The sequence below is a fragment of the Pezoporus wallicus genome, unplaced genomic scaffold (genome assembly GCF_028554395.1).
Source record: "Pezoporus wallicus isolate ANWC-B61680 ecotype Strahan unplaced genomic scaffold, APGP_CSIRO_Pwel_v1 contig_7485, whole genome shotgun sequence".
NCBI classification, from domain to species: Eukaryota; Metazoa; Chordata; class Aves; order Psittaciformes; family Psittacidae; genus Pezoporus; species Pezoporus wallicus.
This window is the reverse complement of record NW_026641901.1, coordinates 960,773-1,104,951: the sequence shown is the minus strand read 5'-3', so window position 1 is coordinate 1,104,951 and position 144,179 is coordinate 960,773. Positions and strand designations below refer to the sequence as shown.

Sequence of the window (144,179 nt, the reverse complement as noted above, 5' to 3'; positions counted from 1 at the left end):
ATGAAGCCCAGGATACAGTTGGCTTTCTGGGCTGCAAGCGCACACTGAAGCTGGCCCATGTTCATTTTCTCATCGACCAACACCCCCAAGTCCTTCTCTGCAGGGCTGCTCTGAATCTCTTCTCTGCCCAACCTGTAGCTGTGCCTGGGATTGCTTTGACCCAGGTGTAGGACCTTGCACTTGGCATGGTTAAACTTCATGAGGTTGGCATCAGCCCACCCCACAAGCCTGTCGAGGTCCCTCCGGATGGCATTCCTTCCCTCCAGCGTGTCAACCGAACCACACAGCTTGGTGTCATTGGCAAACTTGGTGAGGGCACACTCAATCCCACTGTCCATGTCAGCGATGAAGATGTTGAACAAGACCGGTCCCAACACCCATCCCTGAGTGACACACTCCCGCTACATAGTACCTTAGAGAAAATAGGTGGCCTTTAAAATAGAATTTTTTAGGGAATTTTTTTTTTATTTGACCTAAATTTACCTAGAAGATCTAGGTATCTTGTGAGATCAAAAGCAAAAATGCAGCAGCAGCATTGCCCCGAAACAGAACTATATTTAAATTGCTGATTATGAATTTCATTACCAGTTGCTGATCATAGGCTCTTTCTCCTTTAGAGAAATGATTAAAAAAAAACCCAAACCCGAACAAAAATCCCAGAAGTAATAAAGAAGTAGCTACACATTTTACTTAATTCACAGCTTCAGAAGAAGGAGGCTGTTTTGGACTTCACGTTGATCTGCTCAGTGGAATCACAGGTGTGCTGCACTCCTGAAGAAGCAGGTGACTTTGTTTAGAGAGAGAGGACTTTAAACAAGTCTTCTCAGGTGAACATCCTCATTGTAAGTCAATATGTAGAGCAGAAACACACACATTACACTGTCTTAGAGCTATTGTTGTGCTGGTTATATTTCATTAATTGTTCAATGGTGTAGGCACCTGGACCTTAGCAGGTGAAGGACGCAGGAAATACAAGATTTGGGAATCTGAGGGTGGCAACGTATAGAGCAGAGTTCAGAGCACTCCTCTGAAAGAGCAAGCTTACCTCCTGATGAAGGGCAGCTGCCTTCTGAAGAGCCCCAGGGTGAAATGTGTCATCTCTGAAATGCTTTGATGGAGGTTATTTTTTCAGATTTAGATGGTGATCAGTCTGGCACAGAGGAACAAGTGCCCATCTTTCCCACAACTTTTCTCTAAAACGCATCAGTCTGCCTCATAGTACATAATTGTAAGCTTTTGCTGAAGAAGGGTAGTAAAAAGCTGCCAGTACTTTCTCCCCTCTACTTTGTTTTGTAATGCTGACATCTTGAGTAATGACACTCTGATGGTCTCATCTTCATTGTTGGCAGTAGAAGAAATGTAGAGAATGACTATAGGCTTTTTGGTCAGTATCTATTTTTCTGTATTTGTGTACTGCTTGACATACTGTGATCCTAATAGAGCTCCTGTTCCTAGGTTACAAAGGGATGATAATGGTGATAGTTGTCATAGTGAATGAATCATTATTTGCATTATTACAGAATAGGAAGGTCTGCTGACAAATCTTTATGTGACCTGTTTTCAAGGGTACATTTGTGAATACCAATTCTAATGGACTTAATTTTATTTAGGAGAAGTTCTGCTCTAATTGTACTTTATACAGGTTTCCTGAAATGAAATTTATGCACATACTTGAAATTGATGCACTGAGTATCTCAACCTCTTCTGTATCTGCTATGGCTAAGTGATCCACTCCATTCAGCAGCGGTTATGTATTTTTTTCTGTTCAGTCTTTTACTACTGTTGTAATAGTGGAACCTCTTATTCCCCTTGATGTGCCTTAAATCTCAAATCCAGCTGAGCTGTGGCTTCCTTCATGCAGTCCCTGCGTGCCCGGGCAGTATTTTTTGATTCTCCCTTTGTAGGCTGCCTCTGCTTCCATTTTCTGTATGCTGCCTTTTTCGTACTGGAGTTCTGTCATGGGTTTCCTGTTTTTCCAGGTTGGCTTCCTGGTAAATCTGCTTAGTTTCCTGAGTGTAGAGGTGAACCATTTTTGTGCTTGAGTATGTTCTTCTCAAAGGCCAGCCACCTTTCCTGGGTTCCTTCTTCCTTCAGAGCTGAGTCCCATGGTATCCCACCTACCAGTTTCTTGAATGACCCAAAGTCTGTTGTCCTGAAGCCTGGGGTCTGTGCTCTGCTACTTGCTTTTCTCCCTCACCCCCCTCTAACTTGACTACTATTTCATGGTCATACAGCATCACCCACTGTCCATCAGCCCTGCTTGGCCCATCCAGTATGTGTGTAACAGGTTGTTATCCTTGTCATCCTCCAGCAATCTTCTGGATGGCATCCCATGTGTTAAATTTCCCAGTGAGGATGAGGGTCTGTGGCACAGAGCCTTCCTCAGATTGTTTAAAGAAAGCTTCACCTTCCTCCTTACTCTGGTCTGTAACGCATCCCACCACAGTCTCATGCTTATCAACCTCTCCTCCAAAAATGACCCACAAGCGGTTACCCAGACCTGAACCGCACGCATCTAAGTGCTCCTTCACATGGAGGGGAGCCCCCTTCCTCCTCTTGTCTGCCCTTCCCTTCTGAAAGGCTTGTCTTTTTCTTTTGCATTACTCATTTGTGTAAGCTGTCCCACTACAATGCTTGCATTGGAGATGTCTTCTTGTATGCATTTTCTTTGAATATCTAGGTCTGTTGTCTTCCTTAAATGCTGATCAGTGGAAATGCCACATGGCAATAACCATTATCTCCTAGGCAGTCAGGTCTTAAGTAATCTTGGGGCTTTATCAGTTGAACATGTTCAGTTCTATTTGCTGCTTATAAGACGCAGGTCTGAGATGTAGAACAGTGGTCATGGGCTTGGCAGAAAAATCTGTACATTTTGTATTAAACTGAAGTCCCAGTTAGTTCCAACGTGGACAGTGTTACAGTGATCAACAAGGAAAATACATAATTAGGTATAGCAAGGTCTTTATGGGACTGAAATGTCCGTATTCTGAAGCAGATGAAAGTAATGTACATTACCGAACAGCCCAGAGTGGGCTTTGATTTAAGGCATGTTGAGTTATGAACCACTATGACCACAGTGAACAAATGCCTCACCTAGGCTGGTTGTGTTGATCCTAGCCGGTGCTTCTCAATTTACTTTCCTCGTTGTGCTAATGGCACCTCAGTCTTGCCCAGACTCATTTTAACCTTCAGGGGTTAGTGTACTCCCAAACCCATGTCAGTTCGTGGGCTTTTCTGCATAGGGTGCTTGCTCTTCATGCAGGTCCTCATATCCTGCTCTGATACATCTCATTTTCAGTCTTAAGAGCTCTTTTCAACATTTTAATACTTTGGTCCCTTGTTTTCTGATGATAGTTTTGTATCAGTGGAGTACTTGGTGGCTGCCTGTTCCAGAGTTTGAGGATTCCGGGTGAGAGAAATGAGATGCAAATAGAGAACTCCCAACTAGTTTATTAATATAGGAAAATATAGAGATACTAGCAGATTCATTAAAGGATACTTCTGATGTTTGGTTATCTTACCAACCTCAAAGACCATGTAATGGTGATCAGGAAATCAGCTCCGAGAAACATCATCACAGTGAGAGATGGCAGGCTCAACCTTGGTGGGTGTCCCCGTGGAGGAAATGTGGTATGAGGTTCTACCTCTCTGCATTGCATGAGGCTCAGGCTTTCATACTAACAAAAATGCACACTCATTCTGACTCCGGGGGCCAGCCTATGTTGGAAGAAGGGGCCAGCAATATCTAGAAAGGTCTCCAAGGATCGAGACTTTTCCGGGGAGTTCTAAAGCTGAACTTTCTGGGGAGGAACCAAAGCGGAACTTTACAGGGAGCAGCCAAAGCCGAACTTTCCAAGGAGGAACCAAATCAAGACTTTCCGGGAAGGAGCCAAAGCGAACAAATAGTATGTTTTCACTCCGGGTCATTAGCTGTTGTCCCTGACACACTGCATCAGCTACTGGCTTAGTTTCTCTAATTGCTCCATTATTTTAGAACCAAAATTGATATTCAGGATATAATCCATAGTTTGACAACCTATACTTGTGACTGGCAAACTGTATCAGACCATAAGGACTACAGATTTCTGCATCCAACTGTTTTCTGCAAGGAAGAAGCCCAGGTGTTTTGCATTCAAAGCAGTTCAGTTAAGTTACTTAGATCATCTAAATTAGTGGTCTCCAAAGTGACATGTGCAAGATGATCCCCTGGGAAAGAAGATGTTCAGTAATGAATGTAATGCGTAAGTATTCTGTGTGTCTGTGCTCAAAAGTGTTTTAGTAGTAGGGGGGCATAATCAAAAAGTTTGGAGGCCAGTGATCTAAATGTCAGTCAACTGCATCCACTAAACCTGGTTGCTGCAAGAAAAAATATGTCACAGCAGCCACAGAATTAACACTGTGTTGTACACCAAGAAGCACCTTAGATCTTGAAAAAACATATTGATTCTTTCATAAAGTAATTACTAAAGCTTTTTAACAGTAACTCAAATATATTGCAAACATTGATCATGTTGTATTAAGCATTGGTAGTTCAGCTTTAAGAACTTCAAATTGGAGACTTTTTTCTACCTCCTGATTCTTCTTCTGGAATCTTCTGCTTCCACTGTATTATGGAGAGGTGTCCTGGGTTCAGCTGTAACAGTTATTTTTCTCCTTCCTAGTAGGTAATGCAATGCTGTGTTTTGGCTTTAGTCTGAGAATGCTAATAACACATGGATGTTTTAGTTGTTGCTAAGTAGTGTTTACCCAGGTCAAGGACTTTTCAGTCTCTCATGCTCTGCCAGTGAGGAGGCGAACAAGAAGCTGGGAGGAAGCAGGAGGCACTGAAAGAGGAGTATACAGTATGAGTTGGAGATATGCTGTTTGTATCTCAGTTTGTCTAAAATCTGTTGCATAGGTTAAGTCTTGGCTTTATGAACATAGTTATGTTTTACATGTGTAAAGTATACAATTTGTAGAATGTAGTATGAATAGAGATAGATGAGCGTTTTCATTAAAAATAGTACTTTCCAAAGTTCATCAGAAGCTATTGCCTGACAAAAACTGTTTACATAATTGTTATTATGTAATCATCATAATCAGCCATATGGCCTGAAATGGATATGTGCATTGTTCATTTACTGAAATCTTTGTTGGTGGTAAATGAGTTTTGTAGCATTTTTGATAATGGATATAAATAATAAATAGAATTAATTTTAAATCTTGTAAGCACATTTGTTTTCATGATCTTTGAAAATTTTTCTACTGATCTATGTAATGCCCTTGAGGTCCCTCCTTAGTTTTCCCTAGCTGCTTTGTATTTTGCATCATGTTCTTTCATGTTCTGTGTTTCAGTCTTGGCTGTCTATACCTTAATACAGTTCTTTTGTCTGATACCAATCTAAACTGATCCTTTTTGACCAATACTGGGACATATCTGGTGTGAAAGATAATTTGTCCAGGGCACAACAGTTATTTAGGTTTCTGTGTGACAAAAAGATGCTGGCAATGAGGGAGGGACTTTATTTGGAGCAGGTCACCTTTCTGTCTTTTCAGAGTGGGATTGGATATGTGGTTTATAATTTGCTTACCAGAGAGATGTAAATATTTGGCAGGACACCCCTGGGTAGTGGTCTATGAATGTTGTCATTCAGTTTGAGGAAGGAAAAAAGAGCAAAACCTTCAAACAACACTACTTTAACTCTCTCCTCACAGGACTTTTCGGGACGATATTGTTTTTGTTTTCCCTGATGATGGGAAGAGCACAGTTGTAATTCATCAATTTGCTCAGAAAATACCTTCTAATCTCCATTCACTATACCCCAACACCCTCATACGCTGTTCTGTGGGAACCCCATGAGTACCGTAGTATTGAGTCAAAACCAGCTTATAGCACATTTCCTCAGAGACTGAAAATTGTGAATGTGAATTGGTGGAACCATGAAAGAAATTTACCCTTTTAATCTACTTAGATCCTTCACACAAAAGAGCCCTAGGAATTCTTATGCCTTGGAGCTAAGACTGGATCAATGAAATAGAAAGAAAAATGCTTTGCATCTGCTGCAGTATGGAGACTCATGCAATACTAGCAAAGTCGTAATGAGCAGGTTTCCAGCATGTTGTGTGTATAGAAGCCAGATTTGTTTTATGACTAATATGGAGCATTTAAAAGGCATAGTTGAAACTTGTGTATCAGGATAAAAATGTTCCCCACTAACTGGAATGAGTTCTGCTAACTTCAGGAAACTATATAGTTATGTGAAGCATTACTCAGTTAGTGGTCTTTGAAAATATTCTTCCTTCTTAAGTTTTCAACAATGCTTAACTGAGGGATAGGGTTTATGCTACCGTTGCACTGAGAGTGAAAGGCATCTTTTGTGGGATAAGATATTGATAGCCCCCAGTTATAAGAGTTCTTTATATTATTCTATTCTTTTATAGCATTACTTATATTATGTGTTATTTATAGTTTTATTTGGATCTTAGAGCTAGATATGGGTACCTAACATTCCATGTAATTTGTAGACCAAAGAAAATAGTAATTGTTGTAAAACTATTAAATACAATTTGACTTCACAGGAAAATAAATAGTTTAAAACCAATATTTATGTGTTTTGAAATAAGTGCAATAAACATGAAAAATGTTCAGACACTTTAGATAGACATAAATTTACGTACAATACATCTTTTAAGAGAAGTAACAGGGTGGGGGCTGATACACCCTTTCTCCTGTTTCTCCTTCCTCTTGCACTGAGGGGACACTACTTCAGTATTTGGAACTTAAAAGGAGTTTGAGCTTTGGTTCAGTTCTCAAGAGTCTGAAAATGATGTCCACAAATCCATACATGCCTACAAAACTGAATGAAAAATTATCAGTACACGGGTAATTTCTCTCTGCAAATAGATTTTTACTGAAAAATAAGGACCAACTGAAATTATGGTCCCTATTGTGTAAAGCCTATCACCTTCAGAAAGTGCTGGTATAAAGTTGCTTGGTGAAACGGAAAGCACCCCTCTGAAATAAAATGGTAACGCTGTTCTGAGATCCTGCTTATTATTCTGGATTTATAAAATATTCTGAGGCATGTTGAAGATGCAGTTACAGTACTTTAATGTGCTGTGGTGTATGCATGTATAGGAAATGGCATGGAAGCACTTTCTGGAGTTTTAAGGTGACTTAAATAGGCAGTTCTCTGTAACTACATAGTTACTTATAAGTAGAGTTTCATTAGCTGATAACGCCAAATTTATAGGCAACACTAGATTTGCAAGCACTCAGAAAACTCAAATGTCTCCATTGTATCCGTGATATTTATGCAGTAACTCACACAGAGACTTTCTCTAAAGAAGCTAGCAGTCTGGTGCATACCCAGACTGAGATAGCCTTTAAAGATGATTTGGCAAAGTTCCTGTAAGCCAAACCTTGAACATGAGCCTAATACGACCTTCAGTGTATCCAACATATGACATCTAGAGATTCATCTAGCCAAAATTCCTAAAGCTTTTGAAAATCTCAAGTGACTTTTCAGAGGTATATAGCAACTCAAGAAAGTCAAGATGTGGTTTAGTCTAATTTCCACAGCCTGGTTTCATGCAGTGACCAGTTTGGGCTTCTGCAAATTAATTGTTTGTGTGCCAGTTGCCCTGGGTTCAGCAGTAGCAGTCATTTTTCTCCTTCTTAGTAGCTGGAGCAGTGCTGTGTTTTTGACTCTCAGCCTGAGGACAGCGCTGATAACACCGATGTTTTTAGTTGCTGCTCAGTAATGTTTACTCTGACCAAGGACTTTCTCAGTCTCATGCTCTGCCAGGGAGGAGGGGAAGCCGGGAGGAAGCAGAGACAGGACACCTGACCCAAACTAGCCAAAGAGGTATTCCATACCACAGCACGTCATGGCCAGTATATAAAGTGGGGGCAGTTACCCTGAAGGGTTAGATCACTGCTTGGTCAGGCTGGGTATCGATCGGCGGGTGGTGAGCGGTTGTATTCTATTCCCATGTTATTTCCCTTATCATTATTATTATCGGTGGTAGCAGCAGTGGTTTGTGTTATACCTTAGTTACTGGACTGTTCTTATCTCAACCCGTGGGAATTACATTCTTTCGATTCTCCTCCCCATCCCTCTGGGAGTGGGGGGGAAGAATGGGGGGAGTGAGAGAGCGGCTGCGTGGCTGACTGGGCTTAAACCATGACACCAGTCCAGTGTTCTTACTGTGGAGCCACAGAAGATGTTTAGTAAGTTGTGAATTTAGAAACATTCGTGAAGATATTTCATCCACAAACCATTGTTTCAGACTCCTTTTGCAAGTGTGTGTCTGCTTGTTTTGGCAAGTCTTTAAACTCTATGTAACTTAGTCTACTTTAAAAGCCTTGTAAGTTTAAACAAATATAGATCATTTTCATTAAGATGTCAGTTTGTCATTCATATTTCATTTCCAAAAGTAACATTCTTGGAAAAAAAGAATGCAACCACTGCTGAAAGTCCAGTTTGAAACATAATGAATATGCAAAATTATCAAATCTGAGAAAACATTTTCTTCATTGCATTCCATAGGCACCACAAGCCTAGAGAAAACTTAATGTTTCCACCTCTTCATTTCTCAGTGCTAGGAGGTTTCTTTGTCTGTGTTCCTGACCCATTCCAGGAATGATGCCATATCTGATGGCATCAGTTTCTAACTTCTCTTCCCTTTGGTAGAATTACTAGAAATAAAATAATAAAGAAAAATCGTTTATAAAGATAGGTGTTTACCTGGACTTGAATATAAGACAATGATGATACAGAAGGGAATGCAGATGGCAGCAAGAGAGTACTGTCTACCCAGGTTCACTTGCCAGACTGTCTTGCCATTCTGGGTAATGCTGCCTGCTCCCTTGCATTTTAATCTGAATAATAATAATAAAAAAATCCAAACCCTAATGCATAGCCATTTTCCTGTTGATCATCTCATTACACTTACTATTTCTTTCAGAAAGCTCCAGCTGCTGGGGAGAAGATGCATTTCTCTCCTGGGCTGGAGAGGGCCTCCTGTACTGGGACAAAGTGGGAATTACACTGAACGCTTCTAGAAAGCAGGTCAATGCCTAAATATGGATTTATGTACCTAACTTTAGTCAAACGTGTTGACCTAACAGTCTGGAACAAAGACAGATGTTGTGACAGCAGGAGAAGCCAAGAAGGACCCCAGGAACCTTGGTGCCCTGCCATTTCTTTAATCCCTATGAGACTGTTTCAGTACTTACAGTACTCCTCCTTTATCAAGATTAGCTCAGACCACCCATGCTAGTTCACGCAAACTCAGTTAAATCTGTTCCTAAACATTATACAATCCTGAGAAGCAAATTTACTGATATGAATTAGTTTATTCACAGCATTGAATCACTGTTGTAATTGTGTGGGTTGGCAGACACTGGACAGTTTAGTTACTCTGCCACTTGATAAATTCGATTGCTTGATAATCTGGAGTCTGAAAGCTGTAGAGGCAGGGAGAATCTCCTTTGAAAGCTGTAATTCAGTCTCTAAGTAATAAGGTAGATTTCCAGGCCCATCCTGAGCAATGCCACTGGTACCTCCCCAGGCACTTTGTGTGCATTTACCATGGTCCATCAGTTGTCTTGCATACCCTGTCACCATTGGCCTGAAAATGCCAATTGACTTTTTCTAAAACAAGTATTTCAACACTAATTAAAAAAAAAAAACAAACAGAAAAAAAAGCCAACAAACTATGCCATGAACATTTTTCTGTATGGGAAAATATATAATTTACCAGAACTTCAAGGAATTACTTCTTTGGACTATAATTGTCTTTTCTTGCTTCTTTTTGCAGTATGTCTAAGTATCCTATTTATCTTTTCATCCTGTTAGGTTTTCAGTACCTGAGCTAATTTACTTGATTTATATGCTTTTGAATTCTTAGCATTGTTCCTCCTGTTAGGCTTCCACTTTTGATAACCTTCCTATTATCCCCTGGTTTTAGCAGGACATTTTATTTTTGTAAGTCTCACACACAGTTTATGACTAAGGCAGGTTTTAAAGCTAGATAGCCACTGAGGAGGTTACTGAAAATTTCTCAGATTGCACGGAACCCTTGGGGCTTTGGATTCATAGTCCTGTGGAAATTGAGGTCCTTGAGTTCTGTGTGTACAAGGTGTTGTGGTTTAAACCCTAGCCAGACAGCTTGTTCACTCACTCCCAGTGAGTGGTGCCGGGTTGAGAGCAATCAAAGCCTTCCCCCCCCCCCACCGGGGCTCTCCCCTTCCCCACGCCTGGAGGAACGGGGAGGAGGATCGAAAGGGTGCAACTCCCATGGATTGAGACAAGAACAGTCCAGCAACCAATGTACAACACAAATCACCACCACTACCACCAACGACAACGATGATAAGGGAAAATAACAAGGGAAGAGAATACGATACCACTGGCCAAGAAACGAGTCCCACGCGGAAGCCCGTGTCCTTCCGGGTTACTCCCAGTTACCCCCCACCCTGGGCATGACGTGCTGTGGTATGGAATACCTCCTTGGCTAGCCTGGGTCAGGCGCCCCGTCTCTGCTTCCTCCCAGCTTCCCCTCCTCCCTGGCAGAGCATGAGCCTCACAAAGTCCTTGGTCAGGGTAAACATCACTTAGCAACAACCGAAAACATTGGTTTCACCAGCACTGTTCCCAGGCTGGAAGTCAAAACACAGCACTGCACCAGCTACCATGAAGGAGAAAAATGACTGCTACTGCTGAACCCAGGACACAAGGTCACAGTAATGGCATTTCCAGAACATTCACAATGCTTTTTCAGAAGACCTCTCTACCATCAGTATCTCATCAGAAAGAAGCTGTGCAAGGTACTTATGTACACACTGGAGGAAACCTTCTTTTCAGTGTGTTCCAACTAGGCACACATAAGAAAAACCAGTTTTTCCTGGCAGGAGATCCTGTGGTCAGGTGCCTTTCTCAAGTGGTAATTGAATGTCATAATGTTAGCCTGTTCACTTTATCTCCTACTAGTCATTTGTTGAAGGAGGTGGGTTATCTTACTGACACTTCCACTTCATTTGATTCATCACTTCAACATTTGAAAAGCACAGTAGAGCATAATTATACCCAAGAGCATAGTTTAATATTACAAACATTTCTTTCCTTTACTTTGCTACAAAGGAACCAGCTTTCGCAAGACAGAGGCAATATACCCATGAACAATGTTTTGAAGAAAATTATTACTGCAGCTCATAAAATATGAAACAAAGATGAATACATTGTGTGGAAGAGCTCCATGAAGTCTGATTTCCCTACCAAAAAAAAAAAAAAGTTACATCTAAAGTATAGCTAATGATTTAAAAATTATATTTGCATCCTCTTTCTTTTTTCAAACTCATAGCTTTCTACTTGGGAATCTTTTACTCCAGTCCACAGAAAGTGATAAAAACAGCTGGTGGATATTTAAGTAGATATCCTGTTGATAAGTCCTCCAAGTACAACTGCTAATGATGTTGAGATTATTTTTCAGATGCCTTTTAGCCAAATTGAAGATTAGATAACTGCGGAGCAGCAGTATGCTGCAGGATTGTGCTGCAGGTGTCTTGGTGATGTTATCTCTGACTCTGTGCTACAGATTGTTCTGGTGCCAGCACTTTTATAATGACAAAACTCTGTTTTCATCTCTGTGGCTTCTTTGATTTGTAACAGGAGGAGGGAAGAGGTTTTAATATACTAGTACCAGTGATCCATTGCTGGAACAGGAATGATCCGTCAGTATAATATAGCAGACTTTGTGTAGAGGGAAACTTTTTGCTGGCAAAGGACAGTTGTCTGCATTGTAACCTGTTTGCAGCCTTAACATTAACACTGGCATCTTGTAGTTTGTTTTGATTGCCTTTGCAATCTTAATCTTCTTCCCGTGTCCTTTGAAGATTAAGAAACCATTTGAGATAAACATTGCTTTCCTAATGTTAGTGGAAAAGCACAGTATTTGATAAAAATACAGTTAAGATTGGAAGTGCTGCCATGCAGGATGGAATCACCAGGGAGAAGGGAGATTGGATGGGGAACCTGGGCACCCCGGTGGGGTGTGTACATGCAGTGTGATGCATACAGGCAGACTGGGAGTCTGACAGTAAATCCACCAGCTAATGGGTCCTATCTGCTACTTTCTTTTCCTCCCTAGATAGAAACTGGGATGATACTGAGATCCAGTTCAAGAGGGCCCACTTCACTTGAGGCAAAAAGCATATAGCCCAGTTAGCTGACCTGCAAACTCATCAGTATTAGAGCCATAATGAGGAAAGTGGAATTGAAACCAGGTATTGATAGAGCCAGGTGGGGGGAAGGAAGGTGAGGGGTACTTAGGAAATTGGCTGAGGCATTCAAAGAACCAAAAGAAACACAAATGTGGTTGTCATCAGTCTCAAAATGATGATGCCAAGTAGTTAAAATGATGTAACTGCAATTAAGAAATAAGTATAAAAGACAAGTGCCAAAGGAGGGGTATAATTAGGGCTGGTGTATTATCACATATGTAACTTGTATTCTTTTGTAATTGATGGTGAAACTCTCACTGACTGTAGTGGAGCAAAACATAAACAATACTCAGTATTGCATGCTTGCCATTAGGACAACAGAAGAGGGACAGAGACATTAATGCAGCATCTACTGAGCCTAACCAGAACCCTGTGGAAATACCTGTGGGCAGAAGATAACAAATACCAGTTGTTCTCTTTCTGATTTTATGGCTAACAGATAATGAAGATAAGTACTTCTTCTAAAGGAAGGTACCAAAGATGCAAAGAAGTCAAAACATATAAAATTACATTAACAGTCTCAGGGTATCAGGGCATCCAAACCATGAAGATATTATAATCTTTGTTCCTGTGTGCTATACCCTGGAAAAAAATATAGCAATGTTTTTTTTTATTAAAGGAAACTGTGTTTACCTTCTACACTTGAGGCTGTCTATCCCAGACCATTTTGAAGATTTGCACTTAAAGTGCAGCAAACATTAAGGTCATTACTGGTAAGATTATAAAAGAATGTAAAATAATGACATGTATTAATGAAAACATAAAATGCATAGAAATCCTACCTACAGATTTTCTTAGGGTAGCTTGTGTTTTTAGTCTCTCAGAGCAATTCCCATGGAAAACAATGCTGACATGATTTTTTTTGGTCATAATATCCCACCTTCTTCAAAAAGACACTATAGTGTTTTAGTGGCTGAGTATTGGGCATCAATCACTTCCTTTTGCCCAATAAAATTAACCCAAGTGCTGTGTGGAATTATGTTGGTTTCTTTTATAACAAATTCAGTTTCTAGGACTGCAAAAAGGCAGGAGAGGGCAGCCAGACCTTTCTTTGGATGCAGGTAAGCACTGCTGCCAGGCAGGGCACAAACAGGGGATTGCCCATGACTGGTGAGCTGTGAGCGAATAGGTTCAAGGCAGCCTTTTGGTGACTGGTTGCTGGAGATCTGGTTTATACTGCTGGCAAGATGGTCTTATGGAGCAGCAGGGAAGGTCTTGCCTTAGCAGCTATTCCTCTGTGATTACTCAATAGCATGATGGAAAATCCTCATGGTGTTTGCTTATCCATTGCCTAACCAGCTTAGCTGCCTTTATTTCAGTTTAGTCTCTAGCAGACTCTCAAAAGTGCTAAGTGGTATTGACTGAGCTATGCTGAGTGGAAAATAAATCCTTTTTTGGGTTTCTAGCCTAGGCTTAGATTTGATGAGTCTAGTACATGGGAAATAGGGATGGAGTAAGAAGGGAAAGGTTTCAAATACGATACCAGTGATATTTCTGTGGAGATGCTGACAATGGCCCAAGTGACTCAGGGCCTCTCTATTTGGCAGTGTATCAGAAGCTTTTAATTGATGCTGTATATGGAGAACTTCTAAGATGTGTCTCCAATAAACACTTACTGAAAGTAGTTCCATGGAAAGGCAGTGGCAAGATAGAGCATGGTTTTGTCATCTGCTTTCTCATGTTGGCTGTGGTCTGCCGGGATTCCTGCCCCACTTGCACTTGGTGGCAAGAGCATTACTTCTTCATCTACTTCTCTTTTCATCTTTGTAAAGTGATGCAATCCTCCCTAGTAGAGGGTCACAATGAATCTATGTCCTCTCCTGTGATACAGAAATCACAACAACCCTACCATTTAACCTGCACATTCAGTGTATTTGCTTTCATTCATACTACTATGAAGGCAGCCCTGCAGGTATTAGCAGAAATACTGAAAAATTAAAATCCAGCCACACCAAATGAAAATGTTGTAGCTTAAGACATAAAATCTGAGCTTGGCACATACATTGCTTAGTTGATTTATTTTATCTCTCTTTACAAAGAGAGAGACAGTGTGATTCAAGCCCACCATTGTTTTTAATTTTTTCTCTGATGGCCTTTGTGCTGCTATTAAATAGCCAGGAATTAGTGAGCACTTCTGGCCTGCCCCCTGGCTGAGCAGATGAATGTGAATGCGTCGAGTCCCTTTCCATCTTGCAGCTGTTTTGTAGCAGGGCTGGTGTGTGCTCTAGGAACAAAAGCAGACAAAGGGTTGGCTTGTCTGTACACTGCTGCCTTTTCTTGTGTCCAGATTTGGGCAGGGTGGTGGTGGAAGGCTTTTCACACTTCTGGCTCCCGTTTCCCCTTTGTGTGATGACTCTGCTCATGTCAGCTGTAAAATTAGTCATGCTTGTAAGTGCTTGTGCCAAGCTAGCGGGTTCTTGTCTTCAGGGAAGTTATAGTCATGAACCATGGCTTTTGTTAGAGGAAGTCAATGGTCTGTTGGCGGGTTACAGGATTGAAACTGCAAAGAAGAGGTATGCGGAGCCCAGTGGGCTGTGTTTGCCTTTGGGTGGCATTTTACCCATGCCAGTGTCTGGACACTCCGCTTTCTCCTAATCAAAATTTCAAATAAATTCTCACAGTGTAGGCAGTGGATTTTGTATAGCATGTTGCTTGACTTCTCCTCCTTACCTTTTACCTGCTGTTGTATTTTGGAGAGTAGGTACAGGTCCTGATTACTTTCACATCTGAAGTGTCTTTTGGGAAGATGTGTCATGCTCCCTTCTTTTCCTGCTTTTATCCTTGGGTGTCATGCTCCATGCCCATGATACTGTATTATACTTAAACATTACTTCTTTTAATTGCGTGGTATAAAAGTGCATCTTTCTTTGCCTTTTTATGGTCAGAATAGTGTTAAATTAGATTACACCAAGAGGGTATGAAGTGTGTAGGTGGAGCACAGGGGAAGCCAACCTATTGCAAGGTAGTTCAAGGATAACAAAAGGGTTATGTGGGGCCCTGGTCACACCCTGTCAGTTCAAGGAGTTATCTGTCAGGTCACAGGGGCTGGTGGTAGAAATAATTATGAACTGTCTTAATATCACAAAGCAAATAATGGCTGTGGTTGGAAGGGACTTCATTTGCTCCAACTGCCTGTCCCAGAGAAGGCTGTCCATGAGTGTGTCCAGACTGCTTTTGACTATTTCCAGTGCTGGAGACTCTGCAAACTCTCTTGGGCATCCTACTTTAATGCTCAGTCACAGTGAAAGTAGTAGAGCCTTGCTCCATCTTCTTTACACCCTCCCTTCAGATATTTATATACATCAGTAAATTTTCCCCCTGAGCCTTCTCTAGGCTCAATATTCCCAGTTCTCACCAGCACTTCCTTATATGTGAGGTGCTCCAGCCCCTTAATGATCTTTGTGTCTGTTTGCTGGGCTCTCCAGTAAATCCCTATCTCTCTTGTACTGAAGACCCCAGAGCAGGACACAGTGCTCCAAATGCGGCCTTGCCAGTGCTGAGCAGAGGGGAAGCTCCCCCTCTCTTGACCTGCTGGCAATGCTTTGTGTAATGCAGCCCAGGATACTGTTCACCTTCTCTGCAGCAAGCACACGTTGCTGGCTCATGTTCAACTTGGTGTCTGCAAGGATCCCCAGGTCCTTTTTTGCCAAGCTGCTTTCCAGCTGTGTGACCCCAGCATATATTGATGCATGGGATTGTTCTTTCCCTGGTGAAGGACTGCGCTTACTGAACTTCACGAGGTTCCTGTCAACACATTTGTCCAGCCTGCATAGGTGCATACATGAAAAGTACTAATTCTCATTTACATCTTTTCCTTAGATGCAGATAGCAAACATTGGCTTTATTCTCATACTTAGAGAAAGCTATGGAACTAATGAAGGAGAACTGCCATGCATTTATCCAACTGAAAAATAGAAAAATATAAACAGTAACATATAACACAACAAAACATCTGCTGCCCCCTTGGCAGTAGGAGCACAGTCGTCCCAAAGCTATTCAAATCTGAGTAATATAGAACATATACTGAAGTGCATACAGTTAATCAGAATACACCTATTTGTTTTTTAGATAACAAGCCCAACAGAGGAATCTTGGCTTCACAAACTGATTTGTGATATTTACTAATGCATGAACGAGTTTTTTACTGCAGAAAGCCTTATTCAGAACCATATTATGACACCAAGACAGAGCTCTGCTGTCCTCATTGGCAAGCCTCACAGGGGAGTTTCTCGAACACTTTGTGATTACTACACAAAACTCTCATAGCACTGGTGTTAGCTCTCCTACAGCATTTTTTTTTAATTTAGAGTTACAGAGTGAATATACTAAGATAAATGGAGTAGTACATGACATGGTTTGTTCTGCTGTTATCCACAAAACACAGTTCAGGAATTCATAATCTTTGAGACAAAATACAATAATCACTGGAGTTTAGCTTACAAGTAAAGCTAGATTTCACTTCTGAAACAGTGATTTTCGAGTACAAACAAGCAAAAAATAATCAGTGGCTTGGCAACTTTGCCACATGTCTGTGCATGGTGCCAGACTCCCCCACTAATGTTTGTATTTCCAGGAAGGTATGAAGAAAGATCAGTAGTGTAAAGCAGTAGCAAGGACCTTCTCTGTATTGTAATTTGAGAGGCTACAAGTGAAGCAGCAACCAAAGAGGGTTGTTACACAATGACTAGTCATAGAAATGGAATTTGCATGTTATTTCAGTTTATAGCTAATTCTTGCTAACAAACATTACTCACCACCTTGCAGGTTTCTTGAAAGACAGCAAACGTTAGTTACTGTCCAAGCAAGTTCTTATCTGCCTTTTGAAGAGTTACGACTATGTTTTGATGCAATCTGACAGTAAACAGTGTGTTCAATAAACACTCCCAAGTTGTACTTCTAAATTGGTGCTGAGCTTCTCACTTTCTAGAAACCACAGTATTATTGAAATATGCATTTAACATGTCCCCAGAGGGTCAAAGGATAAAAATAAATGAGCTGCAAAGGTTTATGTTCATATTGGGTTGATATGCAGCCTATTTGCAGATAGTCTCTATCTCTGTCTACATGTCTGTAATTACTGTGAGTCGCTGTATATCATAGAATCATAGAACAGTCAGGGTTGGAAAGGACCTTAAGATCATCTAGTTCCAACCCCCCTGCCTTGGGCAGGGACACCTCACGCTAAACCATCTCACCCAAGGCTTCGTCCAGTCTAGTCTTGAACACTGCCAGGGATGGAGCATTCACAACCTCCCTGGGCAACCCATTCCAGTGCCTCACCACCCTAACAGGAAAGAATTTCCTCCTTATATCCAATCTAAACTTCCCCTGTTTAAGTTTTAACCCGTTACCCCTTGTCCTATCACTACAGTCCCTAACGAAGAGTCCTTCCCCAGCACACCTACAGGCCCCCTTCAGATACTGGAAGGCTGCTGTGAGGTCTCCACGCAGCCTTCCCTTCTCCAGGCTAAACAACCCCAACTTTCTCAGCCTATCTTCATACGGGAGGTGCTCCAGTCCCCTGATCATCCTCGTGGCCCTCCTCTGGACTTGTTCCAACAGTTCCATGTCCTTTTTATGTCGAGGACACCAGAACTGCACACAATACTGCAAGTGAGGTCTCAGAAGAGCAGAGTAGAGGGGCAGGATCACCTCCTTCGACCTGCTGGTCATGCTCCTTTTGATGCAGCCCAGGATATGGTTGGCTTTCAGGGCTGCAAGCGCACACTGCCTGCTCATGTTCATTTTCTCATCGACCAACACCCCCAAGTCCTTCTCCGCAGGGCTGCTCTGAATATCTTCTCTGCCTAGCCTGTAGCTGTGCCTGGGGTTGCTCCCACCCAGGTGTAGGACCTTGCACTTGGCATGGTTAAACTTCATGACGTTGGCATCAGCCCACCTCACAAGTGTGTCAAGGTCCCTCTGGATGGCATTCCTTCCCTCCAGCGTGTCAACCGAACCACACAGCTTGGTGTCATCGGCAAACTTGGTGAGGGCGCACTCAATCCCACTGTCCATGTCAGAGACGAAGATGTTGAACAAGACCGGTCTCAACACCGATCCCTGAGGGACACCACTTGTTACTGGTCTCCAGCTGGACATTGACCCATTGACCACAACTCTTTGCATGCGGCCATCCAGCCAGTTCTTTATCCACCAAGTGGTCCATCCATCAAATTGATGTCTCTCCAGTTTAGAGACAAGGATGTCGTGTGGGACAGTGTCGAACGCTTTGCACAAGTCCAGGTAGATGACATCAACTGCTCTACCCCTGTCCATCAGTTCTGGAGCCCCATCATAGAAGGCCACCAAATTGGTCAGGCAGGATTTCCCCTTAGTGAAGCCATGCTGGCTGTCACCAAGCACCTTGTTGGTTTTCATGTCCCTTACTTAGCATGCCTTCCAGGAGAATCTGCTCCAAGATTTTGCCAGGCACAGAGTTGAGACTGACTGGTCTGTAGTTCCCCAGGTCATCCATTTTCCCCTTCTTGAAAATGGGGGTTATATTTCCCTTTACCCAGTCATCGGGAACTTCACCTGACTGCCATGATTTCTCAAAAATGTTGGCCAGTGGCTTAGCAACTTCGTTTGCCAGCTCCTTCAGGACCCATGGATGGATTTCATCAGGTCCCATGGACTTGTGCATGTTCAGGTTCTTAAGATGGTCTCAAACCAGTTCCTCTCCTACAGTGGGCCCAAGGTCTTCATTCTCACAGTCCCTGCTTCTGCCTTCCAAGACTTGGGTGGTGTGGTCAGAGCCTTTGCCAGTGAAGACCGAGGCAAAGAAGTCATTCAGAACCTCAGCCTTCTCCAAATCCTGTGTAGCCAGTTCTCCCGAGAGCTTCCTGATGGGACCTGCCTTCTCCCTAGTCTGTTTTTTATTTGCTATGTACTTGTAGAATCCCTTCCTGTTATCTTTAATACCTCCAGCCAAGTTTAATTCTAACTGGGCCTTAACTTTCCTAACCTGGTAGCTAGCTTCCCGAACAACATCCCTGCCGCATGTCCTTGCTTCCACTTTTTATAAGCCTCTTTTTTCATTTGAATTTTCCTCAGGAGCTCCTTATCCATCCAAGGAGGTCTCCTGGCCCTCCTGCTGCACTTCCTTCTAGTTGGGATGCAACACTCCTGAGCTTGTAGCAGGTGATCCTTGAATATCAATCAGGAGTCTTGGCCCCCCCTGCCTTCTAGGGCTGTATCCCATGGAACTTTACTAAGCAGGTTCCTGAAGAGGCCAAAGTCTGCTCTTTTGAAGTCCAGGGCAGTGAGCTTGCTGCACGCTCTTCTCACTGTTCTGAGGATCTCAAATTCGACATCTCATGATAGCTGCATCCAAGGCTGCCCTGGAGCATCACATTTCCAACCAGCTCTTCCCTGTTGGTGAGCACGAGGTCAAGCATGGCACCTCTCCTTGTCTGCTCCTCTATTACTTGCAGAAGGAAGTTGTCTTCCACACAATCGAGGAACCTCCTGGATTGCTTGTGCTGGGCCGTACCGTCCCTCCAACAGATATCAGGGTGGTTGAAGTCACCCATGAAAACAAGGGCCTGTGATATGCAATGCATATTACTTGGCCAGATTAAATTCTGGACTATCTAACCTTGCATATTTTAATGTGTGTTTTCACCTACATCTCCAATGATGGCTGGTTTTGGTTTTGTTTTTTTTTTTTTTTTAATTTATTTAATATTCATGATTTTCAGTATATGTTTCTGCTTGTCTTACTGAAACGAAAAACTTTGGTGAAGTCTTACAGTATATTCTAACTTTGGGGATCATGACACCATTAATCCACGCATTGATGGATGTCTGATAGGAGGTGAACTCTTGCTGGCTGAGGGAATGGGCAGGAGCTGTATGTTAGTGTTTACCACCCACTGAAGAATCTCAGCATCTGCTAGTAACAATATTGATTTTTCTGAAACTTACCTGTGCGCCATCTTCATCAGTTTTCTTTGGCTCAGGATCTCCAGTGTTTCACTAAAGATTTTTTTGTCGTCTGCTTTTTCAAAGGTTCATGGATACTTCCTAATTTTCGTGCATTTTCAGTTTCCAGTGACCCTGAGATGAATGTTTTCTAACTGGGAAACTTGATTTGAGGTTATATTTGAAAGCAAAGTAGGTAAGTCTTGCAGTTAAGTTTTGGAATTTTGCTGTTATTAAACCAACACAGAATTCAGTATTCTGCTTCCTAGAACTTTTGAGGAAATTAGAGAAGCTTGAGGTTTGATCTAACTGTTGAATGTCCGCTTTTCTGTTTTATTTTAAGATACTTTATGCTGTAAGGAGTCAAGCTCATGAGATTAAAAGGTTATCCTGAAGAAGTCACACTATGTGTCTGAAGTCACCCAGCTGTTACAACAAGCCTTTCCAAAGCTGTGAGAAATGACAAAATACTGTAGCAACACTCAGGCATGCTGACCTTGTCATCTTTGGTCTTGCACTTGTTTTAGAAGTTTTCAAAGTATTTCAGGATGATCTGTTTTTTTAAGATCCATTAGTGGTGGCAATGTCCCGTTTGTGAGTCTTAATGCCATCAGCTGGTTCTCTCTTTTCACTATCTTTGTAGGAAACAATATGCCTTTTAATGTTAGTAGTATCTCTCCATGTTGGAGTTTCACCTACAACCAAGCTAGCAGATCCCACAGATGGAAACAAGGATTGTTAAGATAACGCCCTGAATTTGGGAGTAGTAGGAGCCAAACAGCTGGAGGTATGCCTGTGAATCTGTGTTAGATGTACGTCACAGAGAATCACTCAACTTTAGTTCAGCAGACTCTTTTTGCTGAACTGCTGAGCCTGGTGCATACTCATGTCAGCAGATAGGACAGAAGGTGCTGGTACATTTGTGAGGAGCAATAGTGGCTTCATTCATCAGCTCAGCAGAATTTAACTAAATTAGGTAAAAGCTTACAGGAGAAGTTCTCCTATTGGAAATGCTGTGACTCCCAAGCACCAACAACCAGACTAGGTTTGCAGTGTAAGAGCTGGGAGTTAAGACCTAGGTTTTCTAGGAAGAAGGTTTGTGGTTATTTTATGAATTCAAAAGTGGGTGCTAACCAGTTCCCCTTTTCATCATCACTGTAACTGTGGCATTTTGAAGTCCATACAGCCACAAGCAAAGCTGACAGAAACCTCTAGTATTTAAAAGTTGGGGCTGCTGAGGCAGCCTCATTTCACGCCCCTTAAGGTTATGCATTATGCTACCAGCTTTAATTATGTTGTTGCATACATTTTTTCCACTCAGAATTTTTCTTACCATTATTCTAACATTTATGAACCTTTCAGTGTTTGAATTTGCATTGCTAACTTTTCTCTCATATCAGACTTTTCTTAGGGTGTGGAGTTAGCTGGAAATGTACAGATTTCCTGTCATTTTTAAAAAGGAAGTCACCCTTTAAGCTGAAGAAGTCAACTTCTTGAGCCCTCCTGACCACCTTTCATATGGATCCTTACCAGAGATAAGGAATCCTACTGCTTTTCTCATATATTTTAACTGAAGGAATGACTGGTAGTGGTAGAAACCCAAGAGGCTTAAGTTTCCTAAAATGCTAAACAGCAAAGCCAGAGATGTGTAAGGCAGCCTGGCCTACCAGCCTCTCTTTGTGGATGACATAAAACACTCTCCTTTTTCCTTTCCTTTTCCAGTCTGGGAGGCTGAATATAAATGTGAAGATGCTCCAAGAAGAATCAAAGTTCCAGGCCCATAACACTGGAATAGTTTCAGTTCTTTCTGCCAGCAGATGCAGCCTTTGTTCTCATGGCAGCTATCCATCTGCTTTTCAGTTGAATGGGAATTGCATTCAGTCTTTTCCCAGCTCCCTTGTGGTGCTCCCTGAGGGATACTGTCTTGAGCCTCCTCTATGAGGAGCTAAGCACTCACACTTTTCAGGAGCTGCTGAACTTCTTAGAAGACCCAGACCATGTAGTAATGACAAAGTATTCTTCTAATGAAAGAATATTTTGGAGGAGAAAATAAATTAGTATTTAAGCAAAGCTCTTGCAACAGCCTAGACACTGTTCTTAAAGAGCATCAGGCATTTGAAAAGACACTGAGGAACAATAAGAACATACTTTTTAAATCAAAAACTGATGGAAAAAGATTGTTGGTGTTGAGAGGACGGAATACAGATTTCAACTCTACCAGCTGTAATTAAAACCGTAAGCTTCTGTTGGGATCCTGTTAAAAAGAAATCTAAGAGTCCTTATGGATATCATTATTTGACCGTTTGATGCACCACTGAAAGAGAGAAGAAAGCTCCAGTGTCACAAGTTGCTTCATGTGGGCAAACTCCTTTACTCACCACAAACTCCACTGATTTTCCTAATGATTAGGTTAATGCTTTGAAGGGAGGTAACTGGCAGCTTTGTGAAGCCTTAGTGCTTGGCTTGGTCTCTGCTTTATAGTTTTACCAATATAGACTTAGATTGGTCGGGGGTGTTTTATGATGATGGTGACAGCACTAGAGTGGGTCTGGCAAGCCAAGCAAATATGCTGTGCTCTATCTCTGCTTGTTGCCTGCACTGTGCTGCTGTAGCACATGGGATTAATGCGTGACTTCATATGCTGTGCAACAGAACTTGCCTGTGCGCAGAGGTGAGGATTGCTGGCTTCACTCCCCAGACCTGCGCTCCAGCAGGGCAGGGTCCTGCACCTGCATCAGCCCATCCACAGTCTCAGCTGGGGGTGTACGCACTCATCCCGCTGCAACGACTTGGAGCATGTAGACCTCATAGTGTGCAAGGAGACATGGTGTCAATGTGCAGCTGCCTGCAGAGATCCTCCAGCACTTACAAGTGGTTGCCTGCTTATAATTGATAAGGGTTGTTCCAGCTCTTTGAATGTTGAAACTGTATAGGTAAGAGATGTGCTATGAAAAGGGTGTCCTCTTTGACCACTGTAACTTTAATAATCTCTTCTTTATCCCTCTCTTTTTCTGAAAGTGAGTAGGCAGCCGTTGTCTCAGGAAAAGAGAGAAACCAAGAGCAAAAGATGTCCAGTGAAAGGGGTTTTATTTTCTTCTCTTTCTTGCCATGAAAGGGTTCATTGTTCCACCTCCACAGTTTATTGCTGGCTGTGGAGAAAGGAGCAAATTGCTGAGTGCAGGCAGAGGAGAAGAATGGTATTGAGCTAGGATGAACAGGGGTTTTCATCATGACAAGAACTGGCCAGATGATAAGAAATCAGTTGATTTTGTGTCAAATGGCTGATGTTATATTTTAATATTTCAGTAGTGACCGTGCTGCCTCTGATGCCTTTTGGAACTCTTTGTACTTTCATTTAACCTGGAATTAGAGCTTTCAAACACAATCAGTAAGCCCCTAAAGGGAGCAGTTACTTGTCAGCTGTGATTACATTTAATTAGTGCAAACGGGAAATTTGCCATTTTCCCTCTTAATCATAGTTCACTGAGCTCTACTGAGTCTTTTTTGGGGGTCGGTATTGCCTTTTGATTCTCTGAGTGCTGAGTTACATTAAACTACCATATTCTTAAGGTTTCATAGCAATTACTGTCAACACAGAAAAATATATCAGACAAGGCAGAAAATTCTCCCTTCTGCAGGACATAGAGAATGAATTTATATTCCTTTTTCTATGTACAAAAATAGCAGCGAAGAAATGTGGCTGAACAAATTAAGGTGAATTGGTATTGTTTCTTCTAGTAATTTTGACAGCACTTTCTAGATGGGAATTTTTACCAGTAGAACTGTACTGATGTAATTATACTGCTATAGTTATGCTGGAATAAATTCCCGTGTGAGCAGTCTTAGTCAGGAAGGAGAGTGTTCATGTAAGGATTTATACTGATATAGCTCTACTGAGTTAATAATACCAGCATTGTTTGACCTTCAGATTTCTCCATGTAGATGAATGCTTAGCAAAAATGCATAGCTTGGAGACTTGCACCCGGTATACAAGATGACTTGGAGTTATCTGCAGTGGGGTGCTGGAGGTTGGCTCAACTACCTACCCTTTTCTTCCACGTATCTGTTGGTTCCTCTTCTGAGCATTAACCATTAAAGCTTTTCATCATCATCTGAAAAGGTTCTTTGTCAGTGAAACAATACAGATGTTTTATGATGTTATCCAATACACTGTATTTTTTCTTCACAATATATGGCATTCACTGAGCAAAAACAACTTGAGAGACATCTGTAGCTAATTTTATTCTGGAGGAGTGGAGCTTTCAGGGTTTGCTGTAGGCCTGGGACCTTAACAATGACATAAGCAATGTGTATTTGATGTGTATTGGTTAAAAATTTGTAGGTGGTGCTGCTGTAGGCTGGATAGTTACTATGACAGTATGTGTAAATAGTGTGATTTATGTGCAAAGTCATGATTAATTTAAAGTATATATTTAGGTCTGCATTTACATTTGGCTTCCTTTTCTAGTTCAAAAGAAAAAGTTTGTAATATAATTTGATCTTCCTTTAACTCTTGATAAATACTTTCAGTTGATTTCAGTGTTGTATAACCACGTTCTAGCAGCATGGACAGCACAGGAAAGAAAATTAATTTTTTTGGTCAGTATTGATTGTACATAGGGACTTTTGTGCATGTTGAATTTACACAGTAGTAACTCAAGCTTCATTGATTTCAAAAAAATCTGCATATAGGCAGTATATTCCCCTAGTTTAACATAAGTGCCAGTTGCTATACTGGTGTTTTTTGTGTTTGGCTTTGCTATCATAAAATCTGAATGATGAGCAGCAGAAAATTTACATTCAAAGCGTTTCAGAGGTTTCCCAGAACACTGCTGCTAAACACTGCACAACATCTGCAAACTGATGTTTGGTCACCTACATGAGCATGACAGAATGAAGGAGAGAAGTTTGGGTTTGGAAGGCTTAGATATAGTCAAAAAGGCAGCAGGATAAGGAGGCAAAACCAAAGAATTGCTGAAAGAGGAAAATTACTATAATCAGGGAACTGGAAAGGCATTGCAGAAGCACATCTTATTGGGTAAATGAACTAACAAAGCATGCTTTCTTGTTCCTCTAGTGTCTGACTGCATTTACATTGACCTGAAATCCCACCAGCAGCAGACTCTGAAAACCCTGTGCGTGAGGAACAGCTGCTCATAAGAATGCCTCAGAAACTCCAATAATAGCTGGGAAAAAGAAGAGGCGTTGTCAAGCAAAGCAACAGGTTTATTTCATCTGTATTAATAATACATTACATGTGATAACTTTAGGCAGCTGATACTGCTCGAGAGCATACAAGCTCAGTGGTAAGTGTATCAGATGTCCCACTTAGATGCAGAGGCTACAAAGCGGACAGTCTGGGTGTAAGGGGTGCCATTCTCAGCTGTGGACACTACACAGGAGGCAGTGTAATGGAGGTTATGTTTACTCTGCAGAACAGAACAAGTGTCCTCCGGGGTCTATCTCTCAGGTCCTGATCCTATGATCACCTCACTCAGTGGAGCTCTTGTATAGCGTGATTTCATTCTGGCCTCTGTGCTTGGGTTTCCCTTGTATGGAAACCAGGATACAGGGGATGCTGTGGGGACTGTATTGCATCCTGATACAGCATTGCTATGTGGCTGCGTGTTCACCCAGGCTCCTGCGAAGGATCCAGACCCCCACAATCTCGTAATGGCACACACTAGCCCTGCTCTGCACTGCCACATCTAGGCCTGGCTGATAAATTATAGACAAAGAGTACTGAAGCAGTGAAGAAATAGCCAGTTGCTAAATATGAATTAGGTTTGCATTTGCATTTGCTGTAATTAGACATATTTATCTTGTACATTGACACTGTTCCACTTAATAAACCTCCCTCTCTGTATCATGAAAGTGAGATAGTAGAGGCAATGAGAGCAGAGAAAACCAAAGTGAACCAGTGTGGTGAATCAGTGAACCAAAGTGAACCAGTGTGGTGAATCAGTGAACCAAAGCTGTGAGGTGTCCTGCTTCAAATGAAATATCAGATCAGAGTTGTCTGCAGGCAGTTTTCATAGGCCTGGACACTTCATAGACCTGGCAAGCTTAGGGGCTGGCAAGATATTTCCTGCTGCTCTGCAAAGGGTCAGTACACAGGCTGGTGCTGCTGGTCAGGGAATTGGGTGAACATTTCCATTTGGACAGGCATGAATGACTTTGCTTCCTGCAAGGAATGTATCTTGAAGTGTCATAACCCTTCAGCTAGTGATTCCTACTGTAGTGGAAACAGTGGCTGTCGTGGTTTAAACCCTAGCCAGGCACCTTGTTCACTCACTCCCAGTGAGTGGTGCCGGGCTGGAAGGAATCGAGCCCCACCCCCCAAGGGCTCTCCCCTTCCCTGCTGGCTGTGGAGAAAGGAGCAAATTACTGAGTGCAGGCAGAGGAGAAGAATGGTATTGAGCTAGGATGAACAGGGGGAGGAACGGGGAGGAGGATCGAAAGAGTGCAACTCCTACGGGTTGAGACAAGAACAGTCCAGCAACCAATGTACAACACAAATCACCACCACTACCACCACCGACAACAATGATAAGAGAAAATAACAAGGGAAGAGAATACGATACCACCGGCCAAGAAACGAGTCCCACCCGGAAGCCCGTGTCCTTCCGGGTAACTCCCAGTTACCCCCCACCCCGGGCATGACGTGCTGTGGTATGGAATACCTCCTTGGCTAGCCTGGGTCAGGCGCCCCGTCTCTGCTTCCTCCCGGCTTCCCCTCCCCCCTGGCAGAGCATGAGCCTCACAAAGTCCTTGGTCAGGGTAAATATCACTTAGCAACAACCGAAAACATCGGTTTCACCAACATTGTTCCCAGGCTGGAAGTCAAAACACAGCCCTGCACCAGCTACCACAAAGGAGAAACATGACTGTTACTGCTGAACCCAGGACACTCTCATACCGCTGTACCCTCAATAAGGCACACTGCAGGTGCAGCAAAAGCATGGGCCCAGGAAACCATGGGCCTTGGCTAGTGGTGTCACACCACATGGGCCAGGACAAATGACCCAGTATGTTAGTCAAAAAGCCTCTTTGCCAAATAAATGTGTGAGGATCTATGTGAGACATCCCTGATACCATATCGCTAGCAATTTTCCCATAGGAGGTGGCGTCTCCTAGTTCATTCAGACTGCCTGGAATATCAGTGTCTTTTTCTCTCTGCAATGTGTCCTATACAGCTCCAGACAATATTGCAGTCAACACATAAGAACTGGGGTCTGAGGTCGATATTGAACACTAGGGATCATTGTTATAAAAAGCATGCTCTGCTGTTACCTTGCAGCTGCTTTGGTGACTGCTAGAGAGTTCCTCGTATAAGCACATCTTCATCAGCTGTGCTATCTGGAAGAAAGCAGAAAGACTCAAGACAGGGAAACATACAGTAATGTCTGTACATCCAAACAGGTAGTAACAATCAAGGACTGCTGAGGGCAATACAGTGGCAATATCTGTAATTCAACGGGTGTACCCACCTTCTTCACAGCAGCTCTGCTTCTTGGGCTTCCAGCACTGTATTGGTTAGCACCTGAAGGCCACAGCAGAGCAACACCAACTTCAAGATGCCCTAGGTGCTTGCAGGAGGTCACCTGTGTGTATGTTACTTATGTGAAGTGCACAGACGTCCTCTGATGCCCTAACAATGCCTCTTTATTGCTTCTAGAATAACAGTGTGCTAAATGAAGCTATTCTGTGGTTATTCTTCTCACTGAAGCAGCTATGCAGGCTTCTTTCCCTTTCCTAAGCCTCATGCTTATTCTCTTTCCTAGGCAGCTGCAGGTGAGACAGAGGAGCCTGTGATCATGGCCACTGAAACTACTGTCACAGCTGTTGACTAGCACAGTACTTGGCTTGTGGCCAAGTGATCAGTGATCACGTGTCACGTCAAATCAGTGTCATGTCAAATGTACACGTGCCATGTGTGTAGTGTGTCTGCCTGTCAGACTGAAGTGTGAGTCACCTTTACAGTGGCTGTGGCTGTTCACTGACTCTGGCTCTTTTGAAGAGTCAGATGATGAGATAGTAGAACTTCCCAGGATTTTTCTTGTGTGATCATGAGATGGGGTGCTGCAGTTTTTAGTTGCTTCATGGCTGACATCCAATTGCTAGAAAAATGCTGCCTTGAATGGAGATCAGCACTGTTATAAGCAAGTGAATCCATCAGAGGAAATCTTCATTTTCTGAAAGCATTAGCTCACTGTAAAATGAAATCTGTTGGGATGCTGTGCCTGCTCAGATGGTATGCTCAAAATGAAGTACATCACCTTGATGTAACCTGAAGAAAGCAGACAAGCTCTAAATCTTCTCTGTATTGGGTTGGCTTGGGTTGATGTCACTGAAATAAATGGACTTGCACAAGTGAGCTGTATTTATTCATTCCAACTGCCCTAGACTGCTTTTTAGAGAGGTGTTGACTTGTTTGATGTGATCCCAAACCTAGATGCTGGCCATGATGCTAGAATTTAGATTCTTTTCAGCAAACAAAATTCAGCAGTCTGGGAGTACTCCTGCATTTTTGTACCAAGGCCCCAGCTTTAAGCTGGCGATGAAGTCTAGCAACAGGACTCTGTTACCAGAATATCTGGAACAAAAAAAAACAAAACCAAACCTAAAATTAGCTACCAATCCCAGACTGGTTGCACTAAATGGAGTTTTGTTGTCTTCCCTTTTCTGTTGCGAGTTATGGCCTATCTACAGAATGGTAAGATTTGTGTATTGCCATAAAATGCCATAGACCAGAATTATGACTGGGTCAGAGAATAGAGGCTGAGCTGCCAGGTCCACTGAACAGCATCGCAGCTGTCGTGGTTTAAACCCAGTCAGGTAACTTGTTCACTCACTCCCAGTGAGTGGTGCTGAGCTGACAACAATCGAGGTCTGTGTCCCGTCCCCCCCCACTGGGGCTCTCCCCTTCCCCGCTCCCGGAGGAACGGAGAGGAGGATCGAAAGGGTGCAACTCCCACAGGTTGAGACAAGAACAGTCCAGCAACCAATGTACAACACAAATCACCACCACTACCACCACCGACAACAATGATAAGGGAAAATAACAAGGGAAGAGAATACGATACCACCGGCCAAGAAACGAGTCCCACCCGGAAGCCCGTGTCCTTCCGGGTAACTCCCAGTTACCCCCCACCCCGGGCATGACGTGCTGTGGTATGGAATACCTCCTTGGCTAGCCCGGGTCAGGCGCCCCATCTCTGCTTCCTCACAGCTTCCCCTCCTCCCTGGCAGAGCATGAGCCTCACAAAGTCCTTGGTCAGGGCAAACATCACTTAGCAACAACCGAAAACATTGGTTTCACCAACATTGTTCCCAGGCTGGAAGTCAAAACACAGCCCTGCAGCAGCTACCACAAAGGAAAGAACATGACTGCTACTGCTGAACCCAGGACAGCAGCACTCAAGAGATGCTGCTGGGCGAGGAGACTTCAAATCCCTTAATACTAATTCAGAAAGACTGCCAGAAGTTGGCTGGAAAATGCAGGCCATTTATCTCACTGCTTCAATATTGCTACACAAATGCCACAATTATTTTTCCTCAGCAGCTCTGTGAGAAAAACAATGACTTGAGTGCATGAAAATAAAACCAGGCTGCCACTCTGGACACTGGTAGAGCCAATGGTGAGAGAAGAGTAACAACTGGGAGCAAGCTCCTATCTTCTGTTCACAATTTTCTTGTCTTCATTTCAGTGCCCAGCTTTCTCTGTAATGAAAAGCAAAATTTAATAAAGAGAAGCTACATTTGCTGAGTTTGACTGTTGTGAGATAGCATTTTTATCTTACTCAGCTGTTCCTTACTTACTCACTATACATTATGTAAGGCCACAGTTTCAGTCTTCTCCCAAACTGCATGAAAGAAGACACGTGTGTGTGCATGTGTGTGTGTTCAAGCTGTCTTTTCTCCGTGTGTGGTAAGAGCATGCCAAGAACACTGTCATCATTACCAAAATGCAAATGAATAAAAATAACACAATATGGAATAATCTATTTTACATGTGCACAGGGTGTGCACGCAGATTGTATTGGTGCAGTTTAGCAGCCCAAGCTTTAAAGCCTTGTTCTACAGTGTCTTTACACAAAGCTTTCCGTAAGCTATGTTGTACGCTAATGTCTTGTTATTTGATTTTGCAAAACGTAAAGGCACCACCTATCTTCCCCATGTGTCTGCCTGGGTAAAAGGGAGAAGGTGTAACAATTAGGATCTTGCAATCATGACTGGCTACATTGGAGGAGTGGAGAGAAATATAGTGATTAGAAACTTGCAGTATCTGGTTAGTATTCAACGTTAGTGCTAATGCAAAAAAATACTTGACCATTTATTTAAACCTGAACACGTTTTCAAAGTTCAGGGCCCTTTAGTGTCCTTCCTTGAACTGACAACCTGCGAAATCAAAACTCTGGGCAGTTTTCCTTTAAGGCTACTGGGGCCTCTTTCTGTTCGCTGAGTGATTTCCTCAGACAATTTTAAAGATAATATCGTAAGTATAAACAATTGAAGGTGGAGCCTAACCTACCACATCAGCAATCTACTGAAGCTGAACTCTTCTTATGGCTGACATTGAAGTTCTTCTGTGAACCCTAGGAGTTGTCACAGTCTCTGGGGGAATGATTATCAAAACCTGGGAGTTGCTTAATACTTGTAACTATGATAAGTCTTTGTGGAACTATAAAATTACAGGCAGTTTTGCACAAGTATCTTTTAAATGACAGCAGAGCACCCCTCTTTCCTCCATTCAGAACTGATTAGAAAACTCCCTCCCACACTTTTCCCTGCTTTTAAACTAGAACACGTGTTTTTCTCTCTCAAATAAAATTTATTTTAAGGAGTTGTGTGTAACAGGTTTATGCATATGATGAATTGGAAAATATTTATACTTACATTAAGAACGTGTTGGAGTTCACTCAAGGGTGTACACTGTATGTACTTTGGTATACATGAAATTAACAAAATAGGAATGTTTTTACCATATATCTGGACTTGCAAAACAAAAATAAAATGTACAAGGTAAATTTCTGAGAAGCTTTCTGTTAGAAAATGGACAGTAGAAGTGTGTAAATATACAAATTCTGAAGAAGTCAGGCCTCTTCTGCTGCTGGATCTACTCTCAAAAAAGTAAACAGGAAAATGTTTGAACCATATGAAGATTTCCCAATCAATATTTAGGCTGCAAATCTACAGTGTTTAATAAATAACTTTTCATTTCAAGTATTAAGTATGTGTACAGCATACCTTACAATGTATATATAATGCAACATAGCGGTTGAAAAAATGACATTAATAAAGGATAATTTTAAGATGTTCTGTCTTTTCCAGCACTTCCCTTTCCTCCTCAGGTCCTGAAATTTCCTCCCTGGAGAATTCTGAAATTTTGTGTTGCTGGCCCTACAGAGGGATAACAAGTGAAAATCTTTCATAAAACTTAATTCCTGGCATGGCTTATTACTAGTGATGACTGCAGTATTGACAGAGCTTTGGTGGTCATATTAGATTGGATATAACACTTCAAAGAAAGTGGAAGAAACTGATTTGAGACAGCCACAATCTAGAAAATATGTTTTAGGGAGCAAGCTTGCACAAGACTAGATGAACTAAAATGGCTTTCCTATCTTGTACTTTTCTGATTCTGTAACCATGTTTTGTGTTCTGTTAACCCATTAAAATAAGCTTTGCATGCTCACCATTGATTTCCAGCCTTGCAGTCAGCAAAATGAGGTGTATTACTCACGCTCAACTGGCTGCCTGGCACTAGTGGGTGTGCTGTGATCTGACACTGTCAGAACATTCTAAACCACCATTCTGAGCCTTTCTCCAAGGTCACCAAGTAATTTAGGAGATAATTAGCAGTGAAGTAAGATTTTCTCACCTTCTGGTATGCCAGCTAGGGCAACATTTTCCATAATCAAAGAGGATGGATGCAGCTGAAGATTTCTCTTAAATCAAATGCTGAATCACCTGTGAATGATAACTCACGCAAATACTTCTCATTTCTGTAGCATTACCACCTTTGTAGTATTAGGAAAGGAGCTGCAGGGGGAAGATAATGAATACAAGTATGCTCTCTAGACGCTGGTCTTTTAAACTGGGCTTTTGGCATACTGAGCACTTGGCTTGTTGTGAAGTGGGGGGCTTGTTGTGAAGTGGGATATCTATTGCAACCTCAGTCTGACGAATAGATAGAAAATACATTATATAGAAAGGCTGCTTCAGGAAAGATACATTATATAGAAAGGCTGCTTCTAACTAGCACATACAATTACATGTGAATAAACGTGGCATTTTAAGAATGCAGAAGGCATTCCATGCAGAAGGCATTCTTAAAAATGGAAAAACTGAGATGTCTTTCAGTTTCCATTACAGGAAGATCTAAACAGCAAGAGGAAACTTCAGATTTTGCCTTGCAGTATTTTCTTTGTAGATTCTAGTTTTGTAAACAGACTGCGTGAGATGTAGAAACATACAGGAAAGCCTGTTGTTCCTCAGTAAAGGTTCAGTCATGCCTCTACTAGCTGAAGTCTCTTACCATACCTTTGTGTAATTCTGCCTTTTTTAACAGCTGCTTACCATCTACACCAGCAGCCATGCTGTTCTGTGTAGAGCTGCTTTGAAAATTTGAGAATTAAGCTTGAGAAAGCTAAAAACTGTCACTGCTGTGAATCTGTTCTTTTGATGTAGCATCTGACAGGGGTGAAGTGGCAGAAGTGGAAACAAGTGGAAAGAAGGTTCAACATCTAAAGAAGTTGCCAAGGGCATGTGAAGGAGGTAATGCCATGAAATCAGGAAGAAGCTACATGTTAAGAAAAGTTTTCTAATTTGGGAGCCATTAGGCTTGTGCATTGGCAAAGAACTGGTGGAAGTCTGTATGCAACTTTTATATATTTTTTTTTTATAAAACTGAAAGCACTGCTGAATATATGTCAGGGAATAAGCCTGGCCTGGCAGTAGAAGGATAGAGAAGCTAATAGATCTTTTCTATTCTTAATTCTCACAATTCATATTCCACCAGCTAGCACATGGTAAAGGAGAGGAAACTCGATGCTAGCCAGTTTTACGGATGGGATTGTTTTCAGCAGTTAGTTTGTGTCTGCCAAGAACCACTTGCACAAAGTCCTTAACCCTTCAAACATGGAGACAGTTTGGCATGCAGGGCCTCACTGATACTAATGAACAAAGCAATCCACCTTTTCAAGAACTTGTCATTCTCCTTGCTGAAGGGCAGTATTCCACTTCGTAAGCAAAACAGTTTTACCAGCCCTGTAGTGTTGACTCTTTGCACTCAAAAATCACAGGATGTCTAAGCAGTTGCACAACTGTAACATACTTTGACTTCTTTAATGGTCATTCCAGCTTTAATCTTTTAGTGTTCACAATATTATTGCTTTTTTAGTTCTTCAGGAATAATAATGGCTAAAATCTTAGAAATAGCAAAGATCCCCATAATGAATGCATATACCGGGAACTAAATTCCATTGTATGTATGACATGATTCTGGGTGTACAATTCACATATCTCCATGCACAAAACCGATACTTAGAGGCCCTAGGGCTCCCCACTCTACTGAAATGCAGAATAAGAGCTGTAGTTTTGTATGTGGGCTGCTGGCAGCCAGTTCACTCCTTGTATTTTAACCTGTGCTGATGGCAAGGAACAGCATTATTCTGGAGCATCAAAGCCATCAAAAAAACATCAAAGTCAATGTGAGTCTGACCACAGGTCCTTGAAAACCTGTTAGAAAGACTCCTCAGGGTCAGCTGGGAATGTGGTCCCTATGTGATAGGGACTGTGCGATAAAACTTGGGTCACGTCTGCCTGGGTGGCTAAATTCTGAGCCCAGTACCAATAGCTTGCTTCTCAGTCTATTAACATGAGATGCTAGCCAGACAGGTAGCATCACATCTTTTGAGATGAAAGCACGAAAAGACAAAAGTGTGTTATAATAATTTATTGTGCCCTGTGTGATGCCCAGAAATTCTGGCCTGTTAATATGCAGGCAATGTGCATGTTTGAGCAGTGTTTACTTTCTTGGCAGGTCCAAGGTTCCTCTATTGCCAAATAATCTTGTAATGACAGGGTATTTAAATGGATTAATGCAGGCAAGGAAGTAAGCAAAGCCATGTCTGTCACTAAGGTGGACGTGAACTCTGTGCTAATCTTCCATCAAGCTGCCACCCTTTCAAGTTTTGAAATAAATTTGTTTACCAACTCTTCTGTAAGCTCCAGTGTCCATGGATTATCTCTTCTGTTTGTTTTGGAAGCAGATATGTGTGTCAAAATTTTCCAATTTCCTATGTATACTGCTTCCAGAGTGAACTGGTGTGGATGTTAGGTGTACCTTCTAGTCATTTAAAGTTATAATCTTGACATTAAATTCATCTGGAGGAAGGCAATAACAGGAAATAATCACATGAAGAAGCTTTATGCACAGGGGACAAAACATCTCATTAAATTACTAGCTAAGATCTCTGCTAACATTACTTCCTTTTTGGCAAGGAAGTGTATTTTTTCATTCCCTTCTATCCTGTGAAAGGCTGTCCTTCTGCATGTTGCAGTGCTGAATATACTTTATACATAAGCAGAGTGGAAGCCTAAATCTTTAACCCTCACTCTCCTTGTGGAACATAGAAGGCACATTGAGGTTGATTATTCACTAATAATTTATTTCTCCCTCAATAACTATTTTTAGCACAAGTTCTGCAAATGCTCAAGAATATAGATCAACCTAGAAAATAAGTTGTCCTATTGAAGCTGGTGGGATAACTTGCATGGATAAAGTAGTCTCATGATACTGTCTACAGACAGTTCTCTGTGGTATGGGTTTTGCAGATGTGCAGTTTTAAGGCCTGCTCTGAAGAGGTTCTGGTTAGGAGGAAGTAAAAGCCAATTTGATCCTGATAAAACTAGAGCTGCATTCCTTTGAGATTTGAAAATAGGACAGAGGTTTTTTTGATTTTTTTTTTTTAACTTATTTTTTCCTGACCTTTACTGGTCCCTCACACAACAGGGTGTGGAAAAGCAAAACGTCAGATCAATGACCATGTTTTCCAGCATTTTGCCTAAATTGAAAAGGGTTATTGTCCTGGGTTCAGCAGTAGCAGTCATTTTTCTCCTTCTTGGTAGCTGCTGCAGTGCAGTGTTTTGAATTTCGGCCTGGGAACAGAGCTGATAACAATGATGTTTTGGTTTGGCCAAGGACTTTGTCAGTCTCATGCTCTGTCAGGGAAGAGGGGAAGCCGGGAGGAAGCAGAGACAGGACACATGACCCAAACTGACCAAAGAGGTATTCCATACCACAGCACGTCATGCTGAGGAGGTAACTGAGAGTTACGCAGAAGGGCTGGCAGACTACAGGGTCGGAGGAGGTATCGGTCGGTGCTTGGTTGGGCTGGGGGGGGCGAGTTATAGGTTGGCTGGTGCTAAGGTGTTGTATTTTCCTCCCTTCTTATTTCCTTTATCATTACTATTATTGGTGGTAGCAGTAGTGGTTTGTGTTATACTTTAGTTACTAAACTGTTCTTATCTCAACCCGTGGGAGTTGCATTCTTTTTGATTCTTCTTCTCATCCCTCCAGGAGCAGGAGGAGGCGAAAAAAAGGGGGGAGTGAGAGAGCAACTGCTTGATTTGTGGCTTTGTTTAAACCACGACAGTTATAAAATTTTCAAGAAAACTTCTTCCCTCAGCTCTTTGAACTTGTAGCACTTATTTTGGAATACATCCAAAAGCTCTTAGGTTTTCAGAGTCATTTTCAGGTGTAAGTGGTCCTTAGTTTCCTAAATATTTTGGAAGACTGTTCAAATCAAAAGCTTTTATATTGAAAGCAAAAGCAAGGTTGTACCCCTTTAAATAAACCTTACAAACCATCGGCAGAGCCCACTGCTTGGTAGGAACTGTTTCCCATCTTCAGCTAGACTAGCAATTTTCCTATTTAAATAGAAGTAGCATAAGGGATGATCTAGACTGTAGGTTGGCCGTGTGTGCATGTGGTCCCACGGCTGGGTCCCCAAAGGCACCGGATAGCTGTTTCCTGGGATGCTGCTCTGGAGTCAGGGCACCTCAGCTTCTTCTGTGGCTTGCCTCACCTAAGTGCAGGGCATCAGCAGGAGGAAGGAAAATGCTTTTCCCGAGGCCTGATTCTGGCAACCCTGGGGGCTTTGAAACTCTCTGGAAGAAGTGGAAGCCCTGGGAGTGGTGTCTTTGGCTGAGCCCTCAGACTCTTTGTTTGTGAGTAAAACTTGAGGCTCTCAAAACTTTTAGACTGTTAATTCACCCATGGCTACCAGTTTTTCACTCCTATAAAGCTGCCAGGAAGAAGACAGGCAGGAGGCTGTGGCACCCGGGGCTGTGAGGATCCTTAGGATTGCTGCCTCTTGTGCAGAATCCCTCTGAACAAAATGTTCCAGTTGTTTTGAAACTGTTACAAAAGTGTGGCTGTTTTCCCTGCGACAGGAAATACAAAAACATCCTACTAACCTGTTGGCGGTTCCTCGCACTTGGTGGAAGTTGGGCAGAGCTCATTTTTGAAAGTTTAAGTGTAGTGGGCTGTATGGAGTCATAGCTCCTGACTGATAGTGGTGCTAGGCAAGGAGTTAGGTCTGGCCCATCGTCAGGACTGGGGGGAAGAGGGTGCTGCTGCATGTGGGGCACAGGTTTAGCTTAGTAACTGCAGAAGAACAGCTCCACAGAAAGGGTGAGTGCAGCCACATAATATCACTTGACCTTTGTGGAAAAGTACAAATGGAGGAGCTATGGTGGGCTCAGAGAGCTCTCAAGGCCATTTATTCTGCGAGTTTTGCACAGAAAGCGGTAGGGTAGGAGCTCAGGACAGCTGCAATGTAATGACGGGCTAATAGTAGCTAGTAATTGTGGACATGTTTTTCCAGCTCATGCCCTGGTCTCTTTAGATGATGAAGCTACTGTAACATGAGGGAACAGAAGATGATCAAAAACCAGAATTCATTTACCGAGCTGTAATGTTTGAATCACCAGTGCCCTCTTCTCCACTTAATCCATTAGGGTGCGCTGACTAAATTGGTACATATGCTTAACAGCAAGGACTTTCAGTCTGTCTGCAAGCAGAGGTGAGTAATTGGTATTGCAGATATGACACATTCATAATACTGTGTAAGAATAATATCTCTATCCAACACATGCACACACACACTACGTCATGTCAACTTAGTTAATAATTAGTCAAAACTTGTTTATGCCTTTTCATGTTCTTTCTGGAGCAGTCCATTGAATTAGACTGCATTATAGACATTAACCTGTTATTTCTCTAGTACACATATTATCCCTTGAAATAACAATAACAAAGTTCCAGTCTTCTGACAAATGTTAATTTACTATTGATGTTGTAGAAGAGCCATTTCACTGCCCAAAACAGCTACATTTTTCATAGTTGGTTCTATTGCTTTGGCTGTACTGAAAGTCCTGCAAGTTGCTATTTGGATGTACTCAAATGTGGTTTCATGGCAAAATAGTGGGTCAAACATAATAATGTAATTTTGTAATTTCTTCTAGAAAAATCAAGTGTTAATATTTTTCTTTGGAGAAAATGACATTTTCATTGAATTTGTATACTTAATCTGTGAGGTTTTCAGCAGGAAATTTGGGCCAGTTGTAAAAAATGATGGAATTATTATTTTTCTCCTTCCCTTCCAGTAAGGAATGGACATCAGAGACCATTTATTTCCTTCCAGTAATATACATAACCATGAAGATAAAGGAAAGAAGGCACCAGTGTAGTGATGGGAGTGTTTGTGTGAAAAGGTTATTTTGCATTGACCTTGCTGTGCACTGAACTCAAAATTGTTCTCACTTCAGCTGGCAATTAGGTACAGCCTTCATCCTCTTCCTATTAAAATTTGGGTCACGATTTTGCCTGCATGAATAAACATTTCCACTCTAACAGTGAAGCAGTAATGTCTTGAGATGTGCTGGCCTCAGGAACAGGAGATCTATCTCAGGTATCTGCAACCAAATTAATTCACCTTTTAACTTGAATTAGCTTCTGAGTTCAGCCGTGAAGCGGGCCCGACATCAGCTGACTGATTTTAGATGAGATGTGCGGCAGCAGGAGCAGACCACAAGGTGGATTTAGAGCATTACAGGAGTTTTGAGTGATTTGACAAGTTCATTACAGCTCACCTTTAACACTGGGATGTGAGAGGTTTATTAATGCCGTGAAATAGTGTTCTGTTTGGGCCCACTTCTACAGTGTGGGCCACCTCCTTAAAATTCATAATGAAGACATATTAAAAGAGGGATAATATCTGCAGAGGAATGAAACTTATTGATGAGATGTTTGACTGGCAAAAACCTTCTAAAATTAATTAGATCCTACTGTTTTAGAAACTGTTTAAAGCATCAATCCTTACATTTATGCAGGACACTTTCACTGGGCACAGTGCAAATTTTTCCACATTTCCAGCAGCAAAGATATCAGTGACAAGGTGAAAAAGTGACATGGGCAGAGAAGGAAAAGAAAGGAGGGAGGGGAGGTGGTGAGAGAGATAAACACCCTTCTAATTCTCCTTGTTACTTTCCCCTTCAGTAACTGTGAATTTGCAGAAAATAAGTAAATAAATAAGGAATCTCAAACCAGCCTGTCCCACCTTCCTTTCCTTGTCTTACCTCTGGGCTGTACAGAATGTCTGGTGCATAAACATGCACAACGCTGTTCTCCAGGACATTCCCACTTGCCACCCGTTTGTTTCCCAGGGTCTAAGGGGAAGGTCTCTTTGCTTGGCATCCCTGTGCCAGCCTCAGTTGGAAAAGTGATGTTGTTGGAAAGGAGCATGTTGTTTTTTTGTGGTGGTAACCAGGGAGTAACCTTCACTGCTTGCATGCACCTCCAGCTCCTAAACATTTGACCAGTAGAAACCTGTACAGGGTTTGCAGGGTTTAAATAAACAAGGTTCAGCTCATGCACTAAACGTTAGTCAGCTGTCTTGGGGGAAGTTATTAGTTCTGTCTACCTCTTGGCCTCTCTAGCTTTCTGCTCCCTTTTCCCCAAAGTCTTGATTGATTTCCAAGGTATGACTAATGTATTTCTGTAAAGGTGTTGGGCTTCACACCCCAGTTCTTTTACTCTGATGCTTTGTTTCATCATAATTCTGTTTACTAGTTTTTCAGTCAACAAGAGTTGTTTGCTTGCTGGGGGCAATGCAGGAGTAACAATGGCTTAAATTATTCCTAATTAAGTTCCAGCTCCTACCTGATGGAAAAGATGAGAGATTTGTTATTGTTAATGTAATTCTTCTGAGACATTAGATACTTTGGTGATAGTTACCAAGATAAGAACTCAACTACATAAACAGTGAATGGGATTAAAGAATGGTGATATTAAGGTTTAAAATGAAAGACCATGCCTTCTGCCAGTGAATGTAAATCATTCATTAGAACAGTGCAAACATTTTCTGTTGTTTCATTTAGACTTGTCTAGACCAGTATTTATCAAGAGATCTACCACTTTCACAACTTCATTACAGTGAGACTCAAGCCTTATAGTGTAGGAGAAATTATGTCATCTATTCAGTCCTAGACCTGGTTTAAATACCATTAAAATCTGTCTGGTAAACTGGGCAGCGGGCAGTGCAGGAAAGTTACACAGAACTGGCACAGGAAGAGAAGCTGCAAGCACTGGAAAACGTTCAGCTGTGTGTCTCCTATTTGCATCCAACAGAAAGGAGTGGTTAGGATCTGGCAGAGTTAGTATCTGGTAGGAAGCATCTGGGGAAGTGCAAAGGAGCCTTTGGCCTACCTCTAATCCTTGAAGAGGTTCTATGGATATGGTATGGGTGATGAGTATAATTACTGGTGTGATCTAAGCTGAAGTTCAGGATCAGAGATTGGAAAGGTCACTGGGACACTTCATATTCTTCTTCCTCTACACTTTTGTACTTGGCTGAAGTGAGATGTTTTCTTCATCAAGTATGTGCATGAATATCTATATTCTTTCTGTGCTTTGTTACCCCAAAAGACATTGAGACCTTTGTGAGTTGTTCACAGAGACCCAATCATTAATATGATTTAATGGAGGTTGACAATATCTTGATCAAGGTATTGTGCTGACAATATGGAGAAACTAAAAACTTGTGGAAAAATTGATTTCAATGCAAATGTATAATGTTGGAAGTCATCTATCCAGCTGAAAAAGCAGGTGGGCATAGTCTAATAACAGGACTTTTTTTCTTGCTTCTGTTTAATCTCACAGTACAGCGAGAGATGCAATACTCCAGGGAGGATCTGATGAACATGGGAAAGAAGGCGACTGAGTCTGGAACCTCAGCTGGGAGGAAAGGGTGACATTTCCTACAGGAGAAGATGGAGTAAGACTCTCATAGCCTCGTGCGTGCAGGCTAATGATGACAACATGGGTGGTTATATAGGAATCGTAGAATCATAGAATAGTTAGGGTTGGAAAGGACCTTAAGATCATGTAGTTCCAACCCGCCTGCCATGAGCATGGACACCACACGCTACAAGATGTCACCCAAGACTCTGTCCAACCTGGCCTTGAACACTGCCAGGGATGGAGCATTTACCACCTTTTTAGGCAACCTATTCCAATGCCACACCACCCTCACAGTAAAGAATTTCTTTGTTATATCCAGTCTAAACTTCCCCTCTTTAAGTTTGAACCCATTACCCCTTGTCCTATCACTACAGTCCCTAATGAATAGTCCCTTCCCAGCATCCTTATAGCCCCTCTTCAGATACTGGAAGGCTGCTATGAGGTCTCCACGCAGCCTTCTCTTCTCCGGGCTGAACAACCCCAACTTTCTCAGCCCTTCTTCATATGGGAGGTGCTCCAGCCCCCTGATCATCCTTGTGGCCCTCCTCTGGACTTGTTCCAACAGTTCCGTGTGCTTTTTATGTTGAGGACACCAGAACTGCACACAATACTCCAGGTGAGGTCTCACGAGAGCAGAGGGGCAGGACCACCACCTTCAATTTGCTGGTCATGCTCCTTTTGATGAAGATCCAAAGTCTTTGCTGGATTTTCAGGTACACAAATTTTTTTGTTTTGTTTTGTTTTGGTTTGGTTTTGTGCAAGAGGTGCTCTTGCACAGTTTCCTAGATTGTAACCTGTTTTAAAGACTACAGTAATCCATGTAATTAACAAAAAGCACAGTTTTGCTCCTGATGGGGTACAAAAAAATCAGAAAAGAATTACATCAAGTGTGTTTACTATTCTGCTTTCTTTATTGCAGATGCTGTTTTATCAGTTGTCATTCCCAGATACCAGCAGGTAAAATCCATCTGATTTTTACAGTTCAATTGACGAACCCTAATCAGCTAAACTTTCAGCTGTGGCTTTGCACACATCATAGATTTGATAAAGCAGAGAACAAGGAAGAGAAGCTTCAGCTGCTTTCTCAAAACAAAACATATTGAAAGTCAAACAATATTCACAAAAAAGAAACTATAGTGAAGTCTTTGCCACATTTAACCTGGTTTGTACCTCAGATAATGATAGCACTGTTACATCACTGAAAAAAAAAAGGACTAACTGAATACTTTGCTTGATATTAATTAAGTGACATTTTATATTTGAAAGCCAACCCCAGATGTTTTCAAGCCTGTCTACTTAACAGCAAAGGAAGTACATATTCTGCGTGTAATATGCCCAAGTAAAGATACTACATACTGCTGCTGAAGGCCTGCATGGTACTCAAATAAAGAACAAATTGTTCAGGAAGATTTTGCCTTTTCTATTGCCAAGCAATATTTAAAAAAAAAAAGAAAAAAGGACCTCAAAAACTTAATCAGTCACAGTGACATTTTAGGTTTGTGGCAAGAATAAGATATAACTGCACTGGACTTTTTTTTTTTTTCTTAGATTCTGCTAAAATATTAAGATATTCTTATAAATATCTGCTGAATTGAGTGGTTCTTTGGAACAAATAATTATGAAGTTGTTAGGGGAGGATGAGGGAGAATGAGGGGAGTAAAAAAATTAAAAAGCGTAGTTCTAACTAATTAAACTCTAGTAAGAATCTTACACTTGTGTGAAGATATTTAGTAGTGGTTTTGTGCACCCATTGTGTCACTAAGGTGTATATTCTAATGGTCAACTCTGTTGCTTCTGGACAAGAAATGATCACCAGATTAGCCATTTATTGACTGTGGTTAGTAGGATACACATATTTTGAGCTGTGTAAAGAACAGCAGTGCATGACAATTGCTAATTAGAGAATAAATGAACTTAGAATGCAGTCTCCTCAAGGCAGAGATTTTGTGGCTTATGCTGTGACTGCCTAAAGAAGCCTTTGTAGAGTAGCACATTTACCTGTGGTGCTACTGAAATGCTTAAATACAATCATCTCTTTGTAGCTTAGTTAATCTTTTTTTTTTTTTTCATCAAAGACTACTGGATATTAAAGGACAGAGGTACCTTATAAATATACCCTACTCTGGGGAGGACTTTTTCTTCTCTGTAGTGAATTCAGTTTTCAGGATTCACAACCTTGAAGACTCTATTTTATGTCCCACAGACTAATGGATAATGGAAAATAACTGCTAACCTTACCTTCTTGTATTTTTACATTGTTGTATTTTATGGTAATACTATGACCAGCTTTGAGTTGACAGTGAGTGACTCTCTGGAGGTGCGTGCTGTGTAATGTCCTTTTGATTTCAAGGTGATTGTTCAAGGACTTGAATAATCTATAATGATCTTAAAGAAATGGATTTATATTATCAGAGAGGCTTTTTTTTCTGTCAGTGCTTTCTCTTGACATTTGTGGTAGGTAGAGTACTTTGACCGTAACCTACTGGGGTGATGGTCATTTAAGTGAGGACTGACTACTTTTGAATGTTTCGCTGCTAGATGAAGAGATTATTGTTACTAGCTTTTTGCTACCATCTGCCAGGCAAAGGTTACCCTCCAAAGGCTTGTTCCAGTGGAAGGGATCCTGTGAACTGTGAGTTATCCACATCAGGAAAATACAGGTAGGTCAACTCAGTAGGTCAACTCAAACTACCTGGCAGGATAAACCAACTGTTAAATGGACAAGTACTCCTGGATTCCCTTTTGCAGCATTGGTTATGGCTGGCAGAGGATGGTAACAAACAGTCATCAACCAGAGTACCCATTTGCCAGTTAAGCAAATTTGTCTAACCCCCATAAAATTTAGTTTATCTGAGTTTTTTCTTCCCTGAGGGATCTGTGGGTAGCAATGCCAATCAAGAGACTTCTGTGTATGAACTATCCCCATATGATTTTTTTCTCCAGTCTTCAAGGTAGCTTATTCACATTTAATTGCATTTGCCGTATTTAGCCAAGCTGAGAATAAGCCATGAGACAAAATGCTTAAATAGCTCATGGATTTGGTTCCTTGCACAATGCTTGCATAAACTAGGTGCAGGCTAATAATATGTGCTTTTTAAATCTTAGAATAATGATTGAATGAGTGATATAAGAGCTGAAGCCTACATGAAGCCAAACTTATTTTTATCAAGCAGCCATTTTCCAAAAGATAGTCACGCTCAAGGCTGGGTTTGCAGAGTGTCTGGACAGGGCAGTGAATAGCAGAAGCGGTAGGTTCAGAATTCACCCAAACCAACAATTCTGAGTTTGACCTTAGGACCTTTTCTCTTACCACTGCTCTTTTTTGTCAATGTTAATAAAACAGATGCATTTCCCAATAGTTGTGGTAAATAGGCTATCACCAGAAAGATCTGGTATTAAAAGTATGAATAAAGACAAGGAAGATAAAGATGACTCATCTTGAACAGGCAAGGAATGTGGCTGGTGAATGTCATCACAGCACTTCCACTATACAGCATAATGCCCTGGGCAAAGCATGGTCTTTTGTTAACAATACTAGCCTGTTTCATTCTGCATAGGTCCATTTTTTTTTCTTTGCTGCGCATTTTTGTTATGACTTTGAAATATTTCTTAAAACGTTGGGGAAAAAAAGTCACATAATCACAAGTGCTGCTATCCAGTACCCCTCAAAGACGTTACTTCATGGAGGAGAAAGAAGGGATAGTCATTACATCTCTCTTTTCTTCATGGTAACTTCTTCAGAAGTTTTTATCTCAGAAGTCAGTGCCATAAGGGAGGTTTCTTGTTTAAAGAGCTTCTTTATTTGATGGTATCTTAGGAAAAAATAGGTATAAGGCACAAGGACATTCTTAACTGAGGTAGATGACACCACTGTATGCCAAACAAACCAACTTATGGACATTGTTACATTTTGTGGGTTGCCAGCTGTAAGAAGAGCCTGTTTTGTCTCCAATATGATATTAGGTTCCGTTTCTGAACAGCAGATAGACAATAATTGAGGTCAAACCCTCAATTTGCAGTCACAGTTTGTGTGGCTTTTTTCCCTCCTCATTATGCTACCCTCTGCTTTATTGCTTTCTTACTGTGATCTTCACCTTTTTTTTTTTAACAGTTCTCTTTCCTGCAGAGTAAATAAATAACAGATCATCTGAAGAATGTTTTCCCTCCCTATGTGTAATATTTAGAAGAAGTTTAAATACCTTAATAATGTCACACTTTTTTTTCAAATTAAAAGCAGTTTAGGTTTTTTGAGAGTCATATCCTTAAGAGCCTTGAGGATATTCAGTTTGCCACTTTGGAAAAGATGTAGACATTTTCAGAAGATATGCAGAGTAATTTTGATGATTGGAACTGATTATAAGTGCAGTTGTTTTATGATATGTAATCATATGCATTTCAAGTTTTTTACTGATTTTTTTATATCACCTGTCACAGATGCCAAGTAAACAATAAAAAAGAAAATAATGTATTTCTTTAGCCAGTTGATCTTGACTACATTTGTACAGCAAAAACTTTTCATAAATTATCCTTGGAAATGAAAGAAAAAATATCATCTAATGGAAGGTAATTTTCATAAATAAATTCAAACTGTGACTTAACGAGCATTTCTTTTAGAAATTATGCTCTAGCTCAAGGCTCTGTCCCTTGCATTTATTCTTATTCTGGTATACTTGAATAACTTATACTCTGCCCTTCGTTGTCACAAGTGAAATGAGTATCTGACCCAAACTTGGCTTTATGGATGTGTTTAGTTCAGTATAGTTACAATACACTCTCAATTGTAAAGATGCAAACTGCTTGCAAGGCCATACGGTGGACTGAATACAAGAGTTCATCAGGAACAAAAACTTGAAGAAAGACAAAAACAAAATATTTCACAGGTAAACCAGCTCCATGAGCTGTAATTGCTGAACAGCTGAAGCAAGGATGCTTCAAAATAAATTATTATTTGTTTTTAAGGTTTTTCATCAGGTTAATTTCCCTGTAGCTTAAATTTGTCTTGATACTTTAGTTAGGGGATTTAAGTGCATTGCCAACCCATTTCATGTCATTGGTGGGATAATACTTGAATCACTGGTGGACTGTGGTAAGAGTATCTAATCAGATGCTGCCTGGAAGTTCAACATACTTCTGTTGAAATAGTAATTGGCAATGTTTTGGTATACATGGTCATGCAATTACTTTGCTGGCTTTTTGCGTATCTGCCCAGTGAGGGCAGTAGAACTCACACACTTCACAAGATTTCATCAGACCATTCTGGTGTGAGCAGGAGTGAATGGGACCTTCTCCATGTCCCAGTGTGTCCCATTGCCTCCATGCTTTGGAAGGCAGCTGTCCTTCACAGAGTCCTGAGTACTTCCATGTCACGACAATGAGGCAGAGAGAATACAGAGTCTTACCTCCACAGGAATCCCATAAACACATTCTCCTCTTTCAGGTTTCCTTGTGATTTGTGTTCTCCTGAAGCTGATACAGACCTATAAAAATGTTGTTACTCCTTGATGCCACAAGCATAGGTAAATAGGGTGCCAGACCAGCATGATGGAAACAAAGGATATAATACTAATAGATGGCAATGATTGTAATTATATATAACAATATACTGATTTCGTTAATGTGGTTTTTGATACTTGTGTGGAAGGTACTTGTAACATACTAAAAGAATGATTAACACAGTTGAGTAGTTCTGTCTGTCTCTGACTTTTTTTCCCCATTCCATGACTTAATGCCTCATTCTAATATAATTCTGAAGTAAGTCTGAAACCCTGCCAAGAATTCTTTTCATCCATGATTAATAAGACTATTTTGTCAGGCATATAATGTCATGTAGCACTGCATTTAGACTGAATTTACTCAGATTTGATTGTGATATCATTGCACATCACAGACACAGTGTACAACTCCTTCAGAAAGTTTTTTTTTTGCTCATTTTACTACATGCTGAGAGAGACATAGAAATCTTTTCTCAGTTTTTAATAACAGAGATTGCAAAATGATTCCAACCATTATAACCAGAAATCATTCTGAGGTCCAGAGAAAGTTCTGAGAGGGCCTACCAACAGAAGTCGCCACGAACTACCACCTAAGAGTCATACCCCATTATCAGACGATGAAGCCTCCAAACACAAAAGTAACTAAGGATTTGCTGAGTAAGACCTCCTAGATCCAAATGAAAAGCTTCTTGCTCTGCTTTATACCTCCCTATTCTCTACCCACCATGACAACATGGCTTTGGACATCAGTTAGAATATCTGAATATCTGCAGCCATTCAGTGCTGGTTTTGAAGAATTAATGGAGTTCTGTATCTCATTAATTTTCACACTGACTTCTGTACAGACATTACAGGGAGGAGGATGCAGGCTTGAGCTGCTGAAGCAGTTTGTAGTTCTGCTTTGACTTTAATTGGCATTAACAGGGTCCAGAAGGTTGTGTTCCTGCAAATGGAGAGCAATATCTCCTTTCTGAGCAAACACTTCAGTGAATGGTGCCTGTTTCTTCCCTCAGGTTGAAAATCAAGAATATGGAGTTTCTGTTAGCTTAAACAGAGATACATGGTACATAACTGCAACACTATGCAAAATTAGCCAAGACATATTTCAGCCTGGATTGCAAAGGCTTTCTTCTGTCCCTGGCTTGACTACTCCAGATTTTGGTCAAGATTCATAAAGTGTGGAAACTGGCCATACTAAGATCTCCAGAGTGATGTCCAGGAGTGGGAAAGGAGGGGAGGGAACCGCAAATGTTTTTGAGGAGAGGATTTCGTTTTTTTGTTTGAGGTACTTTTTTTTTTTGGTAATTGATATCCAGTCAATATTTGATATTCAGAAGTTGCAACTTTATCTTATAATAGTCCACTTGCTCCTGTGGTTTTCTTTCTATGACCTGTTAAGACAGTATTTATCAAATATTTCTACTTCAGATTAATTTTACTTCACCTCTCATCAGACGTGTCTGTTTGATGAAAAGAAAACCAACCAGAAATGTGAAGTCGGGTGTTTCCAAACAAAACTGAGGGAACCTTTTGTAAGATTAGAGTTTGTAAGCATCCAGCAGTACATGGGGTACAAGTAGGCTGAATCACAGTCTGTCTCCTTCTGTGTGAACTGTGAGCAGATTCTTACCCTCACAACCATATAGCAACTCTAAAGCCTGTGGAGTAGTTGAAAACTAGTGCAGAGACTGCGTTGATCTTGTTCTTTAAACAAAAAGTATTATTTCTGGAAGTCCACACTGCTCAGCTGCTCTCAGCTGTGGTGGCACCAGTCCTCCCCTGGGCTGTCCTAGGCTCGGGGGCCCTGCAGTTCCTGGTCTATTGCTGCCATCCCCAACTCTGCTGCAGAATGGACCCACTCCAGATCTGATCACCTCAGCCTTGGGATGAATACTTTCCTCAGGAAGCTGATGTGAGTGAGTGAAAGGAAAGCAGAACCCAGACTCTCTTTACAAGTGGAAGATGCTTATTAATTTGAAGCTGCTAAGGAGTATAGCTTGATAATTTCTATATTTCCTTGTTTTAATCTAAAGGGAAGGAGGAGGACAGAGTGAGGTGAAAGTCTTAATATCCTTTCTTCCAGGCTCAGGAACGGCAATCACTGTTGTCACTGTCAGCTGTTTCCACACAACTGGAAACTGTGCAAAGGACAAGGTGGCATCTACATAGGCCCCTATGACACAGGCCGTCATGCCTGTCCATAAGCACTGCATGCCATTCAATTTATATCCTATCCTATTCTGTCACAACAATACCTCAGAAATATGGTAAAAGTCTCAGCTTCCATCCCCCTTTATACCTTTAGTGTGCGTCTAGGGTGTAGGTAAGGATTTCTGGTAATGTAACAAGACAGTGTAAAACCCAAGCGCTTGGTCTTCTGACTAAGAATTAAGGGCTTTACCTCAGTGAAAACAGAAAGTATTTTAAGAATGCTTCAGGCAGAGTTTTAACTGAACTTTTCTGTGCCCTAACATTGGGTACATTACTAACTACTGTCCCTCCTTTGATTTAGTAGAGAGGGTGCCTAAATCAGATAGCTGAAGATCTACTCAAGAAAACTAGAAGCATGTGACCTTTTCAGGCTTTTAAAAAATCTTGAATGAAATGACATCAGGCCTCAAAATCAAAATTGCTAGTCTGAAAAGATCACACCGAAATGGATATAGGAACCAAATGATGCATCTGGTGACCACGGATATATTAACCATGTTCAGCATGAATACTTCAAAAGGAGGGAGCTGAAACTGAGCTTTTCTCAGTGTAGACCCTAGGTATTTGACACTTAGAGCTAGTGCCTGAGTCCTGGTTGCTTGTGGCATGCTGTCCTGGCTTAGTGGAATGAGTGTCATAAAACTATATGCACAACATCTTCAGCTCTTGCAAAATGATGTAGTTTTGCTGAATTCAGGTGGATTTGGTTTTCAGCTCATCTAAATGACCCAAGATCATTGACTTCAGCAGAACCATCTTCGTGTCCATATTCTATAGCGCAACATCTTAGCCTTACCCCTTATGTTAGCTACTGATAAATGATGTGTTTTGGAAGGAGCTTTGTATTCATCCTTCAGCTTTCCTTCCTGCTCACCCCCTGAAACAAAGTGGGGAGACCCAGCTGGTGTCTTTGCCTTACCCTGTCTGGCAGCACTGCCTCCTTTCAATGCCCCTGGAGTGCCTGCTGCCAGTGTGACATGGTGTAGATGGGGAGGGAGGGATGACAGCAGGAACTATGCTTTCCTCCAGTTAACACAGACCTCAGCTTTTGTAACTTGGACCATGAGAAGATGTATTTTGCTGGCAAAGACTTAATAGATAACAAAGGGCTGCAAATGTCTCCCATTTTTAATGTGCTGTTCATCCAAATTGCAGAGCTGGTTTTCTTGTTGTAACAAAGGATCCTCACATTGCTTTGCTTGAAATCAGCAGAACTACAAGAACATCAAGTAAAGGAAAGAAGAATAAGGCCCACTCTTTAAAAAGGGATATACTGCCTTGGTGAGGAGCGCTGGCACATTGCTTTTGCAGTCATTTGTAAATAGGAACACTTTAGCTGTTAGGCAATACGTTTAAGTCAGAGTAGCAGACGGAAAGAAGAGCTCTTGAGTGCCCCTGCCATGTTTACTTAATATGAAGACTAATTGGGAGCATCTTTTGCTATCTGCTGTGGGGAAGATCTTTCCCTTGTTTGAAAGTAGGTCAGGAGGAAACCTGACATTTCCTTGACTACTTGAGGGCTGTGTTTAACAGTCTAGGCAACCTTACTCAGAAAGTCTTCTGCAAATGAGAAATCTAAAAAGTGTGAAAGGGTCTGTGAGTTCTTACTCTGCTAAATTCATTTACCAGTTTCAGCTTTCTGCTCAATTTTTCCCCAAGTACAAATGACTCTCAGACTTTGCAGCCACAGTGTTGTAAGTGTCTGATTAATTTCTTGGGTAATCCAGAGCAGAGAGGGAAGCACTGGTCAGAGAGGATTGTTTCTTACTGGCTGGGGAGATACTGTAAGGTCTGTCTATGATGACAGCTTCAGAGTGACTCAGCAGGTGCTGCTATTGTCACTGGGCTGAAAAAGTTGTGCAAAACCAGCTGGTGCTTCTCTTTCTGTTTTTGTTCACTTTATCCAGCTGCACTAGTGAAAAACCCTGTAATAAAAATAGTGAGTAATTTCTTACATTGATTAATATTTGTTTTGAAACTCTGACACAGATCTGAGCACTGGGCTACTCCTTCCATGATGACTTGGTTTGAAAAACAAATGCAGAATTGTTGAACACTTTGTTTAAGGAGTTTAAACATGCAAAAGCTCTGATCAAACTAACACGCTTCTGTGTATTTGAGAGTAGGGATAGTCTCTGGGACGGTTGCTCAAGGATTTTTTTTTGTGTGGTGCAGCATACACTGGGGTTATGCTCTATCTGGAGTCTCAAAAATAAGAGGTTTGTGTCCTCTAGGCACACAGAGCTACAGCATCCATGCATGCAGATATGCAGGTAACTTGGTTTTGTACACTGACACTGAGTTTCAGCCAGGGATACCTCCCAAGGTCCAGAGAGAGGGAAAGGAGCTATGTGGGGAGGACATGTGTGGGACTGCAGACAGAAGCTCTGGTAGCAGGAGCTTTCCCAGTGTGCACGCTCCATCTTGGGGCGTTAGGAGGAAGCTGTGAAAAATCACATTGCTAGCGCACATGAATGTCACAGTGTGAAGCAGATTGCTTTAGTCATTTTTTTGGCATGTAAAAAGCCAAACTCCTCCTCACCCCTTGTAGAAGAAAAGAACGTTGTTCATTAGGCTCAGTAGGTGTGGATTTTTCTTATCTTTTTAGTAATCACTGAAAGAAAAAAGGCAGCAAGAATGAATAAATAACCAACAAACCAAACAAGAGCCAGCCTCTTAATTCCCAGTGGCAATGTGTGGCTTCTGTTCTGGGAATTGTGTTTGCCTCCACACAGATATCTCAAGGGTCCAAATCAACCCTGCTCCACTTTTTAGTTGGCTAAATCATGGTGACTTATCCTAATGTGTCCCCACAGGATCTTGCCATTACTGCCTCAGGAAAAACTAGCAGTAGCTCCCTCCTCCTCATACCATGCCTCTGTGTTGGTGGTATAAGTCCCATCAAAGGTCTGGATTCAGAATCTTTCTTCTAGTGATAGGAAATAATTTTGTTGATTCACTGCCCAGCACATAAAATTAGCTTAAATTGAATCTTCCAAAAATAAAGTGCTTGAAATTCTTTCACATCTATGTTGATGTCTATTATGTAGCTCTTCCCAGCTCCACATACAAATTAAATAAGCCACTTGGAAAATAAAAGACTTTTGGAAAGCTAATGTTTGCAAAGAGGGCAGAAAACCACCCTGCCATGCTTATGTTGCCACTGAGCTCCACAGCAGCTTGATTCCAAACCTTGCCAGTGCACAGCATGGAAAGTGCCAGGACGTGGCAGAAGACGGCCCCCTCTGAGATACTAGGCCAGTGTGGCTTGTCCTCAAGGATCTGCCAAATCATTAATGCAGTGCACCAGGCATTTGTGGCCTTTTCCAGGATGAATGCTGTGGGGAACCAAAGTGGGGCTGGATTTGGCAGGAGCAGAAGCTCTGTTTCATCAGGCTGATAGAGGTCAGGGTGTGGAAAAGCACCAAAATAATGCATGGGCTGAGGAACAAATTCATGGAAGAGAGGTCCCCTGAGGACTCGTTAATGCACAAGGAACAGGTCAGGCTCAGAAGGTCTGTGAACTCAGGAGGGTTAGAGGCTGTGAGGAGGGCACTAGAGGGAAGAGTCAGAGATGCCCTTGTTGCTGTGCTTTCATAGTTTGTGCTTATGGTCACTGTTACAGACAGGATGGACCTTTGGTCTGGTCCAGAAAAGCTATTTTTTATATATATATATATATATATATATATATATGTGTGTGTGTGTGTGTGTGTGTGTGTGAAAGTACACAAACTATTCTGAAATAACAAGCCACTAAAAGAGTGGAGAGTTTGAAAAATCCCCTGGGAATATTTCTAAAGATGACAAAAATGACAGAGGATCTTGTTTTTTCCTGACACCACCAATAAAAATAATGATAAGGGAAATAACAAGGGGAGACAATATAAAACTAAAGGGGAAAGGAAAAGAAAAAAAACCAACAATAAATGCAAGTGATGCACAATAAAGTTGCTCATCACCTGCTGACCGATACCCAGTCTGACCTGAGCAGCGATCTGGCCTTCCGGGTAACTCCCCTTGGTTTATATACTGGGCATGACATGCTGTGGTATGGAATACCCCTTTGGCTAGTTTGGGTCAGGTGTCCTGTCTCTGCTCCCTCCTGCCTTCTTGTGCCCCTCCTCACTGCCCGAGCATGAGACTGAAGAGTCCTCGATTAGGGTAAGCGCTGAGCAGCAACTAAAACATCACTGTGTTATCAGTGTTGTTCTCAGACTAAAACTGAAACACAGCACTGCACCAGCTACGAGGGCAAAAAATAACTGTTACAGCTGAACCCAGGACATCTTGCTTACTCATCTAAAATGTTTCTAAATTAGTCATATGTGGATGAGGAATAATCACATTACCGGAGGGTGTCTGTCGTGAATAGGGATTGGCCTTTGCCCTGGGGAAATATTTTAACCCAGAATTTTTGTATAGGCTTTTAGCTAAGTCATAAGTGTATAGTCATACATTTTTTTTAGGAACTCCATGAGTTAAGAAAGAAATTGCAATAAAAAATGTAGGTGGAATAGTGTCCAGAGGCAGGCTCTGCCTTTGCAACAAGTGTTCCCACGTGCATTTTAGTGCCTGTGACTCAACATGGAGGCTGATACCAATTGTTAGTGCCACTGATTTTGTGAAAGCCCAGTGACTGAGTGTGGCTCCGTGTTTGGGTGTTCAAACAAAGGTGACTTTGGGAACTGCCTCTTGCTGACTAAGTCCCGCTAGCTTCAGTGGATGTTAAGTGCCCAGCTACATAAATATGTTTTGAGAATCTCTCTGGCTGTTCATCTGCATTTTAGTCAATATTTTTCTTTATGCTCTATGTTCTATCCTAGGGAGGAACAAAGGTGTCTAAAGGACTATTTGCCCTCACACGTCCCCCTGTTATGGAAACTGTCCTTAGAAGATCCCTTAAACCTTAACTCACAAAAAAGGTGGTTTAGCTGGAGTCTTTGTGAGGGCATTGGTAGTTCAGCACAAACAACGTTTTCTTAGCTCATGAGGCAATGAGTAACCTAGTTAGACTTGGCATCGTCTGCAAGAATGGCACAACTCTCACATGACAGATCAGTGTGGTTAAAAACAGGAAGGATGACTCCCATTTTTAAATCATGGGGCACTGTATAAAAAGAAACACGTGATCTTTTTAGGGCTAGCACTGATTGGTGTGACTGCCATAATGTCAGAAGCTGGTAATTAGCCTGAGACATGGTTTGCCATGGTTGTGCTCTTTATGTTGACTTACAATACATTAGCACAAATAATGAGACAGCCATCACATAAAATTCATGGTTTTGGTTGTGACAGGACAAAACTCATGTGCTAGATTGTTTGCTGACTAAGTTGTAAGTGACTGGAGACAGAGCACAAATGATAACTCCAGATTACAATTTTGCTCTGGCACTTTCTGCCAGTTAGGAAGACTGCTTTTTCTTGAGCATGCTTTCTGTAAAAGCAACTGAGAGTTGGTATAATGTATTCACTGGCAATATTAAATCATCTATGCTCTTGCACTGGTTTGATTGACTTACTGACAGTAGTGATTTAATTACTCTGAGAGGCACAGAATCCAGGTGCATACCCTTGCAAATGGTGTGTGTGTATGAATAAGTTATTTTTCCATGGTTATTGTAAACCAAACTTATAGTAAAGCAATCACCAATAGCTGTACTAAATCTGACCAATTCAGAGCACACCCATTAGGTTTCTGCTTATGGAGGACCATATTTGTTCTGTCTCCTTCAGAAAGAATCTAGGAAGGTAAACCACTCATATTAGTTCATGAATATAAATACCGAAATTTGGATGAACTATATACTCATAGCATACAGTGTCATCACAAAAATGAGATTTTATATGTTTTTCTTCTCTTCTGTATTTTACAAGGAGTTCAATGAAATTTTGACTTTAAAAATTAAATCAAATCAAAAGAAGCATATTAGTACAAAAAGTAGGTTTTGTATTAGCCTCTTTCAGTTTAAAATTCTAGCTGTAAAAATCATATGATATACTGATATTCTTTCTTGATTATTTGTTTGTCTATGCCTGTCCTGACTGAGCAAATGCAGTAGGCTTTATACATAAAACACAGGACTAAAAATTTGCAAGATTTCCTTGGTGCATTTTATGATTGAACAGGCTCCACTGGCCATGTTCTTAAACTCTTTCAATAATGAAATTTATTCTTATTTAATTTTATAAAAAAACAATCTTTTTGGTTAAAAATATATCATGTCTGTAGTATTTTTAGTAAATTATAAGGGAAAAAAAAAGGAATGAAAAGCATCAAAGGAGAGATAACTCTTAGAGTAATCTGAAGAGAAGGTAAAATAGAAATGTATATTAAGTTCATCATTAATTGTAACTGAGTAAAATGTTAAGGAGAACGTAATTCCCACAAAATATTTGAGATTTTGTCACTGCTGAATTACACCACTTTTGTAGGTTCAAAACTGTTTTCATGTCCAAAACCAGAATAATGAAATGGTGAATTGCAGCACTGCCCTGCCATCTGTGGGAAGATTCCCACAGACCTTCACAGTCTGATTTGGGCATGGTTAGAAGCATGTGGTTGGGCTGATTCCTAGTCACTGATCTTGAATGGTCTGTTCTTCATGAAGGGTTTGCCGTTGCTTTTGTTGAGAATCAAGTACCTCATGCTTATGCCATTTGGTAAGCAGGAACAAGATTAGTCACTTAAACATCTAATGGCTAATTTTCTTCCTGGATGAGACTGCTCATATGCTTTAGGATAAGCATGTGATTTGATTTTCACCTGAACCAGGATCTCCACTCATTGTCTGGGCAATTTGCATTGCAGTCTGCTGGCTCTGGTTGACAAATGTTTCCAGTGTAGTAATGTGATTGTTTGCTACTAGTTAAAAAGTAGGGATGGAGGAAAGAAAATGAATAAAATGCAAAATAATTTGTGTCTCTGCCAAAATTGAATCAAACATATATATGTTTTGAGTTTCAAATTATATAACTGCTGTTTAGTTTTATTTAGATTCCTCTTTTTGCCTGATCAGGACAAAGAAATGCTAATACAGTGGTCAAACCTGGGGGTAGACATGGATGTTTTCATTTAAAGCCAACCCTCTGTATGCATGCCAGTGACAGGCCAGCCTCTGTCTGCTGGGGAGCAAAATCCTTTCCAGGCAGGTATGTAAAAGAGGTTGCCTCCATGGTTTTAAGTCCAGGGAGGCAGAGCCTCTTGGTTATCTCCCTTCAGTCTGCAGTTCTGCAGAAACAGCAAGCAAAACCTGCATCTTTATAAATTTTCAAAACAACTTTTAAAGGAATTGGCCATTATCTGTTAGAAACAGAAATGTGCTGAAATCACACAATGAACTGGTACTTTGTGATGTACAAGGAGAGTATCCTTAAATAGTGATCACTGAGTTGTAAGTGACTACAGCTAACCAAGGCTGTTGCTAACGTGGCTGTGTAAAAAGGTCTGTTTAGCAGACTGACTTGAATCAGCTGCATTTTGTGGTTACTGGTTGTGTTAGTGTCTATATTAAAGGTTTTGTGAAAACAGCATGTGGGTTAAATGTGCTATCATTTACAGTTCTGAAATTGAATACTGCTTTGTATACAGGTGATATTGCAGACAACAGATCATGACCCATAAATATACATGCATATCTGTAAGGCAGACTGAAATAAAACTCCCGAATTTGAACATACTAATAATTTTAGTGAGGCTCCAAATAGGTAATTAACTTCATGTTCTTCCTTCTTATGATGAAGTCTCATCTCATTTGCACAGTTTATAACAGTATGTTCTTTATGGTGCATAGGGATTACACCAGCAAAAATGAAGTTGTTCTCTAGATCTAATACCTTGAATCTCTGAAAGATTTCAACTCTGTTTCAAACCCAGACTCAATTAAATGACTTATAAAAATCATAGAATGGGTCAGGTGGCAGGCGACCTAAAAGTTCTTTTAGCTCAAACACTCCCTACCACAGGCAGGGACACCTTCCATTAAACCAGGTTGCTCAAAGCCCCATCCAGCCTGGCCTGGAACATTTCGAGGGATGGAGAGCTGCAGCTTCTATGGGCAACCTATGCCAGTGCCTCAGCACATTGACAGTAAAGAATTTCTTCCCAACACCTACTCTAAATCTACAGTTTTGCAGTTTAAAGCCATCCCCCCTTGTCCTATCCATACATGCTCTTGTAAAAGTCCCCCTCCAGCTTTCTTGTAGGCCCCTCTTAGGTACTGGAAACTGTTCCAAGGTTTTCCCTGAGACTTCTTCAGGCTGAACAAACCCAGCTCTCTGAGCCTGTCTTCATAGCAGAGGTGCTCCAGACCTCTGAGCATCTTCATGGCTCTCCTCTGGACTTGCTCGAGCAGGCCCATGACCTTCCTATGTTGGGGTCCAGAGGGGGAAGCAGTACTCCAGGTGGGGTCTCATGAGAACAGAGTAGAGGGGCTGAATCACCTTCCTTGGCCTTCTGGTCATGCTTTGAATATAGCCCAGGATACGGTTGGTTTTCCAGGCTGCTGGGTTGTGTTGGCCTTGCCAGCAAACGCCCCCAAGTCCTTCTGCTCAGAACTGCTCTCCAATCTCTGCCCAGCCTGTAGCTGTGCTTGTGATTGCTCTAACCCCAGTGCAGGACCCTGCACTTGGCCTTGTTGAGCTTCATGAGGTTGGCATTGGCCCATCTCTCTGTCTGGGTCCCTATAGATGGCATCCCTTCCCTCCAGTGTGTCAACCAAACCACACAGTTTGCTGTCACTGGAAAATTTGCTGAGAGTGCACTCAATCTCACTGTCCATGTCACTGACAAATACATTGAACAGTGCTGGTGCCAATACCGACCCCTGAGGAACAGCAGTCATTACTGATGTCCACTTTGATATCAAGCCATTTACGACAACTCCTTGAATGCAACTATCCAACCAATTCCTTATCCACTGAGTAGTTGATCCATCAGATCTGTGTCTCTTCAGCTTAGAGACAAGGATGTTGTGTGGGACAGTGGCTAATGCTTTGCACAAGTCCAGGTAGATGACATCAGTTACTATTCCTTTATTCACCAGTGCCGTGGCCCCATCATAGAAGGCCACCAAATTTGTCAGGCACAATTTGCCCTTAGTGAAGCCATGCTGGCTGTCACCAAGCACCTCCTCATTTTTCTATGTGCCGTAGCATAGTTTCCAGGAGGATCTGCTCCATTATCTTGTTGGACACTGAGGTGAGACTGACCTGTAGTTGCTTGGGTCTTCTTTTTTTGTCTTCTTAAAATTGGGGGTTTGTTTCCTCTTTTCAAGTCAGTGGGAACTTCACTGGACTGCCACAACTTCTCAAATGATTGATAATGCCTTAGCTACTTTATCTGCCAGTTCTGTCAGAACCCACAGATTCATCTTTTCAAGTCCCATGGACCTGTTTATGAACCTGATCTTCTCATACAGCAGGTGGTTCTTCATTCTTCTCATCACCTTCTATAACTTGGGTGGTGTGGCTGGAGTACTTGCTGGTGAAAACCGAGGCAAAAATGTCATTGAGAACCTCAGCCTTCTCTATATTAAAGGTAATAAGGTCTCCCATTTCCTTCCAGAGGAGGCCCACATTTTCCCTAATCTTTCTTTTATTGTTGATGTACCTATAAAAGCTTTTCTTGTGGCCCTTAACTTCACTGACCAGATTTAATTCTATCAGGGCTTTAGCTTTCCTAACCTGATCCCTGTGTGCTTGGAAAATTTCTGTGTATTTCTCCCAGGCTACCTGCCCTTGCTTCCACTTGTAGGATTATTTTTGTGTCTGAGATTGTCCAGGAGCAACTTATTTATCCATACAAGCTCCCTGGCATTTTTGCCTGACTTACTCATTGTTGGGATGCATCACCCCTGAGTTTAGAGGAGGTGACCCTTGACTAGTAACCAGCTTTCTTGGACCCCTCTTCCCTTCAGCGCTTTAACCCATGGCACCCTACCAAGTACATCCCTGAAGAGGCCAAAGTCTTCTCTTTTGAAGTCCAAGTTAGTGAGCTTGCTGTGCGCCTTCCTTGCTTCTCTAAGGATCTTGAACTCCCCCATTTCATGGTCACTGCAGCCAAGGCTGCCCTCCAGCTTCATTTTCTCCATCAGGCCCTCCCTGTTGGTGAGGACAAGGTCCAGCGTAGGCATTCTCCTTGTTGACTTCTCTATCAATTCCTCTGGCTTATTCCTTATATATGTTTATATACTTGAATAGAAATGTTCAAATGTGTTGTTGAGGAGAGTAATAATCATAGATTTGGAAGGATGATACAGGTAAATAAATTAATACACTGATTATTAGAGGAAAACAGGACTTAGGAAGAGGGAACAGATAAATGACAAGGTATTTTTGAAAATACCTATTTATACATGTCTACCTGGCTGTCTCTGTATTTATTTCTGTCTTAAATCAGATTGCTCATACTTGCAGTTTCTGTAAGGATAGGTTCACAAAATTATTTGTAGATGTTTAAGTCTTACAGCCTCATTTAAGTTTTTGATTGATATGCCTTCTGACTACATGAAGATATAATTATGGTTAGGACAAGTAGTGTTGGCTTTAAACCAAAAAGAGGGTAGATTTAGATTAGATGTGAGGAAGAAGTTCTTTACTGTGAGCATGGCAAGGCACTGCACAGGTTGCCCAGAGAAGTTGTGAATGCCCCATTCCTGGCAGTGATCAAGGCCAGGTTGGACAGGGCTTGGAGCAACCTGGTCTAGTGGAAGATGTCCCTGCCTATGGCAGGGGGGTTGGAACTAGGTGGACTTTAAGGTCCCCTCTGATTCCTAGCCATTCTCTGATTCTAAAACCACCTTTTCTCCCAGATGGAAGAAGGAATGGTATAAAGCATATGTATCTTCCTGCTTTTCTTTCTGTTTTGCTTTTTCAAGTGGTGCATTTTGTACATGTCAGCTTTCATCTACAGTTAGAAACAACAGGCAAAGAAATAAGGCGTGTGTGTCACACCAAAAGTAGACTGCCTTCAAAGCCTTTATCTCCTGTAGTTAGATGCAATCCAGGTATCATTCTGAGGTTTTTCCACTTAAGCCATAAAAACATACTAAAATAGAACAGAATATTGTTTATGCCTCTGGCAGATTAATGAAAAACAGTATTTTATCTCTGTCATCCAACTGGTTGATCATTTTGAATCTACCATGCCTTGGAAAGTAGCAACATAACTGACATGATACAAGATTAATGTGGTTTAATTTCGTGCTCTTTCTTTTGTTGCTTCTAAGCAAAACCTCTGTTGGGTGGTCCTCTGTTTTCTTAAGTAACATCATGAATTTTCTTTGACTGCAAGGTTTACTGGGAATGGAGCTCTTGCATTAAGGTGCGACTGATTCACATGCATTGCCATCTGCTGTTAGTAGCTAAAAATGCAGCTTCTTGGGACATGTCTCCATGGCCTGGAGTTTTCTCACAGCAAATTGTGACCCAGCAGTTTAACAAAACCTCTATCTGCCTATCCATCTATCTACATCTATCTATCTATAAGCCAGGGATATGACGTATTCATCGACATTGCCTGTATTTCTCGCTTTGCATATTTTTACAAACTAGGTGATATATTTTGTGTTAAGGCTCTTTCCTGACACTTTTCGTTATTGTGATAGTCAAAGAATGACAGAAATTATTAATAATCTTTCTCTACTTCTGCAGAAATGAGAAGTATTAATTAAGTTAATTCGTATAATTTGACAGATATGCATGTGTGCATGTGGAGAGCTGAAATTAATGGGTGAGTGTTGCAACACATAATAAAAACAGGTATATGCTAATAAAACTAACACATTCTTTCCCAGAATTTGGCCTGGTGGCCTTGGCAAGGGCTGTGTGACATGACATGTTAGGCACAGGAAATGGATGCTGCAACCTCTAAGGCATAAGAAAAGTTAGGAGGAAGAGAAACAAAACCTCATGCTCCTTGCCTTGCCTTGTCTTGGAAGGCTAACCCAGAGTTTGCAGTACCAGGAATGTCACTGGTATTAAACCCTTGATTGTGGCATCTGATCATGACAATGCTGGAGGCGTCTCTGATCAGGAATATGAGGTTGTGTTTTTCCCAAGGATCTTCCTTCAATAAATGATAACACAATTCTGCTGTGTTCAGGAAAAAGGACAAGGGTATTCCGAGAAAAGTCTTTTAAAATTGCCTTTGTCTTTCAGTAGCTACCAAAGCTTACGATAAAAAAAAAAAAAACAACCTCTCTTGCAGGTCATAATGGTGTAGTTTTCTGTATTATTTTTTTTAGTAGCTGACAATCCATGTTTTTCCCAAATCTTAGTGATTTTTAGACAAGCTTTAGTCTCTGCAACATTTAGTGGTATTTTTTTCAAAGGAACTTTGACGTTGCAAATCATTCTTTCAAGAGTGCTTAACTTTATATCTTTGATTTTAATGAGAATGTGATTTTATGATTTCAAGTGTACATTGGAAGCCCCAGCTGTCTGGGGTTGGAGCATACTAGTATTTTTCCTGTGATTGTTGGCCTGTCCATTTGTGTGTATATTTTGCAGACCTTCATATTTTGTTTTCAAAACATTTTATCTTATTTTGTCGTTGGTTTATCTTATTTTCACTTGATACAAGAATGTTTGTTTCCCTCATCAGTCTAATTGCTGGGTTTGTGTCTCAAGAGATCATTAATAGTGTAGGACAACCTTAGCTTGCAGTTAACTTGTTAAAACTTCAACCTATTGTATAAGTTTGCCCAGGGTTGCCAAATAGTAAAACTTATCTGTGTTCAGCAGTGGTTCAAAAGGTCAGTAGTCAATGAATTAATAGTTTCAACATTTTTTCTCAAGAAGGGGTGTTCTTGTATCAAAGACTGATACAATCACTGACATTGATGGACATCCATTCTGGCACATCAGCTCACAAAACTAATGTTGAATGTGCATGGAAGTTAAAAAATGACTTTTCACTTGCGTATTCTTATTCTTGTAACAGCCCTGAGGTAAATGAATTTTATGGGAAGTTTGCTATGAGCAGTTGAAAAGACTGTAAGTAATATGTGTTGGGTTGATTTTTCCACTTTCATGAGAAAAAAATCATTCTGTTCTTCTAGAACTAGGCTTTTCCCACTACTACAATTAAGACTGCTGGTGTGCTTAGCTTGTTTGACCTTGTTCTCTCAGGGTACTTATTAGCTCCTAGGAACAGGCACTGATTGAGTGCTCTGGAGGCTTATTGTCAGTGTTATTAATAATTTTTTATTCAGTAGCTGAAAAATCTGATATTGATTTGACTACTTGTTGCTTTGTTCCTCCCTAGACTCCTGCCATTCATTGAATATAATACAGTACTCACTTGATTTTACAGGAAATGTGAAACAGAGTTATGAATAGACCGGTTATTCTAGTTAAAGACACCATGCCCTAGGTCATTCTGCAGAATTTGCTTTTTTAGCTCAGGGTTTTGCTATTTTGCTGAAGCTTCACATTCAAGATTTCAATTTCTAACTCCTGACCATGGTGGAACATGATTCTGCTGCTCTTTGCTCTGCGATTTCCCTGAAAAAAAAGAAAAGGGGGTTTCATTATTGGGTTTAATGCATTTGCACTTAACAGCAGAGGAACCAGAGTGGGGTACAGATGCTAGCTGGGTGATATGTGGACGTCATTATGATCCTAGTGAATTCATGAGACACAGACAGGTCTGTTCCAAGAACATGCAGTGGTCAGCGTCCAAAGAGAGGAAACCCTGACAATGACTACAACCTTCCCACTTCCTCTGGCATGTGCAGTGGTGAGGAGAGTTTGGAGCTGTGTCACCTGTGCCTGCTAAGTCCTTTGCAAACAGGCTACTTGAAAAATGCAGTTAAACCTTGGAGGGGAAAGTAGTCACTGTTGTGTGTTATGTTCTCTGAGTGATAGTGGCTTGTGCAAGTGTTCTCTGGTATAGTGGAGTACATTAAAGTGGACACAGTATTCAGGGGGACCTGATCTGTGATTTACATGCAGTATGGGTGGCTGAGGAGTCATAAAGTCTCAGGATTTTAGTGTTCCCTAATACATCCTGCCTCAGCAAGTCTGTACAGGCTAAAGCTACTGTTCACTCCTTTATGGCTGTTCCAGCTGCAGTTACTATAAAAATAAGTACTTCAAGATATGCCACAAGTAGTGTTTTTTAAAAATCTCATTTCAGAACAAATAAGCAATGAAGGGTTCACTGAGAAAAAATCTGGAGTCCCTCCATTGAGTGCAGCCACAACTAGGCAGCAAATGCATTTGTCTGGATACTGTTCCCATATGTCAGCATAGCAGCTGCTGTGAGCAGTCAGACATAGCTGGCAGCATATGACATCGGATGCTATTAAAGAAAGCAGCTGTATTAATGACAACCCAGCCATTCATTTTGGCTAGGGTAAAGACAAGAATACTACTCTAAATAAAATTACCTAATTCTAAACAGCATTATTGCAGGAAATATATATGTACATATCTTCAGATGAAGTTCCCAAATGCTTCCGGCTACAGATTTTCAGAAGTAGTCTAAAGAACAGACCATATAGAGGTAGAAACTATTTCCCTTTCTAATAAAAGAATAATTTGGCAGAATTTTAATGAATGTCTAGGAATTTAAAGCTGATTTTGAACATTTAAGAAAACATTCCGAGGGGCATTGACAGGCTGAGAGGTGGGCGAGTGCGAACCTCAAGATGTTCAACAAGGCCAAGTACAAGGTCCTGCACCTGGGTCCAGACAATCCCAACTGACAGAGGGGAGGTTTAGATTACATGCGAGGAAGAAGCTCTCCACTGTGAGGGTGGTGAGGCACTGGCACAGGTTGCCCAGAGAAGCTGTGGCTGCCCCACCCCTGGAAGTGTTCAAGGCCAGGTTGATGGGGCTTTGTGCAACTTGGTCTAGTGGAAGGTGTCCCTGTCTGTGGCAGGGGACTTGGGACTAGATGATCTTAAGGCCTCTTCCAAGCCAAACCATTCTGTGATTCTATGTTTCTGATTAACAGAGCACGATAGATTTAGTGATCAAGAGCAATTTGGATCAATTCCTCTAAATCATATGTATCACCGTGATTTATTGTAATCCACATTAAATAGACTAGATTTTTTTTTTTTTTAAATCACTTCTTCATGAGATGTCTGATTTTTTTTCTCTGAAGCTGGTGATCATGGCTACCAGGAGAGCATAAAACACATCCCACTGTATTTTTAACTTAACCTCAAGTTTTTCAGAGAAAATTGAAATACTGTTCTTCAGAAATGTCTCAAAAATTACAAATGCCTTCACAAACAATCATTACAGAAATATGTTAGAATTTTGTGTAGTTTTTTTGACTTAGATTTCCTGTTCCTGAGATACCTAGAGACCTGTACCCAAACAGGGCTTTGTGCAAATAGATTTAAGCTGTAGCTGTTTTCTCTGTGAATACTAGTGTAGCATCAGAACAGGGTTACTTGTATTTCTGTTACATGGCATTCCCTAGTCAGTGTTTAAGAGCTGAGCACTGATTAGGGAATATTTGGAAAAGATGCAAGTCAGCTTTTAGAAGTTTCTAGCATTAAATTAATCAATCTGTCATCTGACTGTGCATTCCCACTCCTGCTCCGAAGCGCTACTATCACCACCCAGGTCTGCTTGCAGTGCTGCAGGATGGTGCCCCAGGGAGATTTTTACCCCTGTCTACCCTTGGCCCCTCCTGGTGCAGTTTCCTGCTGCTCCCAGACATGACTGGCTGCAGAAAGGTGTGGGATAAATGAGGGTGGTAGGCAAAGATTTACAAGTTAATGCTGCTCATCTGATTCATTTGAATGCAGCAGGTTAGGGAAAGATCCACCTAAAAATTACAATATATAGAAAAAGGCATTCTCATTGGCACAGGCACACACATGGCTTCAACATGTTTTTGTATCTGCTTGCAGAAATACCTGATTTGATCATGTCCTTCAACTGGGCAGAACATACATTTTGTGCGCTGCAAAACAAACTAGCATTTTAAAATCCCATCTTGAAAAGACTCACCTTTTGCAACAAAGTCTGACAGAAAACCGTTTATTGCCCTAAGTTTTGCAGTATGTTTAGAAACTGGTGGAAAACATTCAAACATGGAAAAATCAACATTCAAGGCATGTCACTGTGGTAGAGAGGGTTTTACAGCTCGTGTGTAGACGTGGCAGGAAAGAAATTATAATGCTTGGTACTTATTTCTCTGTGAATAGGTTGTGGCTCTGTAACTTAAATGCTGATTACAAGCAAAATTGATGCTTGCAAATTTACTGAGGCACTAATGTTTGTGTCAAACGTAGTTACATCATCGTTCTTTGGTGTCATCTTTGTTTCCCTTGGATGTATTTATCTGGTTGGCAGATATCTATCAAGTGGGTTGTCAGTTTAGTGGTATAAGGAAGGGTATATGGACCAGTACTTCCACTTCTCCTTCATTACAGGCCTTCCTATGAGTTTCAGCTGTGGTAAAGAGACAGTTGTGTATTTCTATCTTCAGCTTTTGTGTACCATGCATGCTTCAGCAGTTTGAATATACAATAAGCATCTCTGACAAGGAGATATAGATGTGAACAAATCAATAAATGTGGTATGTTCCCTAAAAACATAAATTTTGGCTCATTTCAACTCATTTAGGAATAAGCCCAGTTCTCTGAACCTTTCTGCACTTGGGCCATTTTCATAATCTATTATATGTTAAAAGCACTCTGTGTCATTCTGATTTGATTGTTATTTAATAGAATGAAGTTAAATGAATTAAAACTGTACATGTTCTCTGTGCAGTCATTTGTACTGGAGAGGCAGTAGGATGCTATGAGATTAAATTGGTACAGTTTGCCCTCAATCTCTGCTTACTATTTGGTCTCCAAAGCTAAATAGAAATACACAATGTAGCTGTGTGCTATGTTATGTCCAGTGGCAAGTCTGTCTTCAAAGATCTGCAGCTTCTTTCTGCCTCTTGACCATGACTGCCCTTTCCCACATCATGTCACAATTTCACTCTGCCCTTTACCACATCATGTCACAATTTCACTCCCCCATCTGTGCTAATGCAGTTGTTTCTGGTACTGTGCTGTGGATGGGATCTATCTTTTTGAATACTGCCTTTGTATCTTTGATGTTCATCTAATGCCATTTTTTTGGGGTAAGATTAATAAATCAGTCCTCAGTGTATGTCCTCTTCCTTTTTGTACATACAGTCAAATTTTTTCCAACGTGGCTAATAAATAAAAGTGGGGTATTATTAACTGAAATTTCTGCTGAAAACTTACATAGGTCCATTAAGGCTATGGTCCCAGTTTGACTTCAACTGCCAAACGTCCTGTTACAATTCTTTCACTGCTTTTTTTCAAATACTTGAAGAATCATTAACTTGAGGGACATGCTCATGATTCCTCCCGATATGTTCTTCTTTCTGGTACCAAAGAAGTACAGAAATCTACCAACTTTTAGAATGTGATTATTCTTTTCCTGAGTTCTTAAAACTGTGGCTTATTAGACGTGGCTTATCGATTTGAATGTTTGCTTGTATTTCTTTTTTGCATTAGAAGCTTTTTGCAGGGTATATAAAAGCACAGGAGCTAGGACATAATGTGTAGCATGAAAATGTGGTAAAGGAAATAATAGTAGTTCAGAAAAAATATTTTATAGACAAAGGCGTAAGGCCTCTTATAATTGTATATGTAGAATCAGTCTTTTTGGGAATATTTGAAACATAAGATGTTAATGTTCTAGCAGAAACAGAATTAAATACCTGTATGTTTTTTGTTTGTAAACTGAATTTTAAGCCAGTCCAAACAACACGCACAAACATTTTCAGCATTTAAAAAAAATCCCCAATGCTAAAATTTAAAATTGAAAGATAAGGTAGCTGGCATCACTGGATAAATTTCCAGATAAACTTCCTTCAGACATCTGAATGACAGCTACAGAGGAAACCGAATGGCTTTCATAGCCATGTGGGTGAGAGGATCTAGAAACCTTTCAGGAGCATCTGAGAAAGTGGGGTACTGTGCAGATTTCTACCCTGTTTTTCAGGCTGGATCATACTCAAAGAATTCCAGATGAGGAATGCTGTGTAAGCTATGAAAGAATTATCTAGTTAAATACAGTTTAAGAATTGCATTTCATTCAGGAGCATGTGTGAGAAAGTGGGGTACTCTGCAGATGCCTACCCCCTTTTTCATGCTGGATCATACTGAAAGAATTCCACATGAGGAATGCTGTGGAAACTATGGAAGAATTATCTAGTTAAATACAGTTCGAAACTTGCATTTCATGTTGTTTTATTTTTAATAAGTTGTTTCAAATCTTTTACTTCCAAGCCTGACCTGTCTTGTTAATTACATTTTTGCTTTGTTTCACCGTCAAGCCTGTCTAGTGTTGTAGATGCAAGGTGAATCAGAGTAAACTGTTAAACTTAGGATGTAATATCTACATAAAGGCAGAAGTAAGGGATCTTAATGAAACTGCAAGAAGATGTAAATATAAACCTTCAGATCTATCAGCATCTGGCTCCTTTTCAGAAGACTTTTTTTTTTTTTTTTAATCAGTTGCAGGCTGCTAAGCTATGCAATTTAAATATGTCTGAGGTAAAAGCTGTCTTTTGTGAGAAATAATTCCATTTAACATCCTCCACATGCTGAAGTGTAGACCTGTACACAGCATCAGAGTGTGCCTGTGTGGACAATGTGGAACATCCTTGCTCAGGAAGGCACTTAAAGCATTTAAACAGTGGTAGTCATAAGTAGATACATTGCGGGAGAGTTTTTATTTTCTTCAGTAATAATCATAAAGAAAGTGAACCACTTCTTCCATTCTTTTGACCCTAGCATGCTAACTCTACATAGTAAACTAAACAGTCATGAAAGATTAATCACTTAGGAAATTAGTATCTTCTTATATTTCAGTCAGTGAAACTTCACCAGCGCCATCCGTTCAGTGACAGACAGGACGATGTTGATGTGGTACACTTTATCTTGATCCACTCAACCTTCAGCCGATCTCTTGTATAGGTGGCAGCTGGAGCAGCCCTGTGAAATAGTCACGATGCCTAAACATGAAAAGCCAAACGACACTGAAGAATATGGTAATTAACAACTATAATTATGCATCTCAAGCACATATTTTCTGCATGTAGCTCAGCAGAATGAAGTTTTGTTTTCTTCTTGTTCTTTCTAATACAAAATCTCCTTTGCCACAATTCATTATGTTTTTGTTCATAAATGTATTTTACTTGGCTTTTGAAAACAGCTTTGCTGTGTGAGTTGACTAGTTGTAGAATGGCAGTGTGGCTTTCCACTGGTTAGGAAACGAAAAGACTACATTTGTAAGTACTTTATAGGGAATATAAAGAATGCAAGGATTTGTCATGGTTTCTGTAATCTGTACAAAGGTAATGTTTCCTTTTCTTATTGCTTTCAGTATTTGGTATGAAATGTCAAGCATTCTTCATAGTAAAATTTTCTATAGTAAGTATTTCTGTATTGATACTGCTCTGTTCTGTACATAAGAAATGTTTTGAAGGATGATCATGCCTAATGGCTTATCCTGGCAAAGTCCAAGGCAGCTCTTTGATATAGTAAGTGCTTTCAGTTCTCATGGGCAATACTACTCAAAATATGGAACTTGTTCATACGGAACAGGCATGATCTTTCTCATCTTCAGCATGGAAGAGAATTGCCAGGGGCCTTATTCTAGACTGGTTTCTGCATTAGTTTATTAGGTCTTGCTAAGAAACAGGGCTGGTACTAAACATTGCTTTCTATATTTTTAATCCATTTTTGTAATAAGCAATAGTAATATAATGCTTCGACTTCCACAGAAAACATCAGAATGGACTGATTAGCATTTCAGCAAAAAGGCACTGAACATGTAGTTCATTTTAAGAGTCCATCCTGTTTTCTTTCCTTTTGTTGTCTGACCACCATCATTGCTTTTCCTCCCCATGTTTTTCTGCAAGTCCCTTTCCTGACCAATTTAATTTTCAAGCTGTTCATGCTGATGGAGCTCATTTTAACATGAGAGAAACACAGAATTTAACGTTGCACAGCCAAAACACCTCCCAGCTTCAGCAGAATTTTTACCTGAGTAAGAAACAAAACTAGTATAACCATAGAACATATGTATTTTTTCATTTTCTAATGAGTAAGTTCTTAGAATATCAAGGTTCTAAGTTTACCATAAATACCTGTCTTTTACTTACAGGTATCTAACTGACTATCTTCTGTTCAGTGACTTTATTATTCGTTCAAAGTATAGGTTAGCATTCCCATGGTGAACAAAAACCACATCTTTTAACTGGAGAAGGTTGGATCATGACCACTCTTTGACATATTTTGCTTGAAAATTTATCCTGTACTTAATTTGTAATAAAATATAACTATCTTAATGACTGTTGTTTGGATATTTGGAGATGAGATCATGTGAGCAAATTTAAGACTCCATCTTGGTTTAAGACTTAAAAAACAGGAGCTCCATTGTAAGTAACCATGAGACGCTTTCAGAATGTGGTTCTCCATCCACTTTTGATTTAAAATGTTACAAGTGCTGGAGTTAGCACAGAATCAGGTACAAATCTAGTAACAATTTCTTTACAGGAGGTTTTGCTTTGTTGTTGTTGACAGAAGGTCCTAAGGAATATTCTTGCAAAGAACGGAAGACAGTTGCAAAACCACAGTCTGAGACCATCCATTTTTGCTGTTTGATATCTGTAGCTCTAGTGAAGCCGAAGCCCTTATTTGGACAATATTATTGTTTCGTAGCATGTCTTCTGAAAATCTATGATAGTAGGAGATATATGATTCATTACTCTAAACTCATGGGGATGAATTCATTGTTCTAGGCATCTCCTACAGGAAAAGAAGACAGGGCACAAACCTTCTGAGCAGATGTTTAAAAGAGATCAGATGGAAAGTGCCTTTTGTCCTCTAAAAATAACAAAGAGAATATGTGGTGAGCTGGTCAGCTGTAGGTATCAACCTTAAAAGAGCCGTCTTCTCATGAGGTAGTCAAAAATACAATTGACTTTAGATTCATCAAGAATGCCACATTTGCATTGAACATAACCTGTTTTCTCCATATTAACATGTTCTTCCTGTGTTAACAGTACTATGAATGACTCACAATAAGCTAAGTAAGTAATTTTTCAGAACATGAAAAGGTCAGATTGGTATGATTTACAGCATTTCCACACTCCTCAAAATGCACTGGACACTTAATATTCTGATCCTAATTCTCGCAGTAAAGACTGCAATGAAAATGAAAAATTGCCCACCAGCAGGCCATCTGTGCTCTGAAGATACAATGCAAACATGACTTCTCCTTTTTGTTTTATTATAGTAACCAATAGGTCCTTCAAGCTTGTCAAATCTCTAGTCTTGGGGAGGACAAAGCACTACCTGGTTAGGTCTTTGTCTGGCACAGGTAGGGTTGTGGAGCTGCATCCATAGAGGTGATGTAAAACACAGTGGCCTGGAAACATTTATGCAATGCTTTCCTGAAGGGGGTGAAATAATGAGGGGATTCTCACTGAATTATCTTCCTCCTGTAACTTCTGTGGGTTTTATAAAAGCAAAATCAGATTTGGCCTAAAATTCTTGGACTGAATTGTGCAATAAAATTATTCATCCCTGAAGGGGAATTTTGCCTAAGAGAAGTCCTGACCCACAAACAGAAGCAACACTCAAACCTTATGGTGCGTAAATGCAGCCCAGAAGTAAACTAAAGAGAGGAGGGTGTTATCAGATGATGTGCCCAATGCCAACCACAATGCCAACTTGATCTGTGCTAGCTCTATTTCTGTTGTTTTAGTAGAACATTTGTAATTTTTCCTTACCAGTGGAAAACAGATGAGAAATCTATGGATGTGAATTGAATGGATTCCATTTGTTCCCTATTGTCCCCATGTTAATTTTCAAACATTGACTGAGCTACAGTAAGTTGGGAAGATTGTCCTTATTGGGAATCTACAGAGAGGGAATGTTTATTGTCCCACAGTCAACTTCTGGAAAATCTTTGGGTGTAGAAGTCTGCAGGCCACAGCATGTACATCAATACTAATGAGTCTTCTGAGACACCAGTTGCTTTGTGACATTGTAATATAAATATTTTGTCTACATTAGTATTTACAACCTTGCTAATTTAGGTGCTGAAAAGTAAGCACTCTATTTGCTTGTGTAAGTGTAACTGTATAGGAATTATTTTACTTCATAAATTCTTAGCTATTGCTGGACAAGATATTTTTTTTGGCACTGTGATTTTCATTGTAGTCCATTGGAAGAAAAAATTCACCATCAACTGAGAAAAAGATAGAAGAAAAATCAAGCATGCTCTGAAATACTAAGCATTCTGGTTGTTCTATAAATGTAATTTTTATTTACAATTTCTGTGTGTCAAGTCCACTTCTCCTGTGCCTAATGCGGGCCGTTATTTTTCCCTGTGTTTGGAAATACTCTAAGAGGATGGGATCAACTTTGTTAAGGTCTTGAATCTTGGATCTTGAAGTCTGCACAAGTTCACTCTTGCCATAGATGTTCTTCAAGATCTTGGCATATTATTTCTTATATTATATTACACAGCTGTTACTTCTAGTGGCATTTATCCTCAAGAAGTGTCACATGTTTACATGATAAGAAAGAATAGTATGAAAATGTGTGTAAATATCTAGACTTGAATATTACACAACTCTTCCTGCTCCTTTTGAGTAGTACTTCACATGCATTCATTGTCTAATAAGGTTTTGTGTTACTGACATACCTACATGTTGGACAATCAGTTTATTAGCTGTCTATGCTAATGCCTTTCTGGCACTGAAAAAATTCCAGCATGTTCTAGACCAGGGGAAGGCACAGTAATTGCCATCCAAGCTCTATCTGCATATGACTCAGTTCACTGGCTTGGCAATTAATTAATAAAATAAAAATTAATTTTATATCATATATAAAAAGTGTGAATGTATTTTTTGACTTTCAGATTACTTTGCATATTACTGATTTGTGTTTTGTTTTTATTTTTTTAAGACTCCAGCACACAGAATTGCTTAGCAGCTGCCAGTTTTACATAGTAGTAATGTGAGCAGTAGTATGACAACGGTGGGCCATATTTTACTGGGTAGTTACAAGAATCATTATTCCTCTCACAGTGAAAAGTTGAGGAAACTATGTCAGTGTATAACAAGTTTAAAAAAATTCCAGAACATGAAATCTGAATAATACACTGTGATAAGTGGTGTACAAACAACCTGGGAAAACAAGGTAAGGTTAAAACAGCACCCACAGTCTGCTAAATGGACACGTCATGTAGTGAAAACTCCTATGGTATTGTACTTTTTTTTCTGGCCTTAATTGCCAACCAATATTTCAACATTTTGATCTTTCTACTGAGCTGTCTGATACTCTGTCTTCACTGCAGTCTGTGACTTACAGGTTAGTCTGAGCTCATATTCAGGACACCCTCCTTTAGTCTTGTTGACTCATTTGTGGCTATAGTCTAAAACATAAATAAGACTTCAGGTAAAACGATAGCTTACTCAGATTACACTTTCCCTGCCCTTAGTCTAGAAAGATGAGAAAGTTTCCCTTAAACTACTGTGGAAAAAAAAAAAATCAGAAAGTGATTGGGTTTCCTAGAGCATAAACAGTTATGGACTATAGCTCCAAATATGCTTAATGATATATGCGTCATTAGGGCAGGATAATGTATCCTGGAATATGTAACTATTGAGCAATGGTTGCTCTGGGTCACCTAAACTCAAGTTAGCTGACTCAAAGCCGAATAATGCGATACTAGCCCTGTGAATATTGATACCGTGAAGAAATGGGGTCCTATCAACCCTTTTCTGGTACAAGAAGTACCAGTACCAGTACCAGTACAAAGTACCAGTGCTTTAGTGAGACTGACTTCACTTTAGAAGAAGATTCACTGAATTTTTGATAACTGGGATCACATGAAGATCTGTTTAAAAAAATAGAAGTCATGTATGTCAGCCTAAAAGGATCTTATGTATTGACGATTTTGTTCCTGCAACAGAGACTGCACATTCTTATTTTGACAAACCAGCGCATGAAAAGTGATCATCAGTTTTCTTATAGGATGATAATACAGTGCCTGAGGAATGCACTTCGCACTGTACTGTTTCTCTGCATTGTGGTTTATAGAAGATTTAAATTTAGTGCTAAACAGCATGAATTGTAATTTGTGTATCACTGAAATGCTTCTCCAGTAATTCAGTAAGACAGGGTTTGCCACAAGTGCTGAGTTATGAGCTGCCTAGCCTCTTGCCTTCCTATGTAGCTCACATGAATGCATGCATATTCGCTATGCAGAATAGACCTTAGGGATGTTATAACTCCTTCAACCCCCTCATAAGTGGTTTTGTTCCTCCTTGGTGGGATAGCACCTGCTACTATCACAACTGACACAATGGAAAAACATTTTACCCTGAGCTTCAGCTTTTATTCTAGTGACACAGCTCATGACACAGAGTATGAGAAAACTGGAAGAGCCCTCCTTGGCTTCCAGCTTCTTTTAAAAACAAATACTAGGACAATGCTTTCTCAGTCATAGCTCAAGACTTGGGAGGGTTCTCTTCTGTGAATACAGCAGAATATGCACAGACCTCTAATATTCTTTATATCTACATGTTTCATCTCTATGTGAGCATGAGGCTGTGGAGGCTGGAATGTTTTAAACCTCAGTTTGGAGTTATAATTTCAAATTTTTGCAGAAATAGTTTTGAAGCTGCCCTTGTGCTTGTTTAGTCTGTCTGTAGTACCCCCCCTCTTCTGGCTGCCTGATTCCATGTAATCACTGGTTGTGTTTTCTACTGGTCATGGCTGTTTTGTGGCAATATATACTTCCATTTGATTTTATACTACTTCTTAATTTCTTCAAAAACTTCTTCAATATGAACCTCAGCATTTAAGTGAAAAAAAAAGACATAAACATATGAAGTCTCTTTTCAGATACACTCCCCTCTAGTATTGTTCAGTATTTTCTTCAAGCAGCCGGAAATCTAATTAGTTATTTTACCTGAAATGTCAGATATATTTCCCTTATGCTATTAGAATTAATTAAACCCCAGCAGCTCCCTTCTTCCCTGCTTAAGTAACTGTTTCATAGCCCATTGTCACTTTCACTGTTATGTCAATAAGAGGTCAGCTGAACTAGGATAACACTTTTCACTGCTAATGCATGTTTCAGTACACACGATAAATCTGCAGCTGTTTGCTTGTTATATGACCTCATCAGAATCTGCAGTGAGGCCAATCTTATACCACTGAAGTTCTTTCCCAGGAATTTCTGTTTGGCTGGAGGAGATCAGCAACAGCATTAGTTGCAATAAAAGACCATGCCCTATTGTTGCATGCAAAGTATATCTTTAGAAGTGTCTGTCTTCATCTTTGCAAGCTTTCAATAGCGACGTAATGATCTTTGTCAAATGGAGATCCTGTTACTTTCAGCAGCAGAAGGCATATGTCCAGACAGAACAAAGAAACACTTATTTTCACATTCCACTGATGATATTCAAGGATAATATCTTTGCACAGTGTTAAAAAATTATTGTGCAGACACTGTAGAAATTGTGGAAAATGTAATTACAATGAAATGTTTTGTGCAGGGAATTTAGACTCCTGACATATATCCCAGTTTTAAAATAGATGCCAAATTCTGGATATTAACCCTTTGCCCATTATTGCACATAGTGAAACAAGACCCTAGATTTCTTCTTTTTTTTCACCCTTACCTATTGTACTTTTTTTTTTTTTTTTTTGATACTAGGTAAAGCTAAGAAGTTGTGCCTCAATATTTATCTAGCAATTTCTAGATAAATCAATTTGTATATAAATTTTTGATGAATCATTAGGGCTAATAACATTTATAAAAGGAACTAGGGAGCTAGGGTGGAGAAAGAGAGAATATAAAGAAAAAATAAAAAGTATTACATGAGCAAAAAAGGAAGATAATTGTAATTTCTTCTTGCCTGAAAAATGCAACTGTAGAGCTCATGACATGTCATGACCCGTCTTACAGAGGGAAAATTAGACAACTTACATCTGGAACATACATGGTATAAAGGAGTGGAATGACAGCTGCCTTTTTCTATTCATGGTAATACTTAATAGTCTTCTCATTACCCTCCTTTTCTACCATATATTTCTATGTAATCCACTGATACATCTCAAGAACTGTCACACATGTATAAGCTCAAAGACACCTCAAGAGAGCCTATTAGCTGCTGGCTTCTCAGGTACTAGTTAGATTGCTTATGAAGAAACATTGCTGGTGAATACTAATAGCAGTTTCCATAGTGTTATGTTCAATATTTGCAGAATTAACTAAATATTATGAGGCATTTAGTGTATATGAAAGAGGGGAGTACTTTTTGAATTGGATACCTTCCTGGTTTTTGATGGATGGCAGAGACATCTCAACTCATTGAGCCTGAAAAACTTCAGCAAGAGATCTACCAAATCAAAGATGTTTCTGAGCAGAAATACTACTTGCTTCTGTTAATAGGCTCTCTAGAGACTCCAATGTTTTTATCATCTTCTGAGTGGTAGACCAGGACTGTGGTACAGCATACGAGTGACCTGGGGTCAACTTTTGTCACTGTGCTTAGGGATTTGGTTGCTGGAACTGAGGGTAAGTGTTCTTCTTCTGGGACTGAGCTCTTCAGCCATGCTGCCACTATGAAGCTTCATGCTGTTCAGTCTGTCAAATCAGAAAATGATTCTTTTAATCTTCTTTAATATCGGATAGTGCTTATCTTTCATATGCTCAAGAAAATCTCTGAGAATTGTCTGAAAAGCATTTTAATTTTCCTTGTTCTTTTACCAAATTGTAGGATATTGTGCTTCTTTTTGAAGGTCTTCCTGCCCTGCATATTTCTTCCACAAAATGGAGATTGTCATGACATTACATTGGATCTTACTTATTTGGGTGCTGAAGAAATGTGCAACTATTATTTCTGCCTTCATCTTATTTTTTGAAAACTATGTTTTTGAAAACCATGTTCCAAAAAGCTGGGTTTGTGAAATGGTGTAAGGGAGTATAAATGTGGTAATTGCCAAGAATGTCTTGAAAACCCTGCATTCCTAATGACTGATCCACACTTCACATGCACTGGCCTTTGTTTTCACTCCACAGTGGGCAGTGATGTTGACAATGAAGAAGGGAGTGCAGCTGAGAATGAAGAAAATGTCAAAGTAACAGGTCTGTAATGTTGATTACTTTGTAAGGCCATACTCAGATGTTTTCTGATTATCTGCAGGAATGAAGGAGGTGGAAAGGTCTCCTTCTAACATATTGCCCTCTCTCATGTGTTTTTTTTTCCCCTCTATCACAGATAAAGGAGGGAAGAGAGCAACACCGAGAACCAGAAGGGGACATGCTAGAGTGAGAGCCAGGTGTGGTGGTGAGGAGGATGATGATGATGAAGATGGTACAAGGAGAGCTGGGCATCGCAGGCACAGAAACCGTAGAGGACGGGGACGAGCAGCTAGAAATGAGGGCAGTGACTCTGAAGGAGACCCTACCAGGAAGAACCAGGCAAATGAGAAAACCAAAGAAGATGATGCAGAGGAAGATGAGAAAGGGGGTAAAAGTGGGAAAGGCAAAGAGAAGAAACAGGACAAAAAGTCTGATAAGAAAGGGAAAAAAGAGAAGGCCAACAAGAAAAAAAAAGACAAAAAGAAATCAGGATCTGGGTAATTCAATATTTTTTTTTTTTAAATGTAAGACCATAGTTATCTTACACGAAACCTCCTTTCATTTATAGCTGTGAAATACCTGTGGTCAGTATGACTCCCTTACTCATTATAGCCCAGTTAGAGCTGGACAGATACTTTTTTTCTTTCTTCAGTGAAGAAATGCTGTCTGAATGGAAATGGAAAGTTCCCACAAATCCATATCCACTTCAGTAGAATGAAGTCAGGGTCACAGGTCCAGGGTGTGACCTCAGGAAATGACAAGCCTGGCCCTTCTGTGACTTCTGATACCCTGAGGATTAGGTCAAATCTGGACATGTGGAATAGGAACTCAAGCCAGGGTCACCCTTATTATAGTTAAATATCCTAAGTTTATGAGCAGTTCTCTGTAGAATACATGTGAAAATAAAAGAGGAGAGAAGCAAATGGCAGAAAGATGTGACAACAGGTAAGACCGCTCTTGCTTTTCCCTTTCATCAAAACTAAAATTCCCCAACACCCAAGATGATAAACCTGCAAATACCCAAGGTCTAGTTTTATTTCCAATACAGAACTAAAATCTTAACACTTTTCACAACATGAAGTTCTTTTTTCGCAGTCAGGTTTGAGTCAGCTCTATATAAAAAGATCAGTCAGTTGCCAGCACCTATAATAAATGCTCAGAGCAATGTAGAGTTATTCCAGCCGCTCCAGCCAATGAGCCAGCCTCAGCTGGAGCTCGGCTCAGATGCCTCTATACAGATGCCTGTAGCATGGGGAACAAACAAGAGGAATTAGAGATGTGTGCACGTCTATGGGGTATGATATAATAGGCATCACAGAAACATGGTGAGATGGCTCCTATGACTGGGGTGTTGGAACGGAAGGTTACAGGCTCTTTAGAAAACACAGGCCTGGCAGGCGGGGAGGGGGAGTTGCCGTTTATGTTAGGGATAGGCTGGAGAATATGGAACTCTGTCTGGGGACAGGTGAGCAGTCAACAGAGAGTTTGTGGGTCAGGGTTAAAGGGAATATAGCTATGGGAGACATTACTGTGGAGATCTGTTGCAGACCGCCTGATCAAGGAGAACCTGCGGATGAAGCACTCCATAGACAGATAGGAACAGCCTCATGCTCGCAGGCCCTTGTCCTCATGGGTGACTTCAACCACCCGGACATCTGTTGGAAGGCTGGTACGGCCCGGCACATGCAATCCAGGAGGTTTCTCGACTGGAAGACAACTTCCTTCTGCAAGTAACAGAGGAGCCGACCGTGCTTGACCTCGTGCTCACCAACAGGGAAGGGATGGTTGGAAATGTGATGCTCCAGGGCAGCCTTGGATGCAGTGATCATGAGATGCTCAAATTTGGGATCCTCAGGACAGTGAGAAGAGCGTGCAGCAAGCTCACTGCCCTGGACTTCAAAAGAGCAGACTTTGGCCTCTTCAGGAACCTGCTTAGGAAGGATCTATGGGATACAGCCCTAGAGGGCACGGGGGCCCAAGACTGTTGGTTGATATTCAAAGATCACCTGCTACAAGCTCAGAATTGTTGCATCCCAACTAGAAGGAAGTGCAGCAGGAGGGCCAGGAGACCTCCTTGGATGGGTAAGGAGCTCCTGAGGAAAATTCAAATGAAAAAAGAGGCTTATAAAAAGTGTAAGCAAGGACGAGCGGCCTGGGAAGAGTACAGGGATGTTGTCTGGGAAGCTAGGGACCAGGTTAGGAAAGCTAAGGCCCAGTTAGAATTAAACTTAGCTAGGGATGTTAAGGATAACAGGAAGGGATTCTACAGGTACGTAGCAAATAAAAAACAGACTAGGGAGAAGGCAGATCCCGTCAGGAAGCTCTCGGGAGAACTGGCTACACAGGATTTGGAGAAGGCTGAGGTTCTGAATGACTTCTTTGCCTCGGTCTTCACTGCCAAAGGCTCTGACCACACCACTCAAGTCTTGGAAGGCAGAAGCAGGGACTGTGAGAATGAAGACCTTGGGCCCACTGTAGGAGAGGAACTGGTTCAAGACCATCTTAAGAACCTGAACATGCACAAGTCCCTGGGACCTGATGAAATCCATCCATGGGTCCTGAAGGAGCTGGCAAACGAAGTTGCTAAGCCGCTGGCCAACATTTTTGAGAAATCATGGCAGTCAGGTGAAGTTCCCGATGACTGGGAAAAGGGAAATAAACCCCCCATTTTCAAGAAGGGGAAAATGGATGACCCAGGGAATTACAGACCAGTCAGTCTCAACTCTGTGCCTGGCAAAATCTTGGAGCAGATTCTCCTGGAAGGCATGCTAAGGCACATGAAAACCAACAAGGTGCTTGGTGACAGCCAGCATGGCTTCACTAAGGGGAAATCCTGCCTGACCAATTTGGTGGCCTTCTATGATGGGGATCCAGAACTGATGGACAGGGGTAGAGCAGTTGATATCATCTACCTGGACTTGTGTAAAGCGTTCGACACTGTCCCACATGACATCCTTGTCTCTAAATTGGAGCGACATCAATTTGATGGATGGACCACTCGGTGGATAAAGAACTGGCTGGATGGCCGCACACAAAGAGTTGTGGTCAATGGCTCAGTGTCCGGCTGGAGACCAGTAACAAGTGGTGTCCCTGAGGGATCAGTGTTGGGACCGGTCTTGTTTAACATCTTTGTTGCTGACATGGACAGTGGGATTGAGTGTGCCCTCAGCAAATTTGCTGATGACACCAAGCTGTGTGGTTCGGTTGATACCCTGGAGGGAAGGAATGCCATCCAGAGGGACCTCGACACACTTGTGAGGTGGGCTGATGCCAACGTCATGAAGTTTAACCATGCCAAGTGCAAGGTCCTACACCTGGGTGGGAGCAACCCCAGGCACAGCTACAGGCTGGGCAGAGAAGAGATTCAGAGCAGCCCTGCAGAGAAGGACTTGGGGGTGTTGGTTGATGAGAAACTGAACATGAGCTGGCTTCACTGTGTGCTTGCAGCCCTGAAAGCCAACAGTATCCTGGGCTGCATCAAAAGGAGCGTGACCAGCAGGTTGAAGGAGGTGATCTTGCCCCTTTACTCTGCTCTCATTGAGACTTCATCTGGAGTATTGTGTGCAGTTCTGGTGTCCTCAACATAAAAAGGACATGGAACTGTTGGAACAAGTCCAGAGGAGGGCCATGAGGATGATCAGGGGACTGGAGCACCTCCCGTATGAGGACAGGCTGAGGAAGTTGGGGCTGTTCAGCCTGGAGAAGAGAAGGCTGCGTGGAGACCTCATAGCAGCCTTCCAGTATCTGAAAGGGGCCTATAGGGATGCTGGGGAGGGACTCTTCATTAGGAACTGTAGTGATAGGACAAGGGGTAATGGGTTAAAACTTAAACAGGGGAAGTTTAGATTGGATATAAGGAGGAAATTCTTTCCTGTTAGGGTGGTGAGGCACTGGAATAGGTTGCCCAGGGAGGTTGTGAATGCTCCATCCCTGGCAGTGTTCAAGACCAGGTTGGATGAAGCCTTGGGTGAGATGGTTTAGTGTGAGGTGTCCCTGCCCATAGCAGGGGGGGTTGGAACTAGATGATCTTAAGGTCCTTTCCAACCCTAACTATTGATTCTATGATTCTATGATTGCTGTCAGCTTTTTAGGACAGGAAATTAGAGACTAATTATTTCCTTTATATCATTCTTCTGTTTGCTTGTGTAAGAAGAGGAAACTGGTGCATGGAGAAGTTCAGATTACAAGCACAACATATCTGGAGATGCCAAATACTATTATGTCTGCTTACCTTGAGTGGTAGGACACATCACAGCCTTTCTGCTACTTGGCTTTGAATCCTTCCCATCTCTGAAATGCTGCTGCCTTGATCAGTGGATGGGCTGTTCATCAGGTGTTTAAACTTGTCTTTGCTGTGGTTGTGGCGTCTCTTTTCTCTCTTGTGGCACACTGCAGTGGGATGAGCAAGTTCATTTTTATGGCCTCAGTCAAGTTTCCTCACTTGACTGAATTTAGGTTGGACTCTTAGGAGCCTGGTTAATCCTGAAGGAACAATCGGTGGCTGTCAGACACTTCCGCTGGAGTCCTGCCCACTCTCCATGGGATGCTCTGGTTGTAGTGCTGGTTCAGAGGTAGCTCTGCACTTTGTGTGTAGGCTTTGCCTTTCATACTGAAATTAACAAGTCTAAGTGAACTGTGTCCTCCCCCCTGTGAAGCAGTGAAGGCATTTGTCTAGGTCTTTAAGAAGAATTAACACCAAGCTTCTGTGAATACTTCTGTCCTTTCTGAGTTTTGGTGATGTTTTTTCTTCTTGCATTTGTTTGAAGCTCTGATTCTGACTCTGAAGAGGAACCAATTACAGAGGAGGAATTGGCCAAGTTGAAAGAAGAGGTAGAAGAAAAAAAGAAACTAATCGCCACACTACGAAACAAGCCATGGAAGATGAAAAAGAAGTTGTCTGTCCTGAAGTACGTTTTGATTACTGTAATGAGTATCTGCCATCTTGCTTTGCACTTTGCACTGTTTTTTTTTAACTTTTAGGGATTTTTTAGACTACTGTTATAATTAACTTCAAACCATCTCTAATCTCTCTTTCCCACCGTGTGCTTTCACAGAAAGTGGAAGTAAATGGCATTGCAGATCAGGGCTTTCTTGTCTCTGTAAACCTGAAATGAGATATGAAAAACATAAATATTTTTCCTTTTTAAGTTTCCATTACACCACCCTGTAAAATCTTTCATTTTTCTTCAGTTAGGTAAAAATAGGTAAATTCTTCCATGAATAAATTTAATATCTTATTCAAGAAAAATGATGCTATTTCAGGAATACCTCAAGATTACTGGGGCAGAAAGAGAGGATTTATCTTTCTTTTTTAACTTTTCGGAAAGCAAAACAGATTTTTTTTTTTTTTGACTTACAAAAAACCAAACTAATTGGAAAATGATTAAAATGCTCATGCATTTTAATGTATGCCACACACAGAACTGTATTTTGCCCTAGCAAACCTATCACTCTATTTTTTTTTTAAGGCTAAAAATTAAGTTTTCATTTACAGTTACATTTCCAGCAAACAGAGGTAACTGGGTAAACACAGAGAACTTTATTCTTTTGCCAAAACTGCCAAAATTCTTTGTTTGCTCCTCCGTTTTGAATAACTCATTCGCTGCAATACATAGTTCAAGGGCAATCAAAAGAGACTTCTGGGCCTTGGTTGGTAACAGAGGTTGGAGCAGAGACAATTTTTCCCTTTGTCCTTCCAGTTGTGGGTAGTAATATTGGAAGAGTCAAATGGATCCAGTCGATTAATACATGGGTCCATGGCTGGTGTTGTGTTATGATCTGCATGGCACCAGGACTGCTGGTGTTAAATGGAATTCTTCTCTCTCAAAGAGGGAAGAAAGTCTTTGCTCATGAGCTAATGGGGTTGATGGCAGAGCTTTAAAGTAGACTTGAAGGAGGAAGTGGATAACATCAGGCTTGCCCATTACAAACGAGGGGACAATGCACCAAGGTTTGAGAGATGGGGTGCTGTGAGGGCCCTCAGCCTATTGCTCTGTGATATGCTGGGTGCACTGGAGGCTGCTTGAAGTCCTACAGATAGGAGCTAGAGGTTTTTTGAGGTAGTAAGAACAACATGGAAGCACAAGGGAAGTAATTGAAAGGATTTAAGTGTTCCTTATTGTTTTCATTATTATTTATTGTTATTGTTATTTTTGTTGTAATTATTATGTTCCTCTAAAAAGATGACATGGCTGATAGCCCAGGTGAAATGCCTCTTCACTAATGCACACAGCATGGACTACAAACAGAAGGAACTGGAAGCCACTGTGCTGTTATGACTAGTTGCAATTACTAAAATTTGGTGGGACAAATCCCATGACTGTACCGCTGCTATCAATGGCTACAAGCTGTTCAGAAGGGATAGGTGAGGCAGGAGGAATGGAGAGATTGCCCTCTGTGTCGAGCAATGGATAGATTTTGAAGAACTGTCTCTGATGAGTAGCCATAAACTGGTTGAAAACTTATGGGAAAAAATTAGACACCAAACTGACAAAGGGGACCTTGTAATTGGCAGTTACTACAGGCTGCTGATCAAGGGGAGCCTATTGACAAAGCCTTCTTATTCCAGTTGCAGGAGGCATCATGCTTGCAGGCCCTTATCCTGCTGAGAAACTTCACTAACACCCAGTATCAATACAGGCTGGTGAATGGAGGGATTGAGAATAGCCCTGCGGAGGAGGACTTGGGTGTACTTGTGGATGAAGAACTAGACATGAGCTACCACTGCATGCTCACAGCTCAGAAAGCCAACCATGTCCTGGGCTGCATAGAAAGAGGCATTGCCAGCAGGTAGAGAGAGATGATTCTCCCACTCTGCTCTGATGAGACCCCAGTTGGAGTACTACATCCAGCTCTGGGGCCCCCACATAAGAAGGGCATACACTTGCTGGAGAGGGTCCAGAGGAGGGCCACAAAAATTTTCAGATCTGGAACACCTCTCCCATGAAGAGAGAAAGACTGAGAGAGCTGAGTTTTTTAGCTTGGAAAAGAGAAAGTTCTTCTAGCAATCCTCAGCGAATGCTACACCTCTCTACTTTTTTCTTCTCTGAGGTGGGCTTTAAACCAGTGGTGAATTTTCAAACTCCTACCCTTGTTGTCTGCCTTTTTATCTTAATGATTTCTTTGTTCATATTCAGGGTGGAGTGGGCCTTGTACATTCAGCATGGGCAGCAACTGTACCTAAGAGTCCATTAGTCTAGCAACTTTTAAATTCTTATATTTTAAGAAATCTAGCCTGGAAACTAGACAAGCATTCTGCTTCATTTGCTGACATTAGAAGATTTGTTTTAGTAAACAAGATGCATCAATGAGTTCTTACAGCAGTTTGCAAAAATGTGGTTTTTTTTTAATCCTTTGGTACAGCCCTCTCTAAAGAAGGCCAGGAAGCATAATATCAGCTGATTTGTCCTAGAAAAATGTGTATTCCAAAAGCAAGTTACAGTTCTTCAGATCAGTTTAATTGTTTTGAATCTACTTTAAGTAACTTAAGAATTACATTTGTTACTATGTTTCTCTGTCAAATAAGATTTCAAAAATAGTCACTTTTTATTCCAGGCAATTTTATTTAGAGTGTTGCAGTTCTGACAGAGTCCTGCATATCTCAGCAGAGGAAACACATAAATTCAGCAAACACCTGGAATGAAAAAATAAAAGCTAAAACCCAATATTTGGTGACATTTTTAAACCTGAGTGCTGAGAATTAGGCCTTTAAATCTGTGTTTAGCATTTTAAATGAAAATAAAGGAATTAGAAAGCACTCAGAACTTTTAAAAAGTCGAACCCCATCATTTACATACCAAAATAAAATCGCAGACTGATTTTTCTAGGGTCCTGTTTATGTAATTGGTTCTTTGTAGTCTAACTTCAACTAAGCTGCAATGTAACCTGGTGTTACTATACTGCTTAAAATAAGAAGTAATATCTAATCAATGGATGTGCTTTTATGACTGTAGTTGCAGAAGTGCCTATATCAGGACTTTTCAGGGTATCTGTGTATTTGTTTTGTATTTTAGCAAGACATGTAAGATTTATAACAGAATCATTAGTGGGATTGGCATTATTCTTGTACCTGTGGAAAATGGACAAACTTTGCCTTAAAGTCCTTAAACTTGTAAATCAATAATGTGACTTTTGAGTACCCTTATATGAGCATCTCTTCTTGTTGAAACTTTTGGTCAACATTTATTATTAGCAAATATTTCTTTGTCACCCACTTCTTCCTCTGTGCAGGATTTAGTGTATTATGGGATATGGGGGAAAAAAAGAAACCTATCTATCTTCTTAGAGATGGAACAAGAAATCTCCCTATTTTTTTGTCTTCCAGTTTCCACAGTAGAGACGTACTTAATTGGAGATTTCTTCACAGCATTATGAGAAATATCCTTTATTGTGCCAAAACCAACTACCATGTTTATTCTGTATTAGCACATACTTTTTCCGAGAATGAAAAAAAAATGTTTTCCCAGGAATGCTCCAGGATCTGTTATATATTTGTGACAAAATAAAACAAATATATATATATATATACTTTTTCATATCATTTTGAAAAGTGAATATAAGGGTTGATTAGGACTTTTCATTCTCCATCCTTTTATGCTCCATTCCTGGCAGTGTTCAAGGCCAGGTTGGACAGAGCCTTGGGTGACATGGTTTAGTGTTAGGAGGGGAGATGGAACTGGATGATCTTAAGGTCCTTTCCAGCCCTAACTATTCTATGGTTCTATGTTTCTATGATTCTAAATATTTTTTTTTTTTTGTTTTAAAGAAATGTTGATTTGTCAGATCCCTCCCCTATTTTGGGGTAAAGATTTAATTTCCACTTATTTTGATGTTATAAGAAATTGATAAGTAATTATAGGGTAGGAAAGATTATTTGTATTTGGCTCTAGTGACCACTTGGTAAAATAGTTAAACTTTTCCTTCAATCTTTGTTCTTAAAATGCATGAAGGAATGATAACTTTAGAACACAGATGCAGAACTATATGATCTCTATAAAATGCCTTCTGTCAAGACCTAGCTTAAATGGCATTCTTAATAGAGCTGCACTGGCAAATTAGTTCAGCTCTCATTTCTAATTTACATCCCTGTGTCTTGAAAGATGCATTTCAAACAGCCCCTGATTATTCTCTGAAGAACCATAGCTGAAGACATGGCTCTCCTGCAGAATGTTCCTCTGCAGTTTGAAGCTGAACTGTACTGGCACTGTCAGACTCTCACCTCACCTTGAGGTCAGATCTTTACAGGTCTGGAGATGTGAAAAAAGTGAGGAACAAGCCCTGAAAAGGTGTTATGCAGGCAACTTGTCCTGGGTTCAGCAGAAGCAGTCATCACTTAGCAACAACTGAAAACATCGGCTTCACCAACACTATTCTCAGGCTGGAAGTCAAAACACAGCACTGCACCAGCTACCACAAAGGAAAAAACATGACTGCTACTGCTGAACCCAGGACACAACTGCATCACCATTCTCCCAACCCTGAAGAAACAGAGGTTAGACTGTGGGATGGGGACATAGTGGTCTGTGCTGGTGAGAGCATAGATTTACTTGCAGTCCAGATGTTTCCTCTTTTCTAAGACTAATATTCCTGTTCAGAAAGGTTTTCCTGTTCTCTTCATTTTTTTCCTACTGGTTTAATGGTTGGTGAGTACTGCTGTTGTGTCTTTTCAATGGGAGATAATTTTTCCTCTTGATGCTGCCTACTCAGGCAACCTTTTGGCCAGGACAAAATAACCTGAAGATCCATTAGATGATAATGACTATCAATCATTACTTACAACGTTGAGATTTAAAATGGGGAGTAAACTGTTGAAAATATTTTTGGATTACAAAAAGGCACAAAAAATAAAACTCATGGGCACTGCTTCAACTGTTGAAATTGGAAAACCTCCAGGGAAAGATATCCTAATTTACCTCTGAGGGTTTGATTTTTGGGGACTGCATCCCTGTCTGTTCATTCTCTTGGTCGGGTTTTGCACAGGCGTGAAAGAAAGGAAAGGTTTAAAAGCTGTGCTACTGTGTTTGGCTCTGCTATGAATATTTCACTCCCCTTGTTAGTGCGTGTACCTGATTGGATAGCCAAAGTTTTGTGCTATAGAATAGCAAACTCTATTAACAACTATGTAGTTTATATCCACCAGCAAAGCCTGTTATGTTACCATATAATCAGAGACTTGAACACAAGTCCAGAAATGTACCAATAGTGGTCTTACTTTAAAGCCAGTTAACAAACTATCACAACAAGTAAAATGACAATATAAAAATTAAAAAGGCAGTCAAATATCAAGCTTAGGCTTTCTAAAGGACTTCCAATTAAATACAGATTTAAAGAGAGCCATGACAACTTTTTGGCTTTTTCTAAGAAAAAGAGTAAAGAGCAGAGTAGTCTTCGCTTCATCTGCCAGGGAGAGAATATAGTGTGCAATTTTTCAGTACTTCTTAGCATCATTTATTTCATTACATGACTTAAGATAACCCATCAAAACAGATGAATTGGAAAAGAAATATTTTAAAGTATATATACAAAACCCAATGATACATAAGGTACATGTGTGGGATGGTGGAAATTTCTCATCTTTGGATGCCCTCTTTGTATTACAGTGAATCAGTATTTTATCTCTCTTACTATGGACATACTGGATGTTCTGGAGGCCAGCTGGGTATTAAATAACACCATAATTTGCCCATTACTATCACTGAATTGCTTTTCAAGTGAGCTGTGCCTGCCAACAGTTGTTTTGCAGTCAGTTTTTAGCCAATCTTTTTAAGAGTTGGAGAAGTCCTGGGTAATCGATATTAATAAGACATTTCTTTTAAATGAGTTTTTGGATCTTGGAGACTGAAACCTTCCTGAACTGTTACTGAAAAATGTGAGCAATCCACTTGAATTCTATTCATTAGCAACAACCTCTAAGAGCTGTAATGCATCTTCCCTCTGCAACACTGAAGTGCCCATAGCACTGTACACCTAACACTTTGGGAGCTGTAACTCCACACCTGGTATTAATAATTAACTCTGCCTTCTCTGTGACAATAATGCCTGACCCCATGCAACATTTATTAGTTCCTTGTGTCTGTAATTCAATTAATAAGGTTTCTCAGAAGCTTCTTTAAATTCACGGTTAGCTAACAGGGCACACTTTGGCCTGTCTTGTGATATAGATAATTTACCTATAACACATGATACCAGTGATTACAAAGCTCAGTTTTGTCGCTCTGTGTTGGTTTTGACACGTCCTCATGTTAGTGAAGTTTCATTACTTCCAAATAGGTACGCATAGACATGTATGTGGTTTTGGTTGTTGTGATTTCTAAAACAGTTCTGTGGGTTCAGAACTACTTTTTATCGCTTGATCATTCTTCCTGTCTTCACATTTTATTTTTAAATGGAGAAATGGAGGAAAGGATAAAGTGTGTCAAAAGTCTGCAGGCATGTACAAACAGAGGTCTTTCAGGGAGGTAGTTTAGAATTCAAGTTAGAAACCTGAATTAAGTAACATGTTGAATTATATTTAATCAAAAAAACCACGTGTGACAGACACTGAAAGGAGATTGTAAGCCTGTTCCTTGGCTGAATCATGCCAAGTTGTTCCTGAACTTTTAAATCCAGGAAGTTTAAGAAGTCAGGGAAAGGTCTCCTTACCCTACAAATCAGAGGTCTGGAGTAACACAGTGGGACTAAACTGCTGCAGAGCCGGTGAGGGAAGAAAAGCTGAGGGTGTGAGGGAAAACGTGTTCTGTTTGATGGCTCAGCATTACCTGGTAGTTATGGTTTCTGTATTCCTTCCTTGCACGTAACTGCACATGTTACTGCCTCATTACCCGTAGCCCCTTTTTCAAGCTCTGCTTCTGCAGTGAATTTGCTTTTCGGGTATTTCTGAACTCTGGGGGGACTTTTTCATTTCAGGATCAAGTTGTTATTGAGATTTGCATTTAACTACCAATTAAGTAAGATCTTTAAGTCATGCAAATCTTCATGAATACAGTTAACAGGCTGCTGTGGGGCACTTAATAACTCCTCTGTACATTTTCACGTGGTGGGTTTCCCTTGTAAGACTTACTCTTTCTAAATGAATGGTATGGAAATGCTATTTAGAATGTTAACTGGTAAAATCCACTGCACATCCAAAGAAAAGGTGCTTGTAAAACATCAGATGTAACTTGATGTCATTTGTTCCAAGAGTGGAAGAAGGCTTACACTCTTTTCTTTCACAAAATGCTTTTTTAAAAATAATTTCTTTGAACTGCATAATAATCACAGAATCGTAGAACCATTTAGGTTTGAAAGGATCCATAAGATTATCTAGCCTAGCCTGTAACCTAACACTGCCAAGTCCACCACTAAGCTACATCCCTAAACACCACATCCACACATCTTTTAAGTTCCTTTAGGGATGGTCACTCAGCCACTTCTCTGGGCAGCCTGTACCAATGCTGGACAACCCTCCTGGTGAAGAAGTTTTTCATAATATCCAATCTAAACCTCCCCTGGCACAACTTGAGGCCGTTTGCTCTTGTCCTGTCACTTGTAACTCGGAAGAAGAGACAAACATCTGCATCAGGACAATCTCCTTTCAAGTAGTTGTAGAGAGCAGTACTGTCCCCCTGAGCCTCCTCTTCTCCAGACAACACCCCCAGTTCCCTCAGCTGTTCCTCATCAGACTTGTTCTCCAAACCCTTCACCAGCTTCATTGCCCTTCTCTGGACCCTCTCCAGCATCTCAATGTCTCTGTTCTAGTGAGGGGCCCAGAACTGAACGCAGGATTCGAGCTGTAGCCTCATCAGTGCCAAGTACAGGGGGATGATCACTGCCCTGGCCATGCTGGCCACACTATTGCTGATACAGGCCAGGATGCCATTGGCCTTCTTGGCTGCCTGGGCGCAAGCTGGATCATGTTCATTCAGCTCTATCAGTTAACACCCCCAGGTCCTTTTCCTTTGAGCAGCTTTCCAGCCATTCTTCCCAAGCCTGTAGCTTTGCGTGGGGTTGTTGTGGCCCAAGTGCAGTAGCCAGCACTTTGCCTTGTTGTAACTCATACCACTGGCCACAGCCCATTGATCCAGCCTGTCCAAATCCCTCTGCAGAGCCTTCCTCTCCTCCAGCAGATCAACCTCCAACAGCCACCACTCCCAGCATGTAAATTTACTGAGCATGTACTCGGTCCTCTTGTCCAGAGCATTGATAAAAATATTTTCAATAGAACTGGTCCCAGTACTGAGCCTTGGGGAACACCACTTGTGACCATCTGCCAACTGGATTTAATTCCATTCATCACACCATTTGGGCCAAATAACGTGTTACTTTTTATTAACTATGCAATGATTTTTGCATTATTATGTGATGATTTTGGCTATTACTTCACAAAAAAGGGAAATATTAATAGGCAGGTTTTAATGCATTTTTGAAAGCTAATGCATGTTTAAAATACGCTTTATTGTAAAAAATGCAATTAGTCAAAACCCCACAGTATATTGTAACTAGACTAGAACATAAATACAATATAAATGTAAAACTAAATAATACTACAAGTCCAATTTTATAGAACAAATTTATAAGCACTGGAAAGCCATATCTGAAAAAAATGAAAGGGGTTGCTTCATACTTTTTTCACGAAACATTAAAGTAGCTTCACAAATATTGTGCATGCATGGATCCAACTGGTTTTGTGCTCTGATCTTGCATATGTAACTCAGTCAGCTGGGTAGTATCAGTTTCAGATCATTGTCTGGTTTGTCTGTGCTGCAATGATGAACTCAGTCCAATGAAGACCAATGAAGTGAAAATCTGAGAAAAACAGATTGTAAAGCAGTAACATTTAGGGGCAGTTTATAACAGTTCTGTACCCAGCACACATTGTAGCAGGCCGTGTTGAGGAAGAAGAGATTCAGGGAGAAAGGAAACCTTAGCCACTGGCAAAATAAGACTCAGGGAAGCATTCAGGAGGGTTAGCAGCATTAAACCTGGAGATCCAGATCACCTTGTTCAAAAAGCAATGTTTTGGTTTGTCGTTGAGAAAAGTCTTAAATAGTGCTAAAAGTGGTGAAGTGAAAGGTTGCTTGATGGAGAGTCCAGGAGGTAGAGAGGAAGAAGAAATACTGCTTTTTGCAAAAAACTTTGTGAAAAGACATTTCGAACAAATGAACAGAAGCCTTGGATTAAGAGTTAGAAATAAATTTTTCTATGTTTTCCAGTGTAGAAAGTTCCATTTTACTCTGTTTTGGCTTAATTTTATAGCAGAGTATGTTTGTGGAGAATTTCTGTGTTCAGCTATAGGTGCAAAATATGTTCATATCTGCTACAGAGGATTTTTTATGCTAATGATTATTTTCATACTATCCCTTAGATTTCCAATTTACTTCTACTGTAAAAAAAAGAAACAAAACCAAAACAACAACAAACAAAATGACAAAACAAACCCCCAAAACCAGCCAAACAAAAATCCCTGTGATTTGAAATCCTCATATTCTGCCGTGTAACATCAAGTGATTAGTGACCGAAAGCAGAGGTTTTCTGCAGCTCTGGAGGCTTTCATTTCAGTAATTTTTCATAAACAAGCTAAAGTGCTTGAATTACCTAGTGATAGAAGTGGTAGTGGGAAGTTTTCCTCTTAAATCCAGAATATAATATGCTGCCTTGGGAAGCAGGTACATTTCCAGTTTATTGATTCTGGCTGCTTTTATGGTATTGCTCCAGCACTGAGTGCAGAGTTTATGAGGAAGCTGCCATCTGCTGCTAGGACTGCCTCATATCTCCTGACAGTGCAACAAGATTTTAATTCCCGAGGACATGGATTTAAAAGGGACTCTTGGGCACTGGAAGAGTCTGTTTCCTCTGACTTATTTGAGGGGGGCTGAAATTTAAAGTTGAATTTTATTTTGAGAATCAGAATGGAAGAATGAGATGTGAGTGCTGAGCCAGAAAATCTTTCAAAGGCTCAATTTATGGAAAATAAGGAAGGCTCAGTCAGTGACAAAGTTAGCTAAAGTACAGAAAGATCAGACTCCAAAATCCAGAACACAAATATGAACCAGAAAAGCAGAACTGCGAATAAGGGATCTAGAGCATTAAAAAGACACTGACTGGGTCCCTGAGGAACACTTTGAAGAAGTGGTGAATAGGTGTAATGCGTGGCTGGGGTAGTGGCTGGGTGTTTTTAAAAAAAAAAATAAAATCTGAATTTGCCTTATACCACAAGAAAAAAAAAAAAAAAAAAAGAGTGATTGGATTGGGATACATTTCGTTGTGTGTAGTTTTTGCTTCTGCCAACCTCTGTCTTTAAAGAAGGAAAGGGAATCTCAGGTGCTGGGAAAATGCATGCTGAACTCCTGGGGAGGTCAGGTTAACTGGCACTGATCCTAATGCCTCACCATCTGGGTTTAGGTGTGAGCACTTGGAAGGTGAGAGTGCTCAGAGGGCTGTCAAGTGTGGAAAGCTCTCGAAGAGTGAAAGCTAAATACAGTAGCTCAATTTTGCAGTCTTGGGAAGTGTAGAAACAAAAAGCCATTTGGAGCCTTGTTACTGTGAGCGAAAGAGACTGGTGCAGTGGGTGTCTAGTGGGGAAAGAGTTTGGTAGGTCTTCAAATGGTAGTATGAAGATCGCCTCAAGTATTTCTAGTTACTAAAAATACACAGTATTTTAAAAGATGATTTTTAACCATCTTTTAAAAAAATCATAGTTAAGATTTTTAACTATGAGTTAAGGGAAATTATGACACAGGTAATAGCCTTCTTCATACATAATTTTAATTCTCCTTTATCACAACTACGCAACCATTCTGACAATGCCATTGTCAGATTTTGCAGCTTAACAAAATATTTTTGCTTGCTTGCATAAAATATCTGAACAGAAGATATAAGAATGGAATTTATTTTACTCAGTGAATTTATCTGTAGCACTTCTGGAGAGTTGTGCATCAACATTTTCCCAATAGTCTGTCTTTTCTCAAGTGTTTAGTGTTATACCTAATATAATATACAAAGCTTTGCAGCCATCTAGTGTGGTGACAGGATAGTAATACACTTTTGTGCATATATTGACAGCTAAGAGTTCTTACTCTATTTTTGAGTGTTTTAGGTTAGGACATTTAACCTTTAGGGCACATTTTCTCAATAGAGACAACATTAGATATAAGGAAGAAGTTCTTTACTGTGAGGATGGTGAGGCACTGGAATAGGTTGCCTAAAAAAGTGGTAAATGCTCGGTCCCTGGCAGTGTTCAAGGCCAGGTCAGACAGAGTCTTGAGTGGCATGGTTTAGTGTGAGGTGTCCCTGCCTATGGCAGGGAGGATGGAACTAGATGATCTTAAGGTCCTTTCCAACCCTAAATATTCTATGATTCTATGATAGTCAAATTTACAGATAAAAATTAGATGAAATTGTTTTAATTCACAGCCATTATGCCTTTTAAAACAATTTTAAAATCTTCATTTCATGTTTGTAGCACCATGGTATTATTCAACTTCCATATGCTTATAAGCAAAATTTTAGTCTTTTGGGGACCACTGAAGCAACACTTCTATAAAATTATTCTAAGAATGGTGCAATTAGAAATGATATATGCATAAATACTGAAGAATTGAATTAAGTCTAGCCTTGAGAAGGTGAAACGGACAGGAACCAAGGCCTTAATGTATACATATTTCCAAAATAAAAACTGAAAATAAATTTTGCTTAGATAGCCCAACAACGATTTATATTAGGTGGAAGCAGGAGGAATAATAGTTTGTGAGTGGCACATATGAGCAGCAGCTGAACCGCAAAAGAAAGTCACTATGACTAAAAGTATTTGACAATGTTAACTGGATGTAAGCAATTCTCAGAGGTCCAAATGAATTTGTTTGAGAGCAGATTACTGAAGTTGCGTGTTCTGTTTGCACTACATATAATTCTTCTGTGAAATACAAAATCTCAGCCTTGTTCTTTGCAAACATTACTAAGGGAATAAAATTTTACAAAACTCTTTGAGGAGTTAGAACATAAAAAATTACATTGATGCATCAGAGACAATATGAAATTTACCGTAGCATCATCTATATCTTCCTTTTGGTTTCATTTTCCAGGGAAGCCCAGCTTTTTGTTGAAAAGTTTGAAGGTGCTCTTGGAAAAGGAAAAGGAAAAAAATTCTATGCATACAAAGTGATGATGACCAAGGTAAATTTATTATTTCACTAACTGCATGTAATGCAAATGGGGAGCCTTTTGTCCATTATTGCCATATATACCCACCTACATAAACAGAATTCCTTGTCTTTCTTTGCATTTTGACACTTTTATTTCCACTGCTCTTGCATGAAAATATTTCTAATGCAAACTCACTATTTGATTGAGGCTTGATTTTAGAATAATTTGCAAGAGTTTAATATCTTGTGAATTTCTCTTGATATATATTGTTTTTTTTTGAGTGTGTTAAATCCAAAGCTCAGTCTCTCCCTTGGGACAACCTTCTTATTGTGTCTTTTTGCCCTACAGCAAAAGTGCTGTAGGCATCTCCACTGAGCTAAGGCTCCAGGGCTACATATATTCTAGGAAGTAATATGGCTCTGTAGGATTGTGACTGAAAGGCTGAACAGCGGTTGCCGAGGATCCAATGTTTGCACGATATGTATTCTGGCAGGTCTCTCTTACAGATAAGTCCTTTGTGGTCTCAAACAATAAATACCCACTAGCAGTGGATGTGGATTAAGGTGGTCCTCAAGTACATCTTTTGACTTAGTTTTATGCTCTAACACTGCTATACAATGCAAATCTAAGTGTGGTAAATCAGGATGGTTTGGGAGATTTGCTTCAAAAGCACACTCTTGCCCCAAACTAAAATGCTTATGTAGAATGATGCTAAGAATATTTGGTAAGGTTACTAGCTACAGAGAGGTTTACCCTTAGTTAGACTGGACTTTCTGCAAACATCACAGACTCAAGCATCTGCTGAGTCACATCTCATAAACATTAATGTTCACAAAAAATAGTGAGGCTTTCAAACTCAGCTGGGCACAAGAAGCTCTATTACAGAAGTTACACTTATCTAATAGATAAATTATTGTGTAGAATAATTGTAATTAAACCACACAGTTTGAGCTCCAGATCTGAATTTTGAATAGCACAGGAAATAAATTAAATTCTCAGAAACAATTCTTAAAAAAAAAAAAAAAAGAATGGAATGAAAAGTAGAGGTTATTTAATAATTTTTCTTGTGGAAGAGGGAGGGATTCACACAAAGCCTGTAGGAGACATATTCAGAACAAACGAAAGAAGATGGTTCTTCATAAGCTAGCGCTTCTATTGCAGTGGGCTCTGTCAAAGGATATTGTGAATGATTAAGGGGTTACGTTATCTCAAGGGAAACAGCATCTGGGAACTGAGATAATGGTCGTCTTTTCTATCTGTGACCCATTTCAGAAGTGGATGAAATTTCAGAGAGATTTTGAGAATTTTAAGACAGCCTGCATACCCTGGGAAATGAAAATTAAGGAAATTGAAAGTAAGTACTTAAGGATGGTAATAAAGAATAGTATCTAGGATCATATTCCTGATGCATGTAAAAATGGTAAGTTACTTATCAATACTTTAGAAATAAAGGTCTGTATTCAATGTATAGTATAAGCTCAATGAGTATTTAATTTTTCTTAACATTTATTGAGCTGGATATTATAGCTAGTTGAAAATTTCCTTGAGAGAATGTTTATCAATTTACAGATAAAAATCTTGAATACAGTTTAGCAGCCAGTGATGAAGTTAATCCCTGAAAATGGAAGTAGGATTTAGATATTGCCTACCTTCATTTTATTTTGTGTGCATTTATACTATAATTATTTCTGTGATATTTTTTCATCATCTTGAGCCTTATGCAAATGGTATTTTGGCATTATTGCTCTCATTTTCAACCATATAATACAATACAGAGAAAACAACAGTGGTCTTGTATGTCCCCATGTATTAAGCATAAATATAAAAGCACCCAGGGTACTTAGTACTATGTTTATGTTTGAGAGTAGGTTTTTGGCATGTCAGTTTTGTGTTTAAGTTCCAGTGATGCATTTAAAATTCAGATCTTTCTTTGAAGGAGATTAGCTTAATTACACAGGTACCTGAGTGAAGCTTGCCACTGATGAAATGCAGATGAAAGTGTGATGCAAACTGATTTTAGAGAAGTTGCCTTTGGAAGAAGTTGCGGTTTGCATCAAAAGTCAATAACCAGAACAGCAGAATAACAGGAAAATGATAAACTGTGAATTTTGTGCTGTTTTGACTGCAAAATAGCCCTTGAGAAGAACTTGCATAATGTCCTGAAACATATGGTGTATGGACTCCTCAACAAATTATCTACTCACTTGAGGCAGAGTTTAGAAAGAAGCTGCTGTGTGCGTGTAGTTAAAATCAATCTCGGCAGTTAGATATACATGGTCTCTTACTGGTCTGGAGATACAACAGACATCTCGAGGATTTGTGAGAACAACATTTCTGCAAGTGTCTGCAAGGGAGTAGTCATGGCACAAGCTGTTCTGCTAGTAATAACTTCCAACAGATACATTTGTTTCCCTGTAAAATCAGAATGCAAAAAAATAGAACAGGGTAATTTTTCCAGTCTTGCTTTTATATCTATTTAGTTTTTCATTTAAATGAGCAACAGTTTTACTGTTACCTGGAAGGTCCCCAAATGGCAGTGGGATAGCAACTTTCAATAATCTCAACAGGTGAGATTGTTTATTCTTTTTCTACTTATTTTTATTTTTCATCCGCTGAACTTTGGTCGGAAAGTATAGTCTAGAATAAGGCTTTATTTCAAGGGAGGAGCTGTGAAATATTGCTGAGGAAAAGAGTTTGCAGTCACAATTTACTTGATTCTGGTTAATCCAAGCAGTAGCTCTCAGGATGTACCTCATATTAATACGTTTGTAGTACTAAGATCAAGGTCATCTTAATGATGACACTGATAAAGCTGCCAAGGAAAAAAAAGGGGATTTAGGTATTAAACAAGGAGAATTATGGGAAACTTAAATGGAAAAAGTATAGTCTGTGTGTAAGGGAAAGTAAAGATTAAGATACATTGAGTCACAGAGGCTAAAAAACTACTGCTTCAACTTCTTCTAGAAAATCAAGTGTCATCTGAATTTATACGTAGGCGGTGCATGTATTGCATGTTTATTAAAAGGGAAAGAGTAATCCTCTGTTTCTTGGCATTTAACAAACTCTTGGTGCTGAGTCAAGGATTACCCTGCATTCCCAAAATTTCAGGTTGGCAGAGTCACTATGTGATCATTTGTAAAACCATTTTTATACCAATCTCTGATCAAAATCTCCAGATTTGATCAGAGATCAAATACCTAACAGATAGGAGGAGCAGCCACCTTTTCAACGCTCAGCTTCAAGCTTGTGTGTGTGAACTCCAGGGAATGAAATGTGTTTAACAATTACTTTCTTCAGACATGCAGTTGTGTTAAAGAAGCAGTGGTAACTCTGCAAGGAGAGGCATGTTGGGGCTTAGTTCAAACCCTTGTAAAATAACAATAACAGTACTAAATTAAACACATGACATCAGAAAGTGAACAGAATGTGCCTGATACTGCTTATAAAGAATTTAGCAGAAAAATATTTTTGGTTGCTTAAGACTTTACATAAGACTTGCTAAATGCAGAACATTGAACACCTTAAAAGAATCTTGTTGGGAGAGGTAACACCTTGCATGTAACCACTGGATGCTTCAGTCTACCCAAAATACTGAGGAGTGATTGAAGAAAATGGTTCAATGCTAGGCTTGGACACCAGGATCAATACTTTTATAGTTACTGTTGTTGGATAACATTGTTTGTGATGTGTCCGTACCCATGTCAGTTCCCATGGACTGCAGTTTCATGTAGCAAAATGTGGCTGTATGAAGGAAATCTGAGGGAGTATTTTCTACATGACAGTTCAGTTTTAAAGGAGACAGTAGAGTGAAACAAGCAACAGATGACATCAGATTGTGACAGGTAAAGTAGGTTGTTTGGATCGTTCTTGGAATTCTGATGGTAGCAAATATGCTAGCTCAGTTCTCCACTATAGAGTTGGGCCTGCATGATTGCTTTCCATGTCACTACACAGGTTAGCATTTTTAAACTAATATTTCTTTTTTGATAATTTTTCCACCAGAACACATGCATACACACAGGTAAGTGTCTGATATATTTCATTCACCAGGTAAATATGTTTGAAAAAGAAATGTTCATGGGTAGCTCCTACTTCTTCCAACAGCTGGGATTATAGTTCTATAAGCAGTCTCTTAACCCAAAGAAACTAGAAATAAAACTTATATAATCCTTGATGATCACTGCTAACACTATGCTCTAAGTTATTTTCTTTCCAGAGGCAGGCACTATGCACAGAAGCGTAAGTATTTGCAGGGTATAAGAAGAAGTAATGTCAATAGCACCTGAAAGAGATGTAGGAATTTATGAGAGTTCTGTTTGAACCTTGTATGATCCTAGCTTAAAAAAAAGTGTAAGCAGTGAGAGCATGAATAGAACAAGAACCTGACAGTTATATGCAGACTATTCTGTACAGAAAACATTTTCATTTGGCTAAATACCTTTATGTGAGGGAATATTTTATGCTCAGCAAACCTTTAGAGTTGTTAGCTTCCAACCAGTAAACTTTTCAGCATGAGTCATGTCTACGCTCTCACGTGAAGACAATTTGCATTTTCTGATGTCAAAGTGAGCTCTTTATTAAGAAATCCCAAGCAAAAGACAGTACCTGTTTGCAGTAGAAATAGGTGAAGTAAATATCATTTTCTAACCACTGAGAAACACTTATTTATCCTTCAGTCCTTCTAAAAAACTACATATGACCAACCAAGCATGACTGATACCTGCTTTGAAATCTAGAGGATCAACAAAGTGAAGGAGATCAAGCCATATATTAACAGAATGATCTGTCTTTTTGGTACAGCTCAGGAGTTAGCATGTACTAGAGGCTTTTTTTAAAAAAAAACTCTGATGCTTATACTTATGTAGTGCCGGTGGGCATTGATCCATTTTCAAAATTAGCCAGGGTAGTAGACAGGTTGCAAATGAAAAGTGAATTAAGGTCCTGGATAGTGGATCAGTTAGATAGCTACTGTGTAAGGTTTCTTCGACTTTTTAAAAAATACTGTATTGGTAAAACAATGATAGATGACATAGAAAGTTTTCTTGCACACAGACTGAAGAAAATCAGTAGCTGTGCCGCCCTACCACTGCCTAACTGAGGCAGGAAACCTAAAGGGAAAAGCAATGTTGAAATAAACACACTTAATGAGAACAACAGAAGGGCTGAATTCACATGAAGTCAATAGATACACTTTACCTTTAGGGAAAGAGGTTAAATGAAGAATGTGTTGGACTGGGAAAGGTGACACACCTGTGCCTGCCAGTGCTACTGAACCAAAAAGTTCCTTGAGCCGTTACTTACACACTAGAAAGACGTGGAAAGAAAATGCTTCATATTGAGCAAATTCTCTGTATCTTAGAGTTACACTGGTATGCTTGGGAACTCCTAAGGTACAAGACACAAGTTTTACTGAGGGTTTTTTTCTTATCATAGTTTCAGCTTGATGGAGAAATTTAAGCAGACTTCAAAAAGGTACTTTTGATAAACAGAGGGCTCCTTTAGGATAGGTCTGAATAATCTATGAAAGAAACCAGCTAATGCTACAGGTAAATCTTAAGCGTTCCTGTCTGCTTTGAAGAAATAATTCTGATTTTATTTCAAGGCCACTTGTAGACATACAAAACCATCTTGACCACATAAAGTCAAGTAATTCAACAGTCACTCTACTACACCTTGGATGTGTTACAGAAGAATATAGGAAAAAAATATTATTCATTATTAATTTTGGCAGAGAAGACAGACCTCTGTTTTAAGCTTTTCATACAGTGTCCTAAACTACAAACGTGCATTAATCACACATTTGGACTTTATATAAGGATTGTTTATGATGGGCCTCTGAACTGGCAGCAGGGGGACTGTCAGTGTTTAGATACTAAAATTATTGAGTTTTTCTGTATGTGATAATTATAATCAACAATTTCTTACAATAAATAAAAGAATAAATTAATGGAATAATCAAAACAAGAAAAAAGGAAAGTGCTAGCTCCATTTAAGCCCTAGCAACAAAACTCATCTGTAACATCTGCTTAGTTTCATAATGCTCCCCACTTTAACAAATAGGACCCTTCTTTTTACAGCCCTCTTTGGTTTGGTCTTGACTCTTTCAGGCCACCAGGTATCTAGAAAGGCCAGGTATCAGCATGAATTTCTAGACTGTCTCAGGTAGGCTTCCTGCTTGAAAATTAGGGTCCTTTCTAGCACAGCGAGCCCTGCTTCAGACAACAGGCAGCAATCTTTGTGTTGGCAGTAGATAAATCTATTATTGATGTTTAAGAGAGATAGAAGTAGATAAGTAGATTAAGTATTTATATTTAGAAAATAGATGCTTATTTTCCTTATAGAATAAATATTCAGGAATATCTGCAACAGGACTTTATGGAAAACACACATTTCTGGGTTTGGACAGGGAGAACCTCTTCATTGCACTGCTGAAATTTATACTGTGCATGACAATCTGCATGCCAATGCATAGTATGATGAAGTTCTTGATGCAGGAAAAGATGGCTAAAGACTACTTTAAAGTATTACTCTTCCATTCATAATTGCAACATATTGCACCACAGAGTGAACTCAAAACACTTGTGAAACTTGGACTGTTTTTTTTTACAGCTGGTGCAAGCTGATTTTTATCATGTTCCCTCTTGCCCCCTTTTTGGACCTGCTCAGTCTGGAAATGTAGTTAAGGGCAACCACAGCTAAATTATCCTCATCCTCGGGTAACCTTTTCACTTGTCAGAGGTTGTTCTTGACTCATTGATGAAAAAGAGTAAAGTCCATGTACAGTCTGTGCATTGTGATTTAGAGTTATAGAATCATAGCATGGTTTTGGTTGGCAGGGACCTTAAATACCATCTAGTTTCAACACCCATTCCATGAGCAGGGACACCTTCTACTAGACCAAGTTTCCCAAAGCCGCATCCAACCTGTCCTTGAGCACTGCCAAGGATGGGCCAGCCACAGCTTCTCTTCCATTGCCTCACTACCCTCACAGTAAAGAACTTCTTCCTACTGTCTAATCTAAATTTCCTCTATGTCAGTTTAAAGTGATTACCCCTCGTCCTGTCACTACCTGCCCTTGTAAAAAGTCCCTCTCCAGCTTTCTTGCAGGCCCCCTTTAGGTACTGAGAGGGCTGCTATAAGGTCTACCTTATAAAAAAAAATTAGAATTATTGTAATAAAGCAAATTAAAAGCCTCCCCTGATTTTATTTATTTTAAATGAACTCTTAGTGTCTTCATCCTGAGGTAAAATAACATAAAACACCTGATCTATTTGGCCTTTTTTTTACTTCTCATATTTTCATAGGTCACTTTGGCTCATCAGTAGCATCTTATTTCATATTCTTGCGCTGGATGTATGGAATAAACATGATTCTCTTTGGACTGACCTTTGGACTTGTAATGATCCCTGAGGTGGGAATCTTTTAAATTATCAATGAGAATTGCTATGTGAATTTCTGTCTTTGCAGTGAGATTTCATAAGACTGGACCTTTAAATAAAATTTTCATCTCTTTATGTTCCATTTAAAACTATTAATTTGTACTAAGCCTTTAAAGATGTAGTTTCTTTGGGGACGGTTTTCTCTACAGAGAAGTGTCTTGAAATAGACGTGTTCTGAAAGTGTTTTCGCATAGTCTAGGATTGTGCTAAACTTTTTTTTTCTATGGAGAAGAGGAACTGAGACTAAGAACTGACAAGTAGAATATCTTGACTAAAATGTGCATTTGAATAGAAAGATGCATTCCAGGCCTCTGAGGCACCATGACTCCTTTTTAGCTCCCTTAATACTCACATGTTGATAAAGTCCAGCAGGCCTATAAAGTCATGAGAGACCCCTCATGTTTTGCACTGTGTGCAGCATCAGTTAATAGTGCTGCTCAGGGCAGATGTAATTCAGGCAGAAATTACTTCTGTGAAATGTAATATTTTTCTAGTTCATTTAAGGCACCGTATTGTCTTCCTAAAAAGAAGATTTATATGGAATTGAAAGTATTCTGCCATCTCCCTGATTTCAGTATTCCACATCCTCTTGTCTTCTAGTAAGTGGATGGGAAAAGGTCAAGTAGAAATTTCAAAGAGTTTTCTAGTTCAACATTTCAATAGCATGATACGTCTTCCACTGAAGCCAAAACAGAAAAGATCCTCAACAGTTTTCAGGGTAAAGCCTGGAAAGGACCCTGTGAGGACTTGTTCTGTGGCTGAGCAGCAGTGGGATAACTGTCCCTTCTCTTTCTTGGTATTTTGCTTTAAAATGTAAATTGCTCTAATTTTTTGGTTCCAGGCTTTGATGGGGAAGCCATATGGCTCTTTACCTAGAAAAACTGTCCCAAGAGCTGAAGAAGCAAGTGCTATGAACTTTGCTACTCTCTGGGATTTTAGTGTAAGTATGCGTAAGCTTGCAGTACTGCATATTCACATGACTCTTTGATGATTCTCTTATTCACTTCAGTATCTAATATTCAGAGATATCAAATGTTTCAGAAGAAAATGGCACTAGAAGTAATTTACTTTTTTTTCTCTATAAGTTCTGAGCATAAGTGTTTCCTTCAGAGTAAACATGTAATTAAGCTCAGTGTCCACATTTCAGTGCACATTTCAGTATATGTAGCAATACGAGAACACATGGGGAAAAGTCTCGAAGATGGATTCACATCCCTGGCTACTGACTTTCTGTTTCTTATAGATTAATTTTGTCCTCTGCTTTTATATGATTAAGGTTATGAATTTGAGAATGCAGTGTGAATTAGAAAAAAAAGAAAATCCATTAATGTGCTACGTAGACTTCCTAAAACAAGCAGTGCTGTCTTTAATTTTTCTCATAGAATCTGCAGATATTTTAGCTGAATTGAGAAATATGTCTTAATTCTTTACCTTTAATATGATGCTCAGTCTAGTTTATGGATCTATAACTTTTGTAGTGCCAAGCTAATGGTATGTTCTTAAATATGTCATTCTGTTTTTAATTCCTGAAAACAACAGTTTTATCTAATTTTGAGTATGCCATGTCACTGTAGTCAGCCACTTTATATAAATGATACAACTTAGCATAAAGTCAGCTGACGAAAGTTTGGTAGTACAATATGTAGCTTTGAAGGCTGGTAGGTTTCTCTCTGGTGTGCAATGTCATCAAAAGGCTCTCTTCAGCTGTGAAAGGGTGCAACCACCAAGTTAAGGTTTTCCTTCAGATTTATAGAAGCAGCATCCACTGGACTGAGTGTGATTTCTCCCTCAATCTGCTGCTCCCTTCTGTAAGACATACCAATACTTCTAAGGAGTTATGCATATGCATATCTTTTAACACTAGTATTCTTTTAGAAAAACCAATATGAATATGATGGTGGAAGGAGACCCGTTTCTTGGAAAAAAACTCAGGTGCAGGTTCCTCCAGTTTACAGTACATCCTTTCCAGCTGTCTGCAGAATGGCTTATCTAAAAGTGACCTCTCTGAGTACATTTAGCACCTCATTTAAAAATTACCACTCTGTGCAGACTTGGTGCATGTAGGGTCCTGTTCCATCTCTGCCAATGGGGAGAAATGTGCAGGCTGTGGAGCCTATGTAGGCAATCCCAGGAGGGGCATAGGCAGATTTTCATACCTGTCCCAATAGGATGTCTTCATAAAAAGGGTACAGGGTACATGTCTATGCTTCTTACTAATATTGCCATTTTTAGTATGGTTAAGCTGTGGAGGGATCCCTAGTCTCTGGTATGCAAATCTCAAACAAGATCCCTTGGTTTGTGACTCAATACCTTTATGTGGGGACTCCAATGATGCCAGATTTCTGGTCTTTTATTTATCTTTCTTGGCTCTACTTTCAATTTGCAGCTATCAGCAGAGTTAAAATGAGGTTGTAAAATGACAGAACATTGGAAAAACTTGACTGGATATACCCATTTTCTCATTTACAAGCAAATCTTTTAGGTTTGTTAACTGTAGACAACTGAATTTAAAGAAAATCTTGTAATAATAGGTAAAAATCACAATATTTAAAGGTACAGAAAGTGAAGAGATTCTTTGTTTTATTTTACCACATAAAGTGATGGAGCTTCCTTGGATACAAAAGGATAGAAAGATCTTTCTAAAAAGCCACATGGTACATTTTGTAATGACTGCTGCATAAAATGATATTGGGTCTCGTTCATTAGGAGTTGTATATTTGAGTGACATGAAGAATACATCTAGACACGTAGCTGGAAAGTTAGATAATGATGATGACAGTATAAAATGAGAAAAATCACAGCGATACTGGAGAAAAAGGAATCATAGTAACCTGGAGATTTTGCAAGAAGAATAGAGACTAGAAGAGGGTTATACAGCAAATATGAAAAAAGTTTTAAAAAGAAACATATTTGAGAAAAAATGAATGAAGACAGATTGTGGAAAGAGACAGGAAGTTTATAATAGGTGTCAAAAACAGGATCTGACAGCTCCGAAGAAGAAATTAGAGTTAATAACAGAGTAGCAGTTCACACAAGGTGCAAATGAAAAGCAGGAGAAGGATCACCTTAAATATTGAGGGGAAAAAAGAAGGCATCTTTAATTGAACATCACAGGAAATGGTATCTTTCATCTGTTAGCAATTCTTGTATGCTACCAAGTTACAAATAAATGAACCCAGATCAGCAAACATTATTTTATCCCAAAACAAGAAACTCAAGCTCCCACCAATTTTTAGGACAGTAAAGAAAAGATGATGTCAACCTATGTTTTGCTTTTGTGCACTTGATACCCTTGCACTTGCACTTTTGCTTTTTGTGCACTTGCACACTCTCTGACATGTCAGAGAGACACAAATTTGGATTTTGCTATATTTAAATAATATTCTTATCTCACCCCTCTTTTATGTTAGTCTTGGGAAGGAGTGAAAAAGATCTTCCATAAATACCTTTACACCGCTAAAAAAATATTTCAGGTCGCATGGCAAAATGCAATAGACAAAGCCTAGGAAACAGCATACGAAATGACATGCAGTGGAGGAATTAACTCTGACTTTTCAGAACACAGTGACTTAAAAAACATTTTAATACTCTGAGGGACCCAAAAGGCTCTCCAAAGTTGTGTTAGGCTGTAATGAAACTTAGGCTCAGTTGGAATTATAGGGATACTCTAATACTATTGAATTTAAATATGTCCTGATTGTGTAGATGTTTTACTAGTAGCAACAAATGTGTTCTATAACAATAGTTCCTTTATCAGAGAAGAACATCTGTTCTGTGTAGGCACATCTCTCAAAGCTATTCTGATATGAATTAAAATTAGATATGTTGATTACTAAATCAAGACATTTTGAATAATATTTTTAAAAGCCCCTGCATGCTGGATAATTATCCATAACATGCAACTATCTGTTGGTTCACGTATTTTGAATGATTTCACAATGAACACCAGACAGCACTGATAGGCAAAGAAGGCATATGAGAATTTTGTATAAAATAGGCTATGAAAGTAAATTTTAGAAATGTGAAAATTCAGTTAAGTCTGGCATTTTATCTGCACATAATTTTTAAGGCAAATTTTGTAAACTGAAATGTTTTTGCCTTTGCAACAAGAAGTATGTGGATAAAAACCTTTTCACTCATAAAATCATAGAGTGCCCATGAATAATTTTAGAGGTAAAAGATTTGAAAGTTGCCATGAAGTATTCTAGGTCTTTGTAGATGAAAGGAGAATTTTTTTTTCATCCTGTGACATTTATTATAGTGATGCTTGCACCTGTTAGAATGCATTGAAATGGATATTTCGATACACTTCTATTGGTACAATTTCTGAGTACATGCATATTTAACAGACATGACATTATATTTTTTGATGACTTTTCAGGGCTTTGCACAGTATTCTGTACTCTTTTATGGTTACTACAATAACCAGAGGACAATTGGATGGCTCAAGTTCAGGATGCCTCTTTCATATTTTCTTGTTGGTGTTGGGACTATTGGCTACAGCTTTATGATTGTCATTCGAACGTAAGTTCTCCTTGGATCTCAGATAAAGTACATTCAAAAAGGCAGATAATTCCACTGTTGATCACTGAGACTACCTTATAAAAATATGGTACTTTTAAGGGCAGGACAATGCAACATTAAGTGCAAAGTCTAAGTCCTGTAGGATTCCTTCAGTCTGTGTTTATTTATCTATTGTTTTACACAAGCAACTGTGTCACAGTGTTGTGGAACTAGGAAAAAATATTTGCTAAAATAAGTTAACACTTCCCTGCTGAATTTCAGCCCATCTTTTCAAAATACTCTGCATCTAGCAGAGTGTCAGCTAACATCCAAGAAATTCAGTTGTTCTACCTTTAATGATAACTTATGTGAGTTAAATTCTTTTATGAAGGAAGAGGGGAAGAAACAAAGAAACATATGGCAAATAATACTGTGTGTAATTCACAGTCAGCAGTAAATGAGTCTCTGCAAGACTATAGCAGAGTGCTCACATTTGCACTGTAGTGTAGAATTAATGCTACTGGACATTGTAAAGATTTAATCATAGAGGTAAGTGAAACAGGGCCTAGGCAGTAAAACTGGTGATACATTAGTCATTTAGCTCTTAAATTCTGGACTTGAATATAGTCTTAAGATCAGAATTTAAATGAAATAAAATTATAATTTTATAGCTGAGTTCATTATAGGGATAAACTTTGATAATTCTGACAGTTTCTAAGGAGATAAGCTGCCAAGGAATATAACTTCTAATAATCTTGATTCAAGCAAAGTGACCTACTACAACAATACTGTCAGCTATAGTGGTGGCTTTAAAAGATGCCTACAGTGAAAAAAAACAGAGCATTGCAAGTCAAGATTCAAGGACACTTGTCAATACAGAGAAAATTGCAGCTGATATTTCCAGTGTTTTGTCCTGAACTCAGGATTTTTTACTTGCATGAGCACTAGGTTAATTCATGTTCTCTTTTTCAAAGATGATATGGTTTCTGCATAGGGAAAGAAACATTTCAGAAGAAAAAAAAGAAAGTCTGCAGTTACATATATGTATTTTGGAGGATGAAAAAGGTAGTACAATAAAAAAGTAATAGTTTTGGTTCAAAACTACTTTCTTTTCTTTTTATTATGTAGATGCGAAAATAAGAAAATTCTTAGTCTCAGACAACAGCATTTCAGTGACTACCACTCAGAAAAAAAAAAAAAAAGAATCCTCTAGAAGAAAATCCCTGTGGCCCAAATGAAGGAATATCCTTGAGGAAAAAAATAAACTGTTAACTTCCCATCTGGCCACGTGACAGAAACTAAAAGCAGTGTAACAGAAGGTGGTACCATTTTTTTGCTGTTGACTAAGATCTGGAAAAGGGAATATCTATGTTAAAGAGGTAGGCAGGATACTAAGCATTATTATTCTAATTAGGGAACATATTTATATGTAGGGCTTCTCTTTGCAGCTCTTTCAGTACATAACATAAAAGAAAAATATTTCAGCTCTCAAAGAAATCATATCCCAACCACAAGACTCTTCACTATTTCATTGGGAACTCTTGAGAAGGAATTATTTTAATTTAGAAACAAGCTGCAGGACAGATCCTAACAAGAACCTTTCCTGATGTCTCTCCCTTCTGTATATGAGCAGCAAAACAAAAAAAACAGCCCTGGTACTGGTTTATGACAGCTCAGAAAGATTTCAAGTGTTGTTTACTTATTATTGTCTTCTCCTATTTGGCAGTATGTATTTTAACGAACTGTTAAAAATGATGTATGTAGAGTGTATTGATATTAATAACATAAATGTGCTGCATTAGTGAGCTTTTCCTGACCAAGAAATAATTCAATACTGAAGGCTAGATGGTTTGTACCCTACCAATATACTCCATCCTTGTGCTTAATGGTTTGAATTAAGTAGTAAAATCCATAGAAGCAAGACCACTATTATTACATGAATGACAATGCTTTGAAATGAAGTTACCATTTAAAATTAATTCAAATCACTAAAGAAATAATTTGAGGCTTCTGGATACTGTTATCAATCTTGTTTATAAATGCAGAGGAGATGAAAAGGAAGCTGTACTGGTAATACTGTTATATGGTAATAACCACATTTGCTCTGGCTTGTTATTTTAGATTTTTTCTTTCTTTGTGAAATCTCTAATAAAATCTATGATAGTTCAGGATGCTTTGCACCTCTCCATTCCAGAGATTTTCTTCATATTGTTTTCCTATTGGGTTTCTCTCCAGCAGAGTTTCTCTGATGTGTGAATGAAATAAATTAATTCTCTCTCATGAAAATGTGCTTATAAAATGTCTAAATATGAAAATCTCTATCTTTCTCTCTTGTTTCAGACTAAATGTTCCAGGTTTAGTATAACATAACTAAATGCAATAACTTTTTTTTTTTTTTTTCAGAACAGTGCTAGGATTTAGGAACAATTTAAAAGTTATGCTCACATTTCAGAAATATTTCTAACAAGGACTTCATCTGTCTTTCTGGCTTTTGTAGAATGGCAAGAAATGCAAATGATGATGGTGGTGGGGATGATACTAGTTTTAATTTCAGCTGGAAAATGTTCACAAGCTGGGACTACTTGATTGGAAATCCTGAGACAGCAGATAATAAGTTTGCCTCCATCACAACAAGCTTTAAGGTAAAATAGTGCTCACTAAGGACAGGTAACCTGATTTGTCTGTCACACGGGTGTTAATCAAATGGAACTAAGGTCGAGTATTAGTTGTGTTGGAGCCTTGAAAATTAAACAAGAATTATCAGCTCTATAGCCTTCTGAGTATTGGTCTTTGTGCCTTGCTGTCTTAATCTTTTCTTTCTTGATTGTGGAAAAGCATTAACAAAATCTTTTGTGTTCTCTGTGACTGTAATACTAGTTTTAGAAAAATGATTCTACTGTAAAATAATCTCCTTCTTTTCCTCATCTCTGATGTCTTCCATTTTCTATGGTGCTTGTCTGAAAAACTTTTTTTTTTAATGCTGGTGACATTTTGCTAACCTCACATTATCATTTTCTCTTGCTACGTGGAAGAGACACCATCAGATAAAGCAATAGGATCATCTATAAAGGGCTATTCTTCATATCAGAATTAGCCTCAGAATTTTGGTGTATACTTGCATTTCAATAAGCAAAAGAGGTTATCTTCCTTACATAAAAAAAAGTTTTTATCTTGAAATTAATTGTCAAATAAATCCCAGTTTTCAAGGCAATACAAGGTTTTTTCAGGCCTCTTCAATTTATAGGCTATGTTGACGTCAAGAGTCATTGTATGAAGAATCTGGGGCAGGATGTGAGATGCACCGCTGTGAAAACAGTGAAGGGGATATATTCTATATGTTGAATGTTAAAGAATGTGTTTCTACACTGGGGTCACTAGGACATATCAATGCAGCATGTAAAGGAAAGTTTAATTTAAAATGTAATAATGTACAGGGAATACACTGGAAAGGAGTTGCCAGGTAATAATCAAGGTGCTAGACTTTCAGTCATACCGACAACATAACAACATGGGAGCTGGAGGACTGAGCACTGATTGCATTATCCAGTCACACACAAGATCCTTCCCACCCTTCCTTTTCCTACATGCCTACTGTTCTCAGTTGCTGAAAGATATTTGGAGAGGCATACAATTCAGTAGAGACAGAGGCAATTTTAACAAATAAACTCATGAAGCTTTACTGCTATCTTTGCAAATGAGAAAAGAACCTCATAAAGAAAGAGAAGTTTTGTCTTGGGTGAAGTCATGGGAGTTTTGCTCAAGACTTTCATTTATGTAACAAACAGAAGTCGTAAGGAAAACAGAACCATGCAGAGTAATTATTTCAATGCAGAAGATCAGCTTCTCCTCTGTGCAGGTGATCTTTATGCCAAAGTAAGAAGCTGTAACCAAACTCCCTTTCATGAGGACACTTCAGAGCAAAAGCCCCTTCTGCTGGTCAAACTCAGAGCTGCAGATTATAGTTAACACCTGAGTCTTAATATTTATCAGTACTGGCCAACAAATGTTTTATTCTGCAGTCTGAAGCTGTGCACTGTCTGCCTTTTTTTGAGATTCCTACATCTAAACTGTCAGTTCATTCCTTCTGAATTAAACATTTTTCTCATTCTCACAAATGCACATTTTAAAGGTGTGTCAGTTCCTTTTCTGACAGCTATTCACACATCTATCCTGCTGGGTCACTCAGCTGCACAGCACCCCACAAGCTCACAGAACATGCTGGTTCCTGTTTGGCACACGAGTACAGGTATAATGGGACTCAATGGGGACATACTCAATAGAAACAAATTGAACTCTGGGAGACGAAACCCCAAGGTCTCCCAGGGTCTAAACCAGATTTTATGACACAATGTAAGTTCATGTCAAAACATGATATCCAGGTGTGCATTCACATCTTGGTAATTTACTTAACTGACTTCTAACAACTAGGGAAACAATGTGGGGTCTTAACCATTAAAGTACTCATAATATTTTCTTTCTCACAAGTGCAGGAAGCTATTGTGGAGGAGCAGGAGAGCCGAAAAGAGGAAAATATTCACTTGACTCGATTCCTGAGGGTTCTTGCTAACTTCTTAGCCCTGTGCACACTTGCTGGGAGTGGCTACCTCATCTTTTTTGTTGTCAGAAGATCCCAGAAATTTGCCCTGGAAGGTCTGGAGAACTACGGGTGGTGGGAAAGAAATGAAGTTCGTGCTAACACATTTTTAAAATAGATGTGGTTTGAAACTGTGTTCCTCTGCTCTGCATGTTGCCTCTTTTTCCTGAGAATTTAAATACTCTGAGTGTGGGTGGTAAATTCTAACAAAAGAATTGTCCTTGTCTCTCTGCTTCCAACTTCATTAAGATGATTATTCCTTGGTTCATTCTTTCAAATGCCCCTTTGTATTTAGTTTCCATTTGAGGCATTTACCTTTCCTCCTCTGTGCTCTTAAGATTGTTTTCCAGCCACTGTATGGACTCATAAGATGTTTGTTGTTGCTTTCCTCCTGAGAGTGGCCCAAGCACCGGTGTGTAGGCATATCCAAAGTTATTTGGGGCCTTGTGGATAGCAATAGGATGAAAGTCGTGTGTTGCTGTTCCAGATGCCCAGTCCAAAAGTCCAATATCATTTTTTTATGCTTCTCTTCTTCTAGCGCAGACGAAGCCTTGCCTGATAGAGGTGTATAGTGATAGTGATTCTGTTTGCTGTAACAGTGTGCAGTAAACACCCAAAGTCAGTGCTGCTATATGAAAACCTAGGAAGGGTTTACTTTCTTAGCAGACACTGCTCTGCACATTCTAAAACTAGTTGTTTGTTACTTCAAGCTCCTCTTCTGAGCTGAAATGTAAAGTAGATGTCTGATTTAAGGTGAGGCAAAAAAGATGCTAGCCTCAAAAGCTGCTGGGATGGGTGACAATGGACTGAGGAAAGTCAATTCTGAATTTTCAACACCAAAACCTTACTGAGACAGTAACATAAAAACTCCATTAACCCACCTCTGGAATCCACAAAAAGGGGGCTGTTGAGATCGGGTTATTTTATAAAAGTTGTTACATTTTGATCTGATGGAAAAGTTGTGTACAGAACTGCTTGAATTAAAGCTACATTAGCTCTAACTGTGATAACAGACTAGCAGATGGAGACAGTTCAGGAAGAATTCAGCTTTCAGTTGAAAGGTGTAGTAACAGATTTGTAGGAACAAGAACTGTCCTACTGAAAGCTGTTATATTATCTTATGCTGCAATCTGGAAAGTAGTTAGGGGTATGCATGTTTACATTCATTGTTTTACTTTGCTTTACAAAAAAGTACTGTTAAGGAGACCCTGTATCACAAAACTAAGATGTGGAGCAGATGTGTCTCTACAGGACAGTAGATACTGCAACATTGCCACTATTTGGCTAAGGAATTTTTCTTACTGGCAGAAAATGGATGTGTTTGCGAGGCATAAGATACTGCCCTTGCTTGGATATCAGTATTTAATTACATAAATATATGGCTTATATTTAACAACCATTTAAAGAGTTTTCTAGACTCTCTTTGTTTGTATCATTAACAAACGAATTGAGACTTTGATGAGAAAAATACCCCATAAATACTTAATGTACTACTACTTAGCACAAACAGAAGCGCAGCTCTTACACTTCAAGCAATAGTATGTAAAAACAGCATTCTTCATAAAAATAGCTCTTTTTGCAATAGATTTCTTTTCATCACACTGGATGTATTAAAGGATTAAAACAATGTTTACATATAATTATGGTGTCAGGTAAACACATCTTTTATCATCTATTCCTGAGATTCACAGCCTAATAAATTGCCACTGGTCACTTTGTGGGTAACACCTTTTCCTCTCTGACTACCTTGTCATAATGTTGCAAATTTTTAAACTCCCTTTCCACATTTGTATTACCTAATTCTGTCAGATCACAGTTCAGATATAATTGTCTAATGTGTCATGAAATGCAGAAAAATAGAGGAAACAGACAGAGTGGGACTGATAAGGGATTACATCAGTCCTTGCATTGCTTCTCATGCATGGATTTGCCTTGGTGGTTAGTCATGGGTGAAAGATGATTCTGCATCATGTGACAATTTCCCCATGGCTGTAAAATGGAGAATAGTGCCATGATTCCCTTGGTAAAGAGTTCTGAAATTGGATCAAAATTACTAAAAATAAATTTGACTTTTCTCATTTGATAGAAGACAGTTTGCAGAGGTAGAAGATAAAATGAGCATCTCTCTGTTAATGAGGTACCCCGTTTTCTCAAATTTATTCCTGTACTGTTTAAAAACAAACCTACTTAAACCCAGAAAAAACTCATGAGGAGAAAGACTTTTTTTAATAATTTTTAATATTTCAGATCTTGCTAGCTGAAACAACCCCAGAGATCTTTTGCCGAAAAATATCCTGCTATTTACTTTACACGTTCCCAGTTATGGATATGGAGTACATTTATATTGAGGTTATTAAGCCATGTTGGTAATGCTCTGTTTAGTTCTAGAAATCATCAAGCAAATTCTATTACTATGAAATATAATTTCTAGTTTTCTTTTTTTAAAAATGAAACTGTTTACTAGAAAAGTAAGTCCTTATTAGTGCTTTCTGCAGCTGGAGCTAGACAAATCTATAACTACTGCAATTATTGTTAGCTTTAGATAGACTATTTACTCTTAATGAACTTATCATTTAATCAACTAGCAGTCAGTGTTCAATATTTTATGTTGTGTTGACACAGTTTAATGTGCTCGGGGGCTGATATTTACATGCTATTGAAGCCACAGGATTTCTTAGTAGGTTCAAAGTAGCCAGAAAATCTTCTGTAAGCAGTAATTTTCTACCTTTCAGAGTGTAACACAGGGGCTTGGGTTTCTGGAGTATTTAATGTCACAGAGGGATAAAACCCTGTGTTTTGGACCAGAGTTTTAATAATTAGTGTGCCCCTTGGTTGTGGTTCCTTTCTTACAGAAACTTCTCATATTAAGGCAGAGACAGCTTCTGAGATCCCCTCAGCTGATAGTGAATAAAAGACAACATTGACTATCAACCGTAATTCTAGCATGATAGCGTGCTGCCCCAGTCACATTTTTAAATTCCAAATCCACTTTTTTTAAAGTCACACAGAGCAGTGAAACTGGCACTGATAAAAACAGGGAAAGAAAATCTGCTCCGGCACCTGAGCTTCAAGAGGACAAGAAGTCCAGAATTTAAATCAGCTCCTTTGTAAAATCAAACTGGATTAAAGTGGATAAAATTGAATGGATAATTCAGTGGATGATTTTTTGTTCAGCAAAATCCCTCTCAGAAGCCAAATATCTATGAAACTACATGAGAAATGTTTAAGTTTTTTTGGTATACCAAAACCATTATAGCTTTGGATTTTGAAGACTTGATGTGCTACATGTCTAAGTAAAATTTTTGCATTTTTGGTTGCAATAATTTCTCACTTTTCAGCTTTGTAAGTTTCTGGGCCTCATTTCACCTCTCATCTTCATGATGTCTTTTCTCCAGAATGAGAAATGCTCTTGAGATGGGTAACATGAATAATCAAGGCGTGTAAAAGTGCAGATAGAAAGCAAATGAGAAAATATGTATGTTTCAGATAAGTGATAAAAAAGGCAAAACATAATAAAAATATAGAAAATATTGAATGTTTAAGAGGAAGAAAAGCAGTGATTTCTGTCCTGCCTCTCCCACACAGCAGAAAGAAAGCTTTCAATAAGGTTAGCAGGTACTGCATTTAGAAGTGCCCAAAGAACACATATCTTCTTCCAAAATGCATATTTATTATGTCTTCTAGTATGAGAACTAAGGAACATCAAATAAATTCGGTAGAAGCCAGCTTCAGAAAAGGCCAAAGGGAAAGAATGGTAGGTGGTGGGTACCAGTGCTACAAATGTCAAAACTTACATTTGTCTGAAGTATTTCATCAGAACAGAATTTTTGTATTGAAAATAGGATGTGCAGCCTGTTACAATAATTTTAGGAATACACAATTAGTTGTGTTGGCTATAGCTGACTCCTGCAGCTTTGCCATCTTGGGCCATATCTGGTGTAAAGTCTGGTGTAAAGAAGGACTTGGGGGTGTTGGTCAATGAGAAAATGAACATGAGCCAGATTCAGTGTGCGCTTGCAGCCCTGAAAGCCAATCATATCCTGGGCTGCATCAAAAGGAACGTGACCAGGAGGTCAAAGGAGGTGATCCTGCCCCTCTAATCTGCTCTTGTGGAGTATTGTGTGCAGTTCTGGTGTCCTCAACATAAAAAGGACATGGAACTGTTGGAACAAGTCCAGAGGAGGGCCACGAGGATGATCAGGGGACTGAAGCACCTCCTGTATGAAGACAGGCTGAGGAAGTTGGGGCTGTTCAGCCTGGAGAAGAGAAGGCTGCGTGGAGACCTCATAGCAGCCTTCCAGTATCTGAAGGGGACCTATAAGGATGATGGGGAGGGACTCTTCATTACGGACTGTAGTGATAGGACAAGGGGTAACGGGTTAAAACTTAAACAGGGGAAGTTTAGATTGGATATAAGAAGGAAGAAGTTCTTTACTGTGAGTGTGGTGAGGCACTGGAATGGGTTGCCCAGGGAGGTTGTGAATGCTCCATCCCTGGTGGTGTTCAAGGGCAGATTGGACAGAGCCTTGGGTGAGATGGTTTAGTGTGAGGTGTCCCTGGCTGTGGCAGGGGTGTTGGAACTAGATGATCTTAAGGTCTTTTCCAACCCTAACTATGATTCTATGATTCTATGATAATTGTGAGTGCATTTATTTGTTGGGATAGTGTCTTTCTGCTGCCATATTATTTCTGAAAAGCAATAGCAGTCCTATCTCTCTGGTAGTAGGAAACATGTATAGTATTAATTCTAGCAAAATGAATTCCAGCATGGCTGAGAAATGCTCATTTCAGAGACAGACTTCTGTGAACAATTACTTGTTTTTTTTTCTGTGACTAAGTAAGTTCTTTTTACTTAATTGTTTTAATATGATTCATCTCAAATAAGCATATTTGTGTTTTCCAGCCACCTTTGCGACTTAGACTGGGGCTTTGGTTTTTGTTTCTTGTTTGTTGTTTATAGTCCCTCAAAGGCACCTTTTTGTAATGCAGTTTTATTTCAAATTGAAATTGAATAATTGCACTTTGAAACCTTTTTAGTTATTTTCATTTTTGGCTGATATAATGAATTAGAACCAAAATTTTCAAATAATTTCCAGCAAACACTTAGGAATGTTTCATTACTAGAGTGCCTCACTCATCTGTAGAATATATAAGCTATGCTGTATTTCAAACTTTCTATAAATGCTAGGTATCTGTTTTTCTCATTTTGCCTTCAGTAAACTTATTCTATTTCCATATTGCTAAGAAGACGAGTTAATCATATTAGAGGTTTCTAAGAATATCAGGCAGAAAAAAGCAGGGTTGATTTGAATTTGCTTATGTAGTGAGGACATAAGGTCTGAGATAGAGAGCTGGGCAATCACCAACTGTACGAAATTTAACAAAAGCAGATGCAGCACCTTCCAAGTGGAATGGGGTAATCCTGCTGATACATGCACACTGGGGAAGAAGAGGATGGAGAGCAGTCTTATGGAAAGAGACCTGGCAGTTTGTCTTCATGGCAAGCTGAATATGAGCCAGCAACGTGCCCTGGCAGCCAATAGGGCCAACTGTGTCCTGGAGTGCATCCAGCCACAGCCAGCCTTTTGAGAGAGGTGATTGTCCCACTCTGCCCCACCCTAGTGCAGCCTCACCTCGAGCCCTGTGTGCAGTTTCTGGCGCCTCAATTTGAGGAAATCAGACTGTTAAAAGCATGTTCAGAGGAGGGGGACCAAGATCATGAAAGGTCCTGAGGACCAGACTGGTGAAGAATGGCGGAGGTCACTTGCCTTGCTCAGCTTGGAGAAGAGAAGGCTGAGGGGTCATCTCATGGCAGTCTACAACTTCCTCAAGGGTGTGCAGTGGAGGAATAGGTGCTGATCTCCTCTCTTTGATGACCAGCAATAGGACATGAGGAAATGGAATGATGCTGCACCAGAGGAAGTTCATATTGGACATTAGGAAAAGGTTCTTCACTGAGAGGGTGTTTGGTCACTGGAACAAGCTCACAGGGAAGTGGTTGTGACACTAAGCCTATCAGAGTTCAAGGAGCCTCTGAATGATGATCTTAGTTGGATGGTTTAGTTTTAGGCAGTCCTGAGAGGAGCAGGGAGTTCGACTTGATGCTTATGAGTACCTTCCAACTTGAGATATTTTATGATTCCATGATTCATGACAACTACAATTAACTTTTAGTGAGATCTCAGATAAATACTATTTAGTGCAGTATTTCTGTAAGAATGCTTTTTATGGGATATCTAAGTCTATTGGGAAGATGCGGTAGAGATGCAGCATGAAACAGTACTGGAAGCAGATTTTACTAAGTTCTCTGATAGCAGAATTTTGTTTGAAACGTATGTTCTAGTCAGAACAACTAACATTTGACTATTTTTAAGTGAAATGGAAAATTAAAAAAAACCCCTCAAGTCATACCATCTGCAGAAGGTAACAACTAACTTTCCAATTTTTTCTTCCTTTCTGAAAACATCTTGTGACTCCCAGGGTGGATTTTGTTTTTCATTAAGCAAAAGGTAGTAATGGAAATATGCAAATATTACACCCAAATCAATAATGACAAAAGAGCTTGCCTAACATTTCAGTATAAACCTTTTCTTTTTTTTTTTTTTTCTTCTTTTTTTTCCCCTCTTAGGTGAACATGGTTATGTCACTTTTAGGAATGTTCTGTCCAACTTTATTTGATGTAATCAGTTCTCTGGAAAACTACCACCCTCGAATAGCTCTCAGATGGCAGCTGGGACGAATCTTTGCTCTTTTTCTTGGCAATCTCTACACTTTCATTATTGCCTTAATGGATGAAATCAATCTCAAGGCAAGCTATTTATTTCCTTTTGCTGATTTTAATATGTAGGTGGGCAAGGATGAGGATTTCCAGGCAGTCACAGATGTATCAGTGAAAGATGTTCTTTTCTTTCTGTGCTGTAGATCATGTTCGTGCCTCAGCTAGTAATGGGAGCTTTGGAGTAGAAAAGGTTGTGAGCTGGTAACAAGCTGATGCTGTATTTCCCCCCCCCCCCCCCCTTCTTTCTTTACTTAGTTGGAAGAAGAAAAGATAGTCAAGTATAACATGACAATATGGGAAGCTAGTCTGTACAATGGTACTATTCCAGAAAATTCTACTGCTCCTCCAATACAGGTGGACCCTGCAGATGTCCCCAGAGGGCCATGCTGGGAAACAATGGTAGGACAGGTAATGTAACTGCTTTGAGCTCATGTTTGAAAATAGGTCATTGTCTGTTACAAGGTATGATATATAAACCCTCTTTGTTTCTGCTAGTAAGCGGTGTTAAGGTGTGAAAAATGTGAAGAAAAGCACAATGTGGGACTTTTTCCTGAGCAAAAAGTAGAGAAAGAAATAATTTGAGTTTCTTTGGATCCTGTCTAGTAGAAAATTATTTCTCCTGGTAGGTAACAACATTTAAAACATTCCCCCCCCCCCCCCTTCACTGTTCTTTTCATTTACCTTCTTCCTTATCCCATATTTGTGTTGCAAAACCTGTTTAGCAATTTTTAAAACCTGGATTTGTCAAAACCCCTAATAAATGTGGTAATTCTTATTAGAACTCTGATAAGGCACTATCTGTTTGTGACTGCTACAGACTATAGAAAATGTCTACAAAAAATCGAGTAGCTCAACAAGGAAATGCATGTGAGACAGCTGTTACAGCAATGTACTTTTGAGAAGGCATCTCTATATGTAGCCAAGTAACAAAATGCAAAAGAACAGTAGTGATTGATTGTAAACCTGCTCAGTCATTTTATTTGATTCAGTTGAACATACATAATTATTGACTTATTAATGCAAAATGTAATTTCAAAAGAATTTTGTAACATCCCCTTTTCTCTATTTGGTCATACCTCGTTGTTTTGTGCATAAGAATGGATTCACCACTGAATCACAACATTTTCTGTTGTTCCATCACTTTCATCATTTCACCTCCTGTCTGACTGTATCACTATCGTGAAGCAGACAGGGAGGAAAAAGAGCCCCTCTGTTCTTTTCAGTGATGCTGAATAATAAACTAAGAACACGAAGAGCTCATCACTGCACTAGTTTTCTACTTAATTTCGTAACAGGAAGAGTAATAGACTTTTGGGGTACTGGGTAAGGCTTGTTACAGTAGGGTTTAGTTCATTTACTAAAAGTAGAGGAATGAAGACTTCCATTAGGATTTTCTTCTTTCCTCTCCATGTGTACTGGGAGGTTTGTGCTCCTTGAGAAAGAAGCCACTCCTTTTTTATTAAATTTTCCCACAGTCAAAGAGATCAAAAGCAGTTTACTATATCAGCTCAGATTTCTGTTATAGCAGCGATCTTGGCTGGAAGCCTTTCCCAGTCTAATCATGCACTGGAAGTTTCATCTGATAATATGAGCACAAATTAGAGCTAAGCATACCTCTAGCAAACAAGGGGCAATTTTTTTCCTAGCATTTCTCATAATTGGTTAATGTAGAGCAGAAGCAGTCTTTTCTGTGTTGAAGCAGGGTAAGCTAAATTTGGGATGTAGTCCAGTATTTCATTATTATTGTAATTATTTAATTGCTTAAACCAAAATATTGCTCTAACAGGAATTTGTGCGGCTGACTGTCTCTGACACGATGACAACATACATCACAATTCTAATTGGCGATTTCTTGAGAGCTGTTTTTGTCAGGTTTTTCAATTACTGCTGGTGCTGGGACTTGGAGTATGGATTTGTAAGTATCTGATTTGCTATATTAAATGCCTTTGTCAGATTAACATTTCACATTTTTATAGTAAATTACATTTTCCTTTCAACCCTATAGAATTAGCAGCTGGCTAGACACACCACCTTCAAAATACTGTGTTAGTTTTTCTCAGAATTTGCCTGTGCCTTAATATTTGTCTTATTCTTCAACCTTAGGAAATGTTGCTTTTTTTTATATTGGATCGTGTAAGAATGCTGGGTACACATTTTTCACACATTTCCAATTTTAAGACTTATTCCTTGCTCCACAGAATAAAATCTCATTGATTTCTACAGGATTTTGGATAGGGCCTTCTAGCACACAGTGTTTGTGGAGAAAACGATGAAAGAACTTGTTCTAGAAATCTTATATGTATTTGCTAGAATTAGTGTACCTGAAATAAAGGTAGTAAGTCCCTTAGGTGGGTGTACAGCTCTTCACTTGGGAATGAGCCTTCCACTCTTTTACAGAGAAGTGAGCTAGGTTAACATAGCCAGCTAACTTAACTACACTGTAAAGTCTGATGCTGCTTTTTCACCTCTTAGCTGTTAGTACTTACTGAGAGGTATGGGAAAGAGCTAGGTCATTTAAAGCCATCTGCATGAGTGGCCGAAGTACCTGTTCTGCCATCTTCTAGTCTTCCTTTCCTCAAAATTTTTAATTCACACATGTACAAATTTCTTTTTTCACTAAAAGTAGCCTCTCAGGAAATGATAATTTTGTGAAATACGTGAATCTTCCAATGTTGAGAATCACACAGTAAATTACAGGACATTTTTGCTTGAACTGGGAGTGCCAGTTCTCAGATGAATACACATACACTCCTTCATTAACACTTCAGACTTAATTTTTTGCTCTTTGTTTTTTCTTATCATTAAGGATGTTAATAGTATGTAATACAATGATTCAATCAATAGAACAGAGGCTATAAAGGAAAGAGCTTTAATTAAGAGCCTGGAATGAAAAGCTGCACAGATCCCATCCTTCTCATCATTCATCCATACACCTCACTGCATAGAGGTGACAAGCAGTGAGAGTGAAACTCACAGGCCACACACAAGGGCTTCAACACTCTTAAAGGAAGCTGTGGCATGCTTATCTAGCAACAAGAGGATACTTATTTCCACGATATATTGTTGTTCTCAAAGTGTCAACAACACATCTGCTTGTACGGGATGTTGAAATAAATTTATTACTGACATTTTTATTTGGCAGTTTACAAGAGTGGCTTCAATGATTTGGTCTGTTATGGTCCTCAGGTCCAGTAAGCTGAATGAAACATCAGCCAGAAGTGAAAATGAAAACTGGAAATTGTTAAATTTATGAAATTATCTCAGCTTAAAATCTTCCCTGGGAAGTAGATCTACCTGTATCTCTGTGATTAGTGGCCATGATGTACCTATTATCCATTAATGTTTAAACTAAGTATTTTGACAACCAAAATGTCCTTTGACAAAGAATTCCAGAAATTCTACATTTTGTATAGAAAACCACTTCTTTTTATTTCTTTAAAAAATAAATTTCAGATTATTTGTTAATGGTAGCCCCTATGTTATGAAGAACAGTCACACATTATTTGATTATGTATTATCCTATTCAACTCTCCATGCCAGTTATTATATTCTTTCCATACAGTTCTCCTTAGTCAACAGATTTCCAATTGAATACTAGTAATCTATTTAATCTATTCTCATATAGAAGTAGATTCCTAAATAGATGCAACATAAACATAGCAGTTTGCTGTAAGCATATACATATATATCTGTACATATACACAAAAATACAGAGGAGGAGTGTAGGGACTCTCCAACAATATAACATAGTACAATTCAAAATTGTGACTTTGGTGATTTTAATAGAACAATTTTGTTGTGCTTCAGCCATAAGTTGATAGTTGTTTTGTATGTCATGCACCTTCTCTCTACCAGTCATCCATGTAATTAATACCTGGTAAATACACATTATCCATGACCTTTTTGTACGCCTACTGAGGTGATCATGCAAGTCACCAGCTGTGGTGTAGCAAAACTTTCTGAGAAAGCTGATTAAATCAGAATTGAGACAGTGCAAAGCCACATGAATAATATGCCTGAAGCAGACATTTAGTTGGAAAGCAAAAGTTTACAGCTACAATTTCTCACCAGAAAGTTTTGTTCTGGTTCATGTGTGCACAAACTCACGTGTGTGTGTATTTCAGTCATTGTTCAAATCCAGTGTATTCACTGTTTGCAGATGGAAGTGTTCATGAATTAGAGACTAATAAATAAGGTAGAAGAAGAGATGTGGAAATGGTTACATGTTTGAAAAGCCAGAATGAAAGGGTCAGATGGATAGTTCAGAAATACAAGACTAAAGAATTATCTGTTGTGTCTATCCTGGAAACAAAAATTCATGATAGTGTGCTTTCTTCCACAAAGTGATAACAAGACTCAATAGCTGATTTGAGTTAAAAGAATCAAACAAACACACTCAAGTAAGAAATAAGATATCAGTTTTAAACTGGGAAGACAATGACTGGCAACATCAGTAAATGTTTAACAGGAATTCTTCAACAGTGTAACTTAAAATATGAAAGTTACTGTTATAATTCAAATGAGAATTAAATCACAGCAGCCTCATGGCTGGTACTGTGTCAGAGTGCACGTAGACTGACCACTACTAATCACTCCAGTGGCATATGAATACTTGTTTTTGCAATTGACCTGTTACTCAGAAGTATTTGTAATTCTCCATTAGTACCTTCTCTGAAAAAGTCTCAGAAAGTTTTCCAGTAAAATACCACAAGCTGTGTTAAAGTCTGCCTGCTGGTCTTGCGTCATATCAATTTGTTTCACGATCCACTGGTAACATGCAACAAGAGTTCTTACATCACAATGCCAGTATGCTGAACAGGTTTAATCTACTGTAAATAATCTTAAAAGTCCTAGTTCAAGCCTAATGAAAGCACCTGTATTATTTCTTTCAGCCATCATATTCTGAGTTTGATATAAGTGGAAATGTCCTGGGACTAATCTTTAACCAAGGCATGATCTGGTAGGTGTGGCAAAGCATGTTGCATCTTCAGGACTGCTATATCTATGAAAGTTTCTTCTGAAATGCTGGTCCTGTCCCATGACTTTAATGGAAGTGTAATGTAGCATATATCAAACTATGGTATACTGCAGTTAGTGGGACCACTTCAAAACTAATTCTGAGCTAAGATTGTTGGATCAGACGCATCAGAATTTTGCAATGAGACAGTAAAATCAACCACTAAAAAGCTGCAAAGATGAATCTTACTTTTGTACTGGCAGCTAGCTACAGCTAGCACCTAGACAGTACTGTTTTGCTTTGAATTTCAGCCTTTCAAAATACCTTACCACTCTTTTCCCATGTGTCCTGTGGAAAAAACTCTTAAAACAAATGTATGTACTCTTATCTGTGCAAGCATGTGAATGTGTATAAAATGCTGCTGCTGCAGTATTAGTCCTTAGCTGTAGAGGTTAAGAGGTTTATGTTGCATCCTGGCTTTGGACTTTACAGGAGTTGTAAAGAATACCTGTGTGTATAGTCGTCATGCGAGATGCTCAGTCTTCCTCAGGAATTATCCTCCTCAAGGACTGTTGGCTTCTCAAAGTTAATCCTTTCTACAGCTCAATTTTTCCTCTTTAAAATGACTTCGGTATCAGACTTTCTGCTTGGTCAAAGCTCTTACTTTTGTAAAGCCCAAAGTTTGTGTGTATGTCAAAGAAGTGACACAGAAATGCATCAGAGAAAGAGGCTGTAAAGATGACAATGCTTAAGGAAAAAGTAGATTCCCAATCTTTTACATTCTGTATCTTTTGGCCAGACAAATGAAAGTAATTGCCCTTCAGTTAGCATGGCACAAGAAACAAGGTGTGATAAAATAAAATGGTTGTAACTGTTTCAGTGCCATAACATTGCAACCGTACAAACCAAGGAAAAAACAAGAAAAACCAAAATTGTTTTGGTAATACCTAGCTTTAAAGCTATTAAATTTTTTTTTACAACACAACTGAGGTGCTACTTGAATTAAAGGGACAAAGTAGGATTGGATAACATTTCATCAGGTGATCACTTAATTTGCAGAGAAAGAGGGCATTGCAACTTTGAAACTAAAAGTTCATATGGAGAATTAGGTCCCTAAGTCTCCAGTTCTTCTTAAAGGAAGACTGAAGAGACAAGATCAGTAACAAAACCCAACCAAAACAATGATGGTTTTATGAACTTGATTTCTGAGTGCATGGTGCATACGGCTACGCAGCACATTCACATAGTGAATGGGTGGTGTATCTAGGAAAAGAGAGTCCAACAACAAAGCGGTTGTTTTTTAATTTGCTTTTTTTTCTAGGATGGGATCTTTTTATGCTCCATGTCTCCCAGCCATCAACGTGTTCCGCCTCCACACTTCAATGTACCTTCAGTGCTGGGCAGTGATGTGCTGCAACGTCCCCCAAGAAAGGGTCTTCAAGGCTTCCAGATCCAATAACTTCTATATGGCCATGCTGCTTTTCATCCTCTTTCTCTCCACACTGCCTGCTGTGTACACCATTGTCTCCATTCCACCATCTTTTGACTGTGGTCCTTTCAGGTGTTTTGTGTTTTACATCCGTCTTTTGTTATTGTTGTAATGAACTGCCTTATCATATCAAACAAATGATGCAGCTTCTATAATAAGTTTTAGCACCTGACACACTGCTTAATTGTGTCACATTTCTCATTGTGGATAATTCCTGAAGCTGGAATCCTAGAAAACTGTGTAATTCCCTAGAAAGTTTATTTGGCATGTAGAACAGAAAATCTTTATTTTAGGTAGGTGTAATGTAAAAAAATGTCATTACACTAGAAATTATTCTTTAGAAGGAGAGCAGTAACTTCTTATTATACACCTCTGGTCTGCTGGCTTGAAGCTGATGGCTTTCATGAAATATCTGCATATGCATGGGAGGGGCATACCAGAACTTATGGCGGTGTGCTAAATGTATAGTGGTGCAGCCTTTGACTGTTGTGACTCTCTCCAACTGACATAGTATTTCATGTGTCTGTACTACCGCTGGGAAGCTGATTTTAGTTCTGAAGTCTTCAAGACCTTCATATTCATTAGTCCCTTCTAAAAACTTAGTCCAGCCTTGCCTGTGCAAATGTGCGCTTTGCATTCAATCTAGTTTAGATGTTGCCACATTTTCTCCTGTGCACGCTACCCAGGAAGTCCAGGGCTGTTTTCACCACCTTTGCTTGTGAGGTAGTATAACATGCAACTATAATGAGTACACAACAGTCAACATATGAAATTAAAATTTTTAAAGACTTTAGTCTTTGGTTTGAGCAAAGTATTATGAAAGCAAGGCAAGGAGAATAGTAAAAGAGACATCCTGATTCCAATGAAAACTTTGAATAATACATTACTATTGTGAATACAATGATATCTACACTATCCCCAGTGCTCTTTCTAGAGGAACAGAAATGTTGTCACATTAACTTTGGCCAATGCAAAATATCTGAGAGATTGTTTCTAGCCACCTGCAGTAGTCACAGTCACCTAAGATGAAGAATTACATGAAAAGCCAAAAATTCTGATAAGACAGAAAATTGTTTGCATTTATCAGAGCAAAGATAACATCATTGATACTACTTTAAATAACATTCTTTTCAGAGTGTTTTAGATAATGTTAATATTTAGTTTATTGTCCCTTTCCCAGGTTTGATGTGGTGTGATTAACTTATATATGCATACTACTGCATTGACTTTGCCATCATATTTGTATGTGATATGTTGTTAAATTTTCTGTCTACTAGTGGGAAGACTAGAATGTTTGAAGTCATATCAGAAACTTTGGAGCATGACTTCCCTTCTTGGTTTGGGAAGGTGTTTGGTTATGCCTCTAACCCTGGACTCGTCCTACCTTTTATATTGCTGATGGTGTACGTATGGAATATTAACTCTAAGCTTGCTTTTTTTTCCACTCTGGATCTTCACTGCCTGAATATCTAATTAAATACAGTGCTGATTGCCCTGTAGTGAGGGACTTGAAAAATTCATGAACCTTTTATTTGATCATAATTAACGTGCCTTTACACAAAACAAAGGGTAATCTCTCTTTTGTGTTCAATGGCTTTCTTTTGCTTTTATCACTGCTTTTCAAAAATGCTGTTGTTACTACAATAATGGAAAAGATATTAAAATGCAAAAGCCTAAAGGGGATCTGAAGTTCTGTGACTTTGATCAGCTTGTCCAGTAGGCAGAATAGCACATCTTAAATCCTTAACAAGTTCAATAGAAAAATGACCATTCAGCATGAAGCAGAGTTATTTCTCAGTAATGTTCAATGTGTCCGTTGTTCAGTGCCTTGATCTTTCCTTGATAAACAATGTCCTCTATGCTGTTGGGGCAGGGGTATGAGACTGAGTGTTGGAGACCGTATGAAATAGGGAGAGATTTTTGGAAAGTCAGTCGGTACCTAGCAAAGAGTAATGACTCGAGAATAGTCTTTCTTAGAAGCTGCAGTAAGTCCTGCTTTTCAAGGCATTTTAAAACTCTGTATACATATATAGCATTATTTAGCATACTGCTGATCTAAAAATTAATTCTATGTAGAGATGAGCTGGGATTTAAACCTTCATTGCGGAACTGCCAATAAATATTGAGAAGATTATAGAATACAGTAGAAATTGCAGAAGGATTTTGTATAAGGAAAATGAAATCCTGAGATTAAATTTTCCCAAGGGTCACTTCACAACATATTTTACTATAACCGTGACTAGAAAAAAGAATCCAGACTGTCCTCTGAAACACATGGTCAATTCTGACTGACTTTTTTTTTTGAGTACTCTTCTGGAATAATCACAAGCAAAGATACTAAAAATAAATACAGAAAACTTAAAAAAAAGGAAGAAAAATGCAAGGCATAATCAGGCATAGCTTTATGGTAGACCTTCCTTATATACTATAAGACTGAATGTAGGTATTGGAAGATGGTAATTTTTTTTTTAATGTTTCTTTTCCCCAGCCTTCTTCATTCCGTGGGGAAGCATATTGCTTATTGTCAAAATACTACTACTAATTAGCCATGACAAATGAGGAAAAGATACTGATTTTATATTAGCACAACTGTAATTGTTGTTATAGGAATGTTGTAAGAGTCTTTATATTTAAAACATTGCCTAAAAGGGAATTCTTTTGCTTTAAATTTAGCCTGAGTATTTATTATCTCAACGCTACATCCAAATCCTACAAGGAAGCAAACTTGGAACTTAAAAAGAAGCTGCAAAGTGTAAGGATTATGGAATTACTGATTTTTTGTTTTACTAACTATTAGAGAGGCTGTTCAGATCACTGAAAGATGCCCTTTCTCTCTCCCCATCATTAGCAAGCAGAAGAAAATAAAAGAAGAAATAAACAAAAGGCACAAAAATCAAATGAACAAGATGAAAATCCATTTGAAACAGAACCACCACAGCAAACAGGAGGCAAACAAGATGAATCCACCCCAAACCAAGGTAAGGACTGTTTTGAACTCAGGAATTCATGTATGCCAGGCCATATTCTTCCTCACTGCCATGACTACTTCCTTTGCCATAATCTCCTGAAAGATATTCATAATATTAAATCACAAGTATTAGCTCAAGATCCAGTCCATCTTGCTTTCTTTGCTTTGTTTAAGAAACACTGTAACATTATTTCATACCAGGCAATGCCTAAGGAAAAAATCCTGTAGCAGAGCTATGAGTAGCAAGATCACAGCCTGGCAAAAAAAAACCCTAACAAACAACAGTTAAAGCCTGGTCTGAATGTCAGTGATCCCTCTTACCCATCACAAATCAGGTGGGTCCAAGTCTTGCACCTTCCTCTTGTATTTCATTGATCCAGGGCTGCTCAGGATAGCATTTATCCACTGTGCCATGTTCAGTGGGAGAAGGGTCAGTGAGAACAAAGTATGGTAGCAATTGTCATTAGAAAGCCTAGCATGGTCAGGCAGATTTCAGTCTGTCCTGAAGATTCTCATAGGCTGTTTCTCTTCCGCCAGAAAAAAAGGACTAGAGGGAAAATAGGATGCAAAGATCGTGAAGATGCATTACCCTGATTTCAGGCTGTTGGCAGGGGAGGCCCACGACTTTCCACCACACTCTGGGGTGGACTGCAGGATTTGCCTCTTTGGGAATTTCTGTTTTGCATATTCATGTTTTAATCCTGTTCTCAAACACATTGCAGACAACAAAAAAGGACAGGGTGGCAATGAAGTGAAGACGGGACAGCCACAAGAAGCCAGCTCCTCTCAGGCACCCCAGCATCCAGGCCCTGACCCGAACGGCCACTATCTCCCACAGAGCAGAGGAGGACACCTTCCTCCCCCATCCCTAGCTGTCACAAGGCCACCAGCCCCCAGGGGATATGGAATGCCAGGCTATCCACCTGGAAATGCACGCTTCCCAGGCGTGCAGCCAGGAATGCCTAGGGGCCCTCCCAACTACAGATAAAGAGCCTGAAGAACATAGTGATATGTTGAAGGATCCTGAAGGATAAAAGAGCAGTCGTAAATGCAAACACACTTGCAAGTGCAAAACCCTGCCTATGTTTGTTGTAAATCTTTATGTGCATGCCCATGCTTCATACGCTTCATTTTTTGCAGGATGGGATGCTTCAGAAGGAAATATTGCAAATGTCTTCCTGCATTTGAAAGCATTGAAAAAGTGTGTTGTCTGTGTCAATAGGTTACTAAACTTAAGGATATTTATTGGAAGATATTTATTAGAAGAATGATTAACGTTTTGTATTCAGTTGATTATTTCCGTATGAAAGTGTGTCCTTAAGATCTTTTACTCGGAAACAGTGCTTAAACACTGCGTATTTCTTGTCTTCTGCAGGTGAGATACGCTCACCCAAAGATTTCAGATTGTACATGAGAAAAGTAGGATCTTTTCAAAAGCTGAATGACTGTGCCTGAAGTCTTTGGGGAAGTATTTAAAAGGTCAAAGAAAGGCAATTTTCTGCCTGTTGCTGTGAAAAAAAGTTAACTCCTATCACAGGACAACTTTTAGCTAATAATAGTTTTAGTACATTCTGAAAGACTAAAATTAAGTTTGAAGAATCAGAGTGGTGAAGAAATATCTCATGTGCAGAAAAACATATTTGAGGAATAGATCCAAGACAGTTATGCCATAATTTTCCCCAAATATTTACAGGATTGTGTTATGACACAGGGGTACTTTGTATTGCATAAGAATACATGCTGTATAATCTGCTCTGTGGATTTATGATTGCATATTTGTATTGACCTTTATAGAGTCCAGGGTAGAACAGGTCCTTAGTCTGATAGGTTTAGTGGAAACACAGATACCTTGTGTAGAGGTCCATTTTGTACAGTAGAAAAAATATCTATATCTCAGTATGAAAGTCTGAGACATCGCAAAACAACCTCCATATAATTAAATTCTGGAACTTTAATCACATAATTAAACTGGCTTACAAAAGCCACCAGCATAGACCATGTATCTCCGTAAAACACAGCGATCCAGATGTAATTTTCATCTCAGGCAGTCTTTGATTGAATTGCCAGAAACTAGGAGGATAAACCAAGGGAAAGTGCACTTTACCTTGACTCTTGTACTGCTTCCATGAGCATCTGCTATCAGTTGGAGATAAGATATTCGACCAATCAGACTTTTAGTGAGTACCACGGTAGCTGTTCTCCGTGTGCACTGAGCACTGGTAACCAGATCAGGAAGTAAGTGGATTGCGATAGCTACAAGGGAGGGGCTTTTCACGCAGACTAGAAACATTGTTACTAAGGGAGAGGACAAATATACTCAAACTGGATCCCGAGGCATGTCTGCATGGGGGGTGCAGAGAGTCTTGGACTTAAGAGACAGTAGAGTCAAGTTCAGTGTAAATGGTTTCATGTTTCTCAGATAAGATTTCTAATCTGTGGATTTCAGACACGTGGGAAAAGTTCAGTAATTCAAACTATTAATTTGAAATTTTCTAACATGATTAATTTTTAAGCTGCATATGTTTTTAGCCAGAAATACTGTCAGTTGAGCACGGGCCCCATTTCTCTTGTGCTTCAATGCTTTTAAGATAACCTGTTCCTGCAAGCTGGGATTGATCTATCGTGAGACACTGATTTTCACAGAGGTTTTAGCTCAATGTTTCTTAACATTTTGTAACATGAGAACAGTGGTTATTCCTTAGGAAAAAGAAGATTGTATATAGAATAAGCTAAGAAACAGTTTTTAAAGATGCTTTATTCCTTGGTGATCTGTGTTTTTCAAGGGGTGTTATAATAAATCAAAGTTATAAACTGGTTTTGATGCAGTCTGTTTTCCTGAAACATAGAAGGAGGTATATGCTACACGCACAGATCTTAATAAGGATTCCTTTTTCTGTTAGGACTAAAAATTTCCTGTCGGTATTAAAGACTTTATCATTATTAGTAGGCTTAGTATTTAATTTTGTGGGATTACTTTACATCATGAATGGGAGAGAAACACAGCAAGAAATCCACCAGATAAAATTATTCTGGGCAATTTTGGTTAGATCTGTATGCTGTATTGATTTTCAACAGTAAATGTGTTCTCAGGATGCATCTGTGTATGCAGCAATGAGCATGTAATAGCCAACATGAATAACAATAAGAAGAGGTGGTGTTGTTCGTACCCTGCGATCAGCATCAGACTGCTGTGACGGAAAATGTGATATTTATTCTTTGGTACCTCTAAGTAAAGGTTTTTCATTACTGTACTTCATGAAGCTGTGCTTTCAAAGCTTCCTAGCTTAGTTCAGCTTAATCGCTTGACACCTCATTGATAATATTGATTTAGCAGACAAGATGTAATCTCATACATTTTAATATTCTATACTAAGTTCACCTTTAATAAAACATACTGTTTACTTGGTAAAAGTCATTTTGAAACTATTACAATAATTTTGCATTATCAAATTTTCAAGTCAAATTCCTTTCTGTACAACCTTTATCACTCATATACCGAGTCTTTCAGTTCAAATTTTTTGTCTCCACCTCATGCAACCTTCAGCCACTTACCTACACAGCTACTCCTCTGTCTGAATCTTGTGCTGTGTTGAACAGGTAACAAATACTCTTGATAACAGGAATAAGACTTTCTGTGATTCAAATCAAGGCAAAGGATCTTGCTTATAGAAACAGCATATATTTTGTATTCCTTGGTGACACATACACGATTTTTTTTCTTCTATGTTGTTAGACCTGCAAACTGTGCTAAGGATACCTTAGATCTCTATTATACAATTATGTTCAGTGAAATCAGGGCTCAGTGCATCTTACCATGTCCCACATCTTCCTCTGCTCAACTTACATGCCATCTTCATAGCATTTGGCTGAACGTTTTATATAATTTTCATAGAATTCTAGAATGGGTTGGTTTAGGTGGGACCTTAAAGATCATCTAGTTCCACCTGTCCTGCCCTGGGCAGGGACACAATTCAATAGACCAGGTTGCTCAAAGCCCCATCCAACCCGACCTTGAAGACTTCCAGGGATGGGGCATCCACAGCTTCTCTGGACAACCTGTTCCAGTGCTTCACCACCCTCACAGTAAGAAACTTCTTCCTAATAGTAATCCAAATGCACCCTCTTTCAGTTTTTCTGCATAATAGTTTTTCTGCACTTCCCTATATTAGTGTACTGGTACAGAGAGACCTTGAAAATATTTTGAAGTCCTTGTGAAGGATTTATTTTCTTACTGACCAGTGAAAATTACAATTTCTGTAAAATGATGGTTGTTGAATACATCTTCCTTCTCCTATTTGACTTTTTTTTTTCTTCTTTGAATAAATATTTTACTCACTGACAGAGTCCTGGGCAATATCTTAGATGAACAGGAAGGAAAAGGAGGGAAATAAAGTCCAGACTTGACTGAATTCACAGCAAGTGTGGGACAGAACTTCTTGTAACATACCCTTTTCAACACTAGATTTACTAGATTTGTGGTACCTGAAACCATCAAGTATAACACATGTAGAAATAGCATCCATGACAATCTGCAGAAATTTATAGCTCCTTTAAAGCTGATAGACATTTAAATCCAAGGAATCATTTTATTGCTCTACATTGTTTAAAGAGCCTGCAAAACGCTAACTGGAAAATTAGGCACAGTTTTTATCTGTGCTGAATCCTTTGCTACCCATTTTAGTCCTTCATGAGAAAATAGGCTGTTAAACTCATTATGGCTAGAGATTGACTTCAGAAGCAGGTAACATCTGATTTGTTCATCCTTTGTTGGAAAATGAGGCTATATGAGTTCACTATGAGATTTATGCTCTCCATGCCACATAACTAGTCTGCATTTATTTCTTGAAATCACTAAATGGACCAGAAAAGCCGCAACAACAAAACATGTCAAAACCAATACAGTGACACAAACAATATTCTGCTACCTCCTGTAAAAAAAGTCATTATAATCTAAGGACTACCCATGCCCAGTAATTTTAAAAAATTCTATGAAAACCAGTATATCCCTAAACTAAATAATGGCCTGGGGGCTGTGACTGAAGGTTCTGTATGGATGTGGCAAACTCTGCTTTACTTGATGTTTACACTCTATAGACCGGACTATAAAAATGCCTGTGTGTGATAACTGATTTTAGCTAGCAGATTATAGTCATACTCAGTGGTAGCTCTTCTTCTTCAAGTTATTGAAGTCAGATTACAGTGGAATGTATGCTTTTTTGTGAGTTCTTTGTTTTCTCCACCTATTTCAGGTCAGCTAGTGTCTCTAATGTGTTCTGAGCACAGGTATCAGCCACACTTGGTCCCAGGCAGCTGGTCTCCTTTGATCTCAGCAACGGAAACAAGTCACAGCCTTGTCCTTCTCTTCCTGTCCCCTTTTAGTTTAGCTTCTTTTGCTTAGCACCACAAGCAAGAAGCTGTCTCTCCATGGCCATACTCCATCACATGCAGCCATGACGTTCTACATACAGCTTCCATGTATGTACTGTACATGACAGGTGGCCATCTACCTAAATAGCAAATTTATCCAGGGAATTCATATGTGTCTGTGTTAAAAAAGGCCCCAGAACTAAGATTTTTGTTGGAGTCTGTTCTTGTCTTCTTGCTTAAACACTGAGACGGGAGATTGTGTCATATATTGCAGATCCCATTGACAGCTTGCAAATAGAAATGTTGCTACAGCTAGGACCCAAATGTGCTACCACTATTATATTTGGATACAAGAATTCTCAGTGAGATATTAATTTGTATTTACGCTATCAGAAGGTTTTACATTAGTGTAAAGAGCTGAAAGATGTTTGGCATTAATAGTAATTCAAGGTAGGAATAAGTATGAGCTCTGTGAAAGCTCAAACAAACACCTGAATATGCTGCCCTGCACTTCAGGTGTTTGTTTGACTCTTTTATCCTGCTTAGCATGAAGACCAGCTCTCCGTGGACTGGGGAAAGTTTCTAATGTTTCAAAGTTTTAATCCATTTTTTAGAACTTCCTACAAAATACAATCAGAACATCCTTGTCCTCTCTGTTTTGGGATTAGATCAGAAAATTCCTGTATGTAATCTGTAGTCCATAGCAGTTATAAGCCATTATCTTAAAATAATGGAGTAGGAAACAAGGTAATTTAAGAAGACATTTAAATTGCATAATTGTCAAAGCAAATAATAGTCTACTTATGAAAGCCATTAATTTATGATTTTGAACTTTCCAACTACAAAACTGTACATGCGCTCCTCCCAAGTGATTGCCTCCACAAAACAAAAGCTACTTCAATGCAATGAGCTAACCAAAAGAGGATAATGAATGTGTCTTAGTTTTTCCACTAGATAAACACTTTTTTAAGAGTTGGAGAAATGAACAGAAGAAAGTGTTACCCAATAACCGTAGGAAACAAAATATTCTAAAATACTTTCAGGTGTTCTCAAGATACAGAGACCAAATCTTCAGCAAAACACCAATTTCCACCAGTAAATGGTATCAGTCTAATATTTATATCTTATTTGATCCTTATAGTGTGATTTGATCCTTATAGTATGAAGCAGAATTTCATTGTTATCAACATGGGATTAATTTCTTTCTAAATGAAAGTAAATGTAATATTTTGAAATCTTTATTTTTATTTCTCTTTCTTTTTGCTAGAAGGATGAAGCAAATATATTCTCAGTGTCATGCATTTTTTAGATCACTCTATGACTGCCCTGAAGACAGTGGCGGAGAAACACTGCGGCAAGTATATTTTTAGTATGTAAGTACTTTTCAGAAAGTCTGCAAGATACAGCAGACTTTTGTTTAAAGGAACAATATTTAAAACATTGAGGATTATGTGGACCTTGTTGACCTTGTCATTACTTGCAAACAACAAAGGCTGAAACCCTCCAAAAGCTCTTATACTATTCTAAAGGCCTATTCTTGTTAATAGTTTATAGCACCAGTCTGACACCTTCGGGTATCTCTGATAACCACATATAACAATGGTGGTGGACCATAAATCATCTAATGTTCCAACTGAAACTGGATTAAAAATATACAAGTATATGTATTTTTTTATAAGTAATAGATGAAATGTGAGACTGGCAATCCCTGTGTGTTAAGCTGTATATACTACACTAGTGGCACTGCACTGGGATGGCTGCCTGCAGCTGAGGCAGGAGGGTGGATGAATAAGTCTATTACGGAATGCATAATAACAAATGGTTTTAAAGTGAACAGTGAAGTGAAAAGTGAAACTTTGCTTTCCAGTTGTCTTGGTTTAAGCCCAGGCTGCAAACCAGAACCACGCAATCTACTTCCCCCCCCTGCCTTTCTTCCCCCTGTTCCTGGAAGGATGGGAAGGAGAATCAAAAGAATGTAACTCCCACGGGTTGAGATAAGAACAGTTTAGTAACTAAGGTATAACACAAATCACTACTGCTACCACCAATGATAATAATGATAAAGGAAATAACAAGGGAAGAGAATACAACACCTCAGCACCAACTGACCGATAACTCACCCCCCCAGCCCGACCAAGCTCTGACCCATACCTCCTCCAACCCTGCAGTCTCCCAGCCCTTCCGGCTAACGCCTAGTTACCTCCTGGGCATGACGTGCTGTGGTATGGAATACCTCTTTGGTCAGTTTGGGTCAGGTGTCCTGTCTCTGCTTCCTCCTGGCTTCCCCTCCTCCCTGGCAGAGCATGAGGCTCACAAAGTCCTCTGTCAGACTAAACATTTGGGCAGTAATGAAAAACATTGGTGTTACCAGCACTGTTCCCAGGCTGCAGGTCAAAACTATAGCTCTGCAGCAGCTACTGAGAAGGAGAAAAAATGACTGCTACTGCTGAACCCAGGACACTAGCTTTTTCTTGTGCTTTGTTCTTTTCTCCAGCAGAGGTCACAACAACGTAAGGTATTGCAACGCATCCGTGTTAGCATCTGCCTCGGGAAAGGCTAAATCCTTCCTATCTGATCGCGTAAAAGTTGACAGAACTGAGGTTCCTAGTGGAGTTCCAGATAACTGGGAAGTCATGGGAATGCCAAGAGTTTGCTGATACGATGTTTGGACTAAGGCCAACAGTACAAGCTTTACGGTGCTGTGGATATATAAGAACAGAAAAAGAATTTAATAAGCCATCTGAAATAGTGCATGGGAAAATTCAATAAAAAAAATCTTTCCAACGTTTCTCTGTTTTACAGATACAATAACTGGTAGAATAATGTTTTGGGAATAAGTCTGTTAGTTTCACTTTTAAACGCAATATTGCTAAAAGATATAGCCTGTCCCATAGGTATTTTGCAGGTCAAACTATTCCATCTATTCTGTCATGTCAAACATGACGATATGCAATCTTGTTCAAAAAGCCAGCTTTAAACATGATGTAAAAGCACACAGAAAAGGCAAACTACAAACTCTTAAAAATGAGTTTTCATTTCAGGAGCCTCTGTCTGGGACATTAAAATAATACCCTTGGTCCTGCGTGTCCTATCTGAAATAAAATAATTTTTTTTTTCTTTCTGGATAAATGCGTAGATATGTGCTAATATTCAGATAGAAAAACATTATCCAGAATAATTTAGGAAATACTTTTCCAAGGCAAAAATGTGTGGACAAACGGCAAATTGTTATTCCCTCAGTGAGGATAAAAAAAATAGCTCAGCAAAAAATCCAGCAGGTCTCTACATTGTGGAGCATCTGTAATGGCCCAAACACAGCCATAAGAGATCACATGCAGAGATACAATTAAAGGAAAAGTGACAGCCTCTGTAAGCTCTGACAGAATAGGGCAGAGGGACAAACTAAATGGGAACATCACAGCAAAAAACAAGTACAGCTTACTACAGGGAAGCATGAATACATACCCCAGCATCATCAGGAAAATCTTCTTCGTGAAATTGATTGCTAGCAATATTTTATTACTTATAGAATCATAAAATCATACAATAATTAGTGTCGGAAAGGACGATCACCTAGTTCCAACCCTCCAATGAAGAGACCGTCCCCATCATCCTTATAGGTCCCCTTCTGATACTGGAAGTCTGCTATGAGGTCTCCACTCCACGCAGCCTTCTCTTCTACAGGATGAACAGCCCCAACTTTCGCAGCCTGTCTTCATACGGGAGGTGCTCCAGCCCCCTGATCATCCTCGTGGCCCTCCTCTGGACTTGTTCCAACACTTCCATGTCTTTTTTACGCTGAGGACACCAGAACTGCACACAGTACTCCAAGTGAGGTCTCATGAGAGCAGAGTAAAGGGGCAGGATCACCTCCTTTGACCTGCTGGTCACGCTCCCTTTGATGCAGCCCAGGATACAGTTGGCTTTCTGGGCTGCGAGCACACACTGCCAGCTCATGTTCATTTTCTCATTGACCAACACCCCCAAGTCCTTCTCTGCAGGGCTGCTCTGAATCTCTTCTCTGCCCAGCCTGTAGCTTACGTAAGATTATGTTTTTGTGGTGAGTTATAATATGCCAAAGTGTCCTGGGTTCAGCAGTAACAGTCATTTTTCTCCTTCTTGGTAGCTGGTGCAATGCTGTGTTTTGACTTTCGGCCTGGGAACAGAGCTGATAACAACGATGTTTTGGTTTGACCAAGGACTTTGTGAGCCTCATGCCCTGCCAGGGGGGAGGGGAAGCCGGGAGGAAGCACAGACAGGACACCTGACCCAAACTGACCAAAGAGGTATTCCATACCACAGCACGTCATTCCCAGGATGTAACTGGGAGTTACCTGGAAGGGCTGGGAGTCTACAGGGTTGGAGGAGGTATCGGTCAATTGGGCTTGGTGGGGGGCAAGTTATCAGTGGACTGGTGCTGAGGTGTTGTATTCTCTTCCTTTGTTATTTCCTTTTATCATTATTATTATTGAGGCAATATCTAACTGATTTATCCAACTCTTCACGTGTACCAACACATGTCTCAGCTCTGTTCCCAGGCTGAAAGTCAAAACACAGCACTGCACCAGCTACAAAGAAGGAGAAAAATGCTGCTGCTGAACCCAGGACACAAAGATACATATCGGAATTGCTCATGCTAACAGTTCAAGTGCTGGTACTGTTTCTGCACATGTGGCTAGCTTTGGTTACATCCCAGCAAGGCTACAGGAGTTTCTGCTGCTTGATATGGCTCTTTTTGTTTGGCTCTTTCCAGGTTCAGTCTACAAACTAACGTACGGCCACTCAAAGTCATCCAGTTGAGACCTGTGTGCTGCATGGTCAATGAATTAGTGGATGCTTTTCCTATGTCAGGTGCATCTAACTGAGAAATACTAAGTAAGGTCCAGCAGCTGAATGCACAAAGATAGGCATTTTAGCTTCTGCTTTCACCATGTGTATTCAGAATTATAGAATAAAAAAAAAAAAAAATCCCATTCTTGCTGCCATGTCTGAAGTTTTCTGAATTTTCTGTGAGAACATCTCACAGTCACACTGGTACCCTAGGGCATGCATAGATGTGCTTAAACCTTAATTGCTACAAGTGCCAAAAGCTGGGTCAGCCAGTATATGCCTAAATAACAGTGTCAGGCTTAAACCCCACAAGCTTTTAGAGTGTAAGCATTGCAGAGGGTGATTAACACAGTGTGAACAGTGCTTCCCTTTTTCTGTTCTAAAGTCCCGTGGTGAATGGATTTTGTGGTGCAGTACTCCAGTTTCACATCTCTGGTACCAGACTTTTTCAGTATCTTTTCTTTCTTCAAGAAATGTGAACACAGCAGACTGATGGCTCTTTCTCCTTTTCTCCTGTTTCACCTGCATCAAAGCATCCTTGTACCAGAGACTGAGCCAGAATGACTCCAGAGATTAGTTATTATAGAGGCTATTCCCTGCAAACTGATGAAGCTGGCCCCTACTCTCTGTTATGTTTAGTTGTCCCATTGCTCTTACTGTTTTGCAATGTGTTAGCTCAGTGCTTAGCATACAAGAGTTTGCAGATTTCATTTCAAAGTTCTTAATTTGCCCACTTGGACACTGAGAGCTCAAGGCATCTCCCATAATATTCATGGGCTGCACAGTGCCTTCCAGTTAGACTAAAGCCCTGAGCAGGGTAACTTTTATGCTATTTTGACAATCTTGTAGGTGTTCACAGGTATATTCTAGGGAAGGATTTCAGTGAAAAGTAAATTAGAATAAACATATTTAAATTTTAACTCCATTGTACTGCAGTTCTACAATGGATGTATATGGGATTTTGGCATAAGAAGTATGATTTTTCTCCCAGGAAGAAAATTAAATAAAGAATATTTCAATCTGAGGTTAAAATAGGATCCTTCCTGGCTCTGCAGTAACTTTATCATTGTTCATTCATTTATGTGTTCCTTATTTCATTGACAGATGAAGGTGAGTTAAAGTAATGTTGTGCCATCATCCCCTTGAGGCTTGGAACATTTCCTTTATGCAAATCCTTCTTCAGGTATTCTTTTGACAGATGATTTTTCTTCTTGTACAGGTTTTGGGGTTTGGTTTTTCTTTTTTTTTGGGGGGGGGGGAAGTGTATTATATTATGGCAAAGGAAAAATGTATCTACTGTTCAGAGAAAACAAGACCCATCTGTAATAAATTTCGTAACATAGAATCAGATTTCACAGATAAGTCATTGTTCAATACCTTCTTGAGATCCACATTAATAACTACATCAAAGATTGAGCTGAATGGCATCCTACCCATTAGCAGGTTATCTGTGGATGACTCTGATTTTTTAGACAGTCATTTCTTAAGTATTGACAAGAAGAGAGAAAATGCAAAAAGCTGAAACACAAACTAAATTAAATTAAATATATTAGTTCCTCTAACCTGGCTACATTGATTCTCAAATGGTTTCTTGTCCTTTGTTAACTACAGACTATCACTGTAAATATTACTGATGCCTGAGTACCACCACATTGTGGCTTTTCTGCCTTACATACTTGCATTCCTTTGAAGTCTAGCATTAGCTATGATTTCTCTGAATCTGTCCATTATACTGAGTTTTTTTTTTCTCAATTCTAAATAATTCATATAAATGCTGATCTCTAACTTTCTGGGCTGGGTGTTCTTAAGGAAATATGTAAGCTGGAAAGCTTAGGAATGGAACTTTTTAAATGACTGAATGTTGTGGTTTAAACCCAGTCAGGTAACTCGTTCACTCACTTCCCCCCTTCTTTCCCTCCCCCTACTCCAGGAGGGACCGAGAGGAGAATCGAAAAGAATTCAACTTCCACGGGTTGAGATAAGAACAGTTTAGCAACTACGGTATAACACAGATCACTACTGCTACCACCAATGATAACAATGATAAAGGAAATAACAAGGGAAGAGAATACAACATCTCACCACCACTCGATCGATAACTTGCCCCCCTCAGCCCGACCAAGCACCGACCCATACCTCCTCCAACCCTGCAGTCTCCCAGCCCTTCCGGCTAACTCCCAGTTACCTCCTGGGCATGACGTGCTGTGGTATGGAATACCTCTTTGGTCAGTTTGGGTCAGGTGTCCTGTCTCTGCTTCCTCCTGGCTTCCCCTCCTCCCTGGCAGAGCATGAGGCTCACAAAGTCCTTGGCCAAACCAAAACATCGCTATCAGCTCTGTTCCCAGGCCGAAAGTCAAAACACAGCATTGCACCAGCTACCAAGAAGGAGAAAAATGACTGCTACTGCTGAACCCAGGACACTGAAAAAAGTCAAGGGGTGGAATTTTTAATTCATTGTCACTTTCAAATTTTGTAAAAAAAGTTCATTTTTAGAAATGTTAAAATATAATTGCCTTGAGCTGCAGTCTATGATATCATTTGAGATATTTTCTATATCTGTAAAATGCTCAGTAATGTTTTCTGCAACAAATCCTATTTTCTGCTGGCGTATCTTTTCTGTGGGTATATATATTTTTCTGCCTTCTCAGAAAGGATTCTTTATTTTCTTTATATCTTTGCTTTTGATTGTTTTTTCAAGCTTTACTTTTTAAGCCCATAATGGTTTGGGGAGATAAAATTTTATCTACCCTATTCACTGGATTCCCTCTGCCTTCCTCTGATTATTATGAATGAGATTTGATCTTGCAACTATGGATTTTACTAGGTGGTTGTAGTCCACTGCCATGATGTCCTGCGTTCAGCAGCAGCAGTCATTTTTTGTCCTTCTTGGTAGCTGGTGCAGTGCTGTGGTTTTGACTTTCAGCCTGGGAACAACACTGATAACACTGATGGTTTTAGTTACTGCCGAGTAATGTTTAGTCTGATCAAGGACTTTGTGAGTCTCATGCTCTGCCAGGGAGGAGGTGAAGCCGGGAGGAAGCAGAGACAGGACACCTGACCCAAACTAGCCAAAGAAGTATTCCATACCACAGCACGTCATGCCCAGTATGTAACTGGGAGTTCCCCAGAAGGGCAGGTTCACTGCTGGGTCAGGCTAGGTATCAGTGGATGGTATTGTATTCTCTTCCCTTGTTATTTCCTTTATCATTATTATTATTAGTGGTAGCAGCAGTGGTTTCTGTTATACCTTAGTTACTAAACTGTTCTTACCTCAAGCCATGGGAGTTATATTATTTTGATTCTCTTTCCCATCCTTCCAGGAGTGGGGGGGAAGAAAAGGCTGCGCTGGGTGGCTGACTGCGTGGTTCTGATTTATGGCCTGGGCTCAAACCACAACACATGAACATACAGAGTTTCGTGAATCAGGATTTCAGAGCATCAAGTTTTCTCAAATAGAGCTCAATGAGTAAAAAGTAAACAGATATTTTCTGTTTAATCATGTAATGTCTTATTTATACAATGAGAATTTTAGTTTTAAATATTTAACTTGTTTCTGGATTCTCTCATCTGGCATGCTCTTTTTTTCTGTCTTCACATTTGTTATAGATTTCCGTGGTTGAATACTATTATTAAAAGTCCACCCCCGAAATAATTTATTCTATATACAACATTCAAGAGAAAGATTAGTTTTAAAGTTGTCCATTTAGTTTGTTTAAAAACTAAAGAGCTAAAATGCATGCTAGATAAAACGTGCTTTTGGAAGTTAAAGCAGTAATGCCATGCAAGCAGCCCTGAGGCAGTAAAGCACCAAAACATGATGAATAACTGGTTCTTCTGTTCAGAACATAGCAATGCTTACAGAAGACATTTACCTGAATCACATGGATATCAGGAGCTGTCAGCATTAATGCTAGTGGTAGCTGACATCCCTAGAAATCTTCAGTTTAATATTTCTCTCCAAGGAGAGAAAATTTTGTATAGGCTATAGGGTGTTCAGGGTGGTCTCTGAGACAAGGAGTCAGTGCCAGCATAGACAGGGCTGATAGCTTGATTTAAAGGTCAGAAATCATGTCAGACTCTGCTAGATTTGGTGGAAAATTTCAGTCTGCTAAGAATCGATTAGTAAAATATACAGCTAGCTTCTCCCAAACAACTCCTCATTTGACACAAAGGAACTTCTGAGGAGCTGTGAAAGTCTTCTTTCCAGCTGCTTTCCAGCTGCAATAGTGACATAAAACCACACAAAAATCTCAGTCAAACTGGCTCACCCCTCTTTCCTCCCAGGTATCTGATTGTATGCTAGGGAAGTAAGTTCAGAAGGAGGCAGTGAAACTTCTATGACCTTGATCTGGACAGGTATGCCTAGTGTGAAGGAGAAGGCATATGTGTTTTTCATCTCATATGTCCAATATGTCAAAGGTTTTAATTTTCATAATGTCGCTTTATGAAATACAATTCTGCCAGGTTCTGTTCTTGTGAATATATTCCCTGATACAATGATTTATATACAAGCTCATATCTGCATTCAGTTGCACAGAATTGGTACTTACATGTTGTTTTGTATAAGCAAAGTAGTTACAGAAAAAGATAAGAATGAAACAAATAAGCAATAAACACGTGGAAAAAATATATTTCACAAAAGTTTAGTCATTTGGCTAAATAAAGTTTGAAAAGTGTCTTCCAGTGTCCATAAGCCACTTAAGTAGCCCAATTTCTAGAAGTGAGTAAGGCAGTGGAGGTTAACTATTCAGCCTACATATTTATGAAGGCAGAGAAAAGTGACAGGAATGTTTTTGGAAGGGCTCCCTTGTTTAGTGGTGGCTAAAGTATACTTTGTTTTTTTGCTGTGCTGGAATTTCGGTATGTGACCTGGAAGTGCTCTTCTCCCCTACCTCCTTACTGTTACTTTGACTGTGATCATTCCCCCTTATTTGTGATTAAGCTGGGGGACATGAAGCCAAAAAGTGGCATGGGGAAGGAACTTCTTACCCAAGGGCTTCTCTGTTCTCCCATTAAACTGGGTTTTGTAAAGTATTTCATCTCCTTCTAATCGTACTGTTTTTCCTTTAGATCCCTATAGCCACAATGGTGCTTGTATCTCCCTCTTTCAGCCTGAGTCTCCCTGATAACATGTGGATATAAGAAGCTGTGACTTCATATTCTCTCTGGTAGCTTTATTTAACCTATGGCCAAGGCGTCCCATATTTGAAAAACAGAACCCCTTAATTGTTCAGGACGTTAAAAAATAAATACTTACATTTATCTTATTTTAGAAAATTTTGGTTTAGTACACATGAAAGACTAGTTTTCCCCACTAGGAGAAAAAATATATGTTATATGAATAATAATTAATATATTAATATTGAATAAGTAATCTGCAATCTGTGTTTACTGTACATAATCATCATACTGTTCTGTTGGAAAAATATTTGTAGACAGAATATGATTTTCTTGTATTCATTCATCATCCAAATGTATGCATTGTCTTTTTCCCTGTAGCTTGATCTCAATCAATGTGCTGTATGAGGGCCCATGCATTGTGCTGTAAATAAGTGGTCTGTTCATTGGTGATGATGTTTTATAAGAAGTAACTTGCATTGATACTTTTTGTTAAGGATGTCTGGAGATGGAGAAGGCTACAGAATTTTATGCCTTTTAAAGATTGCTACCAGCACAGTCAGGGTCAAAGGTTCCTTATATTAAAACTCAGCTCGCTAGTAATCACTGTGGTCAGCAATACATATTGTTGTCCACAACGAGAGTTCTGAAATATTTGTTTATATGTCATATATGGGATATATTTATAATCCAAATACAACATTCACATGACATGTTTCTTCCTTCATACTCATATAAAATCTTTCTTGATTCTTGAATATAGTTAATTGTGGTCAGTGTTGCTTATTCTCACTTGGTCCACTTATTTGCCTGTCAGACATTCTTCTCTATAAATGTCTAATCTTGCTCAAATTTTGCCAGTCTTATTACCATCACTACATGATGTGCTCCTCAATCCTAAACATGATAATTACACATAATATGTAGCTATATTCAGAATGAATGTAGAATCCATGTTCTACATTCAGTAGAATATGCATCACCAATCTATAAGGAAGCCATATGTAAGGCCCTGACAGCTTGTACCATTTGGCAAGGTAATACAAAGGCATTACTTCATTTGCCACAGCTGGATTTGTGCTGCATGCATCATGCCGTATTATCAAAGCTTCTTAGCAGTCCATGAAAAAGGTAATGGAGGCTAAGGGATTTTTCTGTGCTGGCAATGAGAGAGAGGATGGTGTACAGTTGCAGTGGTTTGTTTAATAACCTTAAATACATGGTAGACTTTGTTGAAATGCTCCTAATGTCCAGAGCCATTTTGGATTATGCATTTGTAATTGTCTAACTATTATATAGCGATAAAGTAATGCTCCATATAGTTCTGTAAGCAACATGGGGATATAAACTAAGACAATAAACCAAATCCTCTCCTTGCTGCTATCCCTTCCAGCTTGCTTAATTCAAAATAACCCTCAGTACTAATACTTTTTCTTGAAAGAGTGAGCTACTTCTATTCTGCTCCCTCTGTGGACAACCTTATTGTGTTTTGGTTAATACTTCTTTCAGATCTTTCTGCAATGCCTGCTACTAAAGTGCAAAACCAGCTGTGATGTCCTTTTATATTACCAGTTTATTATACTGCATATGAATAATTGTTGAGGACTGTTCCATGAATTGGATTTTCAACAGTCCAACCACCCAATACTCAGTTCTGTTTTCTGGATCTTTGTGCCTGTCTAGTTTTTTTATGCAACAAGTGATTTATGTCCTTCCTACAAGACTATGCAGAATTTTATTGTCTGAGTCAGTTTACGTTGTGCTTCCAGATCTTTAACTGTTAGTTTCCAGAGCAGTATATTCATCAAGCCACTGATTCTCTTCCAGCACAGCAAAGGTTATCATTCAGGCCTCAGGGCCTCCCACTAAGTTCACAGGGTACTATTATTCCCAAATGTTCAAAACCAATTTTTTTTTTCTTCAGTATTTTAAAGTGGACTTCTAAAAAGAGTTAGTTAAATCTCACTTTTCACTGAGAGAAAGACAAGACACTACAAGAACTGTAACAAGACCTGGATGTGAAGGATCAGGCAGGACAAATATAACCTGCCAGCAAACATGAGGATGAAGGGGCTGTGAAAGGACACTTCACCACTAAAGCCCTTCATGTTAAGTCTTACGGAACTATAGTGATATCTTACAGTGAGATCTTTCAGAATCTCAAGGTGATCTTTAGCTTTACTTTCATTCCCCGTCAAACTCCTTATACTTCTGCTATTACTCCTTTCCTTTCGCCTTCTTTTTTATTGCACTTGTCTTTTCTGCACTTACCTTTTGTGACACAGATTGAATATATCGCTCTCCTCCCTCATGAGCCATGCTGCCTGCCAGAATCACATCTTTCAAATTCCTCCCTAAAGCCTACTTCATCAGGGAATTTTCATTCTTTATCCAAGCCAGATGCTTTTTTGCTGTGAATATTTTTTCCATGTCTTTTCCTTTCTGTCTTAAGACCTGGACATATGGCAGTCAAGGACTATCAACAATTTTCTGTCTTGAGATAGAATAAGAATTCCTTACAGATTCACTGTTTTGACTGAAATAGCTTGAGGGTCTCTCTATCCTGCTGCTGCCATTCAAGAGCTTCCCCCCTTAAAAAAAAGATAGTATATCAGGGACAGGAGAGGGGTCAGAGATGGCTCCAGTGATGGCAAGACAGGGGCTTTAAAGACCTCAAGTTTCTATGACTTGCTTTTCTATACGGTAAAAAATTGCTGAAACAGGTAATTTCCTATGAAGACAGCAAAAGAATCTGCTGGTCATATCTTCATGAAAATCAAAGGTATGTATTTAATAGTGTTAAGGAGATAGAAACATAATTCACTAGAAAAAGAAATAGTTCCTTTCAAATCTGCTGGAATTTTGCTGTACCTTATTTATTCAGGCACTCACTAACTTGGAGAACTACATGAAAAATATCACCATTTTAATCCAGACATAAAATTTACATTTATTAATTGATGTTGACAATGGAAGCCAATTTTCAGGGGCTTTGAAAGGAAGTGCAGCAAGTTTACTTGTCTTGTTCTTTGTTCTCTGTGAAATGCTGACTACAATTTCATTAGCATTATTAATGACATTTACATAGAATTAACTATTGCTTTTTTCATGTTTTATCCCAGTAAGTTCCAATGGTGCTCCTTTAGCATGTAACAGGAGTAACATGATAATGATTAGAGCCCAGAAAGAAAGGGTGTCCTGAATTACTTGTGTAATATTTACGTAAGTCCACCTTTATTCTTGCCCAACCAAGGTGATCACAAGCCGCCATACCCATGTGGAGATATAATGCAAAATAGAGCAAAGGTATTTCACTGTCAGGTGGAGCTTTTAATGCTAAGAACACAGTTACAGTTACTCTTAATTGTAAAAGGACATTTCTTGTACTCACAAAGAAACTGTATTAGTACTAAAAGTCTGTGCACTGAGAAGAGAAAGCTGCTCTTGAACTTGGCTCTGAGTTCGTAACTGGTGGTTGGGGAAAAAATGGGACTGTGTTCTGAAATTTTTCCGGGTTGGACACTTTGCCATGCACTGTAAACGAATGTTTTTTTATAAAATAAACTGGACTATGTAATCTATTGAGCTTTTGTCTGCCTCCTTCAAACATATCTCAAGTGCTTTATGCAAGCACACACATATTGA

At 39.5% G+C, this 144,179-nt stretch overlaps 1 protein-coding gene across 5 annotated transcripts; it reads left to right on the top strand.

The window, feature by feature from the left end:
• The first annotated feature begins 67,077 nt into the window (after nt 1-67,077).
• On the top strand, nt 67,078-126,216 carry TMC1 (transmembrane channel like 1). Of its 5 annotated transcripts, none has more exons than XM_057425818.1 (20): nt 67,078-67,250; nt 75,311-75,376; nt 75,510-75,870; nt 80,140-80,280; nt 92,431-92,521; nt 93,764-93,845; nt 99,796-99,902; nt 100,772-100,870; nt 104,312-104,454; nt 106,988-107,075; nt 108,924-109,118; nt 115,656-115,835; nt 116,061-116,213; nt 117,592-117,720; nt 120,698-120,765; nt 122,084-122,323; nt 123,529-123,654; nt 124,925-125,003; nt 125,100-125,229; nt 125,942-126,216. In XM_057425818.1, the coding sequence occupies exons 1-20, from the start codon at nt 67,211-67,213 to the stop codon at nt 126,205-126,207; spliced, it is 2,784 nt and encodes a 927-aa protein (XP_057281801.1). In that variant the 5' UTR covers nt 67,078-67,210; the 3' UTR covers nt 126,208-126,216. The 5 variants fall into 5 exon arrangements, with proteins under 5 accessions (XP_057281801.1, XP_057281800.1, XP_057281802.1 ...); XM_057425817.1 differs by having other exon boundaries at nt 106,931-107,075; XM_057425819.1 differs by lacking the exon at nt 80,140-80,280 and having other exon boundaries at nt 106,931-107,075.
• The last annotated feature ends 17,963 nt before the right edge of the window (nt 126,217-144,179 follow it).

What these genes read in the sequence shown, in the direction of transcription:
- TMC1 (XM_057425817.1), top strand. Translation starts at nt 67,211, where the DNA reads ATGCCTAAACATGAAAAGCCAAACGACACTGAAGAATATG. An exon ending in AAGAAGTTGTCTGTCCTGAA is followed by an intron (nt 80,281 to 92,430) that starts GTACGTTTTGAT and finishes TTCATTTTCCAG; the next exon opens with GGAAGCCCAGCTTTTTGTTG. An exon ending in TTAAAAAGAAGCTGCAAAGT is followed by an intron (nt 125,004 to 125,099) that starts GTAAGGATTATG and finishes CCCCATCATTAG; the next exon opens with CAAGCAGAAGAAAATAAAAG.